Below are 144179 nucleotides of genomic sequence, written 5' to 3'. Positions count from 1 at the left end.
TTGATTTACACGATGACCGCAACATTTAAAAATATACATCCAAAAATACATACATCTTGTGTTGTTTTTACAACTATCTAGCCTCAAGAAGGAAAGAGGGAGGTTATGAGCTAGAGAAAACAATCACACTGAGCACAGCTTTCTCCTTAGCAAAGCCTGTTAAGTTGTTTTATGCTTTCGGTTATGGAGAAACAAGGTCATCTCTCCTTCTGTTCTGGTGTAATTTGCAGCTTTAGCTATTAACTCAGTACTGAGAGGATAGAGGAGTCCGAATGTTAAGGTATATATGGTAAATAAGTTACAGATTCTGATTAATGTTTTCAAACATCTTGTTAATCTGTTTTTTCAAACACCCTCCAACCACTGATTTGTGTTTTTATGCCTCTGCACATTAAGCTGGGAAAGAAAAATATTACACACTTTATCCTTATCGGTGTCATTATTAAAGGGATAGTTCACCCAAATATGAAAATGTTCATCATTAACTCAAAAAAGACAGAAAGACACTAAATATGGTATTTTGATATACTGGCAACTAAACAGTTGATGGCAGCCATTGACATCCATTGTATTTTTTCCCCTCCATGCTATGGATTGTCAATGGTTGCTATTAAAAGAAAATTTTCTTTTGTGTTCTACAGAAGAAAGACACAGTATTGGAATAATGTACGAGAGAGTGAATTATGACAGACTTTTCATTTTTAGGTTAACTATCACTTTAACAGATTTCTGATAAAAAATGTATGGACTTTTTCGAGGTCTTTTATGACTCTGATAACTCCACTTCAGGTTGATGCACAAGATTAAAACACCTAAACTCTGAGCGGGGTTTTGCAGTCGTGTTATTGTCTCGCAACTATTAGTCATTGATCAAAGCTTCAAGTGTATTCAGTCCACTGATGGGTGAAGAATATCAAGTTTGATATCACCACTTTATGATATGTGCTCATAATAGAACTTTCTAAAAGTTAAAATGAGAATGTAAAAGTAAAAAGAGCCTTGCAGCAGGTTGATCTGTAAACTGGAGGTCTTCCATCAGCATGTGTCCTTGAGCACGACACCGTGCCTTTAGTTATTCCTGTGAGACTCTGCGTCTTGACACATGATAGTGAGTAGAATATAATGTTCAGTTTTTGTTTGTGCCTAGGGCCTTTTCACATATGTTTTGCTTTTTCATGTCTATTTTTTAATTCAATTACTTTACATTCTTTAGGGTTAGGGCAAATATTAAATAGAATTTATATATATACTGTATATATATAGACACACACACTGTATATATATATATATATATATAGACACAAACACAATAGTGTACAAAGCAGTGCTCCAATGGTGCGTCAATGTACATATATACTATAGTAAATTGAGGTTTTGTGTGTATATATATAAAGTTTATATATTTAAAGAACATTTAATGAATATTTGGTACTACAGTATATCAATCCTCCCCTCATGACATACAAACACTCACATTCATAACACTCTGGCATATTAAAACACTCTTAAACACTCAAAGACATTAAACCATCACTGTGCCCACTCTCTGTCTCTCTCTCACACACACATATGTAGTTGTGTATGATTTAGGTTTCAGCCTGACACGCTCCATCAATCACCCACTTCCGTTTCCATAGAAACACTGTCTGCATACACAGGGCTCCCTCTTCATACACACACACACACACACACACACACACACACACACACACACACACACACACACACAGATTGCTTCAGTGAGTGTCACACTTGTCTGTGGTGAAGAAGTGGGAGCTTTGTCTGATATTGTGTGGATTCACTCTGCTGACCCAGGATACAAACAAGTCTTCAGTCTATCTTCTCTCATGTTTACCTAGCTGTCTGAATGAAGATTTACCATAGACATGTCTTTTTATAAGGTTAATTGTATTTTCTACGGGCTAACCCATATCATAATATTAATCAATTTTACCAACCATCAGTTCTTCCAGGCTTTTAAGCAAAGGCCCCTATAGTACACAATAGTTTGTTATGTGTGTTTGTGTGAATTAAAGGAGTGTATGAAGTACATTTACCCACATACAATATTGAAGCTTTGACAACATTAATTTTGAAATGCAACATATAAAGTGGCAATGTTTTGAAAAAAAAGTGAAAATTCTAATTTTATATTATAATTTGTGTTTGCCATCTTTACATTACTATTTAATTTAAACAATAATTTGTTAATTATCAACACTGCATTTTATTGATTGATTTCTGTATAGATTTAGTTTTTCAAACAGTACCTGTTGCACTTTCGGTGTGTACAGAAAAAATTTCTCTGCCCTGATGAAAAGAATAGATTTGTAAATACTATTTCAAATCTGACTTTTGCATTTTTTTTTTTTAATGAAAATTATATTTATATTTATTATTTTAAGTATTTCTGTATCCTATACAGGTTTGTTCCCAAGGTATCCCTAAGTATCCACACACACAGGAAATTCTCTATTAATCACTTTAGAAAATTAATCTGTGCTCTGCACCAGAATAGAAAAGAATCTTCTTAAGTAAAGATGCTGTATAGCAACTTTCTATTAAATGATCAACAATCAGTCCAATTGAATGTATCAGGCACACACTATTGGTTTTACTTGTAATTGGTTTTTACTTGTAATACACACACTCACAGGTCAGGAGTATTGAAGTTCAGTGCTGTCTGACTGATCAAAAACAAAGCTTGCTTATGTCTCAACCTTATTAAAGTGGTGAAGGATGCCCACACACACTCAGACTCTCTTACTGTTCCTTTGTTCTTGTCTTTGGTTTTAGCTAATACCTAAAGCTTCCTAATTACCATGCCTAGAACCCGGTTATATAATACTTCAACAGAGAGAGGGAAGCAGCTGAGGATTGGATGGTAAAATTGCATATCAACTTTAATTTTCTGTCTGGTCGTTTTCTTCATTTTCCCTCTCCTTCCTTTGCCCTCTGGCTCTTACACTCACTCTGAAAAGTAAATGAGAAAAAGAGTAGAGAGCGAGGATAGAGAGAATGAGCCTCCTATCAGATTTCTTTGCTTTTTAATGAGAACCGTGGATGAAATAACAGGGTTGTAAATTGATTATATATTTTAATTATATATATTACATGATATGCCGATGCCAGTATTTGCATCCCGTGGATTTTTTTTTTCAGAGAAAAAGTCCCATATTAAATTAAAAGAACAGATTTAAATTGACAAATATAATTATGGTATCAATGTCAATCCACTAAGTCTGTATTTTCTATTTTCATGGTCTATTTCCTGACCATGTGAGTTAATACACACTATTATACAAAATCTAACAGAATGCTTAAAAAAAAAAAGATTCTTATGTTTCTGTCCATGTGGGTGAGCTCATTGAGCTGTCAGTTCATCAAAGTGTTGATAACTCCCTTGTTAGTATCAAACATACACAGCAGCGTTCTAACAAGAGCTGGAGTTATGCAATACTGCAGTCATGATTTCTTGGTCTCAGACAGTCAGAATTCTGCTCATATCAATCATATCAATCACTGCAAAATGAAATTTGGGATGTGATGGTCTCAGTGTGTGGGATATTCTGAAGTATGAGACACGTTAACTTACCTCACTCTCAATGTTTGTAGACAGTGCATGTCATTTCAAAGTTATCATCTAAGTGTCTGCATGTATTGGAATGGAGTTATGCATCAGAATTGAATTGAGAATTCATATTCGATTCTGGAATTTTTAATGGAATTTGATTTCAGGTTGCAATTGGGATGCAGATTTGTTAAAATGCATTAAAATTAGAGAGGTCCCATAACTGTTTGCAATAAGACATTTTGAATGATGACTTGACAAAGTTTGACAGAAGTTTGAAAGTTCATAGGCATTACAGACGAACTGATGGATGGTTGGATGGTGGATGAATGAATAGATTAATATGTAGACTATTAATATGTAGACTGTATGAACAGATGGATTTATAAATATGATGAATAGGTAAATGGATGGATTGATGGATGCATGAAAGAAGAAATTGATTGATTGGTTGGTTGGTTGATTGATTGATCAGTAAGTTATTAGGACCAGGATTGAAGAAGACTTTCCACATAATGCATTACCTGTGTTGAAATTCTTTAAAATGCAATTCAGTAAAATGCTTCCTGTTATTTGAATTCATATTCCAGTTGAACTTCCTGTTGCAAATTTAATTCAAATTCACAAGCACGGGTTAATTAATTTAGACCAGCATAATCCAGAAATAAAATCTGTGATGTGTGGTTGCACACCACCATATTATTGATCTTATTATATACTAGAAAGTTCTCCTCCTTTGGCAAAACTGACAACTAAAGGCATTAATTAAACGACAATAAGTTATTCACAGTAAACACTGAATTAGTGCATTTCAAATGTATTTCCAGCACTTTCTCTCTTACGTATACACAGACATTGTTCGGGGACAAAGCAGTAATGTTACTGCCCATGTGTCCCAGACCGCTCTTGTTTCTGGTTTGTTCTGTGTGTGTTTTCATGTGTGAATGCTTGTGTGTCTGTGTGTGAGAGAGAGAGAGTTGCAGATGGGGATTTGGAGAGATGATTTTGGGACCTGTGTATTTTGTCTTATTAAAGATTTAGGCGCTCCGCTGACTGACTGCAGGCTTTACATAAACACTGACCCGAACTGCTGTCACATACAGATTAAAATTACATCATCTGACACCAACACCCTGGCAGAAAACGTAAATAGTTTTGTGGGATGCTGTATACATACTGCTTTGAAATAAATGTGTTCATGTGAAAGCATCTGTTCCTGTCACCCAGTAAGTGAAAATAACTACCCCACAGCAACCAACCCACATCAAACTCTTCCTGCCTGGAAGGCAGAATGATGCTCAAGACATCATGAAGATCCTGTATCCTTGTACAGTAATGTTAAAGGGGTCATATTTTACTATTTTGTTGCCTTTAATTTTTCACATATCAATTTTCCACCATTTTAATACTGTGCCTTTAAGATAGACTGATAGAACAATAGACAGAACAATAGATATATGAATGGACAGAAAGGCAGAATGATAAATTGACGGATGGATATGGATGGATGGAAAGACTGAATGACAGAAGGATGGCTAGATAGACAGAACAATAGAAAGACAGATAGATGGATGGAGGGCTGGATGGGTAGAAAGGGAGAATGATAGAACAATGGAAGGACTGACAGAACAAAAGATGAATGTATGGATAGACAGATAGACAAAATTACAGAACAAGACATGAATGGATAGATGATTAATCAATAAAAGAATGATAAAACAATGGATGATGGATAAACAGACATAATGATATAAGTATTGCTGGATGAATGAATGGATATGATAGAATGATGGACGGATAAATTGATAGACAGACAGAACAATAGAATGATAAATAAATAGGGGAAAAAACACTTTGTGCTCAACTCAAACCACTTTCTTTTGCGATTGTTAATAATTCTCTTAACACCCCCCCCCCTCCAATTATGCACAATTATATGATTAGTTGCATTGTATTTCAGTGTAGAGGTAGAAATCAAGAAGGATATTTTATAGACAGAATGAAAAAAGAAATGAAGAGAGCAGATAGAGAAAATGCAAAATGGAGGCATTATTAGAGGCCAAGTAAAGAAAATGAAAGCTATTTCATGTAGTGGAAAAGAGAGACATATGGAGAGTAGGACAGAGAAACACTATTACTGTTTGTGTGTGTATGTGTGTGCCTGAGGCAGATTAGACAAGCTGTGTTTCTCTCCTCATACATTCACCTCTCATTCCAAACGCAGATGGATGACAGTATGTCCACTTCCATCACACACGCACACATATATATACCATGTAAACAAATATCTGCAGTTGAAGTGTGATGTTATTGCTTCCAGTGGTTGATCAGAGATGTGAGATGCAATGCACCACACATGGTGTGTGTGTGTGTGTGTGTGTGTGCGTGTGTCCAGATCTTCAGATCGACTCCCTGAGGAAAATGTTTATTGCTCAGAGTTTGCTCGTTCATAGCTTATAGTTCAGGAAAGTTTTTAGTTGTTACTTTAGATATGAGCTCAGATAATTTTCCACAAAAAGCCAGTTTTCCATTCCACTGCTCTGCTTTTCCATTGTTTTTCTATGTAAACATTCTAGATGGACATGTTTAACTGTCATATGGTATTCTGAAGACACCGTGCTCAAATTAAAGCATTTAATATTTTAATAAACTCATTTCTAGACAAAGCGTCTTGTGATTTTTTTTTTATTTATAAAAAAATGCATTATGTGTGAATGGCCCCTTGGAGTATAGAGCTGTAAAATTCATGCAGATAATTTGGCCTTTTTAAATTTGGAAGATTTTGATGAATTTAATTCATCATGAAATCTCTTTTGATTGAAGTAAATGAGCAAATCTGAACACAATTTAAGGCAGTCAGCACAGTTGACATTTAGGGCCCTATCTTGCACCCAGCGCAATTGACTTTGTACACCGACGCATGTGTCATTCCTATTTTGCACCCGCGCAAAGCGCGCTTTTCCCTCCACAGAAGCACGTCGCTAAACTAGTGAATGAACTTGCGCTCCCTGGGCGGTTCAGCGCATAAAAGGAGGCGTGTTCCGGCGCAAACAATCCCTGGTGCTATTTTGCTGTTCCATTAAACAATTGCGCCACTGACCAGAAAAAACCTAGTCTAAAGTCAGTGGCGCGTTGCGCGTTGTTCATTATGCTATTTTAAGGGCGCATGCTTGACCATAATGTATAGCGTGCACAACGCGAATACACTTTGCTCATGTAATCTACACAGATGCAACAGTTATTTTTGCAAATCATAAACTGTTACACTAAAAAAAAATATTAACACATGAGATGACGGAAATCATTGTGGTGTGCCACGAAGATGTGAAAAAATAGGCATATATCTAGCTTACAAATTATTCAGGCTAATTGTAGTAATTAAGGATCAGACCTGTTTGCCCAATAGTGGCAAGACATATAGGCTATGTAAGGACATCTGACAAATATGTTTGTCCGTCAAGACCCAGGAAAAAAATCGATGAAACAATTGTGGCTATTTCCTCCCACGCCTGTTTAACCGACGCAATTTTGGGTGGGTTTCTCCCATCCCCATACAACACAACTTCTCTGTCTTTCACTGCTCTTACAAGAACATCAGTCTCCTCGGCTGTGAACCGCTCCTGGCGTGCGCCTGGTAAATACTCCATATTAATAGCAATCCATAATGGAACTTGTGCACCTGCTTTTAAAGGGAATGTTGGATGACGCTCTGATTGGTTTATTTCACGTTACGCCCAAACCACACCTATGAATAATGAAGCTACTTCAGACCAACCCATTTTAGATTTGCGCCGGGCGCAAGAGCCATTTATCCCGCCGGGAAAATAGCAACAGCGCCGAGACCCGCCCACAAAGTTACTTGCGCTTCACGCTTTGACACTTGCGTTTCAGATCGTTTAAATAGGGCCCTTAATATTATTAATTAGCTGTAAGTAATAGGATTTGCTTCAGGAACCAGATTATTTTCTGGTCTTCTGAATGGCGACCTAGTATGTTGGGTGACCAAAATGATCATGTTCGTAAAGCATTTAAATGTTTTAAAGCTGCGGTAACTTTTGACGCTCTAGCGGTTAATAAACAGAACTGCTTGCGTCTTGCGGAAGAACTACTTCTCTCTGTTTATGTCTTCGCGGTACCCCCGAAGCAATCTAAAATAGTCCGAATATAAACACTTATTATAGGTGCACCCTAGTGATTCAGGACAAGCTAAAAACACGGTTTGGAAAATGGATTCATGGTGTACTCGCTTATTATATAAATTTTTCTACATTTTGAACACAAACAAAGTTACGGACCGCAGCTCTGATTGGTTGTTTCTTACCGGGAGCGGTCTGTAACTGCAAATGGCAATAGGACCACTGGGAGGAGCCAGAGGAGCTTGATTTTTTTCACAGATTATCTGTCTCATATTCTACTGTCAGGACATAATGACAGGTTTAACAAATATGTACAAAATATTTTTTTTACAAAAGTTACCTACTGCAGCTTTAAAGGGATAGTTCACCCAGTAGTTAAACTAAGTAGGACCAACAATATACATAATGTGAAATTAATATATAGTTTACTCACAAATGCTTATGTGTTTGTGTCTCATATAGTGATCTACTGAAAATTCAGCATCATATATAATCGATCAATCAGTGTTTTAACCACTGAAAGAAATCAGTGGCTTGTAAATTATGTCACATATCACTTTTTTTTTTTTTTTAAGTCCAATTATCTGGGCTATGCTAGTCACATTAACTTCTTATTACTGAAAGTCAATGCTATTTTCTCATTTGTTTCTCATGTAAAAGATTATATTTAAAATATAACTGAGAAATCCATTAGGTTCATGAGCTATGAAAGAGCAACTTTTGTGCCACAAAGCAAATGAATTTCCCTCTGGGTTTTGATTAGCACATGTACTCTGTACAAACACTTCACCTTCCTAAAAGTCAAGTATGTGCAAATCAGCATGTGCATTAACAACCGTTTTACTCATACAAGCTCATCTGCACACACTTTTTCTCTATTTCCCGGCTAGTTTGATGGTCATTGCAGATCCTTGTGTTTTGATTGGTGATTAGCCCGTAAAATGGCTCGAGTGCTCATTATATTTCTAGATACACACACACATTCTCATTTATCTCATCACTCTGATTTCCTCTTTTGTCCCATCTTCTCTGTCTCTCCTCGTTCTTTTTGTTTTCTTTTTTGGGTGGCACTACTGCTTTAATCCTTCTTTCAGGATTTATCTCCACTCATGAAATGACAAAATCCCTCCTTTCTTTTCTCTTATTTTTCCTCCTGTCATCCGTTCAGCACCTGATTAGGAAGAATTACTTGGCATGTCAGCTCATTTTTTCCTGTTCATTGTACTTTTCCTTTGTGTGTGATAAGAAATAACTAGCACACATAGACTGGATTTGCTTTCCAATAATAAAATGTTTCCTATAGTGAATATGAGTGTAAAATTACAAGAATTATCTTTAATAATTCTTATTATGAATTAATATTTAATTATTTTGATGTTAGATTAGAGATTATAGCTTTGAACCTTAGTATTTTTTCAATTTCGACATATTACGGACAGTATGGGTTTTATATATACAGTACTGTATGAACAACATATTCATAAGGTAAAATATTAAAACATGACAGTTAGGTTTATTTGAAGAATATAAAGGCATCACCACTGTTTTGAAGTATTGTTTTTCTGGCATGCTGAAAAAAAATGGCGTAGAAGTAATTTTAACTCAAAAACTGCTAATAATTTAACAAATTGAATTATACATGAAATTTTGAAGTAGAAAAGCTGAAAACTTGTATCTTATTGAATCTTTTTTACAGATACTATATATGTATTTATCTATCTATCTATCTATCTATCTATCTATCTATCTATCTATCTATCTATCTATCTATCTATCTATCTATCTATCTATCTATCTATCTATCTATCTATCTATCTATATATATATCTATATATATATATATATTTTTTTTTTTTTTTTTTTTTTTACAGAGTTATGCCATGGAATGTGATAAGTTTAAAATGTTTAAGACAGGGTGTCTGTTGGAGTTACTGATTAATGTATGATTTGTTTTTCTAATGGAAATAGTTTTAAATAATTAAAGTATATTAGCATCTCTACATGTCTCAGCATGTGAGTTTTTTGTCTGTGGCCACTTATATTCTCAAATTTGTTAGTAGAGGTCATGTGGATTGTTTTAGCTGATATGGAGTGTTTGTGGATGTTTGTTTTCATGCGTGTGTGTGTGTGTGTGTGTGTATGCAACCCTCTCCCACACACTGCAGCCCAAATCACAGAGACAGAACCACTCGCATCCCAACTCACTGTTACTATGGAGACGAGAGGCCAGTATTGACTGCAGAGCAAGTTGCTATGGAAACACTGGATGCCTACTGGGAGGGGGCCACCATTAATTAGAGCCAACGAGAGACAGATAGACAGGACGAGAGACAGAGAGAAGACGACAGTTTCTGTTGAGGTTGGAGCTGGGCACAGTGTATACAGTCAGAGCAGGTTCTGTCCAATTTTCAGGGAGGTGCTGCCTCGCGTTCTGCACGAATGGATTATAGCAGCATCTCTCTTGCTATCTTACAGCTCTTTCAATGCTATTCCAACTGTAGAGCCATTATTTTTTAGTGTATACTCTTTATTTTTCTTTATTTATTGCTACTGGAATGCTTTTGTATGGTCCCCCATAAACATTGACATATATAATTTACTGTTAAAAAAATGTGGGTCATGTGTGTGTGTGTGTGTGTGTGTGTGTGGCCATATTACATTGATCATTAATAATGTTATGATTTTTTAATTCAAATGAAGGCTGTTTTGAACTTTCTTTTTATCAAAAAAAAAAAAACTTTATTACTTTTCTCACAAAAATATTAATCAGCACAACTGTTATTAGCATTGATAAAAAACAGAAATGTTTCTTGACCATATTTGAAGGATTTCTGAAGGATTTCATGACACTGAAGACTGGAGTAATGGAACAGCAGGAATAATTTAATTAATTTAAATAGTGATAATATTTCAAATGATTACTATTTTTACTGTATTTTTTTCACATCTTTAACCAAAATAAATACAGCCTTGCAGCCTTGGAAAGAGACTTCTTTCAAAATATTTCCTATATGAATATATTACCATGTTTTTTGACACAATTTCATGGGAATATCATGGTTTTTATGATAGTAATATCATGTTAGTATAGGAATATCAAACGCCTTGGAAAGACCATTGTATATAAATATGGCAAACATACACATACCAAAATAGCTTGCAGATAATATTTTAATACAGTAAATTAAATCTGATACAATATTTACATGATACTCCCAAAAAAGCCGTGGTGCATAACCAAGCCAAGGTACTTTTTTGCACTTCACTTACAAACAGGTGCCAAAAAGGAAAATGAATGATTTAAACAGTGTTATGTTTTAAGTTTATCATGGTATCACTATGGTAGACTAGGAAGTATGATGGAGTAAAAACTGTGGTACATTAAAATGTACATTACCATGGTATTACAATTTCAGTTTGATGAGATATATCAAAGATATACCATGTCCAGAGAAGAAAATATTAGAATACAGCAGTGCATATGTGTGTGTATGTGTATGTGTGGCATCTATAATCTTGTAGGGCAATACCAGGTCTGCGTGTCTAATCTGCCAAATGGAATTGGTTTTAAGTATGATGTCATTGTTGTTGTGATTACAGTTGTCCCTTTTGTGATGTCAAGCCTCTCCAGCCAATCAGAACATGCCAGCTTAAGTCCATGTGGAGAAAACAAAGCAGGTTTGCGTCAAATTATTAGACAAATACTAATTTATGACAGCGGTTAGGATTACAGTGAGGGTTAAGGACATGAGTGTGTGTATTTAGTGCAGTCATTTGGTAGTTCATTGAGGTTTTCTGATGCTGTCATTAGTTTTTATGGGCTGTTTTTGTAAACATTATGAGTCAAAGCCGAATATTAGCACACAGATGAACTTTCCTGATATTGCGTCAGCACAGCACTGCAGTAGAGATGGCAGTGAGTTTCATACAGTGAGTCTCTCCCTCTATCATAGTTGATATGCTTTACTTGAACAGTTTTTCTCTGTTCAGTCATGATGTCTAATAGGGTTTTAGGACTACAGACTCTTCCCACTGAAGCTGAGAATGAAGGCATCAACAGTAAACTTAGTTATGAAGGATGTGGGTGTATTTTTCCAAGTGCTCATCAAATTTTGTAGACAAGTGTCATCAAAATAGTTGCATTGGTCTCTCTTTTCTCTCTGCATAGGGAGTTGCTGAGTATGCAGAGCAGATTAGATTTGAATGCTAAGCAGAAAATATCATATTACTTAATCCTATATAAACAGAGTGTTATGAAGTGTCATGTTTATCCTTTAGGAGATCTACATGGAGAAAGTCCATTAGCATTCCTGTTCATTTCAATGGAAGTTGCCCAGCACTCTGCACACAGTTGACATGGTTGCTTTTGAGTCAATCGCTGAGCCGTAAAGGTCATGTGACTACTCATTCTGGAGCTGTTGGGAAATTATATCATAAGAACATGCACAGTCCCAAAACTTTCATCAGCAACTATCCTGAGCTGTGACATTATTTGCACCAGAAAGGGAAAATGTTCATGTTCATGTATCTGTTACACTAGTAAATATATGAATTTAAAATGATTGAAGTTGTTCCTATAGCCGCAGTGCCTTTTTCTGATTGGCTCATGCACACTTCCTGGCTTAGATTATTTAAAAATGACTAAAACTGAATTCATATATACATGTTTTTCTTTGTGTGTGTGTGTGTGTGTGTATGAGAGAGAGAGAGAGTCAGGCTAACCAAGACTTGTCATTTGCACTTATATATTGTTGCTCTTTTGTTTGACTCCTTTTATTGTCCTTTTTGTAAGTTGCTTTGGATAAAAGCATCTGCTAAATGAATAAATGTAAACGTAAATGTATATATATATATATATATATATATATATATATATATATATATATATAATTTTTTTTTTTCAGTTTTTTTTTTCAGTTTTTATGATTTTGTGTTGTTTGTGTTTGTTTTTATTTTATTTTGTTACATTGTTTTTTATTTTGTTTTGCCAACAGGCAAACACAACTCTAGTTATTTTTGCAGTTATGTTTGTTGCCACTAGTGGTGCAGATATTGCACACTGTTCCTTTAATTATTTCTGTAGATTTTTCACAGTGTTCCTGCAGCTTTCCCAGATGGCACTCTGTGTTTGTGTGTGAGTGTGTGTCAAGGTGCACAACCTCACACTTGAGAAATGTGTCTGACATTAAATTGATTTTACAATCTCCCTACCAAACCACACCAGTCCACTGCTGGGGCCATTACTCCAAGTTGTTGAGTGGAATACAACACTGTCCTCCCTCTCTCTCTCTCTCTTGCTCTCTCTCTCTCACACACACACACACTCACACACACACACACACACACACACAAATACAGAGATAGCTCACTAATCTATGTTCCACATGCTTATTACCCTTAGCCAGCGACAGTCACCTGTATTATTGTGGAAAGATAGCTTATCAATCTCTCACATAACACACACACACACATTAGACTATCTCCTCATCAGAATCATGCTGACAGAGTGTAATGTAGTTTAGAGACTGCTGAGTGTGGAGTAGAAACAGATTTTCTGGAGTTTTCCATCTCATTAAAGGCCTGGCCAAGGTCACCATCCTCTCCTGCTCTGTCTCTCTCTCTCTCTCTCTCTCTCTCACTCGCTTGTTCTTTCTCTCAGGGGAAAGGTGAGCTGCATGCTGAGTGAGTTGTGTGTATTTGCTTGCTAATAAGAGTGTGTACGTTTTCTCTGTAGACTTGCAAATGATGCAGTGGAAAATAACCTTCCATGCTGTGTCTAAGATGGGAGCTTTAACTTTCCACGTTCAGGCGGGGTTGTTCTGAGACCCATCTGACTGCGCATGGGGCTGAACCAGTCGTTCATGACCTCTGCTCATTCACCTTGGCTGTTCCCATGGCGATGGGTAGCCTGCGGGATGCAGGTGAATGGGAGGAAGCCTGACGAGCATCTCTAGTGCTCTGATCGATGAGAGAGAACAGGAGTAAGCCTAGGATTGTTCTTTAAAAGATGCTCCTGTGGGATTTTGAGCCTACACACTCTCGTGGAGAAAAACAAGGAAAAAACACAAGTATTCATGGGTAGTTGACACATAAGTTAATATATACATTGCCTTTTGAAGTTTTGGGGTCGGTACGATTTTTTAAATGAAGAAGTCAGTTATGCTTGTCAAGGCTGCATTTATTTATGAAAAATATGAAAAGTAATATTATTATAATTTAAAGTAACTGCTCTATGTTTTAATGTATTTTAATTCCATTCATCAGTGTCACATGATCCTTCAGAAATCATTAAAATATGCTGATTTAATGATCAAGAAACCGTTCTTATTACTCTCAGTTTTAAAAATAGTTATGCAGCTTAATATTGTTGTGGAAACAGATTTTTCAGGACTCTTTAAAAAAATACATGGTTAAAAACAATCAGCTTTTTTTTTAAGCACATGTATTATAAAATGTATTTACTGTATTTAAAAATAATAATATTTATAGGGAGGTGTGGAATAATCCCTGGGCCATTGCCATGAATAAAAAAAATATTTATTATTATTATCATTTTTTAAATGTGGTATTAATATTTCTAATCAAGTCTTTCAATGAATTTGGGGTCATAAAAGCTAAACATAACATTGTAAAATAATTAGAAAAATGCTATTTTAAATTGTTTTCAATTCAACGTGAGAAATTTCTTCATTTAGAATATGGGATTTCATTTTCTGCCAGGTGAAAAAGCACAAGCACATAATAAGAAAATATAAAGAAAAGGTGGTAAAAATTATCTGATGATGCATACTTCTTGATAATCGCCTCATGCCTCGCATTACCACCTGCACCTGCACTCTCTAGTGCCTCCACAGACAGACAGAGTCACAGTTGGTGAGTATGGGTATCTGAGTTTATGTAACTGCCTCAGCCGGTCCGTCTCAGCGCAGAGATGGGGGAGGGGGGCGCAGATGCAACCGTATTATTTTCTAGTTACATAATATTTAGTGTATGAAGAGCTGGCAGCAGTGACCAGAATTTCAATGAGATTTATTTTATTTTTTGGCTCTTTGCTCTTCATTTTTAAGGACACCACGCACACACTCAGACAAGAACACATGTACACACTATGCTGTCTGAATCCTCTCAAAGCCTCTCTGCTTTCTCCAGAGGACTTCATGTCAAGTAAGGTTGACTGAGCCTCACTTTCATTGCACAAGGTGAAGATGGATGGACAGTGATTTGATCTCTGCCTCTCTACAGGCAGCTGATATAAGTGTACTTTTTACATTAGAGCTGTACTTCTGTGCGCTCCTTCTTGATTTTTCATGAAGAGCTCTTTATAAATCTGTAAATCACTTTCTAAAAGTGTTGTGTATAACCGTGTTTATTTGGTCATTTACTATGTTAATACCATGGTATTTTTTGAATCCCATGTAAAATATATAATCATATACCATTACAAAAAGTATTGTGGGGGTATCATGACACAATGCTGGTATTAGAAAGAAGCACTTTGATATATATACCATGGAATTTAAATAAGGTACTTGCAAAATATAAAAGAATAGCATCACTATGATTAATGGAGTAAAACTTGGTTATACTATACATATTACTTCATGGACAGTTTAGTCTTGCACATAGAAAAAAGTTTTGGTTTAACTTTATCTTACTGTGTTCTTTTTATATATATTGTTTTAAATATAATTTTTTCCTGTGAATTTTCAGCATCATTGCAGTAGTTTTCAGTGTTACATGATATTTCATAAATCATTATTCTGATTTGTTGCACAAAAAACATTTATTAATTATTATTATTATTATTATTATTATAAGTGTTGAAAATTAGCTTCTTAATTTTTATGTTGTGTAAATGTTGTGATACTTTTTTCAGTATTTTTTGATGAATGCAGAAGTCAATTCAAAAGAGCAGCATTTATTTGAAATAAAAAAAACATCATAAATGTTTTTACTGTCACTTTTGAGGAATTTAATGCATTCCTGCTGAATAAAAATATTAGTTTCTGACCCCAAACTTTTGAACGTTAGTGTACTTCAGAGAATCTTAGTAACATCTCTTACCAATTACAGTATCATGGTAGTTTTTTTTTTTTTTTTTTTAAGGTAATTGAATAGTCCAAAAAGAATACCATTCAGAGACCAGAATACCATAGCGACTCTATGTATTAATAGTAAGCAAGCACCTTGAAATTATTCAGAACCCCTTTGCAAACATCCAGAAAGTGTTCACAGAAGAAGCAGCGTTATGCAGATAATTGTTTGTTCTGACATTTTATGTGATGGGACCTTTAGAAACGGGCCCGACTTGATTATCTCATTAAAATCCCGTCTGATTTGCCCCAGTCACCTGTGCTAGTGTTTGTGCATCCCCGCATGGCTTTTGAGCAAGAGATGTTTCCATAGCAACATGTTTCTATAGCAACTGGATCACAGTGGTTGCTGGAGGGTGAGCATGACTCATCCTGCTGAGGGGGGTTTAGAAGAGCCTTCGTGCCAAAAGCTACCAAAGTTTACTCTGATATAGTTCTAACAGCTGTGACTGTGTTTCAGTCACTTTAGACAAAAATACCATGGTATTACCATTAAAATACAGCATGGTAAACATACTCTGAGATGATACAGTGATGGTATCAGCTACTGAAATTCATTAACAATGTGTTTTTGGACATGCCATTTATTTTGGTACCATGGTACTTTTCTATAAGGTTTTACAGTTTGTTTTTATTTATGGCAGACATTTGTGGTTTGTTTTAGAGTTTCTCTGTGTTGAAGATTGTTATATGAAATTATTTTCTACTAATTAAATCTGAGAACAGTGAAGGTTTCCTAAATTAGACTTGTGTTTTCTCACTGCATCTGCTAAGCTTCAGTCAGGTTTTGTTTGGAAAAAGCAAAAGAAAGAGAAGAAATGACTGACTTGCTTTCAATTTTGCTGTTCGAGATCCAAACACAGCCAAATGGTCTATTTATGTTCCTTTCGGCTTCGTACACAGAAACACATTATAATGAACTGTGAGCATCCTGGTTTTGGAACAGCTGAGTATTTTGTGTGTGTGTGTGTGTGTGTGTGCGTATGTGTGTGTACACGGCAAACAGATTTTAGTTTTGTGTTTGGCAGCTGCCATCACTGAGCAGATTTCCCAGTCTGCTTTGATTCGTATTAGTGCCCAGATTGTGAGCGCTGAAGTCTTAATTATAAGCAAAAACAAGCTCATCTCGTTTGATTTCCCACTTCTCAAGAGGACACACTATCAGGAGATCAGAGAGTCAACAACCTTATGCTGAACTGGTTATTTGTGGGTATTTAAAGTCTGTGTTCGTACATGTTCATTCAAATCCTCATTCCTGTGTGTCTGCAGAGGCTGTGGAATCAACTGAGGCTGTAACGTTATAAACGTTATAATAAGGCCTGTTAATGTAATTTTTTATGTACTGTATAACTGTTGTCAACCCTATAGTCAGTTTTATTTGCACTACTTTGTATTTTATTTGCAGTATGCAAATGCTAACTGGGTCTGAGGTTTCTGTGAGTAATGTTGCGTATGAGACATTATATATATATATATAAAACTTGTTTGTCCCCCTTATTAGGCAAAGCTCAAGGGAAGTGTCAGTATAGTCTTAACTGAGGTCAAAGGTCAAGAGAAGCCTCTGTGCAAATCTTATTTTTAGAATATAATGCTAAAAACAAATGTCAACATTGTAATAGGATCAAAGTGTCAGATTCTTAATTTATGATTACACTTTTCGGTAAATTCAATGGCAATTTAGCAGAGGATTTGGATTGCAGTCCAGATGTTTTCATCGTCTGTAAATCCTGCAGTGTGCCATAGCTGACATCATGATAATCGGTTGGCAAAGATCAAACCAAGCAGGTGTTCAGGTCTAGGTCATAGTAGCATATGACCTTTGACCCCTCAGATGATCTTTTTTTATCCCTGTTCCGGAAAAGCAAAATAATTTTTTATCTAACACTGTTAGTTAAGAGAAATATAGCTACAAACCAGCTTCCACATATACAAAACCTCTGTGATCATCTTACCTGGTATGAACGGTCTATTATATTAAAAAAAATTTATCCAGCATGGGTGACAACTTCTATATTTGTTTGTTTTAACTGATTTGATAATTATTGATTTATTAAAACTGTTTATTTAAAACATATAAAAAAAATGATACATATATACATATATTGCCAGTGTTCTCTAAAAATTATTACATCACAGCTCAGCGTTACAGCATACATGGGTAGTTCAGAGAGATATTATGTGATAATACGAGTCAGCTGTGAGACCATGTATGGATGTCAGTGCTGTCAAAATTATGGCCCAGGGGTTATTCCACACCTGCCTAATCTTTCTCTCTCCCCTTCTGTGGCTTTATTCCAGGACCATTAATTTTCCTGAGTGACTGTCACACGTCAGTGTGCGTCTGCCTGACTTGGTAATCTCGGGGTCACTTGACTCCTGTGTCAGCGTCCAAGGACGTTCTGTCACTGAGCTTTTTGTGTGTGTGTGTGTGTGTGTGTGTGAGAGAGAGAGAGAGAGAGAGAGAGAGAAAGTGATAGCAAGGGGGTTTGCATGACCGGGACCTGCTGGAATGGAAAATACCATCCACGATCCATCACAGGACAACACAGGGGGAAACCCAGAAGCCCTCCTGCGACGTGCAGCCAAAAAGAGAGTGTGTATTGGGATATTGTGCTTGATGTTTGGAAATTCACACAGTTGTGCGGCCCAGAATAGATACCTAAGCTGTTAACATGAGTCTGGTTATAGTAAATCAGCCTTGATTAGCATGAATCAGGAATATTGATGTTTCACGACTGATCTGAAATCAGTCTGCAATCAGCCTTACACAGTTTCTCAGGCTCACATCTGAATAACATGGCCAGATATGCTGATCCCAGACCAGTGGTTATGTCTGAAGTTCCCCTTGCAGATTAGAGCAGGTCACCAGACTCCAGACGCATAGTCATGTTGTTTAATTAGTTTTTATCATGACACAGCTTTGAAAAGCTCTACTGATAACATTGTGTGTGGAAGAGAGAGGCAGACCATATTCAGAGTGTTTGGCTTGAGGTTTCGGGCTATATTTATTCATGGCTTCAAAGTGGAACCTTGGTTCCCAGAAAGGGTTTTCCATACAGATATGGCTTGGAGTTCACATTCTCTCTCTCTCTCTCTCTCTCTCTCTGCAGTGGTGTTAGCAAACAGGTTGTAACCAAGCATCGTCTGTGTTGAGGTTTATAGATAAACAGTTTCCATGGAGACCACCTTGTGTTTTGGCAGATTTGTGTTGGATCGTTTGCTGTAACTTATTTAGCCAGTAAATCAATAGTAAAGCTGTTTGTCAACAAGTTGTGTAAATAGTTACTAAATGAAACGTGTTTTAACTTTCCACCATGTCAGAGGTGCACCAAACAACTGTTTCTTTGCTTTGGTATTAAAATAAATCATCTTAAATGTTTCTGTGTAGTGTGTTTGAGCAAGATCCATACAGAATGTCTTTGTTTTTTGTGTGTGTGTGCATGCGACTGTACAGAGAACATTTAAGATCAATCACAGCTTCCCTTCTCACTCGAAAGAGGATTGACTGTTTCACCAGGATCCAACAGTCTCTATATATCCTCATCATTTATAGTTCCAAAGCTTGGCATCAGTAAGAATGTTTTTAAAAGAAGATTGTAAAATATAAATACGTATAAAACGCTATTATTTAAATAATATATAAAAGCTTTTTTCTATTTTAATATATTTTGTTAAATATATGAAATGTCAGAAGCCATTACTCTAGTCTTTAGTGTCACATAATAGTTCAGAAATCATACTAATATGCTGACTTGGTGCTCAAAAGAACATTTCTTTACGTTATTAGTGTTAAAAATGTATTTTTTATTTATCCAGTCAATGGAATCCAAAGTTGTTTGGACCCCATCATTCTAAAACCTTTTTCTTTTCTGTGTTCCATAAAACAAAAGAAAATCATATAGGTTGTCGACATACTGCTCTAAGCAAAAGCATGCTGTTGCTGCAGATTCAGTGGTAACATTAGTGATTGCCATCCCAGGGGCGTCCTCAGGGCTCCCAGACACACTGCCCCATATATTTAGTGCTATCCACTCAAACACACACACTCTCACTCACACACTTACTTTTGCCCTATTTACCTAGTGCCTTTAGCAGCTGTAAGTGTCGGGTTTTCAATAGTCACATTTTTCCTAGAGATTCAAGGATAATTGTCTAGAAATTATTTAAAAACATAATTTTGGTCATGTGTTGTTTTTGAATATGTGATTTATATATACATATACTGTCCCTAAACTATTTAACAGTAGTGTATATTTATGTATTAAATGAAATTTATATGTATTTATAACATTTATCTTGACCTCATCTATCATCTTGTTTTTTTTTTGTGCCTTTTCTGCACAATTATTCACAATGCTGACTTTGAATTTGTTCAGAAGAAAAAGTCTTTAAGGCTGCCTACTGTCTAGCTTGGCTGCTTACTGTTTTAACACTGTTAAATTGGTGCTGTCATAAGAAGTATAAATAGGAAATCACATGCCCATGTGATAAGAAGTTTCCCACTAAAGAATGTATTCGTGAGAATTTGTGTGTTTTGGGTGAAGTGTTGATGGAATGTGGACATTTTGCTGATTTGTTGACAGTTACATCACATAGAAATTTTTATCATGCCTTTTATTTAAATAACCCTAAAAATACAGGTTGAATTTTATGTACAATGTACATGCAAAAATGCCCATCTTATATGCATGTAAAAAGATAGGTAGTATTTCACACAATGTGTGCTCTTCTTTAGTGTTACATCTTGACCCAATTGAATTACTTTTTTTTTTTTTTTGCAGTGTGGAAACTTTTATTTCCATGGCAACCTTGTGTAGGAAATTGCCAGAGATTTGGAAAAATGTTTTCAGCCAAGTAATTTGAAGAGCTCATAATAGACAAAAACTTGAAGCATCCCACCACTTGGCAGCAGAACATCCACCCAAACCTCCATGTCTCTGATTTTAAAAACACAAATAAGATTCAGACAGATTCCAGACATTACTGATGATCAGGAAACTGATGAATGATTTTCGAACCTTTTTGCATCTTGTATGTCATATCAAAAGGCCAGTGGCACCAGTCTGTCTGGTTCCATGGCTGCTGGCAGCCAATTAGAGAGGCTGTTCAGCTTGTATAATTAAAGATATGTTATGTAATGGCCAGGTGCTGAGAAACAGATTGAGAGAATAAATCATCTTCTCCACTCATTTGTTTGTTGGCAGGATCTGACATGGTAGTCAAAGGCGATCCGGTGCATTTAGTTAATTGCAGAAATCGATATGCTGGAACAGCTTTAATCAGAATCTAGCAATCAGTATTTACAAATCACACATAAAGGCACTAAAGCATTAGCTCTGACCCAGCCTACACTAAATACCATACACACACACACACACACACACACACACACACACACACACACACACACACACACACACACACAGACAGATGTGCAAGCACATACAAATGCATGAATGAACACAAACATATGCACACATGCGCAAACATGCATTCTGCCACTCAAAGTCAATAATGTGCATCTGTGGGTGATGAATGTATGATTTATGTGGTTTGTTCTCAGTATGCCTTCATTCAGAATGTTCTGGAAATTAGTTTGCTCACTCAAACACATATATTTTGCTTGCTGCAGGGGACACTGGAGTTTTATAAGAAACCTTTGTGTATTTTAAAGGCATTGACTGCATTTGCCAAAATGTGCATTATGCAACAGACCTTACTGCAGAGAATTAGGGCTGCACAATTTGAGGATAAAAAAAAATAATAAAAAAATTGTGAATTTGCTGATTAAAGCTTGCAATTTAATATTTAATATTTTTGTGGTAACACTTTGCACGTTCCTTTTGTTAGCATTATTCAACGTAAACTAACAATGAAAAATACTTGTAAAACATTTAATAATCTTGGCTATAGTTGATTCCAGCATTTACTAATACATTATTAAAATAAAAAGTTGCATCTATTAATGTTATTTAATGGACTTGAGCTAAGACAAACTAACAATGAACAGTTTTAATTAACTAACATTAACAAATATTAATAAATACTGTAACAAATGTGTTGCTCATTGTTAGTTACTAATTACTGTCTCGCATAATCAATGCACTTAACTTGACTTTTTAATTCCAGTGTGACAAATGAACTAGCAGTATTAGGGCTCTTTCTTGGCTTATTAAATAGTAGGGATTTTTACAAAATATTGTTTATTTCTTAGAGGATAATTGTGAGGTCATGCAACAACAACATAGAATGTATGGTTGAAATGTTTGTTCTTTGTACACACAGTTCACATTATTGTTACAAAATAGTGGAAAGTATATACTACTCAGTAGTAAGCAGTACTCTAGTATTCCATTCCTAATGTTCTATATAAACCATATCTCATTTTGAGAATGTTTATAAAAGTTTTGGGAAGTTTAACTACTGTAACCTGAGCGATTTTGTCAGTAAAGTATGGCGGCGTTAGAAACACCAAATCAGAACTCAGTTCCAGCCTCAGTGCCTCAGCTTCTCTGAAAACAGTGTTCATAAACTCAGCCGACTCTTATTTCAGCAGGGACCGGCATTGCTGTCGAGAACTGATGTAGAGTACATGCAATCTACAAGTGTTAGTTATCTTACATGTGAGTGATAGTGATATTGATTAAGACAGACAGACAGATGATAGACAGACAGACTGATAAATACATGGATTAATTGATTAAAGGAAGTATGCCCTAAACATGGTAAATCACACAGTTAATTCTACATCTATTTAATCAAAGCAACAGCAAATAACCATAAAAGAGTGTCATGCTTATCTCTCATGGGCATGAGTAGTGTAAATTCTGCAATTAGGCATTGCAGCTCAAAAGCATCCAAACCCCTCATTTCAAAATCCAGGTCACAGGCTTCCGGCCTGCGGCCAAATCAGACATGCTGAGTGCAGCTTTATCAGAGCAGGAGCAAGTCTAACAAACTCCTCTGATGCTGGGACCCACGGCCTACAACCACAAAACCCGTGAGGAGTTCACAACATAAGAGTGCACGTATTGGAATTGTATATGATTCAGTATGCAGATTCAAATCTTTTGAATAGCAGTATGCTACTTTGTCACATACTTTCAATTTGCAGCTATTATAATTGTCAACTTAGAAATAAATGTAGTTGTTTTGCATTAAAATTAATGTTTCACAACAGAATTATTGTAAAATTACATTACTGATGATGAGTGATTTGCTGCAAGTACATCACGACACAAAAAGAGTTTGGAGAACACTGTCTACCATAAATTAAAGTTGTCTTTTTGTCCAATTTTCTAAATAGTTTTTTACTTCAATTAAAAGTTTGTAATGTTGAGATTCTCCTCATAGACAGTTGTTTGGTTTCATGAATTTATAATGCTTTAACAAAGACTTATTTTTTTAAATCCCAATGGGAAATGAATTATAACCAAATATGCGTACTATTTGCATACTATGTGAGCAGTATACATACTTTACAGATAGGACGAGTATAGTATTATGCCATTTTGAAAATATAAATGTTGCTGTTGGTTGCTTTATAATCTACAATCCAGATGGCTAGGTGATTAATTTAAGCCAGTTCTGTCCAACCAAAAAAAAAAAAAAAAAGTGGTAATAAGGTGAGAAATGTTTTTGAGTCTCTTAATTAACAATGGCTAAGCCAAAGACAGCAGCACCTTCTTTGCATAAAGACACATTGTGATCTGGTCTTAACTCGAGGCATTAGCCATAATGAGTGACTCATGGACTTCTGCTGCAGCTATGCGTTTGGTTAAGATGAACTGTTTATGAGCTCTGAGTTTAAGGGTGAACGAGTTCACATCATATAAGCAGAGAAGCAAGAAAAGGCTGATTGCATGTCTCTTATTTTTAACAGACTGCATCATGTCCTTAAAGCTAAAGTATTCAGCTTTTGTGCCACTAACGTCACCAAAGTAAGTTGCAAAATGATTTTATATATCAAAATGTTTCCCAAACACTTCATCTTTCTGTCAGTAGCTGGACAAACTCACACCATTGGTTAAGCTTATTTTGCTGTGTCGGGTTAGTCTGGATTCTTGAAAAACTTTTGTGGTGAATAAAAATATTCATTTCTTTAAAAAGAAAAATCTTACTGAGCCCAGACTTGCATATTGCTGTTTTTTGTTTCCTCCTGTTTTAATTAAACATTTTAATAATCACCTTGACGCACATTGCTCGTCTTTGTTATTGTTGATGAAACCTTTTGAAGCATTTTCGTCAGTAATTCCTTTGACGAGATGCACACTGGATAGATGGAAGCATTTTAACATTGCATAATTAACACACTTCACCTTTAATGGGGAAGGATGAATAAATGACCTCATCACCTGTGCGCTTTCACAGACTGTTAGTTTGATAATTGCGTCTCCTATAGAATTTGGCAGCTCTCAGTGGCCGTAAAGGATCTTGATTCCCTGAGGGCTGAGTGCTGGTATGACAGCTGTTAGCACACTAGAAATGCTGCAGTTACTGAGTGTCATCATTATAGTCTGTCCACAATTCTGTGTCGGTTGTCCACATAGACACACAAACACACACACATACATGCCCTTCGCTGCTGGACAGATGGTGGCTTTGAGCTCAGGGTCCTTGAAGGAGACACTCACGGTGGAGTAGAGAAAGAGCAGACATCGATATGAAGACGAGAGCATGCTGTTACTAATGTCCCTGGAGGATGCTGGGAGTTTGTGAAAGTACTGTAATTTCTGGCTGCTAACAAGCAGGAGGAAGATTCTAGGTCATAAAATTACACTTTTCTGCAACCTCAAATGCACGGCTCTGTGCACAGTTAGATAAAATTAAGTAGCGCTGATTTATTGTGTTTCTTTTGTGTGTGCGTGTGTGAAACATAAAGTTAGGTTGATTTTTTTTTAAATATGATGCTTTATAATAGACGGTATATTGGATATTAAAGAAACCTTTCTCACATATAAAATATTTTTGTCTTTCAAAACAACAAACCTTCCCCTACAAACAAAATCAGCATATTTATGTGAATCAGAAGACTGGAGTAATGATGCTGAAAATTCAACTTGAATTCCATTTTAAAATATATAAAAAGTTCAAATTGTAATACAATTTTTACAGTATAAGTGTGTTTACGTTATTTTTAAATAATTGCAGCCTTGGTAAGCATAAAATAAATGTTCAATACCAAAAAATAAATAAAATAAATAAATTCTTACAGACCCCAAATGTTTTAGAGGTGGTGTTATATGGCTGTCATCAGGTGTTTGTAGAAGCAACTTCGATTATAAAACTAATATTAATAACAGTATTCGTTTTAAATCAAGGCCACAGTATTCTTGGCCCTTGTTTCAGACGGATGGCTATAAAACTAATACGAAGTAGAAAACAGGTCTTTTACAGCAGTGGAAATAATAATTCAGTGATCACTGTAGACAAAGACGTAAACAGTCATTGGTTTAAATGACCTGCTTTTGAGTGTCTGTGGTGATGGCTTTGGATGGGAGCATAATTTAGTGAGCAGTTCACCATTAAATAGAGTGTTTTGATCTGAAGGTTAGATGTAATTTTGTAAGGCCCATATTGTGGGAAGTGTGTGATGCTGACATTATCCTATACAGTGGAGCGAGATAATTATTATAATGACAACAGTAATGCTGCGTGTGAGGTCAGAATTTACTGAAGAAAACCACGTCCTTCGCACATTCCTTCATATATCTTTTTGTGTCAAAGTAAATTGTTATTTCTCAATGCCTTTCAAACCTGTGACATTTTCCTACTGTTTTCATAGGATCGTTTTGTGCCAGAAAGAAACTGAAGCTTATATTTTAGAAGATACTTTACCATAGTTTTCAAACCTCTTTGCTTGCTTTCAATTCAAATGTGACGTGTTTTATGTGAGGTTTGACGTCAGTGAAGCCAAATGTGATCAGTTGACTTCAAACCCGATGCATGCAACACATCTTGAACACATCTCAATCTGAATTGAGTAAGAGACAGCAGGAAGATTTTAAGGGAATCTTTATCCACGTTTTGGACATATGGACTGCTTTAATGATACTTTTTTGTAATTTTTTGGAAGAGCTAAAACTCATAGTTTGAGCACATTAATCTAGGATGAAGTTGTGATCAGGTATCTAGAAAACATCAAACATAGAAAGAAAGTGCCACTCTCTCATTCCTGTTGGAGTTCTCAGTGGAAGTTTCTCTTTCAGTTCTCTCTTCTCTCACACTCTCAGTGGATTCCATGTTGACACCTTGAGGAGTGAATTATTCATTTCTTCAGGCAGATGAAGAATGGGTGGCTGGGGCACATGATGCACTCACACTCATGCACACACACTTACATACACAAACACTTAAATGTGCTCATGGACACATACAGAATACTGTACAGACACTTTTGTTCAAAAGTTTGGGGTCAGCATGATTTTTTTTCTTTTAAGAAATTAATATTTTATGCAGCAAGGATCTATTATATTGGTCAAAAAATACAGTAAAGAAAATTGTGATATTTATTTGGAACTAGTTATCCTAGATATGATCAGATCTCATAATGATAATATTCAGATTATCTGTTTTGAAACCTGGTGGCCATTTCATCTCATGTTCGTTAGAGACTCAACACTCAAGCAGAGAACATCTGGTCTATCAAGTATTATCACTATGGCAGCAGCTTTCACTACTTCATGTATGTTCTTCCCAAAGGGGAGGAGCTAAGCCCAGAGGACGCTGCACTTGAGAGGATACTGCGCAAGGAAGCGGAGGCTCCACCCACCGATGTAAACTTTCAGGAAGTGCATTCTGAGGACTTCCTGAGTTTATGACTTCCTGAGATCCTGTAATATTTTGAAATGACATGTTTGACTTTTATGCTACTTTATACTGATTTAGAATTGCTTCAGTATTTGGTCTTTCAGTATATTTTTTTAGGATGCTTGATGTGAATTTTTACTCTGTTCTGCATTTTCTCTCTCTCTTTCACTCTCTCTCTCTGGCCTATTTCTCTGTTCAATAGTCTTGATTGGTAGGACAAGGTTGAGTGCTTGACACCTGCACACTTGTTCAGAGATAAATCTGTCACAAATGCTTCTCAAACAACAAGCAAACAGACAGACAGAAAACAAACAGCCCTGCTGTGTGCCAGAATATGACAGACGTGTCTGCGCTCTTTTGGATGAGGAATGGCTGCAGTGAATTGGAGGAGGCCATTAATAAACCAGAAATCATTTATTTTTAATTTAGCTCTGGAATGTAATTACCGTCTATTTTTAAGACTTGAGGAAGGTGCCTGGATTTCAGAATAGCTTCCTGTGTGCCAGTGTGAACATAGATTGAAATGGGATTTTTTTTAAATAGTAAATAGAGGAATGTTATTCTTGAACCAGGAGAGACCAAAACACATTTAAAACCACACTATATTGTGGGTGGTTGCCAAGGTGTTATGAGTTCTTTTTAGAATGTTGCTAGGTGGTTGCTAAGATATTCTGAATGCAAAAGTGTACCAGTGTACATTAGTAGTGATTCATATATCAGTCGTTTCATAAATGTTCAGTTCACAGTTGAACGTGTCCAGATTGAATATGTTATCTGTGAAAGCTGATGATGTTTCACAGGTCTTTCCCTTTCATTGAAGCACTAAGCAATGACGTCATGTCAGGGATGGCATCAGATGGATGCTGGTGTCAGGTGAGCCGCACATATCAGGTGTAGATTTATTCTGTGATCGTATCCTCACGACATGCTGTGTAACGGTTCTTCAGGAACCCAGTGCTGCCTAAACACCATAAAGCTGCTGCAGAGAACTGGAGACCTTGATTAGTCTAATGGCCGATTATGTGTCATTTACCCCCTTGCAGTGCAAACACACAGGCAAGCTTTACTTTATATTGACCTCTAAAACCATGATATTCAATAATGCACTTTTGAATAATTGAGTAATTTCCGAAGTGAACTTGTGAGATATTTTCTGAGCTGGTGTCTTGTCTTGAAGAAGAACTAGAACAGTCCTTGTATGGTCCAGAGCAAATTTAATTCTGCATGTCATGGACAGTTATATTGCTATGTTGACAACAATTATACCCTGTTTGAAAGTTGAAAAATGTTAATGAGGCCTTAAAGTTTTATTTACTTGAACAGATGGATGAATGGGTAGATAGATAGATTAGATTAGAATTTTGTTCAGAGCTCATTTTGAATGGTTGTCATGGTTGAAAAAACTAGCTTTTTGGGTACAGATGGTATAGTTACGACATCCACCAGCAGGGGCTAGCCAGACCAGGTTAACCTGCCAGATCTTGACCCTGTGGTGCATGCCTCCCTCTTACAGACACACTGTTTTCATTAGTCACTGTGCACACAAGAAAATAATCAGAAATGATAATTTGACCCTTCAGTATCATTTATCGAAGGCTGAGATCTGCCTGTTCATCATAGCTCATGTTTCTGTAGGGACGAATGCGTGCTGTTGATCAGCAGGGGGAGGGGTCAGGACACACCATTACATCATCATCCAGCAGCGGCAGCGACAACATAGGCTGTGGTATTGATAGCAGACACATAAACCCCTGCTCACAGCCAGCCAGCTCCGCTGACAACACTAGGGTAAACATTGCATCAAGCTACATTACGGACAGAGGTCTGTGTGTGTGTGTGTGTGTGTGTGTGTGTGTGTGTGTGTGTGTGTGTGTTTGGTGACTAGTGCTCATACGGTTAAAGCAGGGACATTTTTGATGTAGAAGGCAGCACTTCAAAACCTTACTGATTGATTTCATTCTTTATGTTATGAGTTGAAAAATTTTAATTAAATTGAAATGTAGTTTAAAACTGATATGTTTTTTTTTCAGTAGCCCAAGCCAATCTCTAGAGAGCTGTGTAAGCAATTTAATGCTAATATATATGTACAATTTAATGATAACACAACATGAATGTTTACATATTTGCAGTATGTAATATTTGCAACTTTATTATACTTTACATTATTTTCTCAAAATTAATTTTGGGACCGATATGAGGGTGAACTACAGCATGTTTAAAAGTCTCTGATGATGCAGAATATGGACACAAATTGGCACATATTATAAATATTTTCAAATAGTGCCATCATTTTAATATCATAAATATGATATATTAGTCTGTAACTGGTAGTTTTTGGTTTAAGTCAACTTGTTTGCTTTTAATGTGTTTTTTGGTTTACACATGTTGTTCTGGGTCTGGTTTTGGGTGGATGGATGAATTGATTTTGGATGTAGGGATTGGTTTTGGATGGATAAATCTGTAGTTTGCTTGTATTGTGAATGCCAACATGGAACTCCAACAATGCATTATCTGTGTTGTATTTGAATTTCAATCCAATACATTTTTCTTTCTGTCATTTCCAATTCAGCTTCCTGTGTGGTGTGGCCAGTTCAATTCAAATTAAATTGCTGTATAATCAAGATAGTGGGGATTTCAGGTAATTCCTGGTATATTTTCATAGGTTTCTCTTTTATTGCACAGTGGCACAACATATAAAGTTATTTTATGATGAGCTGCAGATTCTGAAATATCATTCTTATTCCTATTCCATGAGCTACTCCAAAACACAAAGCGAAATGATGGAATGATCATAAGAATGTTGAGTCCCAAGCCAATCTCTAAACCCAATACTAAAACATGATTGGTTGACAAGATTGTAGCACTACAACCAACCAAAATGTATATCCAGAATGAATCTGGTTTGCAACATTTCCAGATGCCATTTGATCATCTTTTGCTCATCAATTCCAGTTGTCTCTCTACAATGCCTTTTAAGAATAAAAAACGCCCAAAGTATTTGGTTTTGCTGTATGACAGTGACATCAATTTCTGTGTGGCTGAATGTGAATCTGTGCATATTTTGTATGAGCCAGTTCAGACACTTACACTTCAACTCACATTGGTGTTAAATGAGGACTACTGCACAAAAAAAAAAATTATATATGTTTTATTATTTCTAATGAGGGAGGTCAGTAGCACCAACCCAGAGCCACAATCTGGGATGAATCAAAGACCATGCATTTAAATAAAATATCTTTGTCACTTTTTTTGCATTTCATTTCTTCCGGCAGAGAGTTCATTCTTTGAGAATCTTAGAATGTCAGCTCTCCCTATTTCTTCCTTTATCATGCTGTCATTGTCTGCTGAGAGCTGGGCTTTCCATATTGGGTCAGGCCACAGTGTCGCTCAGAGCTGCCGCGGGCCGCCTGTCTGTTCAGATAGTGTATCAGTAATCTCCAGCTCTGAGCAGCCTGTGTGAAGCGGTAAGGATTCCCCTGGGCATTGGAGCCGCTCAGGAACACTGCAACAGCCATGAAGGTGTATTAATAGACTGAGATGGTGAAGCTGAGTGTCCTTGACTGCGCTTGAGTGACTGTCTGATGGACTTTCTGCTGTGCGAGGACCTCATCAAGCCTTGAGAATAAACATGCGCAGATGACAGGAGTCTGTGTTAAACACTGAGGTTAAACTACGATTGATCAACTGAAAATCATTTGGAAATTTTAGTGGCCAAACTTGAGCTTGGTTAACTGGAGTTATGGAACGTTATCAGGATTGGATGACTATTGGAGTTTAAATTGATTTAGGTGAGCACGGCTTGTTTCCAGTTGTATCCTGAGCCTCATTGCACACATCAGACAACTGAGCCAAAGGCCACTCATGGGCAAATGACGGCACAGATCACGGATAAAAGCCACTGATTCTCTTTCGGTTGAAATGCACACATTGTTTCGGCGATGTGTGTCTGACTGTGTGTGAAGAAAAACATCAATATTGCTGCCAAATGTTCGATGTAGACAGGAAGCAGCATATGGCTTTATCCAAGCTGTGTATAAACAATACTCAGCTTAAATGAACAACCTTGATCAGAAAAGACTCTGAAATCACCACTAACATTCTGAGTGTTTTTACTTGGTCTGTTAACTGGCCAGCATGATTTAAAGGTGCCACATCTCCTATAGTAAAGGTAAAGTTCACCTTAAAATGAACAGTCTGCTATCATTTACTCACCCTCATTCCAAACCTGTAATACCTGCTTCATTCTGGAAAGCAAGATATTTTGAAGATTGCATGGGTCCAACTAACTTTCATTGACCAAACAAATATCACTTTTATTGTGTTTCACAGAAGAAAGTCATACAGGTTTGGCACAACATGAGGGTGATTAAATGGTGGCAGAAATTTACAACACTGACCATTAATATTTCATTAGACAAAAACAGCTGAATCTGGCATTTAAAACTGCTGGGGATATTTTTAAATGTGACCATACTTGTTTCATCATTTGATGGATAGTATTTGTGCTTTGTTTATGAGTAGGCCTGTCTCTAAATCTAGATGGATTCACCAGCAGGCTGTGTGTGTGTGTTGTGATGACCTCAAAATCAATATTTGCATCAGACTTGTTAACCTCTTTGTAATGCAGTCAAATGACAACAGAAATGCACATCTATATGTTCTTCCACCATTTATTAGTTCACCAAATACAGTGAAAATGGTATTATAATATGCAATGATTCATTCTTAGAATGTCATGACATTTTTGTTGCTTTTTTTGCTTAATAAAACAATGTTCCGTTATTGAAAAGTATTAAGGTTTCATGCACAACAAACCATAGTCAGTTTCTTTAGAATAATGGTACAAAACAAAGCAAAAAAAAAAAAAAAAAAAAAAAGATCAAACAAAATCAACTGAAGAAACGTAATGTCCAAAAACCTGTCAAATAACAAGTTATTTGAAGATATTCGTAAAAAGTGCAGTAGATTTCTAATATCGTCATTTTCCTAACAAATTCATCAACAAAGCTCAAGTCACAGTTTATGATTTCCATATAACAGTAGTTCAACACGGATGTGTGTGTGTGCAAAAAACCCGAGAAACATTCATTCATCAAGTCTTTAAAAAAAAAACATTCCAACCCAACTGAATTATACTCTCGTCCATGTCTAAAGATTTTTCTCTGAAATATAACCATCATTGTTGATAAATCTTTAAGACTACATACTAGCATCATTTTAAATAACAAATATTTAGATATAAAAATACAAATATGACTTTTTTTTTTAAAAAGAATCGTGCCGGGGTAAGATTCATGGCGGCACCTCTGTTGGCACCGGAGTGAAAGTTCATGCAAAGAGATGGACACGACTAGAGAAATGTGAGGAGCTGATGGAAAACAAAATAAAAAACGTAGGCTTGGAAGAAATCGAGATGCATTCGTGTTGGGTTAATTACAAGAGGTGGCACGCACAATGTTCCTTTGTGCTTGTACTGATGATGTGAATCCGTGGCGCAGGTGCATGCGCAAATCAGCTGCAGTGAAGAGCAAAACGACAGATCACCAAACGACGCTTTAAAGACTACACGCTTTAACACCTGTGGGCATGTGTATGATAAACTTCTCAATTTTTGAAAAAGAATATGACGCAAAATAGCGAGAGAAAATATTCACATTGCACCATCCGTATATATAGTTCATTTATCATTATGGGAGCGCTTAAAGTCTTTGTGTGTGTTAAATCTAAAATGTATCTAAAAGCAGCAGTCGGATAGAATTTGACGCTCAAGGCAGATTTATGTGTGTGTGTGTGTGTGTGTGTTAAGGGGAAGGTCTTCGAGCTAAGATACTGTACATCTATAGTAACAGAGCTTAAGATGCGGTTCAGTCTTCGGTTGAACTTTGTGTTGTTTACAGCGCTTTTGGAAGATGATGGTCGTGGAATAATAATGGCAAGTCAATCCACCCTTATTCACAGACCCGCAGCGCGCGCAGCCTCAACATCTCCGACATCTTCTTCAAAGCTTCCATTCGGGTTGTCGTTTATATTGTAGAATTGCCACCAAACCCCAAAGGAAATTCCGTCTCTCCCTTCTTAATTCTCCTTTTCCCTTTTTAGTTTAGTCTCCTCGTGGTTCGAGCCTCGTACCACCGTCTCTCCATCTCTTTGCAATCATCTTTACATGCACAACCGACAAGTGCTTCGAATCGGTGATAAAAATCGAAATGTCTGCAAGGCATCGCACGGGTTTACACGTCCGGTGATGATTTGTCGGTCATGCCTTTAAGCACCTCATCTATTCGGTCGTCCTCGATGACCACTGGAAAGAAGAAAACAAGACAGCTGATGTCAAGACTTCGGCAATCTACCATGTGTGGTTTGTGCGCTTTGAAACTGCGCAACAAGACCCAATACACCACAAACGCATTCAAATGATCAAAGTGCACATTAAATGCGTAACAATATCACCTAAATCAAGGGCATTCCTCGGTCGCCTTTCGGCATATTGTGGAAGACCGGTGACAGTTTGACATTTTTACAGTTGTTAAACTCATAACGTCAAAATATTATCCAATCGTTTAAAATGCATTTAAATCGATAATTCACTTTAAAATAAAAATTCCGGCTTTTGCTCGTCTTTATGTTGTTCCAAAACCATATGGGTTTCTTTTATGAAATGTTATGAACTGACAGGCTCGGTCACCATCACTTTTTTTGCATTTTTTTCTCCGTGCAATGAAAGTGAATGGTGACCGAGGTTGTCATTCTTCCTAACATCTCATTTTGTGTTGCACAGAAGAAGAAGTGAGCGAAAACAATAGTATTCCTTTAACTTCAGTAAGTTATCTTCCAGCAGGACAACATCCTCACCTCTCTTTGCTCTGCCGATCTGTCCGAGTTTTGGAGGTCTTTTCGCCTGCGACGCTCCGAAGAACGAGTTGGTGTCCTGCAGCCCGCAGCTGAAGGACATCTGACTGACATCGTTGTCCGCTCCGTATCCGCTCATTTTCCCCTCTCCGTATGGCAGAACCTCGGACATGACTGTGTAGGACAGGCTCGCGACTCAGAAGGCGCTAAAGAACTGATGTAGATAGGCAGTTACGGTGGATATGGCAATTATCCCCGCAAAACAAGTGCGCTTCTGTTTATTTTGTTTTGTTTTTGCGTAGATATCCCAGCGCGTAAATGTTAGACCCCTCGCATCGTCAACTTCCACACGGACTGGAGTGCTCGGTGCAGTATGAGAGAGCGAGCGAGAAAGAGAGAGAGTGCGCGGCTGAGTGTACGACTACAACAGCGGTCGGGTTAGTCTGCTGTAAGATACAGGAGAACCCGCGATCATAAAGGAAAACCCGGGCGGAACAGTGAAGTCATCCATCCGGGCGTGTGTGTTTAGGAGAGAGAGAGAGAGAGAGAGAGAGAGAGAGAGAGAGAGAGAGAGAGAGAGAGAGAGAGAGAGAGAGAGAGAGAGAGAGAGAGAGAAAGAGCGAGAGAGAAAGAGAAAGATGGGGACTTCAATAGGTGCAAGGGTGGCCCCATCAGGCGAAAGCACACACAGTGCCTTGCAGTCGCTTCTTTCTTCGTGATGCACGGTGTGCGCAGGGGTCTTTGTAAAGCCCGTGGCTTGGAAGCTAAAGGAGAAAGATAAAAAAAGAAGGGAAAATATAGGCCTACCTGATTCATGGAGCGCACTTGAATAAAACAACTCAATACTGCAACCTGTAATATAACGTTACATTTGCTGCATGCATTGCTATGTGGATATTTGTTCAGATTTGGGCACTTTTTTTGTCCTGAGGTAAATTTTTATTAAAATATAATATTTTGTAGATTATATTTTTATCTGCCATGACGTAAAAAATACTCCAGTCTTTTAGCATGCATTTAAATTGATATTTCACTTACCGTAAATTAAAATTCTGTCATTTGCTCAACATTGAGCTTAAGTTTTTTTTAATTAATATATAATATTTTGGGTATTTTTTTTATCTGCCATAACCTCAAAAATTCTCCCTGCGTTTAACGTGCATTTAAATTGATAGGCTAAAATATGTTTAAAAAAAAAAAAAAAAAGGTCGAGCTAGTGATTAAAGCTAGTGATTTTTTTCCTATTTATTTTTTTTATTTTTATTTTAAAAAAGTAAAACAAACATTAATAATTTCAATATTAGGCTAATTTAGTGAAATGGTTTGAATTTTATTTCCAGCATAATAAATTATTTTCCCCCTAGATAAAGGCTTTGCAAACGTATTAACAACAGTATCAGTGAAGAAAAAGAAAATCAAAGGGTAAAATAGCCTATTATTTGAGTGTCTATTTATATATAAACTACTTTGAAATTAAGGCCCGTTCAAACCAAACGACGATAACTATAACTATAAAGTTTCAATAATCATTCTAATTCTAAGAGAACAGGGAAATCCACACCACAGCTATGAAAAAACTTGTAATAAACACAGCGTTATTGTCCGTTAGGACGCTCGGAGTGAACTGACATTTAGCTTAAGTTAATGAAAAAGTAGCCTGTCTACATTTTATTCCATAAATGTTTAATAACGTATGATTTTCAACTTGTTAATTGTCTACTAGTTGGTAACATTAATAAACAAACCATCCAAAGCAGTTTTTACCTAACATAGTTTTGTCTTCATTTTGCGCACCATGGCTGCTAACTTAAATTAAAAAAAAGAATTTTTTGTTTGAAATTATAATGACCATTGTCTTCCGGTTCCCGATAAGTGGAGGTTAATAAGAATGGGGAAAAGGCTTTGTAACTATCAGTTGTTGTCATTCGCTTTGTCCGATTAGATTCACTCATCGGTGTACCGGGGAAATGTCACCGTAACACGCCAGTTCTGCTGTGCAGACGTCATAGGCGTGCGTCACGTTCAGCGTCGTCTGTCCTCGGTCTCCAGATGCCGGAAGCTGTTCGTCACCGTGGAACCACCTGTGTCTTTCCGATACTTCTTTTGAATGAATTATGTTTGAATGAAGCTAAGTAGAGGTTTACGGTAATGATGCACCTGGCTGGCTTGAATATTATCTCAATCTCTTTCTATATAGTAAGAGACAAAGCTGCTTCAGCACCTTGGATAGAGCTCACAAAAGAGCTCTAAAATGATCTTTCAACGATTTTTGGATTAAGTATGTATATTTTACTGTTAAAATATGAGTGAAAAGCATATCAAATAAATATCTAACCTACTGTGTTCCCTGCAGCATTACAACTAGTGAGTTTTATGTGAATCAACTCAAGCATTAGATTGTTAGTATGGCAACAATCCTCAGAAGACTGCAGTTTTCCAAGCTCATTTTCATATCTTCAATGTCCTCATGTGCACAAGGATTTTCACAGTCTGTGCCGTTTTACTGCTCGAATAAATGAATGAATGACATTAGGCCGATCCATACTGACAGGTCTTTAGAAAACCACTGTGGTCAGGGCTCTGAAATAAACAATTTTTAGGGATTTATAGAAAACACCAGAGCTTCACTGAACTCAAGAATTTCAGCGATTCATACACTCACTTGAGTTTGTGACAAACAGTTATAGCCAAATCTTTTCCTCTGTTACCACACTATCAAAAGACCAAGCTACGTAATTTTTTTATTGTGACCTCAGATTTAGCCAATTTAGTACCCAGTTTGGTGAAAATAGCTCATTCCTTTCAAAAAAAGTGTTTCAGTAAACGTGGCCCCACTCCCTTTAAATGTTTTGACATCCTTTCATGAACATGAATGGAAAATAAATTTGATATTCACTTTCCAGAGAATCTTTCTGCACTGGTTTGGTTCTAATCAGGCGAAGAACCTAGGAGTTCACAAAAATAGGTTTTGCTAAAAATCTAGAATGTTGGACAAATGTTAAGGACTGAAACGAAATTTTACCTTTTCTTTGATCAGAGCCATTGTCTTGAGCCAACAGTTAATTTCAAGTTCAATGTTATTCTTGTCACTACAGCAATGTATTTTAGTGAAATAATCAGACCTAAATTAATGAGAAGAAAAACCTATCACTTTTTCTTTCTCTTTCTTTCTTTCTTTCTTTCTTTCTTTCTTTCTTTCTTTCTTTCTTTCTTTCTTTTTCAGTCTAGTGTCCTTGTGTTCTGTCACAGAAGTTTGCTGTGTGAAAGTGTCCTCTGGGAGAGTGTTTGTGGTCACACTGGCCTCTGCTGACTCATGCGCTGTAATTGCTGACTCACTCTCTATCCAGCATTAGAAAACACACCAGATCACAAAAACCTGAGTCAAATGAAATACTGAGAACAGAAATGAGCAAAAATTGCATAGTTTTCAGGGGTGGGCGATAAAATGTGCAGATGCAGTTTATACGTGAGCCTTCTTTTCAGTTGAAAGGTCAGCAAGAAAAATTAATTTTGCAATTGTCATTTCCACCACAACAAATAATTTTGCCCCTAACAAAACTTTTTTCCAGAAGTTAGTGTGCTTTATTACAAAGGCAACAGCACTATGAATGAAGAATGTGCCTAAAATAAGATGAGTGATGGGTAAAGAAAAAAAAAATCAAGATCAGTGTGAAAATGTTATGTGGTATATTAATCATAGCTATAAATGTATAAAATTACATTTGGTTAATTTGTTTACTTATTTTAATTAGTCTTTAATAAAAGAAAATGTATTAATATTTTATGATTATTTGAATGCCTGGGTCTGGAAAAAGGGTAAAACAAAAGTTTGGGGTCAGTAATATTAATAAATTAATACTTTAATTTAGTAAGGATGCATTAAAGTGATAAAAAATTATAGTATATGTTGTAAACTAAATGCTAAATAAATATATTATGTTATTTTTATTCATCATAGAATACTGGAAAACCAGTGTTATCACAGTTTCACCAAAATAACTAGGCAGCAAAACTGGGTTCAGCTTTTAGAATAACAAGAAAACAGTTATTTGAAATTCTAATGGTACTTCATAATAATAGTGTTTTTACTATTTTTTTGGTGAAAATAAGAGAGAGAAAAAAAGCAATCTTAATACAAATTTAATGGTAGTGTAAAACATAAAAGGCATGTTGAAAATCATCACATATTTGATGGAAAAGGTTTCCAAGGCACTCTTTGATGAAAAAAAAACAAAACAAACAACAACCTTTAAATCCATTGGACATAACAGTGCCAAGTTGAAGAAACAACTTTAAAGTGAGAACACAGAACCTTCTTCTTTGCCGCTTTCGGCTCTGCCGTTTCAAATGTGAGATGTTGGCTCCAGTGCAGAAGTTCAGGATGGCAGTGTAATTGGCACCAGCTGATGAGTGTCTTTGTACATTTGTTTTTATTTGAATTAGTTGACACAGAAGCATTTATTTAAATTTAAGTTTTCAAACTAACTTTATTTAATATATATTTGAATTTATCCAGAATATTTTAAGAGTTTTAGTTTTAGTGAACAATAACAACACTGCAATATACCATGAAAGTACCATATTCTTATCTGATCTCTTTACTGTGATGACGTCACAAGTACTTATTCACAGTAAACTTTGCATGTTTTACTTGTGAAATTGATCAGGTCTTCAAAATCTATTTACAAATTCAAGTTATTTTTTTTTATTATTACTATTATTTTTACAAGACATTAGTCATACAAGGCAACTGAACTTAAGTTTTTAAGTTAAAGGGCAAGAAGCAGAGGATTAAAAAAAAAAAAAAAATCATTGGTGCAAAAGATGCATTGATTCATGCTAATATATTTCCTTCACTTTTCCAGAGTCTGGCCCTCCTTTGCTCTCTAGTGGTTTAAAGTAAAATGACAAGCATTGCTAAACACAGCATCAACAGAAGTTCAGCTCGACCTTGGCGAAAAAGTCTTATTTTTTCTTCAAATAGTTATGCATCTGCATCTCATTTGCTTATATTCAAAAGGAAAAAGTCTGAAGGAAAGGGGAAGGTTGTTGTGGGTTATTTACTTGTAACAGGATGACAGCAGCTGTTGCATAAAAACACTTAATGGAAAACACACATATCTTTCTCTAAAGAATTCTGACTTTCCATTGCACAAACACTAATAAAGCATTAATATAGTAGTATAATATTGTAGCAATTTAGAAACTGTGTGTGTAAACTCCAAACAATGCTGGAACAGAAGATCAGCACACAACAGTGTTTATTGACCAGAGAAGATAGTTCAGAGCTTTACATGACAAACTTGACATTTGGACTTTAAGGAAACTGAAAACTCAACCAAATCAAACTAACTAAGGCACTAAGCTTACCAACATTTTACTTTTAGATTAGAGGTTTATTTATACCAGCCATTCAATACAGTATTTAACCATACTTTTTAATTAATGAAAAAAGAACAAAAAAATTAAATAATAATAATTTGAACCATTTGATAAGTGCCAAACATGAGATACACTTGAATAATAAACAGAAATTTAAACACAAAGACATCGGTTTACCAGGATATTCAATAAAATATCCAAACACATTGCTCAGAGAAACTTTACTTTTCACTTTTAACTAGCAGACCAGCAGGGACATATGGAAACTTAATTCTGCCAATAAATAAAAGATAATAAGTTAATGCGATTCTCTCAATCTCACAGTTCAGACATTTTTTTTCCCTTACAATTCTGAGTTTAGGCCTATATCTCACAATTTAGACTTTTTTTCTCACAAGTTTATAACTTGCTATTATGAGATATAAACTAGCAGTTCTAAAAAGACTATAAAGTCTTATTGTGAGTTTAAACTTGCATTTATGAGATATATATTTGCTGTCATGATAACCGCAATATTGTAATATGGTGCTAGCCAACTTTTGACTGGTGGGAAGCACAACAAACACGATGCTCACTTTATTTTCATGAGGCTATGCCCTTCTTGTTTTGCGCTTAATGCAAATGTATTGAATGTTCAATTTGCTAATAATCACAAGAGTGAAGTGAGTAATATTTTTACACCAACTGGCTCTTTTTACGTCATGTGTACCACTGTGATTTGTACCGTTACATAGGTTCTGTAGATTGCACTAAACAGACAGAAAGAGAAAGAGAGATCATCTTTGCATGCACTATTACCTGCGTCTGTCCTTCAGGGCAAGTTATATATATATATATATATATATATATATATATATGTTGAAAAAAAAGTTGTTAGAGGATGAAAGCGATATCTTTGTCATAACATCCTTTCAGCATTTAATGGGATTTCCCACAACTGCGTCAGAGCTGTTCATTGCATTAATTCAATTGCATTGTTCTCAATGAAGTAAAACAGCAATTTCAGCATTACTCGGGTAGCGCGCTGATCGTCCATTGAGCACTGTATAGTGGCACTCAATGTTAAATTAATTTAATCCATGAACAATGCATTTCTAAATGTAGGCTATTAGTTGACTCACTCGAAAAGACAGTCACTTGCCGCGACCTCCTGGTGTAATAATGCAACTGCACCGACTGGTAGCCTGTGTAAGACCAGTGCAGAGACAAGTCCCTATACTCATACTGCTGCAATGTCAATAACACTGTCCTCTTTTACAGTCAGATTTTTTTTTCTAAAAAAGTCCTAATCGGAGTAGAAAAATATTATTGTTTTGATTGTGAGATGTGCAGTTCTGAGAAGAAAAGTCTGAATTGCAACAGATATAAACTTGCAACCGCAAGAAAAAGTGTTATAAGAAAAATAGTTTACATTCAGTCAGAATTGTGAGATAAAATGTCACAATTACATGTTTTTTTTTTTTTATTCTGTGGTGGAAATAAGTTTCCATAGGAATTTGGTAAAACTAAAATGGTGAAACTAAAGTGTGTATCAGGAATCTCTGTGTTGCTTCTATCGCAGGTGTCCTGTTCACAGTATAACATTGTTTTAAAGTTTAAGGCTGTTTTGACAAGTATATCATGTAAATCCAGTACAACTGTTCATTTGTATAGGATTAAACAATGTTTAGTAGTTGAAATGTGCTGAAAGCCTTTTTCAAGAGAAACCAATGGATTCTTTTCAGTCTCTTAGGCTTGGTACAAAGGCACGACTCGTCTGATATTCTGTCTGCAGATGGGACAGATGGGTTGTGGCAAAGCCTGATAGCAGCGGAAACAGCAGCACACGTGTCCGCAGTCCAGCAGCACACAGCCTCGTGGGTTACTCAGGCATATCACGCACGGGTTCTCCGATACCTCCATCCCGTTCTCCTCCTCTCCTCGCTCTTCTGCACCCATCAGTTCAAACTCCCTCCTCATGTTATCCTGCTCCCATCGCTGCTTCAGCTGGCGGTAGTACCTGCGTCCCGCCCACATCAGCACGGCCACACCTGCCAATGCACAAATGCACGCCAGCACCCTCCACACCTCTGCCTGCCCTTCCTGCTCCAGCCGCAGGGTTTCAAAGTCATCTGTGCTAAGGAAGTACTCCGAGCCATCAGTGGGTGGGCGGATTTTTGGGAGGCGGTCCGTGTCCAGGATGAGCTCGCCCACTGCGGTCAAAGAGGCACCCACTTTCAGCATCTCCTCCGTTTCCAGTTGACCTTTGGGCTTCTCTCCGCTCAAATACTGACCAATCATATCCGTGAAGCCATAACTAGCCTGGTGGAACTTTTCATGGATGATTTCCATATTGGGACCCGTGGCCTCCAGGGGACAGAGCACACGCACAAACGCCTTGTTCACACCCAGCAGGTTAAAGGGCACAGCATTCACACGCTGGTGAAGCACACGCTCGCTGTCTGTCCTGAAAGATGTGAAAGAGAATCATGTTTTAGAAATGGCATGTTAGACTGACATATATAAAATCCAAACGGTATGTTTTTTTTTTTTTTAAGTATCTTATGCTCGCCAAGGCTGCATTTATTTCATCCAAAATACAGTATAATATTAAATATTTTTGAAATAGTATCACAATCTAAAATTACTACATTCTGTTAATGTATTTTAAAACATAATTTATTATTATGTGATATAACTCTACATTTTTAGCATTCATTACTCAAGTCTTCAGTATCACGTGATCCTTCAGAAATCCTTCTAATATATTATTTTAATTATTATTATTAATGTTGAAAACAGTTGTGCTGGTTAACATTTTTGTACAAATAGTGACACTTTTTTTCAGGATTCTTAAATGAATAGAAAGTTCAAGAGAGCAGCATTTATTTAAAATGGAAACCTTTTGTAACATTATAAATGTCTTTACTGTCACTTTTGATTAATATAATGCATCCTTGCTGAATAAAATTATTAATTTCTTTCTAAAAAAAGATCAAATATTAAATTCTCCAACCTTTTGAACGGTGATGTATATTTATATTAGCAAGGGACCAGGACTTACCAAGTGCGAGCTAAACTGTTCCACACAAGTTTGTGTTCTCGGAGGACCAGTTTCTGGATTACACCAACACTGCCATCCTGAAACTGACTCCTTAACGGTTCCCCGATAGATTGCACTGTACCTACAGCGAGAGAAAGTGGAAACAAGTCAGTGGAAAGTTAAGGAGAGATTGAGTTATATTCTACAGATCAGCTGAGACACTATAATGGAAAGTGAATGTTACCCTCGATGACCACATACTGCAGACATTTCCCTGGCGTGGCATTCAAAAGATCTACTAACTTTTCATCCACCGGCAAAACTGGAGCTTCCTAACAACAAAACACAATTTGTTTATTTTTTTTTAGAATTTCTCCTATTTCACTGCTTTAAGTGTAGCAGACACTTTAAATCAAAGGAACAAATTCCAAGCACTAATAATTTCCAAGTATCCAAGTTATATTTATATACATGCATATATAGTGTCTAAATTGTCATTTTTGCAAATGTACTCACATTAAGCTTGTTCACAGTTTTGCATTTCTTCCTGTAGATGTAATAAAACAGACCAGAGAGAGCCACACTTGAACCCAAGCACACCATCTCCACTGTCCGGATGGGGAAATCCTCCATCTTCCTCCTCACCCTCTTCCTCTTCTCTAGACTACTGAAAACAGAATGAAATCAAAATGAACAGGTGCAAGCTTTGATTTTCATTCATTTTTACTACTGCTGTTCATTTAGCAGATGCTTTTAATTAAATTAACACATATTAATTTATTTTAATTTAATTACTAGGAGTTTAAAAAAAATGACAAATTTAAATAATTTATGTGATATGGGGGTTCGGCTGACATTAACTAATAGATGTTTCATAGACAAACTTAGATGTTGGCTTGAGAGCCTAGTTTAAAAAAAAATAATAATTGAAAAAAGGTTGAGGGTTATAGTTTAAAGGTTATCCAGGTCAGAAAGAATCTCCAACAGATAAGAAGATTTTCTTGCTGATTACAGATCGATAGAAGCACAAATGAAAAGCACAGAGAAAGAAATGACAAAGCCATGTAAGTCTTTGTTTACACTGGAAGTGAAAATTTCGATTATTTAAAATTATGGCACTTTGGGGTGTTTTGATTGTCGATTTAAGAGAAACCAACATGTCACTACTAACACCTCCGCAATAAAACATACATAACAATAACCACAGTTCACCAAACAAGGCACATCATCTGTGGGCTGTCAAAATATAATGTGACCCATAAATGACCTTTAAAGACTTTAACCTAATACGTTGACCACGGTTACACGTGTATGTTCATAAATAAATGTTAAAGTTCTGTATGAAACAACAGAAATGAATATAGCGTGTATAAAAAGCAGAAATCACCTTTTACACTCACGATCCTCCTGAATTCATTTCCGAAAACAGCAACGTTGTTTAGGTCACGTGGCACGTCAATGCGCGAGGACCTCTTATAGGTAGCTATGAATTCTGCCTGACCATGGATTTGGGGCGGGGCCCGGTGCATAAACCTATGGCATAAGCACACACACAACTCAACGGACTTTTAATTTGGAACTCAGTGTTTCCGAATCCGGCCCACGTTTATGATTGAATCCTCTGGCTTCACCAAGGCGGCCAACATGGCAGGAGGAAAAAAGAAACCCTCTAACGTTACTCTACCATCAAGAATTCAGAAAACACTTTCCTCCGTATGGCAGGACAAACACATGGTGTTGTTCAAAGCAGAGTACACGTTTTTGGTCACGGCCGTCCTCTGGTTCCTGGAAATTGGCATTAACATATGGGTGATCCAAAGAGTTGCATGTAAGTTAAGTGCAGTAGAAATCAATCACTGACGTGATCCTTGGATAATTACAAGTAATAGTTAACAATTCATTAAAGGAACTACAAACTAAAGAAACTGCTTGATGTTCAGATAGGTGCATGCTTATTAATGCATTCAATCATTTGTTTCACATAGGCTCAAATGTCAAAGTCAACTCTGCCTTCCAAAATTGTAGTCTGGATAAGTTGTGCATTAGATCCGTCGGGACTCCTTAAAAGGAACACATGCATCAATGATCATGTCACTGTTAGTCACGCGCACCATATAACCAAAATGACACTGTATAGCAGTATGCAGAGAGATGCCAGTTGTAAGTGCCATTGGGATTCCTCTGTCTAATGATATAAGTGTTGTTTGTAGATACAGAGATCGACTGGAAGGCATACATGGATGAGGTGGAGGGAGTTATTAACGGCACATATGACTATACACAGCTGAAGGGCGACACGGGACCCCTGGTGTAAGTGTCAACATCAAAAATATGTATTCCAGCTTTTAGATGCCCAGTAGTCTTCCTCTCTCCCTCTCTATACCTCTGAGAATGGCATAATTAATGAAAATCTGGCCACTAATCATTTACTGGATTTTATACTGTATGTGTGTTTCAGGTATCCAGCTGGTTTTGTGTATGTATTCACTGGGCTGTATTATCTTACTGGTCATGGACAGAATATTCGTTTGGGTCAGTATGTGTTCGCTGTGTTCTATCTCATCACTCTCCTGCTTGTGTTCCGCATTTACCATCGCACCAAAAAGGTAATGACCTCTTATAATGCCAATCCATTATACATCTTGTGCATTCTGTGAAGTCAATTTTTATTTAATTTTTTACACCCAAGAGTAGCCAGGATTTTTTCTTTTTACAAACCACTGTTAAAATGTGTGTTGTCTGTAAGAAAGGAGAGGAGCATTTGAATGCATGTAAAAGGGAAAAAAAAGACCTTTTTCTGAAGGATCATGTGACACTGAATACTGAAGTAAAACATTCGTCTTTTTGTTGCAGAAATAAATTACATTAAATAACATAGATGTAAATATAAATATTAAATAGTAAATAATAGTTTATAATATTTCTATTTTTACTGTATTTTTGATCTGCTTTTGCTTGGTGAGCATTACAGATTTCTTTCAAAAATCTTACCAACCCCAAACATTTGAATGCTTGTGTATAATTTATGTAATACAGTGTACAGTATTTCTGCAACATGTATTGTTAGTTCTACAACCTGTACATCCAACTTCAGCTAAACAACTATTGCAAAACATAAACCTCTAAACTTTGTAATCCAGCGACTACTCATCACAACAATACAATGATAAAAATCTAACTAATAATGCAGTGCACTGCTAATTTCTGTTTATATTGTGTTTTTGCCATTCACAGAACTTTGTATTCATGATACTGAAAGTGTCTTATTAATAGTGCATGTCTGTTTATTCTTCTCTAGGTTCCTCCATATGTGTTCTTCTTCATCTGCTGTGCTTCGTATCGAATTCACTCCATTTTCGTCTTGCGTCTCTTTAATGATCCGGTGGCCATGATGCTGTTATTCGGAGCCATCAATCTCTTCCTGGATGGCCGCTGGACTCTAGGATGTGCCCTTTACAGGCAAGTAGAAACAACATCTTCATTGTACATGGAGTGATGGATGAATGATAAGAGAAACTGAATATTTTAATTAAAGAATATACTATCAGGCATATTTGTAAAAAAAAAAAAAAAATTTAATAATATTTTGATGCCTGATTTCTTCATCACTTCTTAACATAAGAATAATTATGGCTTGATAATTGAATGGTCATTTCAGCAGTGTGTGTGCATTTAAAGTGTCTATTTGTCTTTGCTGTGGACAGTTTAGCTGTGTCTGTGAAGATGAATGTTCTGCTCTTCGCTCCTGGTCTGCTTTTCCTTCTCCTGTGTGAGTTCGGTCTATGGAAAACTTTACCTAAACTCACTCTCTGTGCTGTCATTCAGGTTAGACGCACATAATAACTCATTCACATGTTTATTAAGTGATTCCTTTTGATGTTTTACACCAGCTTTTCATTGAAAACTCAGTTTTTCTCCCTTTCAGCTGGTTTTGGGACTGCCGTTCCTCTTGGTGAACCCCGTTGGGTATGTTAGCCGGGCCTTTGACCTGGGCAGGCAGTTTCTTTTTAAGTGGACGGTGAACTGGCGTTTTCTTCCCGAGGATGTGTTCTTGAGTCGATACTTCCACCTGGCTCTGCTTCTGGCTCACATTACCACATTGCTGCTGTTTGCGCTGAAGAGATGGAAGAGGTACAAAAAATCAAATCTTACAATTAAACCTCTTGGTAAACTAAATATCCTGCAGCTCTTTTTGACCCACTGACTGTGTCCTTTAAAAATGGTGTTTATTACAGGTCTGGGACCAGTATTTGGTCTATTCTAACAGATCCGTCTGCGAGAAAAGAGACCGTACACAAGCTCAATGCTGATCATATCCTTTTAATGGTTGTTTAAATCAAATGTATGATGGATTGGATTGAAATCATTTTAAGTAAACCAGGCGTTCATGAAATGTGCACTATTAGTCCTAGTCGATATGATGAGAATGGTTCCTTAACCCAGATCATACAGACAGTTCTGGTTCTTTACACTTCTAATTTCATTGGCATGTGCTTCAGTAGATCTCTGCACTATCAGTTTTATGTCTGGTACTTTCATACGCTGCCATTCCTGTTGTGGAGTGGAGGAGTCAAGAAACTTGCCCATCTGCTCAGGTAAAGCACAGACACATGGAACAGTTTTTTTTTTTTCCTCATTAATTTGTGTGTGTGTTTGTACATTTTAGTTAGTTTCATTTTTTGTGCAAATCGACATTACCACTCTCTGTGAAGTAGTTTTCCTTGTTAGTTCATGATATCTAATGCATTAAATAGGTAACAATTGTAGTTGATTAATATAAATTTGTTAGATATCAAACCCCCAGATCTCCCCCTGTCCCAAATCATCTGTTTATCATTCGCTCTTTTAGGGTGTTGGTCCTGGGTCTTATTGAACTGTCCTGGAACACGTATCCGTCTACCAACTACAGCTCTCTATCACTGCACGTCTGCCATCTCATCATCTTGCTCTGTTTGTGGCTCAACCCGACTCCAGCTCTTCCCTGTCAGAAGTCAGAGAACAAGGCTAAGCGCCATTGAGCCCTGGCCTTCCCAGGTCTTTTCAGGATGCTTTTCAGGATTCTTAAAGACTAATTTGATGCTTAGTCTGGGAAATGTAAATGGATCTTTATTGGAAGGACATTTAAAAAAAAAAAAAAAAAATCATAATTTCTGTGCAGCTTATCATCACAGTTGACGTTTGAGACCTCAAGGATCTCTTCTTGTTGGCCATTGGACTCATTCAGTACATTTTATTTGAACAAGATGTTATATATAACAGAATATCTGTGCATTTTCAACATTCGCTTTCATAATTATTCAGGGATTTGTTTTCGTTTAAATGGGTAGTTCACTCAAAAATGAAAATTGTCATCATTTACTCACCCTCATGTCGTTCCAAACCTGTATGACTTACTTTCTTCTGTGGTACACAAAGGTATTTTGAAGAATCTGTATGTGTCATTGTATGGGAGAAAACACATACAAGGTTTGGAACAACAGGATGGTGAGGAAATAATTACAGAATTTTCTTTTTTGGGTGAACTATCCCTTTAAAAGATGATTTGTTTTTTTCAGCGATTCGCAATTGTCTATAAGCTCAACAGGAACATATAGTTACATTTATAGGGCACAAAGGAACGGCAAAGATCTGCTTTTCCATTTCTTTTTAGTTTAAGACAACCTCTGTGTTGTCTAATGAACCTCTAGTAGTTTCTGTGTTTGTTTTCTATCTTTGGTCTTTTCCTTTTCTAGCATGAAGAGCGAGAGATTCAATGATGAAATGCTTCATATTTTGAGTGTGATTTTTATTTTTCTGTGAAGAAGAGTGAATTATTGTTCTTATAAATCTTATTCTTATGGTCTGCTTGCTGTTAATGTTTTTTTTTTCTTTTCTTTTTTTTTTTTTTTTGCATGGCATGCATTTGCTTAATCCAAAGTGTAGGCGACAATCATAAAACACCTGTTGTCCATGATTTTATTCCATTTCCAATTCTTTTGACAGGCTCACAGCTACGAAAGTCTGTGCAAAACCAGGTTGAAGGTGCAGTGAACGATTAAAGCAATTACTGTTTGAAACAACAGTGTCTTAAAACCTGAGGACACATCATTTGGAATCATTCAGAACATTTTATTGTATAGATTTGTGATCGAAAATAAAAAGCCATAATTTCATAACATTCATAGTTACCATAGTTTTGATTCTTTCTATGATTGAACATGAAAAATATAGCCCCAGCAGATTGTTTTTGTGGTGTTACTTGAAAACTCTTGCTTTCAAGAAAACTTGCTTTCCATCAAACTCTAAAAAACAAATTAAATGCCTCAATCTCTCAAGGAGGCCAAAAGCTAGCAGTCATTGCCAGACACACTGTCAAAAATCAAAACACAAATGATCCTACAAAAAAATACAATTTACCAAAGTTACTTAGAATGTTCATATGGTTATCAGCACTTAAACTGAGTAATACTGACAGCATCAGTCACTGCAAAAAAAATGGTTTGAAATAAAGTCCAGTTTAGTCTAAAACTTGACTTAAGAAACAGATTCATCAAATTCAAGCAGCTGTTAAACTAGAGTTCAAAAGATCAGTAAGATTTAACATATCGTTCATGCTCACCAAGGCTGCATTTATTTGATATAAAATACATTATTGTGAAATATTACAAATTAAAATAAATGTTTTAAATTTATTGAAGCATCATTACTCCAGCCTTCAGTGTCACGTGATCTTTCAAAAATAATTCTAATATGCTCATTCTAATTTAATGTGTCCTTGCTGAATAATAATATTAATAATAAAAAACTCTTACTGACCCCAAATCTTTGAACGATAGTGTAAGTTAAGGCAGGAATGTGTAATTTTGGCCTGCTGTAACAGACACCGTGGGAAAGGAGGACATCTAGTGGAAACCCAGGGAACACAACCCAGACACTGTGACATATGGTCTGGGCATGAGGAAAAAGTGGTGAGGGTCAATGGAAAGTGGGGCTCAGACTGCTGCGGTGGCTCAGGTATGGGGATGCTCTTTTCAGGCGGTCCAGAGGGATCTGGATTCACTCAGAGTAGGATTCAGACAGCAGAAACGCACCTAATGCTAGGCACAGCTGTGGGGACACAAAAACTAGGTAAAACTGACTTTAAGTTGTGGTTAAATCACAGAAGGTAAATCTCTTAATAAACAGATAATAGAAATCAAGTTTTTTTTGCCAAATACAATTGCCACGGTCCGGTAGAAGGCGCTGTTGGCACACTCTTTCACAGTTGGCGTTCGCTGATGGTCCCCAGGGGTGCTGCACAAGATCCCTGGCCCTATGCATAGGCAGTCCTAATAACACCCCCCCCCCCCAACCCCCTTGATAATATATATTCCAGACTTTTCAAGGGCCCTCTCTTCCTTTGGGGCCCTGGTAATCAGTACTGGTTTTACCCCCAGTCCTACGCCCCTGATGGTCCCAATAGCATCGGCGTTTTAATTATGTAATTAATCATTTAAAACATTCTAGCTACTCATAAATGAGTGATGTTGAGAGTGAATTTGTTTTTGTAACAATTTATTAAGTGTATAAAGCAATGTGTTGTCAGCTCTTCATAAGTTTCTCTATCAGAAACTCAGAAAACAGGTCTGAAAATCACAGTCTCTAAAGAAACTGCTGTGCAAACAGTTAATACTAAATAACTGAACGAACTGCCCTTTACATTTCTAAAATTCAACTAAGGACATCTATGTAGCCTATGAGCATTTTACAAGCTTTTTGAGGGCTCCCTAAGTGTAATGATCCCCATCCTAAAATATAAAACGGGTATATATATTTTTTTATAATAAAGACTTACTTATACTGTGTAAGAGAAAATATTAAGTGTAATATTATAAAGATTTTAGGTTAAATCTAACAGTGCAGATTGGAAGTGGGCTTCCTTACAAACCTATACCAGCAAACTGTATTGAAGAAAGAAAAAAGGTTAAGAGACTTAAGATGATCGTGAAAAGGATTTTTTTACTAACTTGACCAACATTATAAGTGGAGTGTAGGAAAAAAGTATTAATTAAAATATATGGTAAAGTATGACCCTTTTCATTAATCATCTAACACAAACAAATGTCTTCATCACTAAGGTTGTATTCTGAAAGAGTTTGAGCTAACGGGCTTATCCATGTCACGCAGAAAATGCACTCTGGGAAAAAATTATTGTCAAACTGAAATGTTGGGACATTGTGTTTTTTTTTTTTTTTTTTCAATCCCACCTGACCCACTTCCAATTGTTCTCAGCACCAGACAATAGGACAATGGTTTCATAACTAGTGCACCAACTAACCTGTGTGTTATCAACATTACTGTTGCATGTTTTATGCAAATGTTTTTTGGGTTGTAGTTTTGTATTATGACATGTCTTTATGTAATCTCCCTCTGTTGCCCCCTGTAGTTTTGAAAAAGCAGACAATTTCTCACACACACTCAAGTTGCCCTCTCACTTGCTCCAGTTGTGCGTCAGAACCTCATTGGCTATGATGACATGAGTAGTTTCACTGATCCAGGACTTACCACCAGTGTTGAGGAAAGTTACTTTAAAAAATAATGCATTACAATATTGCCTACTCCCTAAAAAAAAGTGAATAATTATGTTACTTGCATTACTTTTGTGTTAAATTATCTCATCTGAACTTAACATGTTTGTTTGTTTGTTTGTTTGTTTTATATTTTGGCAAATGTATAAGTCTTGTCATTCTAGATTGCATAAAGAATAGGACGCAGGAGAAGAAAGTTCAACACTCTTACTTCATCAATGAAACACAAATGTGATGTTCACCTAAAGTTATTTTTGCCTATTAGTATAGTTGAAGTGGATCATCGAAAGTCAGCAGCAAAGACACTGGTTGCTACATAAAGGACATTTTTATGTTATTTAACATGTTTAATGATTGCAGGATTGTGTCATGTTCTCAGTTTGCATTTTACTGTTTTCATTCATTTTGAGGAATACTGAATCTGTTTTTGTGCAAGAGAGATGAGTAAGTGCATGTATATATAAATTATTGCCTTAACAAAAATTCACATTTCACACAAAAATTCACCTAATCCATTGCCTCATAGGCTTCCAATTTACTGTAAGTGCATTACTTTAGACATTATTTTTGTTTGTCTTTTTAAATGAATGAATTAATTAACGCATAAATCATAATGGATAATGAACCCAGAACATTAAAATCAAGCTTTAAAAGCTTTACAATGAAGTTTTCTATAATCATTAGTCTGGTCACACTGTCTTCCGATCTGAAAGTATGCTCACATGCTCGTTCCTGAACTTTTCCTTGAATCCAGCTTTGCCTTTAGTGCTGTGATCAGCATCTTGTTCGTGGAGGACAGTGGCAGAGCACCACAAAGTTGACGAGAGAAACTGAAGGGAGCGGGGGGCAGATTAATCAGGCAACATCAAAGAGAGCAGCAGGGCGAAGGGAGGGAACGGGGCAAAAGATGAATGGAGACCAGCCGCCCGATTGTTTTTTTTTTTTCCATGCCATCCCTCAGTGCTTCAGTTGGCAGTAGGATGGCAAAACCATTGTGCAGGGGCCACATAGAACGCCTGGAACAAACTGTCGGCTCCTGTCTTTATTCTTCATGCCAAAAAAGGAGGAGAATGCAAGATAGGGAGACTCTTGCTCTTGAAGTCCATCTTTTCTTTTGATATTTTTGTCTGCTAACATTTCAACAATTTTTCAAAACATTATTTACCAGGAAAACCCTTAAATATTGCTCACACTGTTATGAATTTTAGATGTCGGCTTGTTTCTGTCTTCTGACCAGCACCCAATCGTTTTGTCTCATATGACACTGACCAAGGAGGTCTTTTTCTCTCAGTTGCTACACACATACATAGGCCTTGTGTGAAGCACTTTTAAAGTAGCCCGCTGCTCCGCGTGCCCTCACTGTATTCGGTTGCTCAGTTGGCTCAAAGATAACTCCAATTTGGGTCTCTCATCCTGACTGCAGACTCAGCACACGTACATTACACAGTGTTCCTGTCTTGTCCTTTAGTTGGACTCGCTAATCTCTGCACACTTCGTCACAAAGCCTGCAATGAGTCCACTTCAAAGAGACGCACAAACCTGATACCATGTGACAGCTTAAAATGATCGTTCATTAGCTCTGATGAATTCAGGAGCATCTCTGTCTGTACATTCGCTCCTTTATGTTTCCCTTTGCCCTGATTGCCACGTCCAAGCCTTATTTGAGGGAAGAACAGTCATTCGATTGTCATGCGTCATTATTTCATGAATCAGGCCACTAAGCCTCACTTTGCTCTTCTCACACTTGACACACTTAGTAATGTAATTGCATTAAACATCAAACCAAGTGGTGTTCGTTTTAAAGATGGCACAAACATTTATTTTTTAAGCAGGCACTTTTATCCAGAGCGACAACTACACTAATGTTGGAAACCATGATCTTTGTTGGTGTGATGAACTATACTAGGGAAAATGCCATTATACATCCATCAAAAGCAGCTTGGAAAGTGGTTTGAAAAATAGATTCTATTAAAGCTCAGATGCCACTTATTTTGATACGTGAATCTTTAGTGAACGGGAACAGAGCTCAAACAAATATTTAAAAAGTCAAAACAACAAAACAATCTAGTTAATTATTTTAATTCACCCCCTCAACAACTCTCTCTCTCTCTCTAACTAAAATAACCTGAATAAGTAAGATAGTAATAAAAAAAGTGTGATTTCTAGACCTGGAGATGTCATTTAAATGATTAAAATCTTTATAATATTTTATAATGGATATACATTTGTCTAGCTATTCCTGGCTATAATATATTGTATCTACTAGAAGTTGTGATTGAAAAATTAAATAAGTAAAATTCTTATCCGGTAAAACATGTAAAACTGGAAAAGTCATGGGACGTGCGAATATTGTTGGACGGTCTCAGAGTCCAAAAGGTTGCGAACCGCTGGCAAAAACTATTGTCTGATGATTGTTTACACTTCTAATTTAAAAATTCAAATGATCTATCTATAAATTTTTATGAGGGAACAAAATTTTTCCCCCATTTATTATGCAGCCCAACCAAATGGATGTTATTGTCAAAGTTGTCAAACATTTCCCATGAAAACAACAAGAGCACTTAGACTTACATTTATAATAGCCTACACGATTTAGTTATGATTTAGTCATAGTGTTATGTATGCAGAGCTCGGCATTTGATTGATTTAATTTTGTCTATTATCTATTGCCGAAAGGAGCAATTTAAAATTAAAATTAAATTGGCTTTTTCAGATGTCACTGAAAAAGTTTTTGGAAAACGATACGGAAAGCAATCTCTGTGACAGTCCAACAATGAAGGAAGCATGACAAACGTTTCTACGAACTCTCGGCCAGTAACGAGTAAACAAATGGTGAGCTCTTGTTTTTTAATGTTGTATGTTTTTATGCAATGAGGCTATGCTGAGCTGAGAAAGATGCAATGATCTGAACTGACAATGTTTTAATGGTGCACATAAAAGCGTGAAAGTGATCAAGGAGGTCGGCGTGCCTGTGATCGCCACATTCGCTTGCTTTGAACTCTCAGGGAGGAGCACAATACTCTCATTCAGAGATTGGCTGAATGACAGATGCTCCCTCTCTCTTTCTCTTTCTCTTGCCCCCTCCTCTCTGTCTCACTCTAACGTTAATGAATTCAAACAAACCCGCCCCCTACCCATCCAGCTCTCTTTCTCTTTCCCTCTTTTTCTCTCACCACAGAACATTTCCAGCCTTGGCAAGTTCCTCGTGATTTGCTCTCATCGTCTTAATGAATTCAACTGGGAGTGCATTGGCCCTGATGCCCACCCCTTCAGGGAGAGGTCCAGTGCTCTTGCATATATCTGCAGGGCTGCTGCATGCTTTCCATCGTTCCATCAGCTTCTGTCACTAACACATCCTCTTAAAGGGAGTGTGGGAGAAAGCTAAGCCAGCCAGAAGGTCAGAGACACTCGTGCATCACAGGTGCCTTGATGCAAAAGGAAGGTTGTGTCCGTGTGCCAGTGTTTTTGAAAAGTGGAACTTCTTAAAGCTGTTAGAAAATTTGTTTTTCTATTGGACGACTCACCTGTGGACAGGTGAAGTGGAATCATGGGTATGATGTCACTGCTGCTGTTGATGGTGATTGGTTGGTGTGGTGGGGTGCCTCCGTTGAGAGAGGTGTACAGAATGCCACAGAGCGCACTTAAAGGTAGGCCAGGTATTCAGAAGTTTTGCCTGCTTCTGCATTGAAGGTACAAAACTGTCACTGGGGTGGCACCCTTTCAAAAGTTAATAATACATACAATTTAGGGGTAAATAGGGTACAAAGTGTACCTTTTAGCTTCTGTATTTTAGTGACCGCCCCTTTGACAGCTTTGCACCTTTTTTTCTGAGAGTGTATAGATTCAAAAGATGCAAACTCACTGTGATGTCTAAAATGTACCTAATAGCTTAGGTGTTTTCTTTTCAATAAACTTGTTGCAAAAGAGTTCCAAAGGTAGAACAGCCTTTTCAGTGATGGTGAACATTGATGTCAGAGCTCCAATAACTCTTAATAATCTGACAGTATTATTTAACTGTTTCTCTAAGAATAAACTTCTTGACTGTTCAATTCAATTCAATTCAAGTTTATTTGTATATCGCTTTTTACGATACAAATCATTACAAAGCAACTTTACAGAAAATTATGTTTCTACAAAATTTAGTAGTAGCTTATAAGAGGTAACTGTCAGTTTGTGTGCATATGACAGGATTTTTCAGAAAAATTGATGCAAGATAAATACAATCAGCTTTGAAGTCTCTTTATCTCTTTGGGATATAGAGAAGAGCACATGGCTGAATGTGTTTGTAACTTTGTGTTTGGGGTCTTTAGCACTGCTCTGAGCATGAGTTTGCTCACTTGTTCTCATGGAAAAACCATGACTGATTAAAATACTGCTCTCATACAGATTTTTTTTAAAAAATATAAATGTAGTATAACCATAGCCAGTCATGGGTTGAGAGATGTTCAAATGTTGATTTTCTCTCCACCTAACAGGGAACATTCTCAGAGCTTTGGCTAATGTTTCTGCAAGGTTTACTCCAGTAATGCTAATAAAAAAAAGTTAATTCAAAGTTATCTGTTCTTTAATAATGTTTTCAAAATGTTATTTAATGGCAGAAACATTATACGTATTTAATGGAATTCATGAACTGTTCAGAGAACATTCAAAAGTAACACTAAATGATAAAATGGAATGTTTTCTTAACGCTCGCATAACCGAGAGAAATGTTTTAAAAATATAAAAAAGAGAGAATATTCTTTTTTCAACTTTTTTTGTTATTCTGCTGTTTGTAGTTTTGTGTTTGTATGCATATCTGACAATTTTTATTGTTGAAACAAAAATAATGCATTAGAGAAAACGATCTGATTATCTTATCTGATTCACATAAACACCAAGTCAGCACACTTTTCTGCTCCACTGAACTTAAATGTTCTTCTTTATACCTACTTTTAAAGTTTTCTTTAAATTTGCTTTATGTTGGTTGTTTTGAGGCATGTATTCACTTTTGCTTACATCTCTTTCTGCTTCTCTCTGCAGCTCTGTCTGATAGAGGAACAGTAGTGATGGAGGCCGCTCTGTCCCGCGCTCTGTCTGCCGTAGATGCTGCCGTATTGGACCGCAACAAGGCTGAGGCAGGCTGCAGAGGGTGTGTGCCCTGTCTGTTTCAGGACTGTGGACAGCGAAAAGGCGCTTGTGGTAAGCTTGAATGAACAAATGCTTTATAACAAGGACTCTTTGACTTTAAACACGGATTCTGATGGTGGTGGTTATTCCGTAGCTTCTCCAGAGGATACACAGTCAGAGCCGAGCTGTCAGGTCATCTCTCGCGCTCAGGAGGAAGCTGATGAAGGAGAGAGGAGTTGGTTGCTGAGTCAGGCCTGTGGCTACTACAAACGCCGGTGCACACCTGCACAAGTGAACAAAGACCTGTGCGTCAGAGTCATGGGAGAGAGTTGCAGTGCTCGCGTCCTGCAGTGCAGTCTGCTCAACACCATGCAGAACCTGGAGCCGGCCACACAGACCACAGCACAGGGTAAAAAAAAAATTAAGTAAATAATGTAAACATACTCAGAACTTTCATATATACATAATTTTACATAATCTGCATGATTAAAATAAAAAATGTAATCAAAAATAAACCTTGACTATGATTGTCAATGGACTTTAGAGGAACTAATAAGATCTATTTATTGATGTAACTTCCCTTTTTGTAGCTGTGTGTGGCCAGCGTTTCTCTGTCTCACAAAACCTGACACAGCCTCGTTCTCGTATTATGGGGGGATCTCCTGCTCCTCTGGGCAGCTGGCCATGGCTGGTGAACCTTCGGCTGGATGGCGCTCTGATGTGTGGGGGCGTGCTGGTTGACAGCTCTTGGGTCCTCACTGCTGCCCATTGCTTTGCTGGGTAAAAGCACAAATACATATCTACATATTTAAACTGAATGTGAGTGGATACCTTATTGCCTTTTCACTTGACAATCTTGCTATTTGTATTGGTACTGAGAACATACAATTGTTTTGCTCCGATGTGATGAAATGAGAAACATTTGAAGCTGTTGTAAAATACCAGAACAGCACACACTTTTGACAGTGATTAAATGTGCCATAACATTCAAAATAATGAACCATACAGCACTGACTTTTATCATATTATGTTCTCGCCATTTTCTGAAAAGGATAATTAATTGTGCTGTGTCTTGTTGCTTTATTTGTGTATGTACTCAAATGTTTTGTGAACGTCTCCCCCAATTAGGAGCCGCAGTGAGAGTTATTGGACAGCGGTAGTGGGAGAGTTTGACCTCAAAAAAACTGACCCTGATGAGCAGATCATGAAAGTCAATCGCATCATCACTCATCCGAAGGTAAACATATATATATATATATATATATATATATATATATATATATATATATATATATATATATATATATATATATATATATATATATTTGTTTGTATTTCTTTTTATTTTAAATATGTCCCTATTGTATCCAATCCTTTTCTCTTGTTGTAGTTTAACCCAAAGACGTTTAATAACGACATTGCTCTGGTGGAGCTGAGTTCTCCAGTTATTCTGTCTGAACGGGTCACACCTGTCTGCGTGCCCTCTGACCTCGACCCACCGGCTGGTACACCCTGTTTGGTGGCTGGCTGGGGCTCTCTATATGAGGGTAAGAGAATCTGCATAACTCATATTTTGGAAAAAGAGCCTAATAATATCACACAACATTTGCTTAAAAAGCTGTGAAGTATTCATGCTTGTCTTGATTCTCTGTGTGTGTGAAGACGGACCCTCTGCAGATGTGGTGATGGAGGCGAAAGTGCCACTGCTGTCTCAGACCACCTGTCGCAGTGCACTGGGGAAGGAGCTGCTCACGAATACCATGTTCTGTGCTGGGTACCTCACTGGAGGTATCGACTCATGCCAGGTATCTCTACATTATCGTACTAGCTTGTATTATAAACACCCCAGCAGATGAAGAAACATCTTATCTGCTATATAAAAACAACACCTGCTTTACAATCATCTGACTAGAATCTGTGTCCTTGCATGTGTCCAGGGTGATTCTGGAGGGCCGCTGATCTTCCAGGACCGTTTATCGGGACGGTTTCAGCTCTTTGGCATCACCTCTTGGGGGGATGGCTGTGGGGAGAGGGGAAAGCCTGGTGTTTACACACGGGTCACCGCCTTCTCTGACTGGGTCATGACAGAGATACAGAGTGAGTTGCTCAACATGTTGCACACACCACAAAACAAAGATCTCCACCACCCTGAGTTTAAACCCTCCCACACTTTCTGCTCAATGAAAAGCCACAAATCCTGCAAAATCGTTTTACATTCCATTCTCTGAATTCCAGAGTCCTTTGGGAGTCGGGAGCCCACATGTCCTGAGCTGCTCAAGACAACTGAACTGTCTGAAGAACAGCAGATGTCAGAATTGACCACACTCTGCCACTTCTACACGCTATCCTGCTCTTCGACCCTCGACCCCTCTGCCTGTCAGCGTCTCGCTCAGGACAAATGCCAAAGCCGGCTTAAGAAGTGCAGTAAGTTATCCAGACAGTTTAAATAAAAAAATCTAATTATATATTTAAACTGAATTAACCTAATTTTAAGTGCTAGTTTGGATGTACATACTCATTCTTTATTACTACTACTTTCCAGATTTTAAAATAACAAACTATGAAATAACAGCAATGGAAATATGCGAATTATTTAGTCATCTTGACAAGCTCTGCATCTTAACAAAATGCATTCTGGGATACTTTTTATGCTGCATTGAAGGAGTTCACATGTATGTTGGGCACTTGTAGGCTCGCTCATAAAGTTTTATGAAATTCAAATCATCAATTAATTTTTTTTTTACATGAATTTAAACTAGTTTTTAAAGAAATTTGTATGTAGACACAATTTATTCTACACAACCTATTTCAAGCATTTTTTAAATCCTAAATAAAAGGCTTAAATTATAAATTGAGTTACGTACTGTATGTCCAAACTCTCAAGACTCACAGTGTACTTTGATAAAAACAGTAATATACTGAAATATAGAAAACAGTTTTCTATTTGAATGTATTCTGAAATATATTTACCTTCCCTCCATCTACTGCCTTTCTTACTGTCTGCTGTCTTTCTCCCTACAGAGTTGCATTCCTTTCTGCAGACTCTGCTGGACTTGCTTCAGAGGGCCGATGACTGTATCAGAGATAAAGTTGACCTGACCTTCTTCACTCAGACTCTTCCTCAGTTGGTGGAGAATATGTACAGCTCTGCTCATATAACACGAAGACGCAGAAATGCTCTTGAAACAGGTAGAGCCATTAAACCTTTCTGCACTGTACTTGTAAAGCTTATCATGGCTCAGGGGGGATGTACAATGCTTTCCGGAATGTAATATTTTTCAGCAACTGTTTAGATCGTTCTCCATATTGTTATTCTTCTAACCAACATATTATTCTCAAAGAGCAGATTGGCCAGCCAGCACTATTCCAGCAAGTGGGCCCTCTGGTGGACGACTGGGAGAGCTACCTTACAGGCATTGCTGAAGATCTGGATCTACACAAGGAACTGAAAGAACTCACAGGAACTTTCTCAGGAGCAACAACTCTTCACACCGGTAAATTTGTCTAATTGAAACAAAGGTTTTACATATGATGGAGCAGCATGTTCACTACATTTCTGTTTAAGACGGACATAAGTTAACAATAAACTAAGACTGATGGTGACTTAATGAAAATTTCAGGAAGAGGAAAGTGGAAAAGCATTTCTTCAGCAGCTTGACGGATCACTGCTCTCCTCCATTGCTGCCCTGCGTTCCAAACTAGACTCACTGCACATTCCTGTCATACCAGAATTGGACCACCAACTGTTTCAAAGGGATTTCACCATTCCCACCACTGGAAAACAGCAACAGGATAATAGTGCCAAATCTAAGGAGTCTGTACTGTCAGCAGACTATTGGACTGCTCTGATATATAAAGCTCTGAGAGGAAGTGGCCACAGGAAGTGTTACAGGAAGTCCGGTGATGACAGCATCCCCTCAGGATCATATAGATACAACAACCAGATCTTTGGAACCTTCCACACAACCACCGAAACTCAAGACTCTGGAGCCGTCTGATTCTGTCCCTACCCAGATGCCCCTGCTTCAACAGCCACTCTTCAAAAGTAAGTGTTAATATAGCAGAATATTGAAAAACAATAACAGGAAACCTTTTTTGCAATAACTATAATTTTCTCAACCTGCAGTATAGGCTCCTTACCACCGTTTAGACCCCTGTGGATCTCAAATAATATATATTTTAAGCAAAGAATGAATGTAAATGATTGAACAAAAATACAATCTTGAGTTTTTTTAGCTTCAATGTTATATTTATATAATATTTTATTAATAATAATATTATTATTAAAAATAATAACTATTGCTTTTTTATTTAAAAAATAACAACAACAACTATTTGTATACCATTTACCATGAATATCCAGACTAATAGACTAATAATTGTTTCAGAGATCCTGTGGAGGAGAAAGAGAGATCTACACAAGAGACAGATACGAGGAGCCAATGACAAAGGTACTATTTCTCATTTAATTTAGCGTTTCTATCCATTCATTTGATTTGAAAAGGAATATGAGGTTAATATTAAATGTATTTGAAGGAATGTGAGTTTTTATTATTTACTGTTGTGTTTCAAGGCTTTGTTCTTTGTGTTTTGCAGTTTGCTCAGGAGTAACTGAATCCGCTCAGCTGGTCAGCACCACCAAAGTGATGTACAACTGGATCCTGGCTGTTCCATCGAACAACATCAACATGATCTTCCAGGAAGTGAGTCTGTGTGGGTCGTAGAAGTTTCTAGATTTCATTTGCAAGTAAAATATATGATACTTTATGTACATGTTTTGACAGACAGACAGATCATTCAAGTATATATTTACAGAAGTTGTATTGGATTATAGAACAGACACTACTGTTTAAAAGTTTTCAGTCTGTTTTTTTTTTTAAGTAGTCTCTTATGCGTACATTTATTTGGTTTAAAATAAAGTAAAAAAAAACAATATTATGAAATATAATGTGACAATTTAAATGAACTCTTTTCTAACGGCAAAGCTGAATTTTCACCAGCCATTAATCCAGTCTTCAGTGTCACATAATACTAATATGCTGATTTGCTGCTCAAGAAACATTTCTTCTTATAATCAATGTTGAAAACAGTTGTGCTGCTTAATATTTAGATATTTCAGGATTCTTTGATGAATTTGAAGTAAAAAAAACAACAACTTTAATTTGTTTGTGCAGGGGCCTTTTTGTCCAAATTAGTGGCATTTTTGCCCCAAGTTCCCATGGCCCCAGCCTTACACAAGCTCCGCCCATATATATATATATGTATATACACACATACACACATACACACACATAAACATAATAAATGCCCTTCACAGTACCTTCACGTAAGATTAATTTAATTCTTTGTTAAAAAAAAAGATACATTTCAACAAAATTGTATTTCTACTCAGCCCACATGTTTGTAATGTATGTTATGTTTGTGTGGTGTTGTATTTTAATTCTGCATATGTTTCATTGTGTGTGTTCATCATCTCAGGTGCTGGTTGACCTGAATTCTAAGAATGATCGTGGTTTGTACCAATCACGGATCAAGGCCACTGTTGGCGGGCGACCTTTGACCTTTTACAGCTTGGTGGGTTTGGAGAATGAAGCGTTCTATCGCAGCATGCCACGCATCATTGCCGTCGCCATTGATGCTCTCAAAACGTAAAACACACTTGTATATATTATTACGTCCTAAACTTTCTCATGTGACATCACCTGCTGCTATGGAAATGATTGGATGAGACCTTCTTTCTAAAGTCATCACAGGACAGCTAACACTTTTCTGGAGGATGAAGCTGGTCACTGTGTACTGAGACTGGACTGACATGGCAATATGTTCACCCCGATTTAATTTATTTCCCAGGGACAGAGGTTGATCCTCCTGTCTGAGCTGCAAACTGTACAGATATGGTATTTGATGTTTGTTATATATTTATTTGTATTACTTTGTATTTTTTGTATGAAAACAAATTGCTAAAAAATTAAATGGAGTCGAAGATTTAACTATTTAAATAAATTTTGTCTTTATATTTATGAGCTTGTCAGGTCTTTCTTTATTTTTTTCTTTTTAAAAAGCACTCAATGACTTTATGACAAAATTTTTATACAAAATAAGAACCAAACACACATATTGAGAAAAAAAAGTATTTGAGCTTTTTAATATATGGGCGGAGCTTGTGTAAGGCTGGGGCAATGGGAACTTGGGGCAAAAATGCCCCTAAATTGGACAAAAAAGCCCCTGCACAAACAAATTAAATCTATTACGTCTGTTACTAACAAAGTGAAAATGAACAGACAGTGACGATTGTGGCATCGAATTAAGATCTTCTCACGTTGCACCGTATTTTAGTGTTGCGCATTTTAACCAATCACACACAAATCTGTTGAACTTAGGAATGCAATGGCCAATCAGAGGTGTTCAGGTGAATCACCGCTGAAACTCATCAGTTTTGAAAGAAACCCCCAGCCATATATTTCATGTAACATTTCTGTTAGATTTATTAGATTTATTATTTATTTCTATTAGATTTATTAGATTTGGACAAGATAAAAAAGGGAAGAAATTGGTGTGAGAAATCACCCTAATTAAATGCCTCCACTGAAACCGCGCTTGCTATGATCATGTTAGTTCATGGCAGCTGAACATCTCTGTCAGCGGAAAGCAGTGCTGGAAACTCAGGGGGGCCTTTTTGTTTGGCTCAGATTTAATTTCTGAGGTGTTTCAGCATATGGGTACTGTGCTTATTGTGCTGTTCAGCGACAGGTGTCCCTAGATTTCTAACATACAGTTTAATTCTGATTCTTGATCTGGAGCTGATGACAACCCTCTGGGCTTCAAAATTAGCATTAAAAGATTCTAGTATGTTCCCCTGTAAGAAGCATGCTTACGTGATTTATTCAGAGTAATGTAAATTCACTTACAGTGCCAATCAACTATAGTTTCATGGGTTTGCATGTTTATATAATTCCTTGAGTATGATTCAAGACTCAATTACTAAAAGCCCCACTGGAATTATGAATAGACAGAAATAATGCATGAGATGGGGTGGTTGATGCCAGAAGAACTGTCATAGTAGTGATGCAAACAGCTGTTACGTAATGATTGACAGGTTTGGAAGCACTTGCTCTTATCACACTTTAGCCTAGAATTTCATTTTAATCCATCTCTTGGCAATCACAAATAAACAAGTAGTACCAGTCCAAAGTATTCTATTCTATTCTATTCTGTTCTATTATAATGGAATTATATGGAATTATTTTGTAGTAATAAGACCTGTATCTCTGATCCTCATACAAACAACCAGTCTAGAATCCGTCATTCCAAAATTCCAAAGTGTTAAAAATAAACCCCAACTCTCATCAGTAAGGATTGTAGAGGTGCAGGGTGGCAACACATGATATTTCTGAGCTCTCTGTCTATGATCAGATATTATGATCCCTTGTTTCCTTTACTCAGACTTTAAACATCATGTCAAACATCATGAAATTCATGTTTTTTCAACAACAAACCATGTCGATTAAAGCATCAATCCATCAATCCCTATCTTTCGTTTATTTGTTTATTCAATTTCAAATATCTGTCTATCTTTCCAACCATCAATCCTTCCAGATTGTGTGTTCATTTGTTAGTCTATCTCTCTGTCTGGTTATCTGTCTGCCTGTCTGTCTGTTTTCATATTTGTTTGTTTGATCTGTTCCTTTACAGTAGAACCGAGGTGAACCAGCAGCAACAGTTCTGTAATAAAAATACAAAATAAAAATATTTTCATATTACCAGTTATTGTCTTGTTTGTTCCACCAACTAAAATAGTTCCAAAATCATCCAAAGCAGAAACAACTTTTTCATGTATCCAAGTAACATAAAGCATTGATGTTTCTTGAACCAAAAAGTGTTTTTTAATGATTCAACTGAGTGAATGATTAATTGCCTCTAAAAAAACATTTTTATTCCCCTAAAAAAAGATAATGACTGCATTTTCAAAAAAAAAAAAATGGATAAGTATCAAGGTTTCTAATTTGATGTATCTCCAAGACATCCTAAAATATAGATTAGATCCTAATTGAAATCTAAACCAGCCCCATTTGTAAATGAAGGAATTTATGGTGTATTGACCATCTTTGTCACCTCAGATGACAATATTTAGACAGAGATGAACACATGACAGCTGATGACACACATCCTTCCACAAATCATGCCTGGGACACCATCTGTGCACCGACTTGTGGGAAATACTCTAACCTTATCTCTCTGCTTGACATCAGAGAAAAAACAGACAGAGAGAAAACTACTAGCTTCCAGTGACATCGCTTTGAGGTCTTCGCTATGTGTATGCGCGCACATGCATGTGTGTAAAGTGACAGCTGAAAATGTGAGGAACTGTATGGGTACAGAATCTGTGGACTTTCTGAAAATAACAATGAGGATTCAAGTTTGGAACCACACCTATTTTTCCTGTAACCCTTCCCATTCCTAAACAACTGTGTTTCCCTCACACACACACGCACACACACAGCTGGAGAGCCCTTCTTCACTAATGCTGCTCTGAGGATTTTAGCCTGGAACTGATCTCTTCCTCAAAAACCATCTGGTTATGGAGCCTTCTAACACTCTTATTCTCAGGTAATATGGTGTGTTCTTCTGAGTTCTGAGGGGTTTGTTATGCACAAAGGGGCATGGATTGTGACCTTGTGAAATTTTCAGTGATTCAGCATGGGTTTGGTCTAGTGGACAAATTCTTCATGAAACCACTGGTTTTTACATGTTCACACGTTGCCTTTATAAAGTGTTAAAGCTAGAGAACTGAGTGTCAGCAAAGAGGGCGGGAAATAGGGGGTTAAATTTTTGTTGATTTACACTAGCATTACATAATTACATAAATATATATATTTAGTAATAAAGAGATTATTTTAATTGTAAAGATGTAATGTGTGTGTACACAAACCAAGACTAAAGTTTAGCATGAAGACTATTCTTAAAAGAATTGGGAAGAACAAAGAGACCAAAAAAAAAAATTCCCAGGGCCCAGCTGGTATTTGGACACATAAGTCACGCTTAATACATGTATGAATTTCATTACAATACATAATAGAAGAGGGGGGAATACATACATTCAAAACATCTCCAACTGGTCCAAGACCAAAATTGAAAACATGAAATGAAAATATGAAAATCCACTTTTCACAGAACTGAATTCAATTTTATAGAAATTAATTAAATGCAATATTTTTAGTTAATTAATGACATAATTTTTGGGTCTTCCCATTTCTGTTCTAATTGCAGCAATCATTTTTTTACAGTAAACATTCAAAGCTGTTGTTGTTAGTAGTGATATTCAACAAAACATTATACTTTTCATATGACCTTAACTAATTGTGTGGAAGAGCTTTCCTCAATTAAATTGAAATAAAAGTGAACAAATTATTATTATTATTATCATTATTTATTATTATTTTCTTTTTTGAGGTATAATAAAATGAGGGATTAGATTGACGTCCTGTGTGTTTCAGGTGTGATCTGTAATCTAGAAGGATCTCTGCACAGAGATCTAATGGTGGATACAACAAGAACATGCGACCTATGGAGAACTATGGTGACATCACTGATGTGAAGATCAAGATGACCCTCACCAACCTCATTTCTCTGGTAAATGTGCATGTGTGTGTATACTGCATGTGGTAAAGTCTGAATGAGTGTGTATACACAAGGTAAATCTAATATCAATATCATCGTGCCCTGTGTCCTCTTCTCATCCCTCGGGTTACTTGTCTACTTCCTGCCGGCCAAAGGTCAGACTCCAGTGGATGCTAACAGGTGTCGCAATGCACAGCTTTCTATTTCAGCGAGTTCTTACATTTGTAGAAAGTTTTTTTTTTTATTGGGATTAAACATGGCGTGGCTAATAATGTCATCCAAAACCATTGACCAGTGGGGACAATAGCAGATGGCTTTAACATGAACTAATTTGCTTCATGATAATCAACATGAAGTGAATGATTCATTTTTACAGTAAGACTTTAACCTAACAAATCAGGAGACGTTATCATTCAGTTCATCAGCATATTTGTGATCAGTATGTTGAATTGGATGTTTGTGTATAATAGCTGGAGGACAGAAATGTGCTATGACCATTGCAATCCTGCTCGGTCGGACTGTCTTCCTGTTCCTTATTGCCAAGAAAGTTCCAGAAACTTCCCAAGCTGTTCCTCTCATCGGAAAGTGAGTCTGCGTTTTTATTCACTCATCACACCTTTTCAGCAGTTTCTGATAAACTTGTATTCAATGTGTGCAACATAAGATAAACAGTTTATATACACTAGTGTGTGTTCCAGCACACATTTTCTAGAGAAACTTGTGCTCTTTTGGCAGGTATCTGCTGTTTGTGATGTCGGTGACCACAATAACTGTGATGAACTGTGTGGTGGTGTTGAATGTTTCTGTGCGAACCCCCAACACCCACCCCATGAGCAACAACATCAGAAAGGTACAACAGAACGATCTAACCATCTTTAGGCTTTTTGTCCAATCCATAAAGACATAATGAAAAAGTTATTATTATACATGGAAGCTACATAATCGCTTTTCCCTCCATTTTGGGGCTACTCAGGTCTTTCTGAATATGCTTCCTCATCTGCTGAGGATGACGATGCAGCACTGGACACCAGAGCAGGAGGAAGGGGATTTTAAAACGTTTGCTCTGGGCAACGGCACTCCACTTCACCGCAAGAGACGAAGCTCTTTGGGATTAATAGCAAAGGCTGATGAAAACATGTTCAGAACAGCACGCTCAGAGCTGATGTTCAGTTGACTGAAGGAGAGAAAGGGGCTGCTGAAGAACACTTTAGAGAAAATACGTGAGTTAACAACTCGGAACAAATTATATACACTACTTTTCAAAAGGTTGGGGTCAGTAAGATTTTTTTAAATAAAATGTTTATTATTTTTATTAAATAAAAAATTAAATTAATGCATTTAGCAGATGCTTTTATCCAAAGCAACTTACAGTGCATTCAGTCTAACATTTTTGAGTAATATATATATATATATACACATTATCATATAATAAATAATACTATATATATATATATATATATATATATTATTATTTTTTTTTGCCATATGGTTTCTGGCCTTAAATTAGCTTTTTTGTGGTCTGACCTCAGAAAATGGTCTGGGAGGGAACACAGCACAGGATCTAGAATCCAGTTTGGCTTCAGCTTCATCAGAAGTGCATCAGTGTGTGTCTTCCTGTAAACACAATGCTGAAAGTGCCAAGCACCAAAATGACTTTCAAAGTGTAAGTGGCTGTTCCAGAATTCTCCAAACATGAGGCTGAAAGTGTCTCTTATTTACACAAGAACAGTGGATGTTTGTGTTTGGGCTTAACTTACCAACCCCTGAAAAACTAGTGTTGACGTCTAAATTCCAGTCATCCTTTCTTCTCACTCTGCAGGAAAATGAAGAATGGTTTCTGGTTGCCAGAGTGATTGACAGGATGTGCTTCATCGTCATGGCGCTACTGTTTATATTGGGCACCATCGGAATCTTCCTGATGGGACATTTCAACCAGGCCCCATCTCAGCCCTTCCCTGGAGACCCTAAAAAATACCTGCCTGAAATCTCATCTGGAGACATCACAGGCTGAATGCAAGTTAAAAACCTCAGACTCAGAGAAACTCCAGCAGAAGTCTAGAGGACTTTGTTGAAGACGAAAACAAACTCTGGAGACGAAAAGCCATCAGATTGTTCTAAAATATGGCAAGCTCTCTGCATTTTAATTTAGTAGTGCTTCATGTTTACAAAAGTGATCGAAGGTCTCCAGAGAAGAGAGCTGGCTGGATCCGAAGTCATTTGAAACTTGAATTGGCTTTGATGAGATGTGGATGAATATGAATGTCATATTATTTGCTTGTTATTGCCTGTCAATTTCTTTATCAACTTTAATTCTGTGTAGTGATTCAACAGTTGATGCTTTGCTGAAAATAAAAACGGTAAATTTATACACGTAAATGATGATCTTCTGCAAGAAATCAAATGAATTGTTTCAGGTTAGTCCTCTACCCCCCACTAACTTGAGGAGGATCTTAATTACATGGCTGACTGGTACTTTTCTGTCTGACAAAGAGCAGATCCGGGAAGGAGAGAGCAGGGCAGGAGGTGGGTGTTCAGTGTAGGAGTAGCATTACAACTACTAACACAGTGTTTGAAGCTTCTCAGTAAAGGAAACCCTTATCCCGTCACTTCTGCACCTGCCCAGCAGCCACAAAGACCTCAGGAACTGAAATGGTAAGATATGTTGTTGATGTGTCTATTTAGCAGCTGAATTGGTATTGATTCGTGTCATAAAGTGTCTTTACACAACAAATTATGTATAGTAAGCATAGCTATTCAACAAATTATGGCTTAATCACAAGCTTTCAAAAAACAAGAAGAGTGCATCTAGAGTCGAATGATGCAGAAAAGACTAAAGATTCAACATTATTAATATAAAGTTATTATTTAAATTTTCCCCTTTTCTTTAATTTGTTGCTATTTTTAACAATTTCTAGAAAAGCTTTCTCACAAAAAGAAAAAAAAACTTATTAGAATCAAAAATGGCCTTGTTTATTTATTTTATTTAGATTTATTTTTGGTATGTAAAAGTCTTAATTTTAATATTAATACATCTTTTAAATAATTAGCATATGCAATAATATATAGATTATTGTGTTATTAAATAATATGAATAATAGTAAATAATGTATAAAATAATAAGTAAATTGTTTCTTAAATACAATTAAATAATTTTTAGTAATGTTTTCATTATTAATTTTAGGCATTGTTTTTATATTATTTTATGGGTATTATATAAACAGATTATAAGTTATATTACAGTTATAAAACACTTTTTGCAAAGATAAATTATTTAAAAAATGTAATAAAATTATTACTTTTTATACTCATTTATTCTGGTTTTATAGTGTATACAAATTTTATTTTAATCTTTTTTAATCATTATATTACATTTATATATTTTTTTCTCTTTATACAAAGTGGTTATTTAAGCATTGTTTTAGTAAACTCACATTTAGACATTCTAATATCCTGTTTTTATGACAAAATGAAATGGGTTGCAGATGACCGTTCACACTGGTTTTCAGTGACATTTGACAAATATTTACTTTGGCTTTCACATGCCATGATTTTACCTCCTGTGTTTTCTCTCTCTTCCAACCAGGCCTCCCCATCTTTGACCACTCAGCCTCTTCCTTTTGGTCTGGAAAGGGAGAAACATATTGACATGCTCTTCAGAGCTTTCCACAGGCAGATTAGACCTACTACAGACACGCAGGACCTCACTCCTGTGCTCCGGGATACTGGCAGGACAAGAAGACAGAACGGAGGACCTGGATGGAAAGAGACAGACAATGACAGTAAAAGACTGGGAAAACTGTCTGTTCTGAGAACAGTCACAAGACTTCATATTACTGCCAGACCAGAACTGCAAGGTGAATAAAACATTTATAAAATAAATATATATATACATACATAAAAAAAAAATCTCTAAAATTTTATAAAAAACATAAATTGCCATATTACAAATCAGTTTAATAGACAATTTTTCTTAGGAAAAATACTTGTATTGAATAGAACAACTTTAAAGGTGACAACAAAAATTATGAAGTTCCTATTATTATTATCTCTTCAAACTAAATTATATATATATATATATATATATATATATATATATATATATATATATATATATATATATATATATTTAAAAGACAGACACTGAATGGCTTTGAAAAAATATAATTAAGATAATTTAAAATGTACTATACGGTTCAAAAGTGCATGGTCAGTCCTTTTAAAAATAAAAGTAATTAATACTTTTATTCAGCAAGGATGCAATTTATTAAAAGTGACAGTAAATACATTTATAATTTTACAAAAGATTTCTATACTTTTCTTTTGAACATTCTACCCATCAACAAATAGCAATAGATAAATATTACCACAAAAAGCATAAAGCAGCACAATCATTTTTAACACTGATAATAATAAGAAATGTTTCCTGAGCACCAATCATCATATAAGAATGGATTAAATACTACTAATAAAATAAATAATAAATAATGGTTTAAAGTAAATAAATAAATAAGTAAATTATAATAATTACAATTTTAAATGCTTATTTATAAAAGGTAGAACAGCTTGGGCTTGGTTTGAGATACTCACAGTATATAAATTAATATAATATGGTAAGGTTTAATAAAGGTTTTGTATTTGTGTGACGTCTCAGGTCCACAGTGTGTAGCCCGGAGAACATACAGCATCTCCACTGAAACCGGGGACCAGCTCTTTGTGGCTGTGGAAGGTAAATATGAAATAGAGTCTACTGTATGTGCTAAATGATGATATTGTGTGCCACTCTTTAAGATGATTATACTGCATTTTCAAAGCCACCAAAACATGCAGCCACATATAAACTTTGAGCACAACTGATATGTCACAAAACCTCTTTTTGTGTTGCGTCTTTGTTAGAGAGCGCATGCATGTGTATGCAATGCTGCGGTCCAGCTCGAGCCTGTTCACTACAAGGCTTTGATAAGGATGCAGAGTGTGTTTTCCTCTTTGAGAGGCCCCTGAGAGCAGAGATGTGCTGGCTCGGCTGCTGCCTGATGGAAATGAGGGCCTACACACCACAGAGAGAGCTCATTGGGACAGTTCACCAAAGGTAGAGATCAACAGCAAACCAGATCTCACTCTCATGCAGCTAGAATATTAATCCACACTGCAAGAATAAGACACTTAAAGACAAGAAAAAGCCATGTGATTGACATTTAAAACAATTAGCGGTGAGATTTAGATGCAAACATCTTAGTGTTATAATAAAATATCAGCCTGCGTTTCAGATCCAGTGTTATTTTAGTATCACTGAGATACTAATTTGATTGGTTTTCATTATTGGTTTTAGTTTTAGTTAACTACTGTATCATTGCTCTGGTCCAATCAAATTAAATCTAACTCTTGTATAATGGTGATGTAATCTCCTGTACTGTAAACCTATTATGCAGACAGAGCCATCCACATCATGTTTCATCATGATGCCAACTATTCTGTCAGATAAGGTCATCATTGTGTTTCTACTAACTGCACCCAACAAAAACCCTCCAGTAACCTCTCTCAGACTGAATAGGGAGAGATGTGGTGAACGTTCTGAGATGAAACCATCAACATGACCTCCTTCTCAGGACAGCCATGAACAAAGACCATGCCGTGTTTGTTTGTTGTCACACACCGAGCCTTTCAGCATCAGGTCATATCAAGCTAAAATAATATCAGTCGCACACAAATGAACAATCACTAGATTCAGAAAAAAAACTCTTCTTATCCGGTCTTCTAAAACCAAATCCACTGCTTGAAGACTGTTATAAGCCTTGAGGTGTTTTATCAGGTGGAGCATGTTCACGCCGTATTTCGAGGTCTGTGACTCCGAGGGCATCTCAGCCGTGAGAATCCAGGGCTCCTGTTGCAATACACGCTGCCTCTCTGAGCAGGAGCTGAAGGTCAAAAACCCATTCATATCATCCACCTTTTACATGCAGCTCTAATTGTACTCTCTTCTAATTATTCTCATGCATTGGGGGCATCAGGTGGTTTCCAGTATTGGTGAGAATATCGGGTGCATATGGAAAAGGTGGCCTGGATATAATGAGGAATGTAACATGGACCATGAATATTTTGGACTGGATGGTAAAAAATTGTATAGTTATATATATATATATATATATATATATATATATATATATATATATAGTAGATGCTAGAGTGATATACTCTAGTGTGACTATTTTCAACATCTCTTTCTCTCTCAGTACCTCAAGGAATGAATTTGAACACCAAAGTGCTGTTAATTGCTGCTGCCTTCCTGCTGGTGAGTTGCCAACCACACACACACACACACACACACACACACACACTATTGTATTAATATGTAACAGATTTATCGTTTATCTCTTTCTTTTTTGCAGAATCATATGTTTTTTGAGATGAGCTAAGAAGGACATGAAAGACATCAGCTCAGAAGTGAAGTGTGAACCCAACAATATAGAACTCTGGTGACAAGATGGAACACTGCATCATGTTTCTATGACAACTACAAGGAACCGGCATCGGTGATGCTCTTCTGAGATAACTACATTTGAGCTGTTGTGAAGATCATGACTCTTCATACAAAGCCACTCTACACCTGAACATTTGCACACTAAATTGAAGTACACATTAAACCTACACAGCTTTTTCATATTTGATACACAAATTAAGCCACTAAACAATTAACACAGTCAAGATTTAACACAGTCAAATCTAGGAAAGAGTACTTGTCCTCAATCATCATATGACCTTGCATCATATGTTTGTAAAAAACTATAGAGCTCTGATCATAAAACTAAGAATTATTAAGATACTGTGAGATAAAGGGTGAAAGCTTATATGTAAATGCAGTAGTCTTTAAGTAGTCTTCTAGAGTTTCATCTTACTTTTTGGCCTTTGAATAAAATGTAGGTGTTTTTTCCTTTCAAATCTAAGTTCCTAAATATGAGCTTTCATATGAGCCATAAATGTAAGGGTTACAGGGTTAAATGTTCAATGCACGCTTTTGTAATAAAAAATATATAATATTACAATATGTCACAAACCTGTATTATTTTCGCATTTAATAAAGATTCTTGAAATGTTGTTTGTGGGTTAGTTTATAATTGTTTATATGCCCGCCATAGTATCACAACTATTTTCACGGCCAGAAACAGGTTAAATTATGAATAAAGAATAAAAAAACTAAATGAAATGATAGATTTTTTATGGCCTATTCAGCTTTTCATAGTTTGATTAAGGCCCTGTTTCTTAAAGGAAATTTACTAATTGAATATTTTCCACAGTTAAGTAAACTGAAATATTTTACCACTAAATTCTTCATACAGTGGACTACCAGTAAAACTGAAAAAAAAAAGAAGAAAAAATTTGTTCTGACAGTTTAACTCTCTTGAGTGTGAAGTGTTAAGGTGTCTGAATACATTTTGGTTTGACTGTATACACATAAATATGAGTGTAATGTACAACTCATTTATTGCTATTTGTATATATCAGTGTTTTATACTTCATAATGGTATTAGGAGGCAGGTTGAGAACTCTGGTGTAAGGTGTTTTTATAATTAATGAGGACTTCATTCCCATTCAGAACCAAAAATTTCAGGTCAGAATCATACGTAGATGTGAAGTCCAACTCATGCTCTTCAAATCATACTAGATGGAAATACTTCCAACAAATCAGAGCCACACCACAGCTGAAAATTAGCAGCAGATGCATAATCAACATTTATTGCTATGATCAATCATAATTAAAAACCTTTCCTTTCCACTTATTTTTATGTACCTCAAAAACAACTGTCCAGCACTGAAATTCAAGGGAGGTTTTGATACGCAGCCTCCATGAACAGATCAGTGTTTGTTAGTTAGCATGTCTGGATAACATCCGAGTAATTTCTAAAACAGGGCTTGGAGACCCAAGAGTCGCATCTCCAGTGTGGTCTCCTCCAGCGGAGTGCCAGGATGTTGAGCGATCTTGAAAATCAGTGATTTGCCGGAGGCACAGTGAATCAGGCAGCGTGGTACCCATCCCTGATAGGGCACTGTCCTTTGGGTTAACACTCTTTAAGCTCAGGAGAAATAAAAAGTTAGCCATTATAGAGCTCTCCAAATACATTTAGAAATATAATTTTTTTTTTTTTTTTTGTACAACAGTTCTATTTTAAAACAACTCAACACTGTAGCTAAAATACTGCACTATAGTAAAATATCCTCATCATCCTGCAACCTCATTGGTAAATATTGGGACCTAAATGAAACCTGTCTTCCTCTCAGACCATCTTTATGAGCCGGTGTTATTCAGATGATAATTCAGTTAATGTGACTGTACTACACAAGGGCATGTTGTTGTGGCAGTTCCCAGCCATTAGTTCACGTCACAGTGGCTGAACTATGTGGTCCCGCTGTGTCCCTCTGAGAGCTCCACCAAATAATGACTGACTGGAAAACATTCGTTCATATGTTGATGAATTGGTTCCTCCTTCTTCTTCTTCTGTGAGTTTTCAGGTGATGTGGGGTTTGGATGATTGTAAAAACAGATGATCTTCAATAGTAAACATTTGTCATGCTGACACTTTTCATGGCGTCCCGATCGTTTTTCTTTTTAAAACTGGTAAATTCCTCGGAAACTGCCTCTTCGGTGGTAAAATTAACTTGCCAATCTAGATGGGGAGAAAGAGGTAGTACTTTTGCCCAGTTATGAACATGTTGGGAATGAATCTTGCATGTATCTCATAAAGAGAACGGAGCAGCTCCAGTGTGAGTGATTACGTGTCAGTCAAGAGTTTATACCTGTCACACTCTTCAGATGAAAAACTAGCGGCCTCCACTTGCGTTCACTAGACCATGGAAATCCTCCCAAGCTCTGAAAGATCACACACACACAACATTTTATATATATTAATACTGTCAAATATATCAACACTGTGGGTGCAGGACACTTTAGTTCATTTACCGTATTTTCCAGACTATAAGTCGCACTTTTTTTCATAGTTTGGCTGGTCCTGCGACTTATAGTCAGGTGCGACTTATTTATCAAAATTAATTTGACATGAACCAACCGAAATGAACTAAGAGACATGAACCAAGAGAAAACATTACCGTCTACAGCCACGAGTGGGCGCTCTATGCTGCTCTGTGCTTCTGTAGTTTACACTGAACACACAGAGCGCCCTCTCGTGGCTGTAGACGGTAATGTTTTCTCTTGGTTCTAAACAAATGCGACTTATAGTCCAGTGCGACTTATATATGTTTTTTTTCTCATCATGATGTATTTTTGGACTGATGCGACTTATACTCAGGTGCGACTTATAGTCCGAAAAATATGGTCTGTAAGCGAGGATAGCAAAATAAAGTAAACTGTGATATATTATACCCCAAAAAATTCTTCATACATTGGACTAACGATAAAACTGAAAAAAAAAAAAAAAAACAGATCTGATCTGACTTTATCAAGATGAATTTGTTCCGACACAGTTTAACTCTTGAGTGTGAAATGTTGAAGGTGTCTGAATAAATTTAGGTTTGACTATACACATAAATATATGAGTCTACTGTTGTATAACTCACTTGATGCTATCGGTGTGTGTTTTATACTCCATAATGGTATTGGGCGGCAGGTTGAGAACTCTGCGTAAGGTGTCTCTAATGCGAGCAGTGGTGGCCTGATCACTTGCGGTCTTATTCCAGATAGAAATGATATCCTCCTTCAAACAAAAGCACAAATATTTATGACTATACAGAAAAACTATTATTTACAATGTAACAGCTCCACTCATGAACACAGAATGAGTGTAATGCCGTCTATGTTCTAAATTAACAACTGCCGTACTGCTAACTGCAAACTACACTGTATGCTATTTTATACAAATAATATTCAGCAAATATGGTTCTATTTGCATTCTATACAAGATACAAATTTATTTAAATACATGCTTTATTGCATGAATATCACAGTACCTGGAAGCGAACAGACACAACGGCCCCACAGATCTCCTCACCCACCATGAACTGCTCGCCTAGCATGGCCAAGATCAGATTTTCCCAGCAGCGTGACGCCAGGCCTTTACGAAGCCGAATGATCCATTTACCTCCACTCTTATTAGCATCATCCTACATAAAACAACCCCAATTCTATTCTCTGTCAAGCATAAAGAAGCATTCATACAGTACATGTGATCTGACACAACTCACCTCCCACATGGGTTTGATTCCCTCCTTAAACAGGTGGAAATCGCTGTGACCAGTCAGATCATCCGGTCGGATCATGTGACTATAAAAACGCCAGAACTGCTCCACCTACAAACACAGGGCAGCTGTTGAGCTGTCAATCATGTGACTAAAACTTCACCCCCCACTGTGCCCTGTGTTTGAATCTTCATTAAGTGAGTCTGAATAAATATGTCGATGTGAGTTTGTGTGTCAGTAGGTTACCGAAGCAAAGCTGCCGATCTGTTTAATGTTCTGTTCGTAGCTCTGTGTGCTAGCTGGCCGTCCTGGTGTGCGACGAGAATACCAGAACGTGTAGTTGTACTGAAGAGGGTGCTCACCAGCCCCTGGGACCACCGCCTGCAAAAGTAAAGCAGCTCATATTTATAAGGAACAATCTATTATAATTTACATATGATTTATTTCTGTCTATCAATTCAAGTGAGCTTTACTGCCATGAATTATACAGTATAACCACAGCATTGACCTATCTATCTATCTATCTATCTATCTATCTATCTATCTATCTATCTATACCTTTCTCTTGGTAGTGTTTGAGTCCTTCTCCTCTTCGTCATTTTTTTCCTTCTCCCCATCTTTCGGTGAGCAGTTGTCCTGGTCGTGATCTCCACTGTCATCATCTTTCAGGCTTAAAGAGAGAGAAAATGGTTCATTCCACTCACAATATATTATTTTTCAGTAACTGTATAATTGCAGTGGCTCCAACAAAAAAATAAAGCAACTATAAAACCATTTTTGTGATTGTGTGATCATTCATATAAGAAATAAGTATCTTCTGCTCACTAAGACTGCAGGTACTTGACCAAAAATACAGTAAACAACTGTATACATTTATACAATTTTACAAAGTTTTCTATTTGAATAGATTTTAAAATCTAATTAATTCCTGTGATGGCAAAGCTGAATTTTCATTTTTATTGTTAAAAACTGAAAACTGAGTAATGGTTGCTAAAAATTCAGATATGCCAACATATATTAAACATATTAAATTAAGTCATGCAATTGACTTTAGAAAGAACACTTTTTTTCAGTACCACGTTATTAATTTTCTGATACCAAAATCATACTTTAGCCACGGCTCTGAGAATTATAAACTCGACTTTATTAGCCAAAGGAAAGGCTCTGTCAGAGTTTGCAGAGACGGACTGCACTACCTTATTTGACCCTGCGATTATAATGGTCAGTGGCTGCGCATGAGAAGTTTGCAAACATTATAAATTACGCTGCTTATGTAACAGATGATTTTATGGTAGTTTCGTTTTCACGTGCCATGTACAGTATAGCGTGTTTCGCTTATGCACAACCCCTCACGTGTTTACAACCAGCCTACACCGCCTCATGCCATTCCAGCTGGCTGCAGAGAAGAGTTTGAGCCGGGGTCGCAGAGCACCTGCCCCCGCTGCTCACACACACGCGTAACCCGGTGATCCGTCCTCGGCCTGGAGGCCCTGAGCATGCAGATCTGCGAATAGAAGTGGGTATTTGCATGCTGCATTCACCGCATGCATTAAAACGCAATCCTTCACAAAATCTTAGAGGAGTCCAATCATGCAACTAAAACATGGTGACCTCCCAGCCCATGCCAAAGCTTCTAGACACACCTCTTTTCCCCCTCGCTCTTTCCTCTCTCTCACGGTCTCTAAGTTAAAGAGACGCTTGAAACGCATACATTTGCATTTACGCACGACTAATCCCTGCTAACGTGCAGCGTCGTTTTGATTACTCACGCGTCAAATTTGTTGTTCATTATTTTCTAGGTGAGTGTCTGTATCCGCTCTCGCGCCGACGGCAGCCCCGTCAATTCCGCAGCAACGGCGGCGCGCGCTAGTGGTGGCGGCGGCCGCGCGCATCGCCAGTGGTGGGTGACGCGCACGCTGTACACTTGGTGAATATTTGTATTTTTTGCAGTATACAAAAATGGGAGAGACTGTAACCTTATCCTAGTCTAATAAACATTTTGTGTTGAATAGCTAACGTATACACACATTCATAGATTATATACAGTTCCTAGAAATAGAAGGAGATTGTTTAATAAAGTCAATTACAACTGAATTCCTAAATAACGAATTAAATTAAATTATTGAGAATTTAATTGGGTAGCCTATATAGTAATGTCAAATTTCACAAGGTTATCATATTTTATAATAATTATTACAGAAGGAATGTTTTTGGATTTATACCTTAAATACTTTGTCACCTTTAGGGTTGAATGAGGATTTAGATATTAAGTCATTTTTATAGTGATTAAAAAAATTGTAGCTTGTATTTGTTACACGAGTAGTATTTGTCACATGATTTCTTGGGTGTGCCTAATTAAGGTGATCACCTGTGTCTATTTAAAGCTGACTTCACTTTACATTGATATTGTGCCTGATGAAGACCTGAGGGTTGAAACATTGCTTGAATAAATTCTTCTGGAGCAGTAATTTTCAGTGTGCAGACTTCACACTTCTTTATTTTTCTATATCATATTTAAACTTTCATTTTACTAAATTCCACTAAATTTATGTAAATGTATTTAAACATACACATACTGTATAAATACACAAACACACACACACATAGATACAAACATAATTATTTATATTTAATTATTTTTGGCTTCTGAAAATAATAGGTAATGATTTAATAAAAGAAATTACAGCACTGATGTCATATTTTATTAAAATATTAACAATTTAATGGGGTCAAGTAAAGTTTGGTAAGCTTAGTCATTGTGGAACAGATTTTTCAATAAAAATAAATATGCATTTTTTTTTTAAAGACATCTTATTTATGAGTGTAAAATAATTCTACACGTTTTAAGGATGTTTTGTATTCAAACAAAGTAAGATTCAAGTTTTAAAATAATTGAATGAATATTGTTGTACATATAACAGACATGCACATGGGGAGAAAAGGGTCACAGCAGTGTAATTGCTTCACATAGAGTCATTGTGTGGCGGCACCAGGCTCTGGATCAGGGTGGACAGTGACGCTACAAGTTCGTCACTAGTGCGGCACTAACAGGCCTGTGGACCCTCATACACAGGCTATTAGCACTCACAGAGAAGCCGACGGGGCAGAGACTGCGTGAGGGGCTCCAACTCTGCGGCACACTTCAGAGAGAGCTGGAGCTTCAGTAGAGCCGCTGACCCTCCCACTTATTCAATCACTGTCTACCCTTCTTTTGGCCAGTAATACCCCCATCTTTATCCTTCTGCACCCTTGTTTTCTCTTTCTCTCCATATTGAAATGTTCTCTCTTTCTGGTGAGAAATTTAAGTCATGATGTTTTATCACGATGTAGTATAAATCTGTGTGAATATAAAAGTGGTAATGCCTGTTTTTGATATTCTAGTAAATTAAATACTTAAAAATGAAAGATGCTTCTTAGTTGATTATTTTCGACTATTTTTGCAACTTGGACAAAAACATTAATAATAAGTCATTCATAATAAATAAGTCTGGCATCAGTAAACATATAGTACAGTATGTAACACTTGATCTGACATGTTTCTTACAGGGCAGTTGTAGGCAGACATTGTGACAAATACCAGCGGAGTCCAAACTCAGTCCCTGCAGAGTTCAGCTTCAACTTGCTTCAACACATCTGCCTGGAAGTTTCTAGCATGCCTAGTAAGACCTTGAGCTAGTTCAGATGTGTTTAATTTGGGTTGGAGCTAAACTCTGCAGGACAGTGGACCTCCAGGACCGGTTTTGGACACCCTTGGTTTATACCATGATTTATCCACCGCTGGTGGGTTTTGGTAGCTGTTTGTGGTAAGTGAATTGAACCGATGGCTCCCATTAGGGGGGATGGGATGGAGGGCAAGACTTTCATCTCAACGTGGGCATGTGATCCACTTCCTATCGTCTCATCACAGAGATACAGGAGACCTGTGAGAGGAGACAAATCTTACATCTTACAGTGAAGAGCAGTGCAAGTAAAACAAAAACAGAACTGTCAATGTTCCACAGAAGAAAGAAAGCTATACAGGTTTGAAGCAACATGAGGTTGAGTGAATCATGACAGAATGTGATTTAAGGTGAACCATTTCTTAAAATGAGGTGAAAGATCATTACCTCCTGAACAGCATGGCCCAGACGCTCTTGACTCTGCACTGCTTTCCTAAAGAGGTCGACAACATTAGTACTTCTTTATATTAGACCCAAAGATGTAAGGCCAATGTCAACTAGCAACATTTTCTTAACAAGAAACTACATTTAACTTGATTTCATTTTATCTAGGGTTTGTTTTTTCACAGTGCATTGACCAGTTAAATTCTAAATAAAGTCTAATTACAGTATGCACATTTTTTTGGAAGAATGTCAAATAGTGGTCGACCGATATACAGTATATATATATATATATATATATATATATATATATATATATATATATATATATATATATATATATATATATATATATACACATATATATAATTTTTATTTATTTTAATTAATATTTAAGAAAATTAATTTGAAAATGAATTTAAAAAATGTGTCAAATAAACATATTTTAGAAGACAACTTCTTGATTCTATAATCCTATTAGAATATATGTCACAAATAAATAAATATTTAAAAAATATATACAAATAAAAAGGGCACTCGGTAATCTGGGAAGTTTGTGAGCACTGGGAATCATATTTTTTAAACAATTGAAACAATATTTAAACAATTAAATGTTTATAAAATATTATTCTATTACTAATAATGTGAAAGCAATATTTATAATGCTTTATTGTATACATTTTAATTCCTTTGTTTAAGAGTTCTATCTGATTATTACACAGACTTCGTATCAGACACAACTGTTAAAGGGCCACAGCAAACAATGAAGAGGGAGAATGTCAGCGCTGTGTGCATCGTCAAAATAAAAGTCCTGCCTCGAACACATCGGCCAAACAGAAAAACTGATGGGCCGATGCCAGTATATTTGATAAATGTCAAATATTGACCACTTATGTGTACATATGTAAGATTTTATTAATGTCTATGAATTTATTATTAGTGTCTGAGTGTGTGTGTGTGGAATGCTTACCGATTTATCCTGCATGTAAAAGTGAGCGTGAAGTGAGCACTGAGTTCCGGCTGGTAGGTGGAGGGAATTATGACGTACTTGCCCGGCTGTAGATGGCAAAGCACACTGACCTCCTGAGAGTGGGCATGAGGTACACAACTAACCACTGGAGACATGGCACCAGGGCTTAAAAGAGAGTCACCATCCGGTACCTGGAAACACACACACACACGTTTAAATATCATGAAGATATACAAAAAGAGATTCACTACTGAATGTTAGCCACCTACACCAACTATAACGAACACTGTTACTAGAACAGTTATGTCTAGAACTGGACACTTTTGGCACAAAAGCAGTTTAGTATCTATTCTGACCTTATAAATATGAAAGCCGATGGCATGGAGGGAATTTTCAGGTCTGTTTTGGCATAATGTGACCTTTACGTTGCTACCTCCAGGGTCATAGGTCACAGTAAAGGGTATACGGGGGTTGAGTCCATGTGTGGTGAAGTTGCGACTTCCTCCTGCAGTAGAACCAACGGACCAACAGCCATGAGAGCTGACGCTTTCCCACTCGCCCTCTGAACAGTGCTGAAGAGGAGGAGGGGATTTCATCACACTGGAGAAAAACACAGATGTTTTCGACCAATGATATGGCTTTATGGTATCATATTCCATATTTAGATGCAGTGTGTATATAAATCAATAATAATTAGTGTCATTATAACATATATACACAGCAGTTCAAACCTTGGAGTTTGGTAAGAATATTTTATACTTTTTTATACTTTATTCAACAAGGATGCATTAAATTGATCATAACAGTTTCCACAAAACTGTTAAGCATCACAACTGTTTTGTTACATTCATAATAATAATAAAATGTTCTTAAGGCTGCAAATCAGCATATTAGAAACATTTCTGTAGGATCATTTGACACTGAAGACTGGAGTGATGATGCCAAAAATTCAGCATTGACACCACGGGAAAAAAAATACATTTTTAAATATGTTCAAATGGAAAACACTTATTTTAAAGAACAATATATTTTAGAATATTAAAGTTTATGCTGTTTTTTTTTTTTTTTTTTTTTTTTTACAACATAAATGCAGCCTTGGTGAGCATTCTTTCAAAAACATAAAAAAATACTTACAAATCCAAATCAAACATTTGAACTGTACAAAAAGTTCAATACAGTTACGTTCGTCTTAGTGCAGTCACCTGAGAGAGGTAGAGCAGGAAGAATGAACTCTTAGAAGGAACCGGCCCTCTGCTCCCTGCAGGAAGGTACTAGGCACCAACAGGTAAAAACCTGGATTCAGGTGAGTGTGCACTACCACTTCCCGATTGTATGCATGCGTGTGCGACACAAGCGGTGGCTTGTTCAGCGTCCGCAACAGGTTAAAGTGTTTCTTCTCCACCTATGACATATTTTACATAACATTACATAATGAAACATTTGCAATCATTCAGAAATGATTATTTAGTGTTCCTCTAACCTTCCACACATGCAGTGCAATGGCCTGGAGGTGAGAGTGCTGCTGAGTGCTGCCCTCTGCTGGTAGCTCTGGATGTCCGTGCTGCAGCAATGACAGCAACACTTCCCCTCTCTCACACACTTTTAACCAGAACTTAGGGTTGATACTAAAAGTGTTATTGTTACGGCAACCGCCCGCAGAGTGGCCTTTGACCCAGCGACCTCCAATTTGGTGGCTGTGGGTTAGATAGCTTCCTACATGAAGGCAAATGACAAATTAATATAAATATCATTTTTGATTAATATTATTATTAAACGTGTAAATTATTCACTAGATATTCAAACTATTTGCAGATATATAATTTATAAGACAGCAAGGAACTATTCATGCAAATGCTCTCAAGAATGCATAAGACCAAAGATTCCCAAACTAGCAAAGTTGGCCGAGGTAGTGATGGCGTTGAAAAAAAAAAATCCTTATTCCTAATTTATATTTTCCTTTTAACATTTTTGCTTTATTTTTTCATTGGAATGTAAAAAACAATGTAAGTGAATTTGAGTGTAAATTAATTATTAAATAAAAATATGATATATTTTTAATTAAGCAACTGTAAAATTTGATATAGACAATACCTGTGTAGATGCTTTGGAGGTGTCCTGTATCACTGAGGGGATAGCCTACTGTGACCTCATCAAATTCCTGCTGGAATTCTGTCTCGTCCATCCAGAATTCCCCCTCTGCCGTGCGGCCCAGTAGAGCCTGAGAACTGGAGAGCTCCAGAGAAGCCCAACCTGATCCACTGTCCAGAGAGACAGACAAAACCAGTCAGACAGAAGCTGCATCACCAACATCTGCGTATGATTGTCACATTTCGCCCCCTAGTGCCAGTAGAACAACTGTCCCTCCCTCCACTTGTTCATCATGGTAAAATTAATGAACAACGATATCCACACTAAATAAATGACCACCTATATATCTGAAAGAAAATCGTAGTAGGTTTTCTAGGGACAATGAATATAAATAACTATTTAATAATTGAATTATGTAATATTAATAATTATGTCTAAAATAATTATAACCACTAATTTGACAGAAATAGTGTTTAAAGAATCACATTTTAGTGGAGCAGTATTGGTATTTCTCACTTTGTTCTTCAATAATATAATAGTTTTAATTAAAATATGTCACATTCGGTCTGATGTTGCATTCAGTCTAACTGCCAAAGATAAAAAGTTCAACATATCCTAAGCTCAAATAGGATTTAAAAGTTACACAGATATGAAAAATTCACAATTAAATTAACAAATCATTTTAAAAACATCTATTTATAATACATATATTGAATATAAGGTACTTAACTCACAAAACAAACCAAAACATTGACAAAGTTTGTGATAATTCAGCACTTTTTCTCTCCATACCTCTCTCTCCAGACCCCGGTCCAACTCCTCCTGCCCCAGGGGTTTCGTATCCTGACCAGCTCCACTTGTTCACCTGTAGTGGTTGTCACATTTGTCCACTCCATCACACTCATGGCATGGAACTGACCAAGCTCTGGGATACCTGCAACAAACCCATTACTACAACTATTAAAGTACTATGATTAAATCCTCCCTATGGTGTTTTGTGAAAGATTTTCAGAAAACCGCACATTTAAGGAGTACATGTGGGTCACTGTAAAATCTGTAAACTATTAACTGTTGTTGCTGCAGTCTAAAATCATTCCCAAATAGTGCTGCTATAGTTAACTAAAAATATTAAAAATCATTGCAATAAAACAAATGTTAACTGAAATAAAGTAAAATACAAATGATAAATAAACTAAATTAGAAATGTTTTTAAAGTAATAATAATGGTCAAAATAATGTAAAGTACTAAAATAAAAATAAACATCCAGATCTATATCCAGATTGATATTTAATATGAATAATTACTGTAGTAGTATATTATTAATACTTAACTGGGCTCAGTTTTAGTGGATGTATTCATGTAATAACTGTGTCACTGTTGGAAAGTTCATTTAATTCAGCTTTAAGAAGAAAAAAGTCAGTGGTTGCTTTCCTCTCTCACCTGTGGGGGCGCTGTGGACACAGCAGCTGATGGCACATCGCTCCTTCAGCTGAAGTGAGAGTTCAGATAGTCTCATCCCGTTAGGTGTGTGTTGAGTCTGGGACTCGTTGGGCTGTTGTTTTTGAGACTCTGCCCCTTTAAGACTCCATCGTACTGCTATGGTTCCGCTCAAGTCCACAACTGCCTCACATACTTGCCCTGCCCACAAACGCTCGTATGAACCATGTAACCTAGCATGAAGAACAATTAACAACTTCTCAATTATTATGTTTTGCTTTTAGTTCACACATTACAGTTATACAAGTTATAGCACTTACTTGGCATAAGCTTTCTCCAAAAGTGCTACCCAGAATGCCCTGGGGCTCTGGCATCGTGAAAAGCAGAGATTGTCATTGATGCAGGGCAGTTGGTCATCCACCCGTACCTCTATCCAGCGCCCATTCTGCCAGAACTGGACACGGAACTCACCGTGGTAAACACGGTCACCCCACAAAGGCTGCTCTGGTGGAAATACCTGATAACAAAAACAAACACACATAAAAATACAACTTGACAACATTCAGTTAAAGTTTTTAAACCACAACTGTGTTACATATTTTTTTGAATAAATCTAATGTGTGAAATATGATCAAAGCTTCTTGGTATGTAACTGGAATATTTAAAATATTTAAATCTATAATAACAGAGTGCAACAGTGATCACTCGCTTTTTCAGTGACCTTGGTTTCGAAAGCATCTTTGCCATTCAATTTTTCCCATTGGGATTTTAAAAACAGTGTTTGTGAAAGAGTTAAAAGCCATGAATCAGGCCATGAATAACTGGCACTTCTCTTGTTTCGACATCTTAGGATACATTGCTTGTTGTATTCCTCATCTGTAAGTCGCTTTGGATAAAAGTGCCTGCCAATTGATAAATGTAAATGTAAATGTAGCTGTAAAGTGAATCACAACATTACAAACTCCTGCTCGAAGCAAAAAAGTATTTGACAATATTTTGCGGATAGTTTCACCCTATTAAACATGTACGTTTTATTTCCAGTTAAAATACAAAATGTCCACAAGAAATCTGGCAGTGTTCACCTTGTTCAGAAGATGCTGGTTCTTGAGTAACATGGAGCAGGCACAAAGCAACCAGCAGTCTCCCAGGATGCCTTGCTTTGGGTGGGCCTCCACAGGGTCATCAGGGAAGAGCTGAGGCTGCTTGCAGATCTCCTGTTATATACAGAAGGAAAAGCACTGTAAATTCTGCCCAACATGTGTTTGAAATCGCATCATCAGTAGGTACTACGTGAGGTTTGAAACTTCACGACCATTAAAAAAAGTATGTTCTTTATAGTATGAATGAAATTCATCATGCTGTCACTGTTATGTTGTCAGGGAGTAGTAGATCATCCAAGTAATGTTTGCTTAGTGTTTAATGAACAATAAGAATTTTTACAAACTACTCTAGCTAACCCACTAAACCCACTCAGTTCTTATAGAAGATCTTCATGTGTACTCATTGGAGTAAATATATTACCTGTGGGAATGACTGAATATTATGGTACCTGTGGGCGGAGCCATGTGACATCACCCAACAATTTGGAGAGGGGCGTGGTGTAGTCACAGAAGAGTGAGGACTCATCAGCAGGAAAGTCCGGATCCACAAACATCCCATGATGCTCACTTTCCGTCTCCATGGCAACCGGAAACCGCTTCACTTCTGATAGACAAAACACTTTTAGTAACAGAGTGATCATCTGAGCATAGTTTACAGTTTTAAAAACATCATACAGTAACACAGAGTAAGACCGTTATCGTATCTTCATTGTCTTGTTTGTTCCAGCATGCATGTGATATTCAATTCAGTAGCCTATATCTAAAGAAAGCATACAGTTTAAAATTTCAGCAATACGGCTTTTAACGGAAAAGTCACCTTCCCAGAAACCGTTTTAGTGTCAACCCTGTTGAGACATCTAACATCAGAGCGAGCATTAATATTCCATTTATCCAGACCTACCATCAGTTCAGCTGGGTTTGCTAGCACTTTAGATATACTGCCGGCGGTTTTGAATGACATGGCCAGATCGAGGCGAAGTAAAGCATCAAGTCAAAGTAAAATCCATCTACCTCGAGGTCGCTGAAACACAATCAGTACGTTAAAAGAAATAAAAACACTGCACCAAGGAAATCCATCCCAAAACCGGAAGGACGCGCGCGCCGCGGACAGCTCTGTCATCCGGGGCGGAGGAGCTGCAGCAAGCGCGCCCTCGAGCGGAACTCCTGAGAACTGCCAGCATTACAGATTTACTGTACAAATCGCATATTTCTGGTAAAGGTCTTTCCTTTCCTTTCCTTTCCTTTCCTTTGATTTAGATTTATTTTTTATCTTCGCTAATAAGACTTAATTTCATGGTTAATAAATGTTTAATAATAGTAAAAAAAAAAAAAAACATTATTGTTGTTAATATGGGAGGCATTACTTACATAATTAGTTACATATTAAATATAATGTTAATTACATTTACTTATATCATATATTAATATAATAGGCAACTGTTTTATTTACCTAAACTTTGTAACATGTGCAGAAAACGACTACAGTGACTTCAACTATAGTCATTTTTTCCCCTGCCGTCTTAAAAATCACAGTGTGATAAATTACTTGAAGAATGACACAAAATACAATTTTATTTTCACAAGTGATAGTTAACTTGATTTTTCTTTGCTTTCTTCACGTATCATGTCTCATACTTTATTTCCAGCATATGCCTACACTGACATGTTGTCCCTAGTAAACAAGTGCACTTAAAAGAAAATTGAATTGTGGCAAAATGTTTTAAAATGACGCTATAACTGAAGGGCAGTCTTACAGGCTCTACTACAGAGACACACCCTATCTGTAAAGTACAGCCCCCTCCATACTGTATAAATAATCATCTGAGAGATGTGACAGATACAGGGGCTCTTCCACTGAGGACCTTCAGTCTGAGGTAAATTTTATAGATTTATTCAAAGTGTTTAAATACATTCAGATTATAAAATAGGATTCTGAATTACATTTACTAAATTGATTGAAATATTAATGTAATATTTATTACAAAATATTAAATCAAACAAAAGTTATTAAACTATTGACTTTATATTACCAATGATAGCAGTGTTACTATGTTCTTGAAATTTCAAATTAAAGTTAAATGTTATGTGTTTAATTCTTTGGAACATAAAATATTTTGTGGATATTACTAAGCAGCCACTCCTAAATTAATTTCCCCAAAAAGTGAGGGTCAGTGGCATTTTCAAACCACTGATTTATTTTTTGATGAGTTTCCTAACTGACGCTCAATAGAAATGCCATAATGTTAAGAACCTTAATTAAAATGTACTACTGTAATGAAGTTCTATACAGTCAATATTTTTAGTGTAAACATTAAAATAGCAGAACATTTTCCTGTTCAGTTTTTTTAAATGATAATATAAAAATCTTAGATTCAATATAAAGCTATGCCATCATTAAATTGCCTGCTTATGATCCAAGTATATTTACAGCTTATGTGTTTAATATTTAGTATTTTGTTTTCGATTAAGATTTTGCCATGGGTGCCATGAGACTCTGCTTCCTGCTCCTCTGCCTCTTCTTGGCTGGTGTCTCTTCTTTGAGAAAACTTAACAATATTCATGACTTGAAGAACATTACATATGCAAAGTCTGCACCACGTCATGGACTTCAGTTATTGTTCTGGTTTGCCCAAAACATTGTGACTGTTGATCAGAACAAGATTCTTATCCTTGATTCAAATTTTGATCTTAATAGAGGTGACTTTGGATTCCATCATTATGGCAATAGAGAGGACATTCTCCCCTCATTGAGCTCTTGGCAGAGTTACTATTCGGTTGGCAATTTAAGATCTCCCGGAGCCAATGCATTGCCAGCCTATGTGCGGAAGTATTACAGAAACACCAATGTGCCAGAAAGAAACATGGACAGGCTCATTATCTCTGTGAAACAAAATAGGCCAAACAAGATACTCAGTGTATTTATTACAGCACATGACCTTAACAAGAATGAATTTAATCCTTCTGACACTTATGAGATTGATCCTGCTCTGCTCTTGCAGATTGGAGACCCGTATAACTGCACTGTGGATGAGAGCAATGTTTCTGGTATTTACACAATACCACGCAATACAGAAGACAGAGAATATGACAGATGCCTTCAGTTTCTGACAGAGACAGGATACAGCAGCAATGACTGTAAACACAGTCCTATCAGCCGCAGAAAGAAACGCTCACCCTATTTGCAATGTAATGCATATGAAGGAATTAAACTAGAGTTAAAAGCAACTACAGAAGGTTTCTCAAAACTTCTTTGGGAGATACCTGCTGAAATTATGAAAAATTCCAAATATGTATACATTGAAATTTGCCAAAACACTCGTTCCAGTGAAACTAATGAAGTTCATACACAGGTCAGGGAACGGCTGGATATTTATGACTCATCTGGGGCTTCAGATACTTCTGTCTCCATGAATGCTGGTCTCCAACCTCGACTGCGACTGTACCCATCACTTTTTGATTTTCAGTTTACTAATCCATACATTTGGTATGGACCAGAGTTTGATGGAGCTAACAGAGTGATTCCCGTCAGAATAAAGGGGTTTGACGCTAGTCTGCAGCTCTACACTGAAGACGGAAAAGCCTGTGCTCGACTCTACATCAAGAAAACCTTTAGCAACTGGAACAAAGTTTTTTCCCATTCATGGGTGGGGTTTTACAAGAGTTCACAAGATAAAAATGATGCCTATTCCACATATCAATATGCTGAGAAGTTTTCAAAGATTGAATACTATATCACACACAATTATGATATTTACCAGTACAGTTCCAGTTTAGCTATTGCTCGTGGAGTTCAAATCCGTTTTCTGCTGGACAAAAAATATGACAAAACTTTAGCACAAACTACGCCCTGGGAGGGGGCTAAAGCATTGACAATATTGCCATCAGACTGTGGAACACAAAGTCAAGCTAAACTCTCATCAAATGTTCCTGAATTCTTTTATGGACCAGAGTATAATGATGTTGGTCTGCAGCTCTACACTGAAGATGGTAAAGCTTGTGCTCGACTTTATATCAAGAAGACCTTCACAGACTGGAAAGATTTATTTTACTACTCATGGGTGGGGTTTTACACTAGCTCACATGAGAAAAATGATGACTATTACACATATTACTATATTGTGAAGTTTGAAAAGATGGAGGAGATTGCTCATGAGAATTATGATATTTATCAGTACAAATCCAAACTGGACATTGTGCCCGGAGTACAGATCCGTTTCCTGAAAGACAAAAGTTCTGATAATGTATTAGTGAAAACTGAGCCATGGAAGAATGGTTAATGAATCCATAGAAGCTTTAAAGTAGGATAATGTTACACTAACAGTAATAATTCCTATTAACTTGACTTGAATGAGTCTTTATTACAAATATACATCAACATCTGTAACAATCTGCTGTCCATGTCCTGATAAGAATGATCAATAACACATTGTTTTAACAATATCATGCACGGTTAATTACAGATCTCTCTAATGCTTATATCTTCATTTGTTTTTAACGAACACTTATTCTAGATAAGATAATTTCTTGTTAGCAATAATCTTAAAATCCAAATTTAATTCTAATGTACAATATGCAATATAGCCTTGCTCTGTTTGTTGTATACATTTTTTTTCCTTCTATTTTAAACAATTTTCTTCCCTATTAAAATGCATCTGATGAAAGTGAGTTGAGTCTGTGTCCTTTTTGACATTCCAATGGACAGAACAAACATACCAAAATTGAATAATGGTGGCAGTTTAAAAAAATAAAAAATATAGTTATGTAAATGCTGTATTTCAAAATTTTGGGAAATGTCACATCTGTTTTTAAAATGATTAATGTATACAATTATATTAATTACAAAATATGTTGGCCAAAGCAATCAAATATATTAATTAACTAAGTGTTCAGCACTAAGAATGAACTAACTGATAATATATTTCACCTGAATATATGTTGCTCACATCTCAGCAGTTTTGATGAATGGCTACACTATTTTTAATTTTTTCATTTCATCTGAATATCAACATTTGTGAGATTTCGTCAGTCAAAGACTCAACGACATTAACTGAGGTTAATGAGGGTTTTGTGGACATGTAGGGGCCATATTTTACATTTTGTGCCATAACAACTAAATAAGGAAATGTTTTTATTTATTTTCTATAATAATACATTGTCTGATTAATCATCATCCTGCATATGCTAAATTATATTTGAATATGTTCAAATATAAAAGTAAATTTTCTTGTTCTTAAAGCTGCGGTAGGTAACTTTTGTTGCTCTAGCGGTTAATAAACAGAACTGCTTGCGTCTTGCGGAAGAACATCGTAGCCAGAACTACTTCTCTCTGTTTATTTCTATGAAGAATCACAAAGGTACTGGGTTACTCCGCCGCGGTACCCGAAGCAATCTAAAATAGTCCGAATATAAACACTTATTATAGGTGCACCCTAGTGATTCAGGACAAGCTAAAAACACGGTTTGGGAAATGGATTCATGGTGTACTCGTTTATTATATAAATTTTTCTACATTTTGAACACAAACAAAGTTACGGACCGCAGCTCAGATTGGTTGTTTCTTAACGGGAGCGATGTATTTTCTGCAAATGGCAATAGGAGCACTGGGAGGAGCCAGAGGAGCTTGATTTTTTCACAGATTATCTGTCTCATATTCTACTGTCAGGACATAATGACAGGTTTAACAAATATGTACAAAATATTTTTTTTACAAAAAGTTACCTACTGCAGCTTTAAGGGGGAATCTTCACCCATTTTACCCAGTTTGTGTGAAAAGTTCTATGGTTTTAACTAAAACAAAACTCTTTAAAATGGACAAAAAATATGTGTTAGCACAATCTGCCAATAACAAGTTCAGTACAAACATCAGTCTGCTCTGCATTTTGATGGGAACAAGAATTCTTATATGCACAAACCCATTTGGCCACTGCATTTAGAAAACACATCTGTTTCCTGATAGACAAAGGTTATGACAATAGCCCTACTACATTAGTACAAACAGAGCCCTAGAATACCGTTTAAAATATCCTCATTAATAAATCATATTACAATAACTGATTCATATTTTTATCACTGTATGAGTTTTTGATTTTTATATATATGGTGCAATATCAGACTAGGAAGAAAATGATTTCATGACTCATTCATTAAGACAAGTGACTTGATAGTGACAGTGGTTTTAGTTTCATAATTAAAAACATAATTTATTTGTCCCCCACCATTTCATTGATGTAATTTTTTTTTTTTACTAAATCATTAATCTCATACAATTATTCTAGCAATTATAATGTTAAAGTACATTAATGCTACCCCTAAGCTACATTGCAAGTATATTATATTTATATAATACTTTCTCACTCCACAATGTGGTATAAAACAAAAACAAAAACAAAAACAAAAACTTATTTTAAATTAGACTTGGAATAAACAAATTAAAAATATTCCAATTGTTTATATAGGTTTCATAACTACCACAACCACAATCGTTGAAATATGGTAATATTTAAAATATATATACTGTATAAAAAAAAAGAAAAAGAAAGACAATACAAGAAAAAAAAAGATTGTTTTAAACCTTTATACAATATACATTACAGACACATCTGCTTTTAGAGAAGCTTTATGGCATGGGTGTCAGTACTTATTTAATTAAATGGTTTTATTCTTTTTTAAGTAACAGAACTCAGCAGGTTAGGGTTAATGGGACACTTTCTGAGGTCAGATATAGCAGCACAGGAGTTCCACAAGGTTGTGTTTCATCGCCTGTGCTCTTTGCTTTATACACAAATGACTGCAGGAGCACATATACTAATAATTATATAATGAAATATGCTGATGATACTGTCATTTTAAGTATCTTACAAAAAGGCATGGACCTATTATCTTACCACAGTGAAATAGATATTTTTTACTCAGTGGTGTGACAAGAACTGTCTTGTGTTAAATGTAAATAAGACACAAGAAATGGTCCTTGACCCAAGAAGTGTACAGTATCTGAACATAAGCCCCTGATCATTAAAGACACAGAGATACAGCAAGTGACAGATACCTGGGGTTTTATATGGACAATGTTCTTTGTTGGAAAACACACATTGACAGTCTGTGCACACGACTTCAACAGAGGCTTTATTTTATAAGAAGGCTGAGACTGTATGGGGTGGGTACCAATATCTTGCATGTTTTTTACCAGGCCACGCTTGAAAGTCTTATTCGCTACGGAATTACAGTCTGGTTCGGAAACTGGTCTTTTCAACTGAAAAACAAATTGGCTCATATCCACAAAACAGCTATGAGAATCATAGGAATAAAAAAATATGAGCCCATACACCCAATGAGATTCAATGAGAAGAACAATAAGTATCAGTTCTGACGCCAAACATCCTCTTTTAAGCAAATACCAGACACTGCCATTGGGAAAGAGACTAAGAATGCCAATGTGTAAAACTAATAGACTGAAGCTTTCATTTGTTCCTGCCTCGATAAAAATGCTGAATTCCACCAAAAATAATGCCCATATAACATATTAGAACCTTGTCTTTTGCATTATATATGTATTTTATATATCAGACTCATACATTGTACTTTATTCTATTTTTATTATTAATATTATTATTGTCTGTTTAGAGAACAACACTGTAGCACTTTGCCCAAGACAAATTTCCCTTCGGGGACAAATAAAGTTAATCCTTAAACTTATCCTTATCACTCAACAAATGGACAAATGTATAATTTTACTTTTTAAAGGAAAATGTGCCATGTTCTAAACCACAGAATCTTCTTTGACACTTGACATGAAAAACTGTTCACATACTGTGTGTATTGTGAGATCTTGCACAAGCTCCATTTCATGCCCAGGGTTTTTATTTACCCTGTCGGGTTTGTACAAATGGCTTACAAATCATTCAGTGAAGAGTATTTTAACATGCTCAGTATTTTTTTGTTCCTCTTTCATAAAAACAAGGATGTACAGTGTGATATTTTTTTATGTATGAAACTGCTGACAACAGCTCACCAGTTTTGACCTGTCATCCTGCAGGTTGTGTTCAGTCTCACCCATTACAGCTATTTAACATCTGTGGGAAAGATACAGGTTAAAGACCTTTTTGATACTAAAAGCAATGACATAGACTACTGTTGCAGAACCTTTGCCGTTTCTAAATAAAAGAAATGACATTAAAGGTTATGGATGTTTGCAAACATGATGACTTTATAGCAGCACTCATGAATCATGAATGCCCCAAGTTCAGGGTAAAGAGTTCATAATCAATCCTCATCTTCCAACTTCTCTTTTTACATTTACGATTTTTCGAAGCTGTAAATAAGACAAAGATTAAAGTATGCTTAAAATACTATTTCTACTTAAAAATGTGATGTTTAATTCAACATCTTACTTGCCATTTCTTTGTAATTAATTGTGAAATTTGCTAGCTTTTCTGAATGTTTTTGTTGTTGCTGCAGTAATAATTCTACAAATTATTATGTTACTTCCTATAAGGTAATTAAATAATGTACAATCATTGTGTTGTAATCACAATTATTGTGTGTCTGAATTGCAGAAACCTGTCTGAATTTTATTATTATTATTATTTATTTTTTGCATGACTGGTTGATTATAGCAAATGCTAAAGTTAAGTCAACTGATGCTTTGCAATCACTAAATAAATTGAATATTCCAATATTTATAAAAACAAACAAACAAACAAAAAATAAATAAAACATTAAAGGTTATATGTGTATTTTGGAGCTGTGGTTTGGTATACTGGCATGTTGGCACTGCTTTCCTCACAAACTTTTGTCTGCCAAAAGGGTTAAAAACATTTCCGTTTGGCCCAGGTTTATGGAATTACATTTTTTTCAATAAAAATTAACGTAACTTTATAAAACTGAACGTAACTTTTTCAGAAACTATCAAAAATATGCCATTACAAAAGAAGTAAAACACAATAAAAAAAAAAAGAACTCCATCACACAAATTTAACAGGCCCTTCAAATATGCTTCATCCTTCGTTAATGTTTTTCAAAGGTTTGTTTTCGCTAATCGTGGCTTCTGAATGCATTGCCACAGATTTCACTTATGCTTCGCTGTTTTTCGTTAGTGTTTTGACACAAACTTCTCGTGGGGATGGGCTTAACAGTGATCTACTCTGACTGGATTGTGAGCTTTTGATGCACAGGTGCTCTCTGACCGGGAAGTACAGACGTCACTCTTGCGTTGATTAAATCTGGCCTATACCGCAAAAAATATTTTTCCCAGACAAAGTGAAAGAAATTTATTTTAAGCTCATACACAAGTTCTACCCTGTAAAGAAGTTTATACAAAGATTTAAATCTGACATTGATCTTACATGATCTTTTTGTTCGAGTTCTGAAGAAACTGTACACTTATTTTGCTCATTTCACTCCAGTCAGACACTTTGGAATGATATTGGTGTGTTTGTCAAGTGTAAGATTTTGCCAGGCTTCTCAGTACATATGAAAAACATTATATTTGGGTATTATTACTCTGACCCCACAAACGAAAATATCAGTTTTGTTATTTATAAAATTGTTTTCCTAAACAAATTTCACATTCACAAATGCAAATTCTCCAACTGGAAACCTGTCTTCTCTGTTTTCCTAAAAAAAATGGGAAATTATTTGAATGTAATCTCAGTATCTGCTAATAAGAAAGCTATAAGGACTGTTAGAATTTGCTCTACCTTTGATCTCCTTGTGTAATTTTGTTTAGATTTTGGACCTCTTTTCTTTAGTTCTATTTTATTCTTTATTTTTTATTTTTTGTGATTGATTTTATGTGATGTATGTTTATACTTTTGTATGTTTTTGTTCACTGCATTAATAAAAAAGAAAAAAGAAAAAAAAAAGCTCTCGTGGTTATTTGTACGCAATAGTCGTGCCTTTTATTACTAAATATGTAAATAATATTAGACCTTCGATCATCTCAGTCTGTAAAGATGCAGCGTAATCTTCCTCCTCCACTTGTCCTTCAAGGCAGCTTGAAGTAAGCTTGTGTTGCTGAAGTAACATCGATACAAGTTTTTCATGTTACAGTGTGCAACAGTTTGTTGCGGGTTATTATTGTCATTCAGTAACACAAGCTTATTTCAAGCTGCCTTGAAGGACAAGTGTCACATCCACACAAGGAGAGGAGGAGATGGGTAAGTGTTTACGTGAGGCTTTATTAACATAGGACTTTTAACAGAGCAAGCAAGTGTGGTCACAGACGATGAATCTTCAAGCACTGATCAAATAGGTGAGTTCAAGCACAAGGCTAGGCCAGACAACAAAGAGTCACTTCCCTTAATCGCTGTGTCTGAATCTCCACAGAGTCACAACATGATCCACAAGAAGCAGGCAGAAGATCCATAAGAGCGTCCATGCAATCTCGATTCCAGCCGGTGAGTGAATGAGTGAGGTGAGTATTTAAAGGTGTGGTGATTGCTGGTGCAGGTGCAGGTAATCAGTATTCAGGTGACGGTTCACGTGAGCGGTGCATGGGAGATTGAGTGGATGGTGACTGGCAATGGTGACTGGGGCTGAGGGAACGAGCTGAGGGTGTGACACTACCCCCCCCCCCCACGGGTGACTCCAGGCATTCTAGAGCGGCGACGGGGACGACCACGACCTCTGGGAGCCGGGCGGTCTGGGTGTTGTCGGTGGAAATCTTCGAGGAGAGCCGGATCCAGGATGTCATTGCGTGGTACCCACGACCTCTCTTCGGGACCGAACCCCTCCCAATCTATGAGGTATTCCAGGTGGCCGTCCCGCCGCCGGGAGTCGAGGATCTCTTGGACCTGGTAGATGTTGTCTCCGAGGATCTCGGGTTGGTCTGGAGGGGGAGGCGGTTCTGGTTCTGTGGAGGAAGGAGAAACTGGATCAGTGTGACGTTTTAGCAGTGAGACGTGAAACGTGGGTGAGATCCGGTAGTGTGGTGGTAGGTCCAGGCGGTAGGTGACGGGATTTATCTGAGAATGGATGGTGAACGGCCCTATGTAGCGGGGACTCAGCTTTTTGCAGGGCAGTCGGAGGCGGATATCCCGAGTGGAGAGCCAAACCTTGTCTCCAGGTAGATAGACGGGATTAGGCGATCTGCGTCGGTTAGCGGTCTCTGTATGCCTCCGAACTGCCCGTTGGAGATGGACGTGAGCTGAGTCCCACACCCTCTCGCTCTCCTGGAACCAGTGATCTACCGCGGGCACTTCAGAGACTTCTCCTGACCAGGGAAACAGCGGTGGTTGATAGCTTAAAACACATTGAAAAGGGGTTAAGCCTGTAGTGGTTTGGCGAAGGGAGTTTTGGGCATACTCAGCCCACGGCAGATACTGGCTCCAGGTATCCTGGTGTTGGGAGCAGTAAGTACGGAGGTACCGTGAGATCTCTTGAATCTTCCGCTCGGTCTGGCCGTTGGTCTGAGGATGATATCCAGAAGATAAACTGACGGATGTTCCGAGGAGTTGGAAGAACGCTCGCCAGACCCTGGAGATAAACTGAGGTCCTCTGTCCGAGACATTGTCCTCTGGAGTGCCATAATTCCAGAACACGTTGGTGAAGAGGGCTTCGGCGGTCTCGAACGCTGTGGGAAGACCCTTTAATGGGATTAGTTTGCAGAATTTAGAAAAACGATCAACAACAACTAGAATGGTAGTGTACCCCCTTGAGGGGGGAAGGTCAGTGGCGAAATCCACCCCTAGATGGGTCCAGGGTCGGCGAGGAATGGGCAGTGGTTGTAATTTACCCACGGGAAGTTGACGAGGTGTGGTGGTAACGGCGCAGACCGAGCATCCGTGGATGTACCGGGTAACGTCACGAACCATGTTAGGCCACCAGTACTTCTGCTGGATGAGCGAGAGGGTTCGCCTGCTGCCAGGGTGTCCTGAGCCAGGTGACGTGTGCGTACTTTCCAGTAGGGGGAGTCGCTGGTTGGTGGGCACGTACATTAGACCCGTGGGTACCTCCGGAGGTGCAGGCTCCTCGAGGGTGGCGGCTCGAATTTCCTCGTCGATCTGCCAGAGGATAGGCGCGAGGAAAACGGAGGGTGGTAGAATTGAATCAGGCTTGTTGGTGTCTGGATCTGGTGAGTACATACGGGACAGGGCATCTGCTTTAGTGTTCTTGTGACCGGGTTGATACGTGATCTGGAAATTAAAGCGAGCAAAGAAGAGTGACCACCGAGCCTGACGAGCATTGAGTCTTTTGGCATTCTGCAGATATTGGAGATTTTTGTGGTCGGTGACAACAGTGAATGGGAACTGAGCTCCCTCTAGCCAGTGCCGCCACTCCTCTAGGGCGAGTTTAATGGCCAACAACTCACGGTCTCCGATCCCATAATTGCATTCGGCAGGAGAGAGTTTCTTGGAGAAGTACGCACACGGATGGAGTGAGCAAGGTTCACCAGACCTTTGGGATAGCACGGCTCCAATGCCGTGATTGGCCGCATCCACCTCTACGATGAAAGGTTTGGACGGGTCAGGATGTCGAAGAATGGGCGCTGAGGTGAAGAGGTGTTTAAGATGGCTGAAGGCTTCTCGAGCTTGGGGTGTCCAGCGCAGCCGGCGCTGACCACCTTTTAGGAGGGATGTTAGAGGAGCAGAGTGCAGGCTGTAGTTCTTGATAAAGCGCCGATAGAAATTGGCAAAGCCAAGGAAACGCTTGAGCTCTTTCACCGTTGTGGGCTCCGCCCAGTTGGCCACAGCATCTACCTTGGCTGATTCCATCTGAACTCCCTCCGCAGAGATCACGTATCCGAGGAAGGAGACGGTAGTGCAGTGAAACTCACACTTCTCAGCTTTTAGGTAGAGATGGTGGTCTCGGAGTCGTTGTAAGACGTGGCGGACATGGGTTTGGTGTTCTTCTATGTTCCGGGAGTAGATCAGGATATCGTCTATGTAGACAATGACGAATTGGTGGAGATAATCACGGAATATTTCGTTCATGAAACTCTGGAAGATGGATGGACTGTTAGCAAGCCCATAGGGCATAACCTGATATTCGTAGTGCCCGGCAGGGGTGATGAAGGCAGTCTTCCACTCGTCTCCCTCTCGGATACGGATCAGATTGTAGGCACTGCGGAGGTCGAGTTTGGTGAACACCTTGGCTTCCCGCAGTTCCTCCAGAGCCGCTGGAACGAGTGGTAACGGGTAGGCGAACTTGACGGTGGCGTCATTTAGCACTCGATAGTCGATGCATGGTCGAAGTCCGCCATCCTTTTTGGGGACGAAGAAGAAACTGGATGCAGCTGGAGATGTGGATGGCCTGATGAACCCCTGATCGAGAGCCTCCTGGATGTATTCCTCCATTGCCACCTGCTCAGGACGGGAGAGTGGATATATTTTCCCATGTGGTAGCTTGGCACCTGGCAGCAGGTCGATACAACAGTCCCAGGGCCGATGTGGTGGTAATCGGGTGGCTTGTTCCTTGCTGAACACATCAGAGTAGGAGGAGTAAAGGGCAGGTCTTCCCATGGTAGTGGAGTGTAATTGAAGGTGCGGTGGCGCAGACTGTGAATTCTGGACTGGTGAACGGCGAATGTGACTCTGGCATCTCGGGTCCCATGCCTGGATCTCCCCTGTGCTCCAGTTGATTTGGGGGTTATGTTGGGCCAGCCATGGCCTACCCAGGACAACGTCAACGGTAGCGCGCGGAAGTACGAGGAGGGCCAGTTGTTCCTGGTGTCCATGGGGCAGAACGAGCTCCAGCTCGTGTGTCCTTTTAGATATTTTGCCACCGCCCAATGGTGATCCTTGGATGGTAGTGATACGGTAAGTGGTCTCGTTCTGGACGATGGGTATACGGTGCTTGGTTACAAAGTGAGATGAGATGAAGTTGCTTGCGGCTCCGGAATCCACCAGGACATGGATGGAAAGATTGCGTGAGTTAATTGTTTTCTGGGCTTTGATATGAGGTATGTGAGATACAGATGGGGTAATGGAAACTGTACTCACCATTGGGCGAGGCGGACGGACCGGGCAGGCGTGGATCAGGTGAGTGGCCTCGCCACAGTATAAACACAGCCGCTGCTGGATGCGGCGTCTCCGTTCAGAGGCATCTAGGTGGTAGGAGTCGGTGATCATGGGTTCCTCCTGGTCTCGTTGGGGCGAGGGCGTTCTGGCCGATGGTGAGATGTTATATGAAGCCGGGGAGGCACAAGCCGAGAGGTGCTGAGCAACATTTATAGTTTTTCTGATGTTTTTCTGATGATTTTGTCTCGAGATTGATATTATCGTCGTAATTAACCATTTGCTTTCTGATCTGGGGCTTTAAACCTTTACGGTATGCTGCTAGCAGGGCAGTTTGGTTCCAACCACTGGTGGCGGCTAATGTCCGGAAACGGAGAGTGTAGTCGTGTATTTCCGTGGCTCCCTGGCGGAGATTTAAGAGTTCATCATGGGTTGAAAGAGGAGTTAGAGCCACTCCGAACACTTCCTGGAGGTGGGTGACGAAGGCATCGAATGAGGATAGAACCGGACTCTGGGAGTTCCAAAGAGCCTCTGCCCATTGTAGAGCTCGTCCGGTGAGGAGAGAGATCACAAAGGCGACTTTGGTGGCCTCATTGGGGAATTTACTGGTATTCGCGTTGACGAATAGTGAGCACTGCAGAATAAACCCACTGCAGCCACTCGGTTCACCCGTATAGCACGCGGGACGTGCAAGGGGCGTGCTGTTGGTGGTGGAAGCACTAGTTTCGGTGGGTGGTGAAACTGACTGTAATACTTGGCGGAGGGCAGTCACCATTTCGGTGAACGGGTCCGAAGCCGCTCTCTGAGCAGCAGCGTTAACATCCATGGAGATATGAAGTTCTGTTTTTGGGGCTGGAATCCTGTCACATCCACACAAGGAGAGGAGGAGATGGGTAAGTGTTTACGTGAGGCTTTATTAACATAGGACTTTTAACAGAGCAAGTAAGTGTGGTCACAGACGATGAATCTTCAAGCACTGATCAAATAGGTGAGTTCAAGCACAAGGCTAGGCCAGACAACAAAGAGTCACTTCCCTTAATCGCTGTGTCTGAATCTCCACAGAGTCACAACATGATCCACAAGAAGCAGGCAGAAGATCCATAAGAGCGTCCATGCAATCTCGATTCCAGCCGGTGAGTGAATGAGTGAGGTGAGTATTTAAAGGTGTGGTGATTGCTGGTGCAGGTGCAGGTAATCAGTATTCAGGTGACGGTTCACGTGAGCGGTGCATGGGAGATTGAGTGGATGGTGACTGGCAATGGTGACTGGGGCTGAGGGAACGAGCTGAGGGTGTGACAACAAGATCTCGAAGGTCAAATATTAATTACATATTTAGTAATACAAATCAACTCAAGAGCTTTCCAATATGCGTGCCACTGAGTGATGTCTGTACTTCCCGGTCAGAGATCACCTGTCCATCAAAAGCTCACTATCCAACCAGAGTAGATCACTGTTAAGCTCGTCCCCACGAGAAGTTTGTGTAAAAACCATTGACTGTATAAAAATATGGACGTAGTGCCAATGACATCACCCATAGACTCCTGATGTGTGTTTTTGAAGCCAAAAGGTGGATAAAAACATTAACAAAGAATGAAACATATTTGAGGAGCCTGTTAAATTTGTGCAATGGAGTTGATTTTTTCATTTTCATTGTGTTTTTCTACTTTTCTAATGGCATATATTTGATAGTTTCTGAAAAAGTTATGTTCAGTTTAATAAAGTTTCGTTCATTTTTATTGAAGCAAATCTATGACATACATTGTTAGTGTTGTGCGCTTGTTTAGACCCTTGTTGTGATAAACATTAAAATGTGTTCAGCTGAATTCAATTTACATTTTTTCTGAGGGGTATAAAAAAGGTTAGTATACCGCGGTAGTTCACCCAAATAGCAAAATTAGGTAATTAATAACTTACCCTCATATTGTTCCAAAGCCATGAGACCTCCATTTATCTTTTGAACACAATTTAAGATATTTTAGATTTAGTCAGAGAGCTCTCAGTCCCTCCATTGAAGCTTTGTGAACGTTATACGTTGTCTTTTCTTCCGTGTCTGTTGTGAGAGAGAATTAAAAACAAAGCAGTTTGTGATATCCAATTTCGCGAAAAAAATCATTCGATGTAATCAGGTCTTTTTGAACCATTTCACCAAATCGAACTGAATCGTTTTAAACGGTTTGCATCTTCAATACACATTAATCCACAAATGACTTAAGCTGTTAACTTTTTTAATGTGGCTGACACTCCCTCTGAGTTCAAACAAACCAATATCCCGGAGTAATTAATGTACTCAAACAGTACACTGACTGAACTGCTGTGAAGAGAGAACTGAAGATGAACACCGAGCCGAACCAGATAACGAACAATAGACTGACTCGTTCTAGAACTTGGATATACCTTTCAGCATTGATGGTGCCTTTCCAGATGTGTAAGCTGCCCATGCCACACATGCTCATGCAACCCCATACCATCAGAGATACAGGCTTCTGAACTGAGCGCTGATAACATCTTGGGTTGTCCTTGTTCTCTTTTGTCCGGATGACTTGGCGTCCCAGTTTTCCAAAAAGAACTTTACATTTTGATTCGTCTGACCACAGAAAAGTTTTCCACTTTGCCACAGTACATTTTAAATGAGTCTTGGCCCAGAAAACAAAACAACAACTGCATTTCTGGATAATGATTAGAAATGGCTTCTTTTTTGACCTATGGAGTCTTATCCGGCAACGGCGAATGGCCCGGTGGATTGTGCTCACCGACAATGTTTTCTGGAAGTATTCCTGAGCCCATGTTTTGATTTCCATTACAGTAGCATTCCTGTATGTGATGCAGTGCCGTATAAGGGCCCAAAGATCATGGGCATCCAGTATGGTATTCCGGCCTTGGTGTCAGCTTCGCATCTTAAGCAAGCGCTCTGTGTCTGAATGTCCTCAGTTTGCCTTATGAGTCTTATTTACTGTTGTCTGTCCAGTAAAAGCTTCAAAACATGTTTAAGAGCAGGGCAAAAACTAAACATTTAAAGGGCAAACCTGAATCTCATTTCAGGTTGTGTGTTCTTCCCTGCCCGTAATATATAATGATTGGGGATACACACAGTCTGTGCGTGGTCTGCCTGGGGTTGAAGTACACTGCGTCGGCTCTCGAGGGAGCCCGCATTGCGAGAGATTGTCTATGTGGCTCCCTTTGAAGAGGGAGCCTTCGCCAGTGTACCCTGCGGTGCTGGCCCCGCTTCTGTGGAAGCAGAGCAGCAGCTGCACTCGTGGGGTTTGCAAGTGGATCTGGCAGAGGGAATGGAGACGGCCGAGTCCATATCTCCTTCCACTTCGGCCAGATCCGGCGCCAAATCCCTGGGTTCGGAAGCATGCTCTGCAGTTCCTCCCCCCAGGGAAAGAGATCGACACTCTGCCTCTCTTCCTCTGAGAAGGTCGATGTGGAGTCTGTCGAAAGGGATTTGCCACCCCATTCGCCACAGTATGAGGAGCTCTTATAGGGGTTACTCGCGTGGTGGCCAAGCTGAACATCGAATGGCCTGCCGAAAAAACATCCGAGCCACAGAAAAGCAAGCTTGATGAACGTTTTCTTGGGGTGAGTCAACCACCTCCTCAATCAGAGCAGGTGGCATTTCAACATTGAGATGTAGTTCTCGCGCATATGGGGGAGCTGGGTCTGAGACTGAACGAGTGTACTTTCTCCAGTCCAGAGAAGCACCTATCTAGGTGTAGAATGGGATTCGACTGCAATGCAGGCACGTCTGTCCCCTGCTCGTATCGAGTCGATCCTCATCTCAGTCAAGAGAATCAAAGAAGGCCAGTAACTCACTGTCAAACAATTTCAGAGATTGTTTGGTCTGATGGCAGCTGCGTCCAACAGATACCTCTTGGCCTGCTGTACATGAGGCCCCTACAGTGGTGGCTCAAGACAAAGGGATTTCCCCCGAGGGGCAATCCACTTCGAACTATCAAGGTCACGCGGCGAGGCCTCCTTGCCATGGACATGTGTAAGAAACCTTGGTTCTTGAATCAGGGCCGGTGCTGGGAGCTCCTTGTTACCGTGTAATACTAGCAACGGATGCGTCCCTCACTGGCTGGGGTGCGGTCATGAGTGGCCACCCTGCCCATGATCTGTGAAGCGGTCGCCATCTGAAATGGCATATCAATTGCCTAGAGATGCTAGCCATTTATCGAGCACTAAAATTCTTCCTCCCAGACCTAAGAGGTCACCTTGTGTCGGAGACAACACATCAGTGGTCTGTTATATCAACCACCAGGGAGGTCTGCATTCATGCCTCTTGTACAAGCTGGTGCCCCAGAATCATTGTGTGGTCCCAGGGCAAACTCATCTCACTAATAGCAGTATATATTCCTGGGAAGCTAAATATGAGAGCAGACATACTGTTGAGGCAGGGGCCGAGGCCCGGGGAATGGAAACTTCACCCCGAGGTGGTGAAGCAGATATGGAGAATCTTTGGCAAAGCTCAAGTAGACCTCTTTGTGACTCAAGAGACATCGCAATGTACCCTTTGGTTCTCTCTAGTTTATCCAGCCCCTCTGGGACTGGACGCTATGGTACAGACCTGGCCAGGGCTTCATCTGCACACCTTTCCCCTTATTGCTCTGTTCCCAGGAGTTCTGGCGAGAGTACGCCAGGGCGGCTAGTAGCCTCGTTCTGGCCGGGCCGAGTATGGTTCGCAGATCTGGTTTCGCTCCTTGATGGCTCTCCATGGGAGATACCGATCAGGACAGACCTACTCTCACAGGTGCAGGGCACGATGATTCACCCTCGCCCGGAGTTGAAGTGAGCACTAGAAGACTCCACGTTGAGCACTAGAAGAGTGGTTAAAACTCACCATAAATGAAACAATTTATTTTACCTTCATTAACATAGCGCTTTTTACAATAAAGACTGTGTCAAACCAGGCATGAACATTCGTAATTACATATAGAACCTTTAAAGCAGGATAATATTTCAAACTTAACATATATGTGTTATTTGTAACTATTAATCTTGATGTGACAAATTGTTCAAAGAAACATTCCATAAACTGGGAATCACATATGTCTCTAATATATACATCTTTATTTGTTATTAAGAAATAAATTAATTTACATGAGAAATTAATCTTGAGATGTAAATAATAATATGTCATTAAAAATATTGAATTTTATTGCAGTGTATCAATAAAACAAAACAGCCTTGCTCTGCTTGTTTTATACTGGTCTATTAAAATGCATCTATCTAATGAAAGTGACTTGAGTCTGTGTCCTTGTTTTAATATTCCACTGGATAAAACAAGAAACCAAAGTTGAATAACTGTTAGCAGTAGTTTCATAGGTTGGTTTCAAAAACTTGTTTCAAGAATATCTTTGTGAATTCCATTGCCTAAAAGTTTGGGTAATTCTGTGCATGTTTTAGAGGTAATACATTTGTGCAATTTATTAATTGGAATATTTGATGGCCAATCAAATGACTTGATATTTTTAGATGTACCATCATTCCTTTGATGGTCATAAATACGCTGATGAGCAAGAAAATTCATGTGACTGAAGCAGATGAATAAGAATAAAGCTACATAATAAAACACAGTGTCAGCTTATTGTTTAGTAACTGTCCATACTAAAAGGAATATTGACAATATTGACTAACAGTTTTAGTTTTAAGATTTAATGTTTACTCAATAATTTTAAAATGCTCATAAAATGTTTCAAATAACTTACAATAAATAAATAAATAAATAAATAAATAAATAATTTCTCCATTAGTCATTTGGTGACATATCAATACATTTTTAGTAGATTTTTGTTTCGGTAAGAGTGGCTGGTTTCTTCTGTGGAAGCAGAGCAGCAGCTGCACTCGTGGGGTTTGCAAGTGGATCTGGCAGAGGGAATGGAGACGGCCGAGTCCATATCTCCTTCCACTTCGGCCAGATCCGGCGCCAAATCCCTGGGTTCGGAAGCATGCTCTGCAGTTCCTCCCCCCCAGGGAAAGAGATCGACACTCTGCCTCTCTTCCTCTGAGAAGGTCGATGTGGAGTCTGTCGAAAGGGATTTGCCACCCCATTCGCCACAGTATGAGGAGCTCTTATAGGGGGTTACTCGCGTGGTGGCCAAGCTGAACATCGAATGGCCTGCCGAAAAAACATCCGAGCCACAGAAAAGCAAGCTTGATGAACGTTTTCTTGGGGTGAGTCAACCACCTCCTCAATCAGAGCAGGTGGCATTTCAACATTGAGATGTAGTTCTCGCGCATATGGGGGAGCTGGGTCTGAGACTGAACGAGTGTACTTTCTCCAGTCCAGAGAAGCACCTATCTAGGTGTAGAATGGGATTCGACTGCAATGCAGGCACGTCTGTCCCCTGCTCGTATCGAGTCGATCCTCATCTCAGTTAAGAGAATCAAAGAAGGCCAGTAACTCACTGTCAAACAATTTCAGAGATTGTTTGGTCTGATGGCAGCTGCGTCCAACAGATACCTCTTGGCCTGCTGTACATGAGGCCCCTACAGTGGTGGCTCAAGACAAAGGGATTTCCCCCGAGGGGCAATCCACTTCGAACTATCAAGGTCACGCGGCGAGGCCTCCTTGCCATGGACATGTGTAAGAAACCTTGGTTCTTGAATCAGGGCCGGTGCTGGGAGCTCCTTGTTACCGTGTAATACTAGCAACGGATGCGTCCCTCACTGGCTGGGGTGCGGTCATGAGTGGCCACCCTGCCCATGATCTGTGAAGCGGTCGCCATCTGATATGGCATATCAATTGCCTAGAGATGCTAGCCATTTATCGAGCACTAAAATTCTTCCTCCCAGACCTAAGAGGTCACCTTGTGTCGGAGACAACACATCAGTGGTCTGTTATATCAACCACCAGGGAGGTCTGCATTCATGCCTCTTGTACAAGCTGGTGCCCCAGAATCATTGTGTGGTCCCAGGGCAAACTCATCTCACTAATAGCAGTATATATTCCTGGGAAGCTAAATATGAGAGCAGACATACTGTTGAGGCAGGGGCCGAGGCCCGGGGAATGGAAACTTCACCCCGAGGTGGTGAAGCAGATATGGAGAATCTTTGGCAAAGCTCAAGTAGACCTCTTTGTGACTCAAGAGACATCGCAATGTACCCTTTGGTTCTCTCTAGTTTATCCAGCCCCTCTGGGACTGGACGCTATGGTACAGACCTGGCCAGGGCTTCATCTGCACACCTTTCCCCTTATTGCTCTGTTCCCAGGAGTTCTGGCGAGAGTACGCCAGGGCGGCTAGTAGCCTCGTTCTGGCCGGGCCGAGTATGGTTCGCAGATCTGGTTTCGCTCCTTGATGGCTCTCCATGGGAGATACCGATCAGGACAGACCTACTCTCACAGGTGCAGGGCACGATGATTCACCCTCGCCCGGAGTTGAAGTGAGCACTAGAAGACTCCACGTTGAGCACTAGAAGAGTGGTTAAAACTCACCATAAATGAAACAATTTATTTTACCTTCATTAACATAGCGCTTTTTACAATAAAGACTGTGTCAAACCAGGCATGAACATTCGTAATTACATATAGAACCTTTAAAGCAGGATAATATTTCAAACTTAACATATATGTGTTATTTGTAACTATTAATCTTGATGTGACAAATTGTTCAAAGAAACATTCCATAAACTGGGAATCACATATGTCTCTAATATATACATCTTTATTTGTTATTAAGAAATAAATTAATTTACATGAGAAATTAATCTTGAGATGTAAATAATAATATGTCATTAAAAATATTGAATTTTATTGCAGTGTATCAATAAAACAAAACAGCCTTGCTCTGCTTGTTTTATACTGGTCTATTAAAATGCATCTATCTAATGAAAGTGACTTGAGTCTGTGTCCTTGTTTTAATATTCCACTGGATAAAACAAGAAACCAAAGTTGAATAACTGTTAGCAGTAGTTTCATAGGTTGGTTTCAAAAACTTGTTTCAAGAATATCTTTGTGAATTCCATTGCCTAAAAGTTTGGGTAATTCTGTGCATGTTTTAGAGGTTATACATTTGTGCAATTTATTAATTGGAATATTTGATGGCCAATCAAATGACTTGATATTTTTAGATGTACCATCATTCCTTTGATGGTCATAAATACGCTGATGAGCAAGAAAATTCATGTGACTGAAGCAGATGAATAAGAATAAAGCTACATAATAAAACACAGTGTCAGCTTATTGTTTAGTAACTGTCCATACTAAAAGGAATATTGACAATATTGACTAACAGTTTTAGTTTTAAGATTTAATGTTTACTCAATAATTTTAAAATGCTCATAAAATGTTTCAAATAACTTACAATAAATAAATAAATAAATAAATAAATAAATAATTTCTCCATTAGTCATTTGGTGACATATCAATACATTTTTAGTAGATTTTTGTTTCGGTAAGAGTGGCTGGTTTCTTCTTTAATGTAACAATTCAGTTTCATTTTGATCATTTGATTCTAGGAACATCAAGTTTAGCTTTCCGTGAAAGTAAACTAGACTAACACACCCACACACACAGCGAAAGCATTGCACATGTACATTGCACATTAAACAATATAAAAAATATTTTTAAAAAATATATTTAAATATTTGATTTGGGATGCTTTTTAATATTTTCCACATATATCAAACATATGTAAATATATTTTTTATCAGAAATATTTACATATATTTATTTCCTTTATATTAAAATACATTTAGATATAAGAATATGTAAATATATTAATTTGCAATATATTTCCATTTATACATTTTTAATATTTGTTATGTATATGTAAATACAATAGATTTCTATAATTGTAAATATTTGACCCGTCGTAATAAATCAAACAAAACTTGGACACATCAAAATAAAAAAATCTCCAGAAAATGCAACTTAAAAACAGTGAAAATATCAATTTAATTTACTTATTAATATAAAGTGTACATTATATCGACACCAGTTCAGCGTGAACCAATAAATGTTATGAATGATCATGATGTTTGTAGCAGCATAAAAAAAAGATTATCCTTCTGTAAGCATCTGGGGTCAAAACTAAATATGCAAGTCTCAGTAACCATTCACATTGCATTTAAATATTTAAGAGCCATCATTAAACATGCACACAATTAATCAGTTTTAGAGATTTTTTTTTCTGACGCTCCTGAAATCACAGTATAATTTTTATACATTTTTGTTTACAATGAAAAATCTAAACATGTTTGAAATAGTTTCAGTCCATTTTAGCCTGCATGTTAGTGATGTCACCGATAGACTCTACAGTGCAGACTTTTAGGTTAAATAAATTAACTTACTTCTACTGTATATTGACAAATTACCAGCAAAAAATTTACAAAGCTATCAAACTGCTCATCTACACATAAGATGTGATTAAAAGCCCAAACTTTCATAATACGAGCTCATATATATATATATATAGTTAGCCTACCTCTTATATTAGTATATGGTAATGCTTGTAAAATTGTCTTTTTCCGAAGACACTAAACCATTTCTGTAAAGTAAATATTGAACAGAAACGTGTCAGTTACATGTATACAATGTCATAAAGAGTTGTATGTGTTTTTTATGTGATTTTAGTGACTAAACTTACCTAAAAGCAGTGAAAACAACACTGAAAGACAGAGTTCCCTTTCGAAAGTTCACTCTCGTTATGTGTATGGAAAAAAACTATTTTTTTCCATTCTGCTGAATCCTGATTTTTTTCACGTTTGTGTAGCTGCACAAACAAATGGTGCTTCACTGCCTTGGCCATGCCCACGCAGAGGCTGCGCTCGCTGATGGCTCGTGCTCTTTCTGTTCGAACATAAGCCTATCTCCTCTATGCTCATGGGTCACCTTGTTTCACCAAGGTGGTTCCACCTGCCAGGCCCTCCCGTCCTCCTCCTCTCCTAAGAGGAAGAAACAGTGGGGCAGTGGATCTCTCTCAGCGGGCTCGAGTGGTGTTACGTCAGATCAGCGCCTGTATGCCCCACACCCCCCATGTCCTCCGACGCCGGTATGCTTCACAAGTGGGGACCAGCACCCCTCTTCAGCTGCGAGTGGACTGGTCTCATTCGCCACGTCTGAAAAAGGACATTATCACTGATGACATCACTGCTGATGACTCTGTGTCCTTCGCATCGTCCGAAACGGAGGAGTGGGGCGATTCTGACGAGGAGCCCAAAGCCGAAGTTAGACACCGAGCAGATCCGCGTCTTCTCAAAGGTTGTGGAGGATCTGGGCCTCAAATGGTCGGCCCCAGAATGAGCCTGTCCGTGGCTTAATGGATGAGTGGTTCGTGCCAGAGACCCGCCAGCAATCCTCTCACCAGCACCCAGCCCAATTCTTGCTAGCCGTCCACGAGGAGCTCACCAAGATGCGGCGCGCCCCCTATTCAGCATGGGTAAACCCTTCGACTACAGCAGCTCTCACTACCATTGACGGTGCTGTCGAAAAAAGGGGAATGCCAGACTCCCCCCTCTGGAGGAAGCGATCGCCACACATCTGTGCCTAACATCCGCCCTCGGCTTAAAGGCCATGCAGCACATTCATCTAAGCCCTGCAAGACCACCTTGGCCATCACCAATAGGGCATATGCTGCAGCCGGACAGGCCAGCTCAGTGCTGCATACGATGGTGGTCCTTCAAGTGTTTTAAGCGAAACTTCTTTGTGGCATGGACGAGTCTGGCCAAGATAACAAGGATGCCTTCAAGGGGCTGTGCACAGCAAAAGATCTGGCTATGCCCGCTACAAAATCCACAACACAGGTGATCGGCAAAACCATGGCCAGTCTGGTCGTGCTGGAGCGCCACCTCTGGCTAACGCTAACAGAGATCATGGATGACGAGAAAATGGCCTTTCACAACTCACCAGTCTTGCCGGAAGGACTATTCAGCTCTGCTGTAAACAGGTTCACTGAATAGTTTTCGGAGGCTCAGAATACGTCGCAGGCGCTGCATCACTTCCTCCCTAAACACGCTGGCTCCGCAGCTGCAGGCCGCCAGAAAAACCCTGCTGTATTTTTGTAACCCTGCAAATATTTGACCCTCATACTTTAAAGAGCAAAGTTCCTCATCCTCTCACAAACAAAAACACTTACACGATTCCCTGCTTTTTCAAGACGAGCTCTCGTTCGAGAAAATAAAGCCTCTCGCCTCCCACTATACGGCCTGGGCAGCCATTCCAGGAATATCGTGGTTTTAGAAAAAATTTGACAAGGCTACTAACTGCAGATCGCTCGCAGACCACCTAGCTTCAGTGGCATTATTCAAATTTCTGTTCTGGACAACGAAGCTATTGTTCATAGTTAATCGATTGTTGTTCATAGTGCGGCGTGATTGGAATCGTTGCCATATACATAACACTTTCGGTTACTTGATGTAACTTTGGTTCCATGTGATAAGAGAATGAACGTTGCATCACTTTCCACACTACAAGCAGCATGAATCAATGACTATCGCTTCATTCGAATGATCTGGTAAATGGCGCTACAGATGACTTAAATAGCGGTCAGAAACCGCTACTTCTGAAGGGTCGAAGCCCTATTGGTGTGTGCATCTACACAAACGTGAACAAATCAGGCTTCAGCAGAATGGAAAAAATGAGTTTTTCCCATACACATAATGCTCTCTGTATATATAATAACTTTAAACCGTAAACCTATAGTGTAGAAATAAAATTAGGCTGCATTGCAAAAACGCTATGATTAAAAATACATCATATGAGGCATGAATATAATTTCACAAAAACACAATTAAAGACACAACATCAGCTTTATGTTCTATGCATTTTTTTTTATATATTTTTTTAAACACTTTTAACAGTGTCTCACATGTATGTGAAAGTGACATGACATTCAGCCAAGTATGGTGACCCATACTCAGAATTTGTGCTCTGCATTTAACCCATCCGAAGTGCACACACACAGAGCAGTGAACACACACACACACACACACACACACACCCGGAGCAGTGGGCAGCCATTTATGCTGCGGCGCCCGGGGAGCAGTTGGGGGTTCAGTGCTTTGCTCAAGGGCACCTAAGTCATGGTATTGAAGGTGGAGAGAGAACTGTACATGCCCCCCACCCACAATTCCTGCCAGCCCAGGACTCGAACTCACAACCCTTCGATTGGGAGTTAGACTCTCTAACCATTAGGCCACGACTTCCCCAAGTCGTGGCCTAATATATTAATATACTGAATATATTACCTTTCCGTATGGTTATAATCTAAAGGTTATTTAGAATAATATCTAGTTCTTAACCAGATAAACGTATTTATTATCAAATAACGCGTAAATTTAATGTGCATCTTCAGAGAAGATGGAGGATGGTGATACAAATTTTTATGAGCACGAGTCCAATTTGGCCACTGTACCCAGAATACAGATCTATTTCCTGAAGAGTGTATAAGAACTCCCCATTAATAAATCAGATTATGACAAATGATATATTAAGAATATAAAAATGTATAACATTATACATTAAGAAATACTGAAAATACTAAATTAAGAATTATATTAATAAACATATAAATGATCTCTATCTTCAAGAGTCACATCACATGACAAAAGAACAAATCACTCAGGAGGTGAACTAATTTCAATGTCCTAGGTCTACATTTGCAGCTGTCATATCTAGAAAGAAAGTGATTGTTCACAAATCAAATAACCAGGCCAATTATTGGTTTGAACTGAAACAAAACATTGCATGATCGCATATGTTTTGAACCTTCTTGTAGCAGTTTGCTCCTTTAGGTCAAATTGTGAAGGAAAAATAAGAGATGCTAGTAATAAAACTTAATATTTACTGCTTTTGGGTTCGCTCCCAAAGGTTTCTCTTGAATACCTACTGCCCCAGTGATAGCTTTTGTAGCTTTATTTCTGCATGAAAGTGAGAAATTGCTTTTTTTAATGCTAAATAAGAGAGGGAATTTCACTTCAATGTATGGGGACTTTAATGTGCAACTATGAAAGGCAATACTAAAATGGCAATTGCTTTTAAAATTTTACACCATATGCTTCCACATGCTTCCATTTAAGATCACTCAACTTTGTGTGGTGCACAGGGTTGTGATCATTCTGTAAGGGTTCATATTGCAAAATAAACTTGCTGACTGGATATCTCGTTCTGTGAGATTTTGTACATGTTCAATGAAAGAGGAACTTGTGTTCCCCTTTCATAAAAATAAGTAAGTTATAAATGTACAGCAGCTCTCTCCAGTTTGGATTTGTCACCCTGCAGGTCATATTCAGCCTCAGCCAAAATATGGGAGAAAGAAAAGCTGAAGTTTTAAGCCCACTGACTTGCAATTTTAGGTAATGAAATTAGAGAAAAAAATACAACCAAGTGGCTTTGCAGAACACACATTGAAACATTCACAAGAATATAAAATAACATGACTCTATCACAAAAATGTTGACTTCAGCAATGTATTAAGTGTAAGTTTCTTTGGAAAAAAGATTCTATCAAAATCGTAAATTTTAATTAAACAAGCAAGTTTATTTATTTATTTTTTATTTATCCTTTATTTAGCCAGGAAAAAAATCCCATTGAGATATAATAATCTCTTCTTCCAGGGAGACCTGGTCAAAAAACGGCAGCACACATATAGTTTCAGACACATAAATAATTAAAACACAAACAATCCAACAAATCAAAAATAGATCGAAGTTCAAGAAAAACATTTACAAGACTCTTTAAATGTAGAATACAGAATAAATTTAAAAGTGCTCAAAGATGGCAAAGACTCTAATTTCAATACATTTTGTAGGTTGTTCCAAACCCTAGGGGCATAAAAAGAAAAAGCATGCTTTCCAAATTCAGTGAATACTCTTGGGACTTTTAAACAAAGATGCAGCTGCGATCTGGTACCATAACCATTAGTATAAAAAGTTAAAAATTTTGTAATGTATGATGGTAATTTACCAAGGAGTGCCTTTGCAATAAATACATACATGTGTAAATTTCTCCTATGATACAAAGAGGACCATGATAAAGATCCATACAAAATACAATGATGCGTACGGTATTTTGCACCACATACAAAACGTAACGCTGCATGATAGACAGAGTCCAATTTTCTTAGTACAGAGGAAGCTGCATGCATGTAAACAAGATCACCATAGTCAATTATTGTTAAAAAAGTACTCTCAACCAGTTTCTTTCGGGCCTCATAGGGAAAACAATTTTTAAAACGATAGAAAAACCCTAGTTTTGATTTAAGCTTCTTCAGCAATTGATCAATGCGAACATTAAATGCTAATTTTTCATCTAGCCATATACCTAAATATTTATAGGAACCGACTCTTTCAATTTCTGAACCACATAAAGTTGATATTGTTATGTCTGTATCCTTACGGTGAGTGTGGTTAAAAATCATATATTTTGTCTTCTTTGAATTTAAAACTAATTTTAATTTATCCAACGTATATTGTAAAGTATTAAATGCTTTTTGTAAATTCATCAGAGCTTGATTTATAGATGCTGCTGCTGTATAAATAATTGAGTCATCAGCATATAGATGCACATTAGCAGAATCTACTCCTAAATCCAAATCATTTATAAAAATAGAAAATAGGATAGGAGATAAAATAGATCCTTGTGGAACTCCTTTTTTAACTTGAAGAAAAGGAGAATTATAATTTTCTATATTCACACATTGAGTTCGTTCTGATAGATAATTATCAAACCATTTCATAGCAGCTTCACTAATACCTATAGATCTAAGTTTCTGTAATAATAAATTATGATCAACAGAGTCGAAGGCTTTTGAAAGGTCGACAAATAATGTGGCACAGGACTTCTACAATCTCTACAATCTAAAGAGTTTATAAGGTCATTTGAAACTAATAAAGCTGCAGTTAGGGTACTATGACCTGCTCTAAAGCCTGACTGGTAATCGTTAAGAACATTATTATCTGTTAAAAATTGTTTTAATTGATCGTTTAGCAATGATTCAAATAATTTAGCTAAGACTGGTAATCTAGAAATAGGACGGTAGTTGTTAGGATCTGAAGGATCTCCACTTTTAAATAAGGGAATAACTGTTGCCGACTTCCACGCTCTCGGAATAATATTTGAAGTACAGTATGTGACTCTGAAGTCACATTCAAATATGGGCATTGAAACTACAGTTTAGATCTACTTCATGTTGACAAAAAAAAAAAAAAAAAAAAAAAAAAGCCTAAGCACAATCAAATAATGATGAGCTGTTGTATGTTTACCTTCCACCTGAGCAATGAATGACTGATCCAAAAAAGCAAATCAGACAAGACAAATGCAGCTGTTTTGACAACATAATTTCAACACCCTGATCACTTAAAAGATGCATTTGATGAATTACTATGAATGCTTTTACAAGCACTAAATGAATACCCAATTCAAACCATTGAGGATTGTATGTGTATTTTGGGGCTGTAGCTGGGTTTTGGGCACATACTGCCACCTGCTGTCTACTGTGTGAGCTCACAAACATTTATTTGCCCATGTTTACTGAATATTCGTTTAGTGTGCTCTGTGCTGTAATGCTGTAGTGCTCTGTATATAGACTCAAACTCACAACCTTATAGTTAGGGAGTCAAACTCTCAAACCACAAGGCCACGACTTCCTACAAATTCACAAATTTGTGCACAAATTCACATAGTGTCAACTAGAAATGTTGCAGACAAAACCAAACAAACAACAGTGTTGCTGTCAAAACAACTGATTAATTTATTAATTATAAAAATACATTCTAAACAATACATTATATTGAAGGATTTCTGTTTCTGTTCATTTGTTCAGCTTAAGCCAGTTTTTGATGGTGTCCACATTATGATGACTTTTTTGTGTTCCTGGAAGAGACAATTAAATAAAACTCTTAGGAGAAGATTCTCAAGTTTGATCTTCAGCTCATTCAAATGTACCAGTATATTCAGCATATGGAGATGTATGATACTGCACATTACAAAACTTTACACTGGGTCAGTAATATACTTGCAGTTTAGTCATTCACTGTAGCCACTTTAAGCCTTGTGCTCACAGTCATTGCTAAGAGACATTAAGTGTGTGTTATGCTGAACTCACTGGATATGCACGATGGCCCTCTGAACCCATAGATCATCAGGGTTAGCACAGACCTGTCTGTTCTTCACCGTAGTAAAACTACAAGAGAGAATTTCTAGATTAAATATTACCGATATTACAGCTTGTTCTCTTACATAAACATTAATACAAAAGACAAAACCAGGGTTGCTCCTCACATGACAGCCTCTATGTTGCAGGTCATGGTGGCGTCCTGTCGAGTGAAGTCTTTCAGTCGGAGGACAGGAAACGGCAGTGATGAATATTTGGTACAGCACCTCACCGGACCTTAACACATGACAAACTCTCAGTTCATGTGGTTTCATGACACTTGACCAACTACCCCGACCCATTTCTGTATTAAAAAATTAATTCATATGCTAATTTTCCTGGTAATAAACTTTGGATTGTAAACTATGAATATTGTTGACTCTGAAAATTGTTTGGTCTATTTTAAGTCGCTTTGGACAAATGCATATGCTATATGCATAAATATAAACATATATATATATATATATATATATATATATATATATATATCATACATGTCATACACTAATTAGTAGTTAAGATGCACTCAAAAAGTCAAGCCATACTGTAGTTTTATTATTAACTATAAGCATAGGCTTAATGCGAATGCAACCGTCCAAATTCTAAATGATTACAAATGCATGTGGTTACATTTCAGGAGCGGCATTGGGAACTCAAAGCAATGAACAACACTTAAAAACCAAAGAGATTGTCTAAGAAAAGTTGGTTTTACTTACTGCTTTGACTCAAGTTGACCCAGACACACAGCAACAGCAGCAGCGTGGATGACGTCAGGACGAGTCTGTTCATCATGGGAGGTGAAACAAGCCACTTATAGGTGAAAAAGAAAAATGAAAATTGTTCAACAAGATAATGACAGTTGTGTAAGACAGCAGCAGCAGTGTTGAGGATGGTGATGATGAAGATGCAGAGCTCTCCCAGTCCACATTATCTGGCATCCCCAAAAGCTACATTATATAGCTGTTCTGAGGGGATTTTGTAGACCACACAGGAGCGTCACTGAGAGGATGGAAGACAGGGGAAAAATCTGGTAAATATTAGTAGGTCAACTAAATTTGAGTACTAAAACGGGATATTCCATTCCTCTCACTATCATGGGTACTGTAATTAGAAAATTGATCCCAATTTGTGATACGATCACAAATATGTGTAATCCCCGAAATTACTGGTTTAGACACATAACATTATTAATGCTGGTAAATATACATTTAAAATATATGTAAGGAATGCAAAATCAACAATAAAAAACAACATCATTGTGACTGTAGATGCAACAAATTAAAATACAAAAACAAACAAACAAATAAATAAATAAATAAATAAAAACAACCAACAAACAATCGCCTGATTGTAAAATGGAAAAATGGCAATAGATTAGCTTTAGTTCATAAAAAAGGAAAAAAACAAAAAACAATAATGTACAGTATTCCTGGGTAAACATGTAGATTAACTTTTCTCCTCAACATGAAGATTTTATGGTAAAAGGTACAGTATTAAAGTACAATATAAGATAAGCTGTATATTTTAGGTGTCATGACTGGTCTTCATTTTATTACTTTTTTTTTTTTTTTAACTGAGGAGATCGTAGAACAATAATGAACAACAATTTACACATAATGTATAAATGTTAATTTATTGCAAGGAAAAAATGGGAGTAAACAAAAACTTAAATAGGTCAAAATTCTACATATACTGTATATATTTGTGTGTGTGTGAGGGGAATTTTTTTTATTTTATTTAAATCTTATTATTTTAGTTATCAGAATTTTAATTGGTATTTATATTTTGTTTTAAATTTAAAATTTAGCACATAAAATCTGAAAACATACATCATACATGTGTGTGTGTGTGTGTTTAATAGTAAGCACAGCTAAGACTCAGATACTGTAGCTCAATTTTTCATGAACTATTTTCTATTTCAAGTGAGCAATTTAGCAATTTTTCCATGATGAATATGTGGATAATAAAGATGTCTGTGATAGGTTACATGAGTTAAATATAATTTCATATGCATTTACTTTCAAGACAAAGAATTTAAATAACATGTACATCTAGTCAAACATTTAGACAGTTTAGTAACATTTATACTAACATTCAGAAGTCAAAGGCATCCGCCTTTCCTGGAAATTGAACACTCATCAGATTCTCTTATCAAAGCTCCAGATCAGATGGCAGTCTTTGATGGGAAAGAGAAAAAAAACATATATATATAAATTATAATCAACCAGATATGACTTTACTCTAATTCTAATCCAGACACTCCCCTATTTTAAAAGATCAAAAGTGTGTTTCATAGAAATTAAACTCCAAATGTCAAGCGGCATGACACCTCTTTAAACCTGGAGGTGTAAATGAAAGAATCTGAAAATGTTTTAGTAAAACCAACACAGAGAGCAATGCTTTCAAATTGGTATGTCTAAAGTCAAGCAGGACGACTAAAGCGAAGGCTGTGGGTTTGAAGGGAAGTGATTCATTGCTAAAGGAGCCACTGTAAGGATTTGTTCTCATACTTATGACCTATTTCACCCTTTGATGTTAGGACATGAGTTACATAAAACATTATGACCTAGAAAATATATGTAATTCTTCACACCCACTAGAAACCACACGTTAGCATGTGGAAATGAGGACGCCCGCTGAGCATGTGGATAGTTCAGAACTATTCATTTGTGTGTGTGTGTGTGTGTGTGTGTGTGTGTGGTTTTATCTATTACAATTGTTATATAATCATAAACCACAATATAATCATAATTCAATAATGTATTCATTCTATAATCAAAAGGTTAGGGTTTAAGTGCTTGTCCTGGTGGACATTTCCAGTTCCTGGTTACAAAAGTCCCATGCCAAATTAACCATTAACCATAACTATATCTGTGATTCCAAGTGGTTTTACAGTATGTAAAATATTCCATGTGTCAGAGTAAATTTAAGAGAAAAAAATACAAATGCCGGTCAATCCCACTTTAAATAGTAAGTTTATTATTATTATTATTATGTTTTTTATTTGTATGCAACAGTCATTTTAAAAGAAAAGTTCACCCAGAAATTAACAATTAGTGAAAATGTAATCACCCCCGGGACATCAAAGACACAGATGAGTTTATTTCTTCAGATTTGGAGAAATTTTGTATTTAGCATTTGTTCTGATTAAGAAAGAAACAAAACTACATCTAGAATTGCTTAGATTCTAGTAAAAAAAAAAATATGTTTTGCAAATTTTCATTTTCGGCTAATTAATAAATTAATTAAATATACTTATAATAACTAATAATTAGTTTTCATTAAAAAAAAGTTATGAAAAATGATTGAAAAGTGCAAAGATAAGTGCACTGCAAGTCGTAACTGCCAAAACATTTTAAAAAGTTGTTAATTTTAGTGTGGGTCAAAATGATTTTTAAAGCAGATAAGCAAACAGATAAAATAGGATGTTATTTAAAACTTAAAAACTTAAGGGATAAGTTCAATTCCAGAATGAAAATTCTGTCATCATTTACTCACCCTCCTCTTGTTCCAAACCCGTATGAGCTTCTTTCTGCTGTTGGCCATTTTCTTATATAGTGCATGTGTAAAGTAAGCTTGTTTGTAAAGAATACAATCTGAATGTGTTTGCCTCCAAAAATTGAGCATGGAGATATTTGTTAGTTTATTTGCCAGATATCCAAAAAATATAATTTTAACTCCGTTATTGTCACTACAGCAATAGTGTGATCAAAACATTGCAGCTGTACATATATTCAATACATTTTAAACACTCATAAAATTGTAATGTTCCTGTAGCTCAAACTGTAGGGTTTGCCAGGGAAAGCAAGAACTGATAAAATGTGTACGCACAATGCAATGTAACTCACATTGAATAAAAGCATCTGACAAATGCATAAATGTAAAGTTAAAACACTTAACAAAATACAAAATATAATATAATATAATATAATATAATATAATATAATATAATATAATATAATATAATATAATATAATATAATATAATATAATATAATATAATATAATATAATAATAGTCAACAGTAATGACAATACAGTCAAAGAAAAGAAGTATTAAACTATGCCACACACCCTTTGGTGTATTCATTAATCTAATTTAATAATACATAACGTAAAGTTACTTATGTCATAGCATTCTTTGGCAAATTTTTGGTCCTGGATTTTTTCTTTGTTCTTTGTTTCATTGTTTCTTTGTACTTTAGGCCTCCTGGAGTTTCCAACATTGTTTCTATTTATTTACCAATATAGGAAACAATTAAAATATGTTGATGGTTAACTCTCTTTTAAGGGAAGTAAAAAAATTAAACCCTGTGCTTTCCCTCAAGCTTTTTTCCTCTGCCTTCTTCCTTGGTGCACCTTTTTGACTTTTTTTGTTTGTACAGAACAAACTTACTTGCGTATACGTATGCACGGAAAACCCTGACTCGGGTGTTTCCATGTCCACACTATAAAAAAGCTAGTCTCTTTGCATGCGCTCACAATTGGCACATTTCTTATCTGACACACACATCTCACACACACAGACACAGACACAGAGACAGAGACGATGACTCGAATTTCAGCTACCGTGATCATACTTATGGTTGTAGCTCTTAGTGTGCTTCATACAGATGCCTCTGCTTTGTGTAAGTACATTTCTTTATCATCGTTTTGATAAATCTATTTGAGACACTGTTATGTGGAAAATGTTTAATGTTTAAATATGAGGTTCATAATGTGAAGATATTTTTGTATTGTCTAAATAAAGTTACAAAAAAAACTAAACTTTAATTGTATTTACAGCATGTTGCAGGAAGTATACCAAAGGAGTAATATCAATGACATATATTAAAGGATATTCCATTCAGACCATGACAAGAAACTGCCACATTGATGCTGTCATGTAAGTATAAGATGCTTTCTGCATATATGGTGCATTATTTATTGACTGATTATATGTGTTATGACTGATTCCTGGAGAGAGAAAAAAATAAAATAACTAAAAGGTGTTTCTTAACCTCACAGATTCCACACATACAAAGGCAAGAACATCTGCACAGACCCCTCCAAAGCCTGGGTGATGGAAAATATCCGTAAGCTAAAGTAAGTTTGCAGATATGCGAGTGCTGTGGTTAGATAAAAACAAATGAACACAGAATAACTGAACAGCCTTGAAACGAAAGCTAACCACTCCGTTATCTCTTTTCTGTTCTGTAGGGAGAAAGTGCAAGTAATCAGCAAAAAACATTCAAGGGTCTAATTGTTCAACTACTGAGCCTAAACTGATGTTACTACAAGAATAATTCTTCGTGGAGGGGGATCTATTTCTTTATGAAATTTACATATTTACTCTGCATATTTGTATATGCATATTATTTTATACTGTTTGATTGCTTTTTTAATTCAATGCATTAAAATTTAATGTAAAAATGTAAAAAAAAACTTGCCTTTTGTATTGAAATGATTTTCATATAAAATGGATAATAATAATAGTGTGTATATGCAATGCATGTGTAATGCAATTAAATGTCACAAACTTGCATATAATAATTATTCATATAAATCACATATGCACACACACATAGCATATATATATATATATATATATATATATATATATATATATATATATATATATATATATATATATATATATATATATATATATATATATATATATATATATATATATATTCATATAATGGGTTTCAAGACAATAGCAGTAAAATAACTGCACATAATGTAGAGCACAGCTTTTAATTAATTAAGTTGTGCTTAATGATTTATGATTATGTAGATTTACCATGTGATACACACTTAGTGCATAGACTAAAAGAGGAGAGAAATTTTATTTTATAGGACAAAATGAGGTGAGTTAAATAATTACCTGTGACTGGTCAGAGATAAAGCGTGAGTTCATAAGATGCTAGAAAGGCTTTAGGACAGAAATTTCCCATAGGCAATTTGCTACAGCTCTGGGAAATTCCCTTGATGTCACCTATGAGGGAGGACTGGAATGCAGAATAAATTCTCTCTGGTTTGAATGAACAAACCTTGAGAGACATTTGTCAAATTAATTCTCACAGACACATGCATTGTTCTTCTCGTGGGTGTCGAGCTTCACCCAGTAATAACCAACTGAAAAGCCATCCTGTGCGTCACAGCGCTCTCAGGCCGGAGAGGCAGGGACGATTATTAAGGAGCGGTCTAGTGCTGGGTTGGGGTTAGGCATTCGTTATAGTGGAATTTACAGTTGGAGTGAAGTATAAAAATATAAAAACAGATGAAATACTTCTAAGATCCACCTGGTGTCGCCCTCCTCTGTATTTAATTGACCTAAACCAGCGACTGTAGCCTCATCTTTAGCATTACGAGATCAATAACAACACATCTATAATAAACACAGTTACTTTAATATACTCTCTCTATAACTACAAAGTTTTTGAGGTCTTTCTTACTTACTTTCTCAATATAAATGGCTCCTGAGGAGAAACTAACAAAGAGATGCAAGGTGCTCAAAATGATAGCCTATAATAAAAGATAAACGGAAAAAGAAGACCTGATTTTGAAGGGAAAGTCTAGCAAATTTCGCCTTCTGTAAGAACGAGGAAGAAAGACATAATCCCTGCAAAATGACCGGACAGCTGAATACCATAGGATACATTTGTGTTTAGAAACAACAACAGGTGCGGGCAAAATGTAAATGTTAGTTTTAAAGGGATATTTCACCTACAAATAAACATTTTGTCATCATTTATCCTCACCCTCGTGTTGATCTAAACCCGTGTGCTTGTGTTTCTTCTGTGGAACATAAATGAAGAAAATCGGAAGATTACACTGAATGGCTTCTGAAGCTTTCATACATACAAAAGTATCATCAAAGTATCAAAAAGTATCATTTTTAAATCCCTTTCAGAAGGAACGAACTCTGTATGAGAAGACATTTCCATATAGCCTAGTATTAAAAACATTTTGAAGTTGTATTTTGATGTATATTTCAATTATTTTAATGGAATAATTTTCTGAGGAAAACTACAAAATTCTTTTAATTTCCCACTTTTTCCACAAGTATCTCTTTGGCGTTTCAGAGCACTGAACAGTTCAAGAACACACTACCACTTTCTATTTTACAGCATCCCCCAAATGAATTTTTGGCTGCTTCTAGGGACAATTTTTAAGCCATTTTGTCCCCAGAATTACAACCACATGCTTCCTGCAGCTGAGTGGTTTAATTACCAGCCATTCTCTCTAGTCAAGCCATGACTGGTGATGACATCATTGCCTCGGTCCTCTCTGCACGGCTGCACACACAGAGGACTTCCTGCTGAATAATGGAGAAACACTCACACACAAACAGGAACTTGGCAACAAAACAGCTCCACTGCCCAGCTCTAATCTTTCCTTTTATGCAATCACACGCTGAACGGCAAACTTCCCCCGTCACATGAACTCAGACACGTGTGAATGTCTAATTGCTGTTCATATTAGCCGATACTCTTTTGATAATGAGCTAAGATCACAGTTACAGAGTTTCAGTGTTGAAATCTTGGGTCACGCGCTGTGACTAAAGCATATTGCGTATTTTAAAAAAAGGGATAGGCCTTAGGAATGCAATGTGTTCTGCCTTCCTGAAATAAAAAAAGAAAGCTGCCCTCATCAAGCCATTTAATCGGGCCTTAAAAGAATACACTAGCACTGAGAATAACTCCGACAGACAGTGTCGTTCTGCATTATGTCTGATTACTTCATCTACAGCTCCAGGCTAGGAGGTTTGATCCCAGAGCTGTGGATCTGACAAGTGCTGTAGCCGTGTTCTCACAGACCTGTGCAAGAAACTGACTCGTTTAGGGCTCAAAAAGAACCGTACAATCCTAATATCTGAGTTTATTGAGCTGACTCATGACTCAAGAGTTATTAGGTGTCGATACAACTTTATCTTCACAGCATTGTGAATTTTATTGTGCTCTGTGGGTTGTAAACTAATAAAATAACAAAACCAAATTGGAGTAATAATTCTCAGGGAATTCCTTGTGTTCACTCAGCTTATTTAAAAAATGGAACATTTTGCTCTTATAGATTTACACGAAGGGAAGTGATGCTTATTCTAAAAGGTCAGCCAATCATTGCCCTTAATTCTTTGGGACCTAAAACAAACAATTTTTTCCACCAATACCATAGTACTTACTGTACATTAAAGAATAATAATTAAGTTAACATAATGTGGTATATGCACTTAAATACAATAAATTAACACTACTTTGATAAATGTCCAACAATCCATGAGTATCATATCCAAAACATGGTAGTACCATATTTGACATTTAATATAAAGACTCAAGATGACAAGAAACAACCATTATAACCAATATATTTTCCGCAATAAGGAAAAATTTTTTTTTCATAAAATTATTATTATTATTATTATTTTGCAAAACCATGGGCATAGTTTTTTTACTGGGATATTTGCAGTTAAACATGATTATTTAAAGAATAAGTTGAATTAATGTGGGCCGGTGGCTTGAACAAAATCATATATCATCAATTAATAATGTCAGTGCTCAAAGTATGTTTAAGTTAACGTTAAATCTGTTCCCCATGGAGAAAATGTATGGGATTTTCCACTTCAAGATCCCACCCTTTGCATTCCATTGGACTGATAATGTCACCTGATTAATATTCATGAGCCAAGCTGATAAGGTTTAGAATGCACTAACCTCACCCACTTTTCAGACTTCAGATTTATGCTTGGTTCATAATATGGTTCTTGGTGTTAACAAATGTTGTACTTTGGTAAAATCATATTTCGCATGACACTCCCTGTCTTTAGTCGAGTTTAAGCACTGGTTTTAAAAAGAGAATCTTCTCAATAAAAAGAAGAGACAACAAACACTCAAAATCAGGACAGAGGCGCAATGCACCACTGAGATTTTATTATTCAGACATTTTATTCAGCTCCACTGAGAACATGGAAGAATGAAAGGTAGTCAAAGAAATAGACAGAAGGAGACAGAAAGACATCGTTCTTTGATGTGTTGGATGGAGACACACACTCATTTCTACATTTCTCACCTACATAAACTAAAAAGTTGCACAAACCACATACACTTGCAAGTGCCTACCAAACAGACACACAGCTGACAGAGAGGACACAGTTTTCAGTAGCAAGAGCCATTTTAGGCTCATTTCAGGCTGCAGTGAACACAGTATATAATTTGAGAGACAAAACAGCCAAATGAGGAGAACATCTAAATGATTATGCATTCATCCTCCATTTCCTTCTATCCGCTCCACACACACACACATATACACAACCACCAATTAGATGCAGGAGGAAGCAGTCAGTGCGGCTGCTTCTATTTGTGTCTTCCTTGAAGAACTCCAGATCCGTGAGGATGAGAGCAGGAGAAGAAAGGAAAAGAAAAGCTGATCTCTGCTGTACTGGCGTAGAGTGTGATGTATGCTGGCATGACGGGCTGGAATCTGGGCCATAGTTACATTCATTGTTCAGAGAGCTGTTACACAATTAACCCACCGACAGCAATGAATGTTGATTATGACCTTTGAAGAAAGGAAGTCGCTTGCAGAGGTGGGCGTGTCTGGGCTGAAGAGGGCGTGGCCTCAGGGCACAATCAACGGTCGATGGTTTTTCTATGTCAAAAACTCACCGACAGCGTTGAATGTTCAACAAGACCAGCAAGAAGGTAGCTAAGACCAATATATATTATTCAAACCTTGTCACATGGGATTCTGCTTCTTCCAAAAAGCTTCAAGAAGAACCTTCACCACGCTTATCCAAGTGTCTTGCTAGAAGAGAAAATGAGAATATGGAATTCAAAATAAGAAAAACTATTATAGGATAAAATGTTAAAAAGTTAGGGAACAGTATTTTTTTTTAACAAAATTAATATTCTAATTTTAGTTTAAAAGTAACTGTGACATTTATAATGTTGCAAAAGATTTCCGTTTGATTCTACAAAACACAGCTTGTAAACACTGATATTAAAAATTGTTATTTGAGCCAAATCAGAAAATTAATGATTGTAATAATGATTGATTATGTTTGACATTAAAGAACAGGATTAATGGTTTCTAAAAATTTGAAATCACAGAAATAAATTACATTTTAAAATAGATTAAAATATATAACATTCGTTTTAAATTGTAATAATATTTCACAGTATTAAAGATTATATTATAGGCTATTTATTTATCGATCTTAAACAACCCCAATTAAAGCCATGTCTAAAAACTGGACAAGATTAAGTTCCTGTCAAAAAATGAAAGAAAAAAAAAATTGAATAAAAATATGCAATTTAATTAATATAGCTCTACAAACCTAATAGAGCTCCAGAAAAAGTTTACCTCTCTCACACACACTCTTTATTTTCAGACAAAAGGCTGTGATCTGATTTCCAATAAAATCCAAACTCTTCAACCAAATCGCTCTACCATTTCAAACACAATGGACAATGAATCCACACACACCACACAACCTCTTCAGATGACCATGGCGGGGAGAAAGGGTTTCCGATGGCAACAGCAGTGTAAGGGAGGGATGTGATAATCCAGGGGGGTTGTGCGTAAAGTAGATGTGTGTGTGTGTAGTGGGGTCCCTTGTGAATCCAGATACTCATTACATTAATCATGAGACAGAACAAATACAGACTACCCGAAATGAAAGGGAAGTCTAGTTTATATTCCATCACCAAAACATTGCTCTGATGGTGTTCTCATGGAATTTTTAGATATTATCAGTTATTTATCAGGATATTTATACAAACTTCATACATTTGTGTGATCAGTGTGCACCCAGTAATATAGAATATACAGTAGCATGCAAACACATATTTTCCACTAAGGTTGTTAATGAAGATCTTTTATACACCTGAATAAACCTGGTCAGTATAACAAATTTGCTTACATTTGTTTAAAAGTTATGTTTACCTTACCAGTTATGTTCACACAGGCAAAACATTTTAATTTGTTTAGATCAATTCATTTTAGTATTTCAGTTAGCTTATATATATATATATATATATATATATATATATATATTTTATGATTCACTAGTCATTATGCAGTGCTGGATGTCTGATTGATTTGAGCGAATCGATAAGTAAACTAAGTTATGTTCCTGCAGACCAAAAAAAATTTCTATAAATTTTTTTTTTTTTGGCATATCCAACACAAATGTATTTAGTATTTAACAATTTATGAAAAATATTGTGCTGGAGTAGATCATTTCAGTAAATCAATTAGCATGCTCTGTTAAAAACCATTTACCGTTTGATTCACATTCATTTAGTGAATGGATTAGTGACTCAAGTTATGTTTACAGAGTTTTTGGTCTATATTTAGATTTTTTTATTTAAAATATATATATATATATATATATATATATATATATATATATATATATATATATATGTGTATATTTTAATATAAATATTCTGTTTCGCTCATTTTTGTGAATCAATTTGCTTGTGCCGTTTTCATTATTCAATGATTAATATGTATTGCTGGAACACCGGATTCATTTTAGTGAATCGATTAGTGACTAAAGTTCATACAGGCAAAAAAATCTACATTTTAGGCCCATCTAATTTAAATATATATATTTTTACTATTTTAACAGGAAAAAACATACAAAAACATTTGTCCAAGTCTGATCCAAACCACCTTCTAGAAATCTGAAATATTTCAGAATCTTACATTTTTTTAAATAATTTTTAATTGTTCAAAATCCCTCCAAAAATTCTGTTACGTCAAGTTTAAATAATAAAAGGGAAATGTGGTCACAGAATTTTGGAACCCACTGTAATTGCACAACACACTTTCATTAAAAATACACATTCACTCCAACTCACCCTTAGTCCCACAGCAGTTTGTCCTTTAGTGTGAATCAACACCTTTACAAAAACACCAGAGCTTGTAGTGTTGCTATCAATTCCTTATTTGTCCTAAGAATACTAAAGGTGGTCTGAAATGGTCCGGCTTCACAGAGAGAGAGAGAGAAAGAATGTGCTTTCCTACATACACGTGTCTGAGATATAGTCCATAATGGCTTTCAGACATGGTGGTCTGATCTTAATGTGGACCGTGGATGTGGGCTTTTTCAGTGCGTCTCCTTGTGGTCTTCCACAAAATTTGGGGCGAGGTTAGTGGGGGGTTGGGAGGGGGCCCCATTTTAGCTCTTAAAATACCCTGCATCAAGCCGTGGTCGGGCAGCTCGTCTATCAGCGCTGATTACACATCGCTGCCGCAGCGGACAGGAGGCAATCAGGAACACGTTCACACCTGATGTATCTCAGAACGCTTCCGTCCTCTACAGCCACCTGTGGTTTCCACCGCTGTGGACGTGGCTTTACTGTGAGAGAGGAAAACTACATGATGTCCAAACTAATCAAACTAATAGAACTAAATTTGGAAATGAAGAGTAATTAAATGGATATGAATAGAAATAGAAACTAAATAGAAATGAAGGGTGACTATATAAATCAGTTAAAACAATGGTTTACTGGGAAGTCTGCGTCGTAAATCATTTGTTTGTTCAGTTGAATCAGTTCAAACAAACTGATTGATAGATGTACTGGGGAGATCAGTTCATTGTAGAGAATCACTTTGTAGTTCTGTTTTAAAACATGATTCACTGATTGATAAGTAGTACTGGGACGTCCAGTTCGTTTTTTAACAAGTTGATTTTTATTTTTATTTTTTTAATGTTATGTTCAAACTAATAATTCATTTATAGATGTTGTGCGAGGCAGATCAATTCATTTTACTGAATCAATCTGTTCTGTTTAAAAAAAAAAGTTCACTGAGTGATATGTTGTGCTTGGAAATCTGACTCATTTCAACAAATCAATTTGTTTGTTAATTTCAAAACAAAGGATTCACTGATAAATGTCATGCTGGGATAGATCAGTTTATTTTAGTGAATCACTTTTTTCTTTTTTAAAACATGATGTACTGATTGATACGTAGTTCTGGGATTTCTGATTCATTTTAATGAACTGATTTGTTTATTCAGTTTAAGAAAATGATTCACTGATAGATGTTGTGATAGATCTCAATTTGCTCTATTTTAACAAATAATTCACCGATTGATAAGTAGTGTTGGAAAGTCTGATATATTTAACAAAATTATTGGTTTGTTCATTTGTTAAAATGAGTTATTGTTTGTTCTAATTGGTTTGCTCAAATGAAATTAGCTTTTTTTGATGGCATTTAGTGTACATTTACCTTTTTAAAGTTACCGTATCATCATCAGCCATTAAAAAATATATTTTTTGACAGCATGTCATGACTGACCAATCAGAATCAAGTATTGCATTATGATGCCGTCTCTCTTGCCTTCGCTGTGCTGTGAAGGATCACTGAAGACAAGATGCTCTTTTGAAGCTGTGCGGCTCTGCTGGACAGTGACGGCATGCCAGACGATCTGATGAGATGAAAGAGAAGCTTCCCTGATTTTCCACAGCGATATGTTCTCACAGTGCCGCAGGTGCCATGAGGTTCAACTTTAAGGTTGGAAATAAAGTAGGGGACTGGAAAACCAGCTAACCCGATCAGCCCTCACTAGGAAACAATGCAAAGAGAAGCTCAAATGAAGAGAATTGACTAAATGAATACTGTGCATCTTGGAAACAAACACTTTAAATAATTCTATATCCTTTTGCCGATTGGTCAATCAAGGCACTGAGCAGACAGATATTTTTGTATAATGACTGCTAGTCTATGTATTTCAGTTAAGCAGTCATTATCCCAAAATTAACCTTTTCAGGCCAATTAGGTCTATTAACCACAGTTGTTCCAGCTAAACAGTAAAATGTGTCATATTGTCAAATTCTAGGCGTTTAACCAAGAGGAAAACAGTTCAAGTGCCCAGACTCTCCGAGTTCACTGCCTCTCAAGTTTGTTTTAGTTTTTAGCTCAAAAAGGTAAACCCCAGTTTAACCTTTGACCCCTAAACCTTCAGGAATGCAGCCCCGAGTCGCTGGTTGCATTGTTCCAATAACCCCATAGGAGAGAGTGTATATGCATGCATTAGTGTGTGTGTCTACAAGAGGCATTTAGAGTGCTGTCAGGATTTCAATGAGTTTGGCTCTGCTATCAGCCCGAAGCCTTTCTACGGGTCACCTGCTACAGACGTGAACTCAGAGACCGTCTGGGACTGTGTCACCCCCAGCCCCACAGCGTGCACACACCCAATCGCTCAATTACACGTACACAGCTGTTTTCTACACTGCAGACAAAAGGATGTTTGTCAGACCTGCCAATGCACAATGTTTCCTATTGTAAAAATCAGTGGCTGGACAACCCACAACCCATTCAATCTCTGGCAAATCAGCACTCAGACTCTCAGTTTCCTTTTAATCACCACAGAGTTCATTCAAAACCCTCACACAGCAACACAAAGAGACAAAGAGAGAAGTGAGAGGCAGACTACTGACAAGTACATTTCCAAACTACCAACTAAACTACAAGGACTACTGTAAAGGCCCATTTGTAAGTCACTGGATAGTTTCACTTAAAGTTAGTCTAGGAGATTTCGGAAAGGCTAGCAATAGCAAACTAGTTCTAAAAGCATAAAATCCCACCCTCCCAGCAAATCACTCTCCAAAGCCACGCCTCCTCCAAAACACATGAAAACGCACAGGAAGACCAGAGGCTAAGCAGTGACACACTGAGAGACGGCGTTGGTGAAGGGTTGAAAGTAATGCGGTCAGATTTTCTCATGTCTCATTCACATGTGAGAAAATTTTACAGTAAAAAGCACATAATATTACAATAGTAAGGCCATCTATTCTCACTTGGTCTGCAATAGCTTAATGGAAAGTGCTTATTAAAGTTATGTAAATAAATTCATTGACAGGCAGGTAGGACAGCTTATCGTAGTCCTCGGGCTGAGGAATGAGATTGGATGAACATTTTATGGTCCTACACCATCCACAGATGATTAAAATACATACATTTAGACCACTGAACTTAGTGATTGCTATCGGGATGTGAAGAGACTTTTAACCAGCATAAAAAATGTTTTCTTACCAAATCAGCTACCCTGCTTCTAATAAATTTAACTAAAGTTAAACAAAAAGTTAATCTTCGCAATCAATAAAACATTCTCACCTTTTTTCTCATCAAGTTTTTTATGGTGAAACATCAGTGCTAATGATACACCGACTTCTAATAAGGTGAATGGCTTCTGTTTCTTTCCAAAACTACTCTAAAACTTCTGGTTTGGAAGAATAAAAGATTAGTGAGAACTGAGAAGGTATGAAATTACACAAAAAGACCAGATTGCTTTACGGTAACGAAGAATGCGCATTTACAGCTATACACTGTAATACTGTATATTTATGACAGTAAAATTGACTCACTCCACTGTAGGGGGTAAGAAAAAAAAAAACACATACAGTTGTTTTAAAGTCAGACAGCAATTAAACATCGCCACTGCTGGTAGCCACCAGAACTACAGAATTCTAAATGAAAAATAAATAAATAAAATAATAAATTTATTAAAGTGTTTTTTATACTTAATGGGTTTATAAAAATCTGTTTAATCGTCTAAATATATTTAAAGATATATCCCATATTCTAGTACATGCAAGTGATTGGAAAGCTTATATAGTGTAATATGGAGCTTTTTTTCTCTTTCTATGCTCAAAACTGGTAAAAGATAGATGAATTGAAATCACGTACACAACACAAGCAAAATTCTGGGCTCATTAAGACATATCACCAAGAATGCATTTGTTTGACCTAAAATACAGTAAAAACAGTTAAACTGTGGAATACTATTGCAATTTACAGCCTTTCAAAGTTTTCTATATTATTAAACTCCAGGCTTCACTGTCACGATCCTTCTGAAATCAATCTAATATCCTGATTTTCTGCTCAAGAAACATGTCTTATTATTATAAATGTCAAAAGCAGTTGTTCTGCTTAATATTTTTCTGGCAACCAGAATTCATTTTTTCTCTCCCTGTATTCTTTGATCAATAGAAAGTTCTAAGAACAACATTTATTTAAAACAAAACTTTTTAATGTTATAAATGTCTTTCCTGTCAATTACGATCAATTTAAATCATCATTACTCAATAAAAGTAGGCTATTAACTTCTTTTACACAAAAAAATATTGAAATTATAGCTCTACTTGAATAAAACCACCAATTAAAAAAAAACATCAACCAATGAAAACCACAAACCAGTTAAGCAACCCCACTATTAAACTAACTACCAATCTGAAAGCACTAATTAAGCAACCCCACCTTAAAACATAGATCAACCAAAACTTAAAAACAACCAAACATAAAACTGTTAACCTGAAGATACAACAAACACTGCCCCTTCCTTTCACCCCGAATGCCCCGTTTTCCAAAGCCTGTAGGAGTGGCTGGATTCCAGAGCACAGGGAGACTGTTTATGCCACGGATCACGGCAGACAGACGTAAAGCTTTCACCCTGCCTCCCTCACATAGCGGCAACTACATTAAAAGGACATAAATCTGTGGGAATGGACATGCAAGAATGTGTATGAGCGTATTAATGAAAATAAACCTGATGTCAGTCAGAGAGACCAATGCCTTGCAGATGTGATGATGTCTCCGTGTGTGTTGAGAAAACAGATTCTAGGTTTCCATCATTCCCTCTTCTCTCATTTCTGATTCACAAAAGAGGCTGTTCCACTGATGTAGCTTATACATGGAAAGTCATTATATAGTCATTTTTAAATATAGTTACGGTCAGGGTTCGCATGAGGATGTATGGAGCCCTTATATGCAACATAACTTCATTTTTCTTGGAACACGCAAACTCCAATAAATCCCTTATATGAAGGGCCTGGAGCCAAAACCCAAACAATCATTTATGTAAAATATATAACTTTTGGAAAGCTCCTCATTTTACTGTTTTTCTTATTCAACACTGTAGTATCTTATCCTCACAGCTCTTACTTGGAGGTCCAATGAGGACAAGATGTGCGTGTGTTGGAGCTCTTGAAGGCTGACAGTTTATTTCTGTTGCTGCGTCGCGACGCGTTTTTGCCAACTCAGCGAAACCCCTGCAGCTTTTGGAGACAGAGCGTGGGTGAGAGGGAGAGTTGAAACCCACAGTCAAAACTTCAACAGCTTCTACTGTCCTGCACAGCTTCTGAAACACACACACAAGTCACACTCTTACATGATCATGCTCGAACTTCTTGGCCCCAGAGCAGCTGAAACACAGTTAAAAAAGAAAAAAAAAAAAAAAAAAAATCACATGGCATCCCCGCCCGAAAATACGGTCATAAAAGAGAAAGTGCACAGCTATGGTAGGCCTAAACAAAAGGACAGGGACAGACCGTCGGGCACCAGAGCCACATCCACAAAAGATGAAGCCCTGGATTACAGAGCACTGCAGAAAACCATATGACTGATACAAGACAGCCTGGCCTGAAAGAACCTTGTAAAACATGGGGCTGTGCAATGTTACAAATGCATCTTGATATTTTTAAATCTTATGATATTCAATTTATATCTCTGTATAATTATGAATTTGTTGTTTTTGATTTTTTTTCTCCCTATAAGCCAATAAGGAGAAGAAAACACAGCTGTTAAATAAATAGAAGAAAGATAATATTTTTATTTATATCACTGTTATTTTAATATTACCTTTATCATATCATTTTATTTATTCATATTTTTAGAATATTTTAATATTTTCAGTTTTCTTTTATTTTAAGAATTAACTATTTTATTTTACATATTAGTAATTTAGTTGTGCCTTTGTCTTTTTTATTTCAGTTTTAGTTTTAGTATATTATTATTTTATTTTATTTAAACAAGTGTTTTGTTTGATAATTTTATTTTATTGTATTTAAATTATTATTTCAGTAGTTTAAACAATAATAGCATTGAATTATATGCACCAATATAATATAATTAAGTGAACAGAAATATTTACTTGTATGCATCTTTACAAAAATGTTTAAATATATGAAAAATGTCTGGTGGGACCATCATGAAAATCTTTGATTCATCAATTCATTGAACCGATTTGCAGAGATGAATACATTTTTAAACCAGAGAAATTTTGTTAATATGTTGCATAATTTTATTTTATCAGCAAAAGCATTGTGAATATAGCCATAATTATCTTTTGTCTGTACACATCATTACTGATAAATTTGAAGATGCCATATCAATGGTATATATGCACCATTGGTCTCACTGTAAAACATGAATATTCAATAAACAACCTCATGCCAGGACATGTCTCACACAGCCTCAGGTGAACTTGCAAAAAGGCAGCAGAAGGTGGAAGCAGGGCTGTCACAAAAATTCACAAAGCCTATGACAAATGGCAACCTCACACACTGGCCAAACAATCACATGTCTTGTTGACAGGAAGTGCAGAACTGAGGGATGTATGTGGCAACACAAAGAGCTTTAATCTTCTTTACAAAAGAAGGAAACATGGCGTGTGATTTACAAGCCAACACCACCACACGAGGATTCATCAAATCACAGCCGAGACCCTTGAGTGTAACGGAGCCCATTTAAGTTCAACACTACAATCTTTATTTCCTCTGCTTCTGTTCTTTTCCCTCTTCACCCATTTTCTCTCTTCTCAACGCCTCTGCAGGAAGTGCACACTGGAGTTTATTTTATAATAGGACAAAAGGAATGCATGCCATTTCCTGTTCATGCCGTCTCCATATGGACATACTGTATGAAGAAATGCACGTCTAATAGAAGGGTTTACCATGAGGCTGCCATTACAAGCTTCAATTTTAAACGTCAAACAATAAGAGTTTCCTTTCTAATCTGGCAAACAATGAGAATCGGATCGGCATTAAATATAAAATATGATTTTTTTTTAGCCTTTTCAGAGATGGGAAAATGCAGACTATAACAGTATTCATGAAAAATGGTACACAAATAAATTGTATTCTTTCAGCAAGCTTTCAAAATCATTTGAGAGCCAAGTACTATAGTTCAAAAGTAATGCTAACAATATTCTTTGACTACTGTCAAAAGTCCTGTCCCAAAGTCCCAAAGTCCTGTCTCAAAGTCCACACTTTGGTGATGTAGGTTAGTAGTCGGCCACATGGTGCTAATGAAAACATCAGTATTCTGACTTCCAGAAACTGCGAACAACAGCTGATCAAGTTGAACCATTTTGAGAAACATTTTTAAAATGCCGCCAGAAGGGCTATTCACACCAAGAATGATAACTACATTAGCATCTACACCAGCAGACGATAACGTTCTGTTTATTCTAAACACATGCTACAGCTTTGTCATCTGTCACTTTATATGCTTCATTTAAACGCTCAAATGATTCTGCTTGACTGTAAATGATTTTATCATTCATCTGGATAAAAAAAGTGATTCCAACAATATAGTTCCTTTTTGTTGTTATGTAGTTAGCTTTAAAGACATCACTTCAGGTTTAAACCGCTCTTTAGGCTCAGACTAATTAGAAGAAAAAAAAAACATAAAAAAATTTATAATTAAAGTCATGTTAAGAAAGTCAAATCATTAAATGTATTTTTGCATCCTTTCAAAACTACAGAGAAATCGGAGTATGGGCATGCTCCACTGTAAGAGCCCCAAAATTTGAGTCATTACGTAGTTTTTTTTGTGCAAAAAGCAGCATCTGCTTTGGCGTCTGCTGAAACAAGACAAATTGGTGGCTTCTACTGAAGACAAATTGAGAAGTCTATAAAAAGAGCATGCTTTAATGAGGAAAAATAAGAAATAAAAAGAAAATTCACTTTATGCCAAAACCTTTGTTTGAATTGAAACTCAGCCCTGGCATGTTTCATATGATCATGTGGCATCAAGACACGCGTGCTAACACTATATACATGATAAAATACAAGTGAAATGTCATTCCCATTAAGGGTTTGCATTGAAACCAGCTGGTTCTCTTTATGTGGAAAGATTGTAAAATATGTTTTTCTCTTTACTACATTTTGGGGAAAAAAATTATTAAAAATGAAGAAGAAAATAATAATAAGCAAACACCACAATCATTAACATAAAAAACTAATGTAACTAAATATTCAGTTCCATCATTTTGTCTCCAAGCAGATTAATTTAACAAAACAGCCTCTTTTTCTTTTTCCCTGGCATAACTCTCTAACAGTCCTCACTCATTTTTCACACAGAGAGGGGTAACAAGTAAAGAAAGAGATGGAGAGAAAGAAAAGGAAACGAAATAAGAGAAATGAACGGCTCATTGCTTGTGCATCCTACAGCAGTAGGGTCCCACACTGTGCCTAGTGGGGTTTACAGCATTATGGGTAATGGGGGGGGGGTGTGAAATGTTCTAATGGTTTAGACTAGCTGGGTGGTTGTCTTTTGGAAGTGAGAAAAAAAAGAGGAATTGTCGCTTTCTGTTTATGCCATAGACACTCAGTAGAACACAGTGTTCTTTAACTGCATGTGTATGTGGTTGCTCTTCAAAAGGTTTCAACTTATTGAGTCTGCAGATCACAGATTACAGCCAGAGGTTTCATGCAAACAGACATCTTGCAGTTTCATTATTAGCCATTTGGATGAGGTTGGTTTAAAAGGTATTGCATTTCTTTGCTCTCATTTATTTTGTTTTCTTAATTTCCTAATGCAGAGGTGTTCTTTTGGGAAACTGCTGTGTAAGATGTCTGTGGTTAAATGCTCAGTCATAAACACATGGCACATTCTACAGTCAGCACCTTCAGAAAAAGTTCTCAAGACGTGTTTACAATGGCCTTTGATCAGTTTCTAATGAGAAAAGAGGGTTAAAATCAATTTCACCTGTTTCTTCAATTCAGCTCATAGGAGAAATTTTGGTGTATCAATTTCACAATTGTATCAAAATTGGTCTTTGATTAAACACATTTTTACCATGGGTTTTGGGGAAAAGAAGAATATAACATGCTTTAACAATTTCACATTATTTCATCAGAAGCTGTTTACCACTCAATTGAATGTCTTATTGTAGATGTTTTTAAGACAATTTAAGATCTTTATAGCTAATTTGTGAATGCACACTTACAATTACCGCCTACATTTCCCAAACTAAAAAACCTTAAAAAACCCTGAGTATATCTCCAGCCACCATGTGCGAAAGCAGAACGTCACTTGTCAGTAGAAGTGTCACTGAATTTTCAACACTACACTGCAAAAAAAAAAAAAAACTTGGATTGGAAGCTGAAATTAATGACATTAACATCTGACAACTTTTAAACTGCCTAGAAAAAAAAAGGAGTCACTACACCAAAACTGGAACTGAGTAGATTGGCTCAGTTTTTGGATAATTATAATTTTCACATTTGGTTTTCTCTCTAAGCATAGTCCAACCAAACCCATCTGTCACAGTCAATCATAGTCTAAGAGATCTGACATCAGTCATATCTCAACCGACAAAGTGTGTAGTTATTTTTCCCTCTAGGGCATGGAAATGCAGTGTTTTTCTTAAAAATAAGGGTTCCAAAAAAAGAGGTTGCTTTGAACGCCATAGAAGAACCATTTTGGTTCCCCAATGAACTTCTCAGTGAATGAAGTGAGAAGAACATTTTAATCTAAATAACTTTTTTTTAACTATAAAGAACCTTTTATGCAAAAAGGTTCTATGGATGTTAAAGATTCTTCATGGAACCACTGTTCCAACAAAGAACCTTTATTTTTAAAGAGTGTGCTCAGATTACAAACTAAAAACACCCCAGTCCAGCTCTTTCTAGAAGTCTTTCAAAGGCAGCAAATTGGTTGAGGATGCATTCCACTCAAATTCAATGATGGCTATTTTAATTCCAATTAAAATGACTGCATGTAATTTCTACATCACTAGTGACATTAAAAGGAGATGCAAAAATGATGGTTTCCATTCATGGAAAGTTTCCTCCCATCTGCCACTGTTCAAAAAACAGTAACAGTCCCACCTTAAACTCATGACATTGACTGAGCCAATGTTGTTACTCAAAAAGACTTTTGAAAGCACACAAAGACACAGGGTATTTACAGTTTAAGGAAATCAACCTACGGACAGCTTACTTCTAGTTGTCTCTGAAAGCTAGTATAAGAAAAGGTATTTTAACACCAAACTATAAAAAAAGAAGCATACAATCACACACTATGACTGAGCAGCAGGTAATGGAAATTGTACATAAAATCCCATATTTTAACTGTACATAAATGTGTCACTGCAGCCGAAACCATACCGTTTTAGTGCGATTTTTACCAACCAACCATAGTAATGCGCCAGGGAGCCTGAACTTGTGTTGTAAGTTTTCAGTGAAGAGTAGAAAATCGTTAGCATAAATAATTTGCTATGTTAAGGGTTGTTGGTGATGTAGATGGAGGGATGCTGGTAACGCATAGCCCCACACCACCCAAACGCTCCAGATGGGGACAAAGTTTATGCAGATTGGCTCATTAACCTCACTGTGCTGATCTCTCCACGGTAATGACACGCAGCATGCTGGGGCTTCAATAATCCATCTCAACATCCTCTCCACTCAAAAGATTACAGTGTGGATGCCACATAACCCAGCCCTGGAAATAGCGAAGCCTCTAGATGGAGTCTACATATGTGAACGCACATGCTCAAGCGCACCCAGAAAAAGCATTAGAACAAAAACCAAGAAGGCGTTTTAGCAGCTGGTGTCATATTCCCCCTGAGGTGTTCCTGTTCATTTTAGTTCCTTAGACAGAATGGATGAACATCTCTTTGAAGTGCAGCCCATTCTGGAATATTTTCCCCAAAACACCACAACCACATATTGAGGTATGTTATCTGTATTTGTGTGTGCGGATGGATTTTGTTGAGACTTGGAATGGGCGTGGTTTCCCTCAAGACACCCCAAGCATTCTACAGATTTTAGAGCTGCCTTGACTTCTGTGTGTGTGAAAATATTGTTGAATGGTGACTGCTTTTCACTGTTCGTGATGAATGGCCACATTTATGCTGCTGAATACCACACACAAAACTACATCTTTCATTTTTTACTTGAATAACAGTCAATGTGTTTACCTCCTACAAGGGTTCTTGGATTTCTGAGAAATTTTAAAAGAGCTGAGCTCAAACTATTTTATAACATTGGTAGAAGTAAAATGTTCACACTCTGGACAATACAAAACGGTCTCTCATTAGTGTGTTGTCCTTTGCTGTGTGCTTTTTTGCTCTATGGAGATACTGTTTTGTGTTCCATCTAAAGGCTCACACTTGTACACTACATGTTCAAACTTTTGGGGTCGCTGAGATTTTTTTACTTCTGTGTTCTTCTATTTTATATGTCTTGTGCAAGACAGCATTCTAATTTTGCACATTAGATTAAAATCCAAATGAGGTTTCCCTCGGAACAAATTCTCTGAAAAATTATATAAACTCTAAAGTCCAAATAGGTTTTTCTTCAATTTAAACAGTATTTATTCTCTTCCCATCTAAAAATCAAACAACATCTATTTGTGAAATGTTTTGCTTGCATACGTGTGCTTAAGCGTTGTAATTTAAAATGTATTCATTAAAAGAATATTTTTTTAATTCAATGGCATTCTTACAATGACATTATTAAATGTTGAAATACTTTCTGAGGCCAGTGTATCTTATCCTGCAGATATACCAGAGATTAAAAACATTGGATTTGTGGCTTTTTTCACACTTTGTGTCCCCCATTCATGAAAGAATAGAAGCCCTTTCTGACATTTTTTGGGCATGTTTGCTGTGTGCTAGACAGAGAGAGAGAGAGAGAGAGAGAGAGAGAGAGAGAGAGAGAGAGAGAGAGAGAGAGACAGAGAAAGAGAGGAGGGGGTTTTCAGACGCCCGTTGCTGTTATATCGTTATTTCTGTGTTCAGGTGTCTCTGCGGGTGGCAGTAGGTGGAGATAAACCCGGGAGACAGACAAAGAAGGTGGAGACTGTGTGTGTGTGTGTGTGTGTGTGTGTGGAGAGGTGTTTGCTTTTCGGTACAGATATAATCACACAGCCTGTAATATATTTATTCGTCTTTTTCGGTCTGTTGCAGCTTTCCGTGACCTCAATTTATCTCACTGCAGACCGGAACGGCAACAAACAGATTTCATATATTGGAAGAAGACACATCTGGATCCTGTCAACAACACCAGATGGATTTGAAGGATCAACTTGATTCAGTTTTTCAGCACATAATCTCCTTTTTCTTTTAAACAGTGACTCGTCTGCACAAAACACATCAACTGCTGTAGTTAAGAAGTAACATTTACTGTAGAAAAAAACTGAAGTGAACAATGAAACTGAAACCCAGATTAAAGGTAATCATGCACATTTAACTTGTCACTAAGCTACGTTTATCTTCAGCCCACATACGAGCATCAGTTTACTGATTTAATCTAATGATGCAGCAGTGATGATGAGAGTCTTAGTGCTGAGATGACTCACACAACTGTTTATGATCAGACTGACAATGGTGAAAGTGAAATCCAGGTGTTCTGGAGCAAGCTTTTCATCTACACATTTAGAAAAACTAGAAATTTCAAATCGGAGCAGACGATGAGGGTTGATCTATTAGAGCCACAAAGATTGCTCAAAATGGGACAGTGTATACACCTACATTTGTGTCCCATTTTAAATGCATTTTAAATAAAAACGGTTTTAATAAGCTTACCACTTTAAAAATGAGAACGTTTACAATTAAGAAATTTGATTTCCACAATAAATGGATGCACATAATTTTAAATGTCTGTGTTTTTAATTGGGGCCCACACTGGGGACAATACTAGCAATAGCACTCTTTGTGTTTTACATTAATTTACATAGCTTGAGGTAAACTGTACATTTCCAAACTACTTTAATTTGTTGCAGACAAACCTGGGAATACTATATTAACATTTGAGATACATAGCACATAAAAGTGAGTTAAACATGTTGAAACTAAATGTGTCGTAACTATTCCCAGTGTCTCCTTAAAAAGAAACTGGTTTAGAAACAGTTTTCACTCGCAAACTTCTATTAGGTACATTTCACAATAGATTGCAAAAAATTGGCAAGTAACATTTAATTAATTTTAAAATTTTGAAGACTGAATTAGTATTTTTTTTTTATTGAAACACTCTTTTAATAATCTTCGTATTATTTACAGCTATGAAAAATCCCTTTTTATAATGTACTTTACACATTTAACCCTTTTATGAATTGAATGAATTTTTAAATGACCAAAGGAAAAAAATATCTTAATATTTATTTTTATTTTAAAACATGATTTTTTTTCCAGTTTTATCTTTTTTAATGGTGTAGAGAGATGACGCTATTGCAATAAAATATAAATAAGATAAATATTCCAGAGGATTGTGCAATAAATCATAATTCAGTGAACATATAAAGAGAACAGTCGTATATAATTAAGGAAAGGTCAAGGATAACCACCGATAGTTGTTGGGATGTTACACCCTGAGAGGCAAAAAATGTCTTTTAGAGATCTTTGTATCTGCAACTCATGTATCAGAATTAGACAAGAAGCCTCCTGACTATCAGATATATTTAACTTTTCCTATATGTACATTTCTAACAGATCATTTTACTCTGACAAATAAATGTAATACACGAAACAGCTAAATAAAATACAATATATTTGTCTGGCTGAATCGATCATACTGCAGAAAAAGCACTTTTATGAATAACTTATTGGTGACAGTTCATTTCATGAGCAGCTGCCACCAGCTTTTGCGTTGATTTTATGATCTAAATCTGCAACCTTTGCATTGTGAGAGCAAAGTGAATGCGTACATACCTTCTTTAAAATCTTAAGAAGAAATAAAGGAAGCCAGTCCACGTAAGGAGCGTTCGTATCGCTTCAGAATTCTCTCCGGATCCTCCAGCTGGGTGGATCTGCGCCGGTCACCGCTGAATCGCTGTAGCTCCACTCCCGCTCTCAATGATTCCACAAATGGGGCGGGGCTTTGTGTCACATGACAGTCTGTAGAACATATGATTGGACATTGAGATGTAAGTTGCCAAATGCTATTGTCCGTGATTGGTTGAGTGTAAAACTATTTGACGTAGAGTTCAGTGTGTGTTACAATTTTGTGAAGGGGGGAATAGCGTGGGTGGGGTCCTTTAGAAAAAAAAGGCAAAACCAAGGCCCATATTTTCTGCGAGTCTGTCATTGTGGAGATTTCAATCTTAAAGATGCTTAAAAACGTATGTAATTTATGAAAGTGATGCTATATATATATATATATATATATATATATATATATATATATATATATATATATATATATATATATATATATATATATATATATATATATATATATATATATATATATATAATTATTTATTTTTTTGCGTGCAAAATACCAGTAACAAAAAAGAAAAGATAAAATGATTTTACACTATTTAAATTAAAATCCAGATATATATTTCTTAGTAAAATTATATTCATATTATATAATATATATACAGCTAGTGTCTGGATGGACTGAATGTAGAGCAAGCACATTTTACATTTAGTTTGATCTCTGAATGCTTTGTTTTTGGCAGTGTGTGTTTACGATAGGCATGTATTACTTGATTAGTTTTTTTTTTCTTAGCCTGTACACTTCCTGTTTACCCCACTAACTACAAATCTGAATTAATTTGCTTGGCTTAGAGCAGAAAGAGTATTGCTATTGGGACTCTTTTAAACCAAATCATTTGTCTTCCTTCTGGTCAGAGCTGCAAAAGGAACCATTAAAGGACCCTTAAACATTTTCACTGAGGTATGTTTGTGAACTTCATCTGGAACAGATTACATTTGAATTGGCAATTGGTTCCCCAAGATCTATAAAACAACAAAGAGGAATGAAAAACATTAAGAGTGCTTCTTCTCTGTGCTCTTTCTGTCGAACCGCAGAGCACTGTGACACATTTGGTTGAATTATTTACTCTGAATAGGATTCAGTCCTCCATTTGTGAGCAATGAGAGTCACCATCATGTATGATTTTCTTTCTTCCGTGGAAAAAAAAAAGGAAGTAAGAAGTCACGTTGAACATATTTATGGCTCGTACTGCCTGGAAAAGAGTGTTCATTTTTCAAAATTTCTCCTTTTGTGTTCCGTAGAAGAAAGTCATGTGTGTGAGTTTGCCATATGGTTTTTCAAACAGGCTACAGTATTTGATTGTTGAACACTGGTTGTATATTCATTTTGAACCAATGAACCAACTTCATTCTTAAATTATTCCTCATCTAACATTCTGTCCCCATAGCCACAAAGAGTTATGCATAATACTGCACACATTTCTGTCTACGTTGTCAGTTAAAACCACAATTTATAAGGATGTGGTAGACAGTGTGAAGGAAAATTAATCTCTCTCCTCTTCACACACACACACACACACACACACACACAGTCATGCGCTCAGTAGTTATTTGCAAGGCTGATAAATTCGCTCCTGCTAAAGGATAATCCGTAATGAAAGAGTTGCAGGTTTGTGCAGCAGAGGCTGGTTTCTGTCGTCTCCATGGTGATTTGACATAGACGTTCACATGTGGGAAAGAACATTTCACTGGGATGGTATTCAGTGCTGGAATTTATTGCTAAATTTAGGCAGGGCATTTTAACAGTTATCTGGCTAACACCACATCACAAATTGTGTTTGGCAGAGTGTTATGAGAGAAAATCCTATACCCATTATTACCATAAATTCCAAAAGCCATTTCAAAATCTGTTCTCTTTTCTTATTGATGATGAATCATTTTTTTGTCTTGTTTCACATCATGTAAATGTGCTAAATATATTCTTACAAGCAGATTTTGTAAATGACTGTATGATAAATTCTGGTGCTGCTTTGTAAACCAATTGAAATTTGGACGACATGTAATTTTATAACCGTGTTGATGCAAAAACACTATTTGTGTGTGTGATCAGAATGATTGTTCCACTTTTTATCACTGTCATCACGTGTGGAAATCTGATCTGCTACACTTGATTGCCATGGCAACCTACCAAAACCTGGGCCCGTATTCATAAAGATTCTAAGAATCCTCTCAGAAAACTCTTAATTTAGCTTAAAAACTTTTACGTAGGAGTCTTAGCTTAAGAGCGATTCAGGATCGATCTGAGAGCAACTCTGAGTAAGGAAAAGACAAAAACTTTTATCTTAGTGAGGAGGCGGGGTTGACCCTGTTGCTATGTATGACACAATCTTTTGAAGACTGTGATTGGCTGGTTGTCCAAAAAGAAAAAAAAGAATGATTTTAAGTATAGGGTCTATTCTAATTCTCACTTTGAATTTACATATGTACTTTTTCCTATTTAACCGTTCTCTCTCTCACACACACACACACATGTGTGTATATAAATATTTTTTTTATTTACCATGCTTTTAATTTCCTATAAGGTATTTGATTGGCTTAGAATGATAAAAATTGTTCCACTCTTTCCAATTACAGTGATTGCTGTCCTATTTAAGTGGCGGTTTGAATGTTGGTTTTAATGTATCAAACATGGAATCAAAACCAAGAAGGGTAAGAAAGCCAAACTGGAAAGAGGTACAGTGTTTATTGTTAGCCCAGTTAGTGGATGAACACAAGGCCATTCTTAAAAGAAAATTCGGGTCTGGTGTCACAGCAAGGGACAAGAAGCAGACATGGTAGCATATAGCACAAACTATTAACGGTTCATTCCCCCTGCTTGTGGTCACCTATAAGCCTGCTATATTCATAAATGCAGTTTTTTGAGCCTGCAAGGTGGGAATGTCCAGTGGAAACGAAATGATCTGCGACACAATAAGATGTTCAGAAAATGCTGTAATTGTTTGTGTGATCACTCTGCTTACAGAAGGTTGTGACAGACCCAAATCATCACTATTGCACTGTTGCATTTTCCCAGTTGCCAAATATCGTAATGTAGCGAGTACTTTAATTCATATATTAAATGATAAATTATTATATAATCTATACCGTCTTATTAACTCACTGTCATCCATTGTCTGCAACACATTTCTTCTGCCTCTTCATCTTTCTGCCATTTTCTCCTCTGCTAAAGAAACTCTTAAGCCTCTTAAAAGTCCTCGTCTGTGCTCCTAACAAGTTTGACCTTAAGACTTATTTTAAGGGTTAAGATGCTTTCTGAATTACTTTTTTTATTTACTAGGATTTTTTCTTAAATTTTAAGAGTAAACGCCCACATTTCTAAGAATTTTCTTAGAATTTTGTCACTAG

At 36.9% G+C, this 144179-nt stretch overlaps 11 protein-coding genes and 2 long non-coding RNA genes across 15 annotated transcripts; 8 read left to right on the top strand and 5 right to left on the bottom strand.

Moving 5' to 3' along the window:
- Positions 1-31262: 31262 nt before the first annotated feature.
- LOC113114263 (calcium/calmodulin-dependent protein kinase II inhibitor 2-like) lies at positions 31263-33974 on the bottom strand. The gene is made up of 2 exons (XM_026281141.1): positions 33462-33974; positions 31263-32910 (listed from the first exon to the last, which is right to left on the bottom strand). Exons 1-2 carry the CDS (start codon positions 33628-33630, stop codon positions 32840-32842), a joined length of 240 nt encoding a protein of 79 aa, XP_026136926.1. The 5' UTR covers positions 33631-33974; the 3' UTR covers positions 31263-32839.
- A 4727-nt stretch (positions 33975-38701) lies between these two features.
- LOC113114250 (mitochondrial ubiquitin ligase activator of nfkb 1-A-like) lies at positions 38702-43391 on the bottom strand. Of its 2 annotated transcripts, none has more exons than XM_026281129.1 (5): positions 43250-43373; positions 42379-42526; positions 42107-42194; positions 41884-42004; positions 38702-41286 (listed from the first exon to the last, which is right to left on the bottom strand). In XM_026281129.1, the coding sequence occupies exons 2-5, from the start codon at positions 42493-42495 to the stop codon at positions 40569-40571; spliced, it is 1044 nt and encodes a 347-aa protein (XP_026136914.1). In that variant the 5' UTR covers positions 42496-42526; positions 43250-43373; the 3' UTR covers positions 38702-40568. The 2 variants fall into 2 exon arrangements, with proteins under 2 accessions (XP_026136914.1, XP_026136905.1); XM_026281120.1 differs by having other exon boundaries at positions 40106-41286; positions 42379-42529; positions 43250-43391.
- Positions 43392-43441: 50 nt separating this feature from the next.
- On the top strand, positions 43442-48021 carry LOC113114242 (dol-P-Man:Man(5)GlcNAc(2)-PP-Dol alpha-1,3-mannosyltransferase-like). Its single transcript, XM_026281108.1, has 9 exons — positions 43442-43690; positions 44073-44172; positions 44321-44468; positions 45161-45321; positions 45567-45687; positions 45788-45993; positions 46098-46174; positions 46313-46457; positions 46712-48021. The coding sequence occupies exons 1-9, from the start codon at positions 43471-43473 to the stop codon at positions 46878-46880; spliced, it is 1347 nt and encodes a 448-aa protein (XP_026136893.1). The 5' UTR covers positions 43442-43470; the 3' UTR covers positions 46881-48021.
- Positions 48022-53527: 5506 nt separating this feature from the next.
- Positions 53528-58648, top strand: LOC113040301 (serine protease 56-like; the record flags this gene model as incomplete). Its single annotated transcript, XM_026198645.1, has 10 exons — positions 53528-54055; positions 55428-55586; positions 55669-55923; positions 56105-56294; positions 56643-56751; positions 56905-57061; positions 57177-57319; positions 57452-57611; positions 57750-57938; positions 58536-58648. Coding segments are annotated over exons 1-10 (1575 nt in total), but the record flags the coding sequence as incomplete, so codon positions are not given.
- Positions 58649-58658: 10 nt separating this feature from the next.
- On the top strand, positions 58659-59371 carry LOC113110569 (uncharacterized). Its single transcript, XR_003293177.1, has 3 exons — positions 58659-58703; positions 58856-59008; positions 59135-59371. It is a non-coding gene; the product is annotated as an uncharacterized LOC113110569 (long non-coding RNA).
- Positions 59372-59401: 30 nt separating this feature from the next.
- On the top strand, positions 59402-61486 carry LOC113110559 (serine protease 56-like). Its single transcript, XM_026274691.1, has 4 exons — positions 59402-59559; positions 59903-59965; positions 60111-60217; positions 60993-61486. Exons 1-4 carry the CDS (start codon positions 59418-59420, stop codon positions 61164-61166), a joined length of 486 nt encoding a protein of 161 aa, XP_026130476.1. The 5' UTR covers positions 59402-59417; the 3' UTR covers positions 61167-61486.
- A 3790-nt stretch (positions 61487-65276) lies between these two features.
- Positions 65277-66333, top strand: LOC113114237 (acetylcholine receptor subunit gamma-like). Its single transcript, XM_026281094.1, has 3 exons — positions 65277-65717; positions 65868-65982; positions 66106-66333. The coding sequence occupies exons 1-3, from the start codon at positions 65623-65625 to the stop codon at positions 66304-66306; spliced, it is 411 nt and encodes a 136-aa protein (XP_026136879.1). The 5' UTR covers positions 65277-65622; the 3' UTR covers positions 66307-66333.
- A 388-nt stretch (positions 66334-66721) lies between these two features.
- LOC113114226 (phospholipid scramblase family member 5) lies at positions 66722-71806 on the top strand. The gene is made up of 9 exons (XM_026281068.1): positions 66722-66795; positions 66952-67784; positions 68716-68986; positions 69784-69858; positions 70026-70218; positions 70939-71050; positions 71138-71237; positions 71360-71418; positions 71516-71806. The coding sequence occupies exons 2-9, from the start codon at positions 67782-67784 to the stop codon at positions 71540-71542; spliced, it is 840 nt and encodes a 279-aa protein (XP_026136853.1). The 5' UTR covers positions 66722-66795; positions 66952-67781; the 3' UTR covers positions 71543-71806.
- A 1021-nt stretch (positions 71807-72827) lies between these two features.
- Positions 72828-77222, bottom strand: LOC113114233 (eukaryotic translation initiation factor 4E type 2-like). The gene is made up of 8 exons (XM_026281080.1): positions 77084-77222; positions 75873-75984; positions 75561-75695; positions 75321-75425; positions 75087-75239; positions 74697-74833; positions 73920-73992; positions 72828-73789 (listed from the first exon to the last, which is right to left on the bottom strand). The coding sequence occupies exons 1-7, from the start codon at positions 77101-77103 to the stop codon at positions 73944-73946; spliced, it is 711 nt and encodes a 236-aa protein (XP_026136865.1). The 5' UTR covers positions 77104-77222; the 3' UTR covers positions 72828-73789; positions 73920-73943.
- Positions 77223-78019: 797 nt separating this feature from the next.
- On the bottom strand, positions 78020-86167 carry LOC113114211 (calpain-10-like). Of its 2 annotated transcripts, none has more exons than XM_026281051.1 (13): positions 85912-86167; positions 85460-85614; positions 84993-85124; positions 84231-84427; positions 83914-84143; positions 83265-83406; positions 82476-82642; positions 81865-82097; positions 81587-81786; positions 80741-80984; positions 80385-80575; positions 79421-79466; positions 78020-79234 (listed from the first exon to the last, which is right to left on the bottom strand). In XM_026281051.1, the coding sequence occupies exons 2-13, from the start codon at positions 85589-85591 to the stop codon at positions 79205-79207; spliced, it is 1944 nt and encodes a 647-aa protein (XP_026136836.1). In that variant the 5' UTR covers positions 85592-85614; positions 85912-86167; the 3' UTR covers positions 78020-79204. The 2 variants fall into 2 exon arrangements, with proteins under 2 accessions (XP_026136836.1, XP_026136842.1); XM_026281057.1 differs by lacking the exon at positions 85912-86167 and adding an exon at positions 85828-85904.
- A 614-nt stretch (positions 86168-86781) lies between these two features.
- On the top strand, positions 86782-89500 carry LOC113114209 (uncharacterized). The gene is made up of 2 exons (XM_026281037.1): positions 86782-86884; positions 87480-89500. The coding sequence occupies exon 2, from the start codon at positions 87488-87490 to the stop codon at positions 89285-89287; it is 1800 nt and encodes a 599-aa protein (XP_026136822.1). The 5' UTR covers positions 86782-86884; positions 87480-87487; the 3' UTR covers positions 89288-89500.
- A 26358-nt stretch (positions 89501-115858) lies between these two features.
- Positions 115859-118819, bottom strand: LOC113110554 (uncharacterized). The gene is made up of 3 exons (XR_003293176.1): positions 118552-118819; positions 117146-117229; positions 115859-116052 (listed from the first exon to the last, which is right to left on the bottom strand). It is a non-coding gene; the product is annotated as an uncharacterized LOC113110554 (long non-coding RNA).
- A 604-nt stretch (positions 118820-119423) lies between these two features.
- LOC113110543 (C-C motif chemokine 20) lies at positions 119424-120426 on the top strand. Its single transcript, XM_026274681.1, has 4 exons — positions 119424-119679; positions 119837-119936; positions 120059-120136; positions 120251-120426. The coding sequence occupies exons 1-4, from the start codon at positions 119601-119603 to the stop codon at positions 120291-120293; spliced, it is 300 nt and encodes a 99-aa protein (XP_026130466.1). The 5' UTR covers positions 119424-119600; the 3' UTR covers positions 120294-120426.
- Positions 120427-144179: the final 23753 nt, after the last annotated feature.

The sequence above is a fragment of the Carassius auratus genome, chromosome 2 (assembly GCF_003368295.1).
Source record: "Carassius auratus strain Wakin chromosome 2, ASM336829v1, whole genome shotgun sequence".
Classification (NCBI taxonomy): domain Eukaryota; kingdom Metazoa; phylum Chordata; class Actinopteri; order Cypriniformes; family Cyprinidae; genus Carassius; species Carassius auratus.
This window is presented reverse-complemented; position numbering and strand designations above follow the sequence as displayed.

What these genes read in the sequence shown, in the direction of transcription:
- LOC113114263 (XM_026281141.1), bottom strand. Translation starts at nt 33,630, where the DNA reads ATGTCCGAGGTTCTGCCATACGGAGAGGGGAAAATGAGCGGATACGGA. An exon ending in GATCGGCAGAGCAAAGAGAG is followed by an intron (nt 32,911 to 33,461) that starts GTGAGGATGTTG and finishes TCTTCTTTCCAG; the next exon opens with TGGTCATCGAGGACGACCGA.
- LOC113114250 (XM_026281120.1), bottom strand. Translation starts at nt 42,495, where the DNA reads ATGGAGGATTTCCCCATCCGGACAGTGGAGATGGTGTGCTTGGGTTCA. An exon ending in GCAGTATGTGGTCATCGAGG is followed by an intron (nt 42,005 to 42,106) that starts GTAACATTCACT and finishes CTCTCGCTGTAG; the next exon opens with GTACAGTGCAATCTATCGGG. An exon ending in AACAGTTTAGCTCGCACTTG is followed by an intron (nt 41,287 to 41,883) that starts GTAAGTCCTGGT and finishes CACATCTTTCAG; the next exon opens with GACAGACAGCGAGCGTGTGC.
- LOC113114242 (XM_026281108.1), top strand. Translation starts at nt 43,471, where the DNA reads ATGATTGAATCCTCTGGCTTCACCAAGGCGGCCAACATGGCAGGAGGA. An exon ending in TTTACCATCGCACCAAAAAG is followed by an intron (nt 44,469 to 45,160) that starts GTAATGACCTCT and finishes ATTCTTCTCTAG; the next exon opens with GTTCCTCCATATGTGTTCTT. An exon ending in CTCTCTGTGCTGTCATTCAG is followed by an intron (nt 45,688 to 45,787) that starts GTTAGACGCACA and finishes TCTCCCTTTCAG; the next exon opens with CTGGTTTTGGGACTGCCGTT.
- LOC113110559 (XM_026274691.1), top strand. Translation starts at nt 59,418, where the DNA reads ATGACAGCATCCCCTCAGGATCATATAGATACAACAACCAGATCTTTG. An exon ending in TCAACAGCCACTCTTCAAAA is followed by an intron (nt 59,560 to 59,902) that starts GTAAGTGTTAAT and finishes TAATTGTTTCAG; the next exon opens with AGATCCTGTGGAGGAGAAAG. An exon ending in TCAACATGATCTTCCAGGAA is followed by an intron (nt 60,218 to 60,992) that starts GTGAGTCTGTGT and finishes TCATCATCTCAG; the next exon opens with GTGCTGGTTGACCTGAATTC.
- LOC113114237 (XM_026281094.1), top strand. Translation starts at nt 65,623, where the DNA reads ATGACCATTGCAATCCTGCTCGGTCGGACTGTCTTCCTGTTCCTTATT. An exon ending in GCTGTTCCTCTCATCGGAAA is followed by an intron (nt 65,718 to 65,867) that starts GTGAGTCTGCGT and finishes CTCTTTTGGCAG; the next exon opens with GTATCTGCTGTTTGTGATGT. An exon ending in TGAGCAACAACATCAGAAAG is followed by an intron (nt 65,983 to 66,105) that starts GTACAACAGAAC and finishes GGGGCTACTCAG; the next exon opens with GTCTTTCTGAATATGCTTCC.
- LOC113114226 (XM_026281068.1), top strand. An exon ending in GCTCTTTGTGGCTGTGGAAG is followed by an intron (nt 69,859 to 70,025) that starts GTAAATATGAAA and finishes CGTCTTTGTTAG; the next exon opens with AGAGCGCATGCATGTGTATG. An exon ending in TCTCTGAGCAGGAGCTGAAG is followed by an intron (nt 71,051 to 71,137) that starts GTCAAAAACCCA and finishes TGGGGGCATCAG; the next exon opens with GTGGTTTCCAGTATTGGTGA.
- LOC113114233 (XM_026281080.1), bottom strand. Translation starts at nt 77,103, where the DNA reads ATGAACAACAAATTTGACGC. An exon ending in GAATCAAACCCATGTGGGAG is followed by an intron (nt 75,240 to 75,320) that starts GTGAGTTGTGTC and finishes TGTTTTATGTAG; the next exon opens with GATGATGCTAATAAGAGTGG. An exon ending in TTGTGTCTGTTCGCTTCCAG is followed by an intron (nt 74,834 to 75,086) that starts GTACTGTGATAT and finishes TTTTGTTTGAAG; the next exon opens with GAGGATATCATTTCTATCTG.
- LOC113114211 (XM_026281051.1), bottom strand. Translation starts at nt 85,591, where the DNA reads ATGGAGACGGAAAGTGAGCATCATGGGATGTTTGTGGATCCGGACTTT. An exon ending in TGTCCACAGCGCCCCCACAG is followed by an intron (nt 83,407 to 83,913) that starts GTGAGAGAGGAA and finishes GGTTTGTTGCAG; the next exon opens with GTATCCCAGAGCTTGGTCAG. An exon ending in CCTCCAAAGCATCTACACAG is followed by an intron (nt 82,098 to 82,475) that starts GTATTGTCTATA and finishes GCCTTCATGTAG; the next exon opens with GAAGCTATCTAACCCACAGC.
- LOC113114209 (XM_026281037.1), top strand. Translation starts at nt 87,488, where the DNA reads ATGGGTGCCATGAGACTCTGCTTCCTGCTCCTCTGCCTCTTCTTGGCT.
- LOC113110543 (XM_026274681.1), top strand. Translation starts at nt 119,601, where the DNA reads ATGACTCGAATTTCAGCTACCGTGATCATACTTATGGTTGTAGCTCTT. An exon ending in TACAGATGCCTCTGCTTTGT is followed by an intron (nt 119,680 to 119,836) that starts GTAAGTACATTT and finishes TTGTATTTACAG; the next exon opens with CATGTTGCAGGAAGTATACC. An exon ending in GAAAATATCCGTAAGCTAAA is followed by an intron (nt 120,137 to 120,250) that starts GTAAGTTTGCAG and finishes TCTGTTCTGTAG; the next exon opens with GGAGAAAGTGCAAGTAATCA.